General features: G+C 38.8%; 9 protein-coding genes and 2 long non-coding RNA genes across 18 annotated transcripts; 4 read left to right on the top strand and 7 right to left on the bottom strand.

Annotated features, from left to right (window-relative positions):
• Window positions 1-6,659: 6,659 nt before the first annotated feature.
• Bugz (Bub3 interacting GLEBS and Zinc finger domain protein) lies at window positions 6,660-16,372 on the bottom strand. Of its 2 annotated transcripts, XR_013259146.1 has the most exons (7): window positions 16,191-16,372; window positions 14,545-14,671; window positions 14,061-14,464; window positions 12,707-13,067; window positions 12,100-12,571; window positions 10,886-10,967; window positions 6,660-7,160 (listed from the first exon to the last, which is right to left on the bottom strand). XR_013259146.1 is itself a non-coding variant. In XM_077420526.1 (6 exons), exons 1-6 carry the CDS (start codon window positions 16,229-16,231, stop codon window positions 7,045-7,047), a joined length of 1,521 nt encoding a protein of 506 aa, XP_077276652.1. In that variant the 5' UTR covers window positions 16,232-16,370; the 3' UTR covers window positions 6,660-7,044. The 2 variants fall into 2 exon arrangements, 1 of the variants encoding a protein (XP_077276652.1); XM_077420526.1 differs by lacking the exon at window positions 10,886-10,967 and having other exon boundaries at window positions 16,191-16,370.
• Window positions 16,373-16,729: 357 nt separating this feature from the next.
• Window positions 16,730-20,187, bottom strand: LOC143905244 (E3 SUMO-protein ligase ZNF451). Of its 5 annotated transcripts, none has more exons than XM_077420538.1 (7): window positions 19,890-20,187; window positions 19,422-19,802; window positions 18,815-19,007; window positions 18,600-18,739; window positions 18,362-18,524; window positions 17,928-18,182; window positions 16,730-17,757 (listed from the first exon to the last, which is right to left on the bottom strand). In XM_077420538.1, exons 2-7 carry the CDS (start codon window positions 19,511-19,513, stop codon window positions 17,620-17,622), a joined length of 981 nt encoding a protein of 326 aa, XP_077276664.1. In that variant the 5' UTR covers window positions 19,514-19,802; window positions 19,890-20,187; the 3' UTR covers window positions 16,730-17,619. The 5 variants fall into 5 exon arrangements, with proteins under 5 accessions (XP_077276664.1, XP_077276663.1, XP_077276665.1 ...); XM_077420537.1 differs by having other exon boundaries at window positions 19,905-20,187; XM_077420539.1 differs by having other exon boundaries at window positions 19,422-19,796; window positions 19,905-20,187.
• Window positions 20,108-22,323, top strand: LOC143905075 (uncharacterized). Its single transcript, XM_077420213.1, has 2 exons — window positions 20,108-20,156; window positions 20,307-22,323. Exons 1-2 carry the CDS (start codon window positions 20,108-20,110, stop codon window positions 21,095-21,097), a joined length of 840 nt encoding a protein of 279 aa, XP_077276339.1. The 3' UTR covers window positions 21,098-22,323.
• A 120-nt stretch (window positions 22,324-22,443) lies between these two features.
• On the bottom strand, window positions 22,444-23,458 carry LOC143905256 (uncharacterized). Its single transcript, XR_013259152.1, has 2 exons — window positions 22,842-23,458; window positions 22,444-22,746 (listed from the first exon to the last, which is right to left on the bottom strand). It is a non-coding gene; the product is annotated as an uncharacterized LOC143905256 (long non-coding RNA).
• A 761-nt stretch (window positions 23,459-24,219) lies between these two features.
• On the top strand, window positions 24,220-25,087 carry LOC143905248 (uncharacterized). The gene is made up of 2 exons (XM_077420546.1): window positions 24,220-24,620; window positions 24,816-25,087. Exons 1-2 carry the CDS (start codon window positions 24,291-24,293, stop codon window positions 24,969-24,971), a joined length of 486 nt encoding a protein of 161 aa, XP_077276672.1. The 5' UTR covers window positions 24,220-24,290; the 3' UTR covers window positions 24,972-25,087.
• A 1,100-nt stretch (window positions 25,088-26,187) lies between these two features.
• On the bottom strand, window positions 26,188-28,797 carry LOC143904959 (uncharacterized). Of its 2 annotated transcripts, none has more exons than XR_013259079.1 (5): window positions 28,660-28,797; window positions 28,401-28,513; window positions 28,141-28,273; window positions 27,675-27,957; window positions 26,188-26,878 (listed from the first exon to the last, which is right to left on the bottom strand). It is a non-coding gene; the product is annotated as an uncharacterized LOC143904959 (long non-coding RNA). The 2 variants fall into 2 exon arrangements; XR_013259080.1 differs by lacking the exon at window positions 28,660-28,797 and adding an exon at window positions 28,588-28,606.
• A 2,978-nt stretch (window positions 28,798-31,775) lies between these two features.
• On the bottom strand, window positions 31,776-33,494 carry LOC143904958 (uncharacterized). Its single transcript, XM_077419984.1, has 4 exons — window positions 33,124-33,494; window positions 32,820-32,994; window positions 32,574-32,728; window positions 31,776-32,478 (listed from the first exon to the last, which is right to left on the bottom strand). Exons 1-4 carry the CDS (start codon window positions 33,314-33,316, stop codon window positions 32,135-32,137), a joined length of 867 nt encoding a protein of 288 aa, XP_077276110.1. The 5' UTR covers window positions 33,317-33,494; the 3' UTR covers window positions 31,776-32,134.
• Window positions 33,495-51,850: 18,356 nt separating this feature from the next.
• On the top strand, window positions 51,851-62,563 carry LOC143905029 (uncharacterized). Its single transcript, XM_077420124.1, has 2 exons — window positions 51,851-52,912; window positions 60,537-62,563. The coding sequence occupies exon 2, from the start codon at window positions 60,575-60,577 to the stop codon at window positions 61,958-61,960; it is 1,386 nt and encodes a 461-aa protein (XP_077276250.1). The 5' UTR covers window positions 51,851-52,912; window positions 60,537-60,574; the 3' UTR covers window positions 61,961-62,563.
• Window positions 62,564-66,344: 3,781 nt separating this feature from the next.
• On the top strand, window positions 66,345-73,795 carry LOC143905254 (retinol-binding protein pinta-like). The gene is given in 6 exon segments (XM_077420551.1): window positions 66,345-67,880; window positions 68,492-68,549; window positions 68,849-68,858; window positions 68,861-68,958; window positions 69,070-69,415; window positions 71,192-73,795. Coding segments are annotated over 5 exon segments (180 nt in total). The 5' UTR covers window positions 66,345-67,876; the 3' UTR covers window positions 69,080-69,415; window positions 71,192-73,795.
• Window positions 73,796-74,958: 1,163 nt separating this feature from the next.
• Window positions 74,959-85,202, bottom strand: LOC143905237 (F-box/LRR-repeat protein 4-like). 2 transcript variants are annotated; one of them, XM_077420523.1, is made up of 8 exons: window positions 85,134-85,202; window positions 81,169-81,399; window positions 80,967-81,066; window positions 80,301-80,883; window positions 78,878-79,076; window positions 78,173-78,797; window positions 77,751-78,102; window positions 74,959-77,606 (listed from the first exon to the last, which is right to left on the bottom strand). In XM_077420523.1, exons 2-8 carry the CDS (start codon window positions 81,388-81,390, stop codon window positions 77,222-77,224), a joined length of 2,466 nt encoding a protein of 821 aa, XP_077276649.1. In that variant the 5' UTR covers window positions 81,391-81,399; window positions 85,134-85,202; the 3' UTR covers window positions 74,959-77,221. The 2 variants fall into 2 exon arrangements, with proteins under 2 accessions (XP_077276649.1, XP_077276650.1); XM_077420524.1 differs by lacking the exon at window positions 85,134-85,202 and having other exon boundaries at window positions 81,169-81,427.
• A 5,984-nt stretch (window positions 85,203-91,186) lies between these two features.
• Window positions 91,187-141,886, bottom strand: Cycd (cyclin D). Its single transcript, XM_077420542.1, has 5 exons — window positions 140,414-141,886; window positions 133,730-133,945; window positions 106,332-106,494; window positions 101,669-101,814; window positions 91,187-100,445 (listed from the first exon to the last, which is right to left on the bottom strand). Exons 1-5 carry the CDS (start codon window positions 140,609-140,611, stop codon window positions 100,221-100,223), a joined length of 948 nt encoding a protein of 315 aa, XP_077276668.1. The 5' UTR covers window positions 140,612-141,886; the 3' UTR covers window positions 91,187-100,220.
• Between the last annotated feature and the right edge of the window lie 2,293 nt (window positions 141,887-144,179).

Here is a 144,179-nt window from a genome sequence, read left to right as displayed (position 1 = left end):
GGGAGAGAGACGTTGGACCCGAATAAGCGCGTTTTATTCCCGAATGGACCGAGCCGCGGGATAATAGTATTAGGATGACAAAGAGCGACCGGGTTACCGGTTCGTCGAGCAAAAGCGATCCCCACGAGAGCGAATATCGTGCATCCGCTGTCACCAAGTGTAAAGACATTATTAGCGTAAAGAGGGACGTAAGGATATTAAAAAGGGAACGGGGGCAGGGAGGCGAGGTCCTTGCGCGCGAGCGCAAGGGATACAGGACGATATCGGTATACACATATGATATATATATATATATATATATATATATATATATATATATATATATATATATAGAAAGAGAACCAGCTAAGCATTCTACGATACGATCGAACTGTCGAAAACGAGAGCCGCGAAATTCTTACTCGGCAAAAATTTACTCTCGCAAATTTTGCCGTCAATTCGAGAAGAAAAAAAAAGAGTCAAATTTCGAGTGCAAGCAATTTTGAAAACATTCACGATTATTCGACGGTACAGCCGCAGGGTTGCAATTATGCATTATTAATCCTTTCGACACTTTAGAGACAATGCGGTAAATAAAATAATAAAAAAAGATATAGCAAATTTAAAAAAATTAATAATTTGAAAATTAAATTAATAATTTTTTGAGTTACGAAATGATGATAATAATATTACAGAAATGATATAATTAATAATTGCCAGGTCACTAGCCCAGAATAATATTTTTAACCATTGATTAGGGATTTAATATCTTCATCTCAATATATATAAACTTTCTTAGATCTTATCATTTGATCGTATTTTGAAAAATGCTTCTTCTTCCTAGAAGATTAATAAAATAAAAATAAGTAAATAAATGCAACGTTCGAATAAGAATAGCAGTAAATAAAATAAAAACTATATTCCCTCTCTTTAGAATTTAAATATTAGTTCTATAGAGATTTGAAAAAAGATTCGGACTTCTCTCTCTCTCTCTCTCTCTCTCTCTCTCACTAAACAGAAGTTAAAAACGCTTAGATAATATCTAAATAATTGCCAATCGTTGTGTTATTCAGGGATGCGTGTCTTTCTACAGAAGCCAAGCGATCAGAAAGCGTCTTGAAAGGATTAAAATTCGTCGACAAAAGAGATACGTGCTAATTGCATCGCTCTACATATTTGAACACAATTTTCTCTCGTTTCGACGTTCCGAACGATCGATCGGTTAAGACGATTTACCCGCGATTCATTAACCGATTATTAATATTGTTTCTCGGTCCAGCCACGCGTCCGCCAAGCCGAGAACCGTCACTCTCCCAGATTTTTTTTCTCTTCGATCCTGACGCAATTTGAAAAGCCGAATTGAGCCATTGTCCGGAAAAAAACGTGTAAGCAAAAATATATTTGAATTTTATCACGTAAAAAATTGTATATATATAAATGAAGCTACACTGACAACTAATATAATAAGATAGATGTAAAAATATATTGATGCTGTAAAAAGATCAATAACTTCAAATTATACATTAAATCAAAAGGCGATAACATTAAATTTTTAAATAAAATAAAAGTTGATCAGAAATAAAAATCTACTCGTTTTCTGTTAAACACGATTTTCGCTTCTGTGATTTTCTTCCAGCCTCCTACTTCGAATTTCAAAACTGAAAATTGAAAATCTCAGAGGAGAGCTCGTTCGCGCTTTTCTTCCAGATCGGTATGCGATTCCGACCAGAGAAAATCGGGAGATTGCGACTCGGTTGCCTCGACTCTAGGACGGTAGGTCCAAACAATCGCCTGCCTTGAGGCAAGGGACCGATTAGGTCCAACAGCGATGAGATTGCTGTGATTGGTTGAAACAATATGTGGCTGTCGCCCGCAATTCTGGGATACGGATCCAGCGATAACATCGTGATCGGGAGAAAAAAAATCACACCGTTCTTCAATCCCCGACTTAGACAACGAGACACAAAAGCGTATAATATATTTAGATTATGCATAATTACAAAAATGTGACGCGTGCGCGAGAGATTCCATCAACTTTGTCACATAAGCGAGATCGGCCAAGTTGAGGAACTGCGATTGCGAGATCGCTACGGCGACATATCCCAGAACAGCAGACTATGCCCAAAACTTTCGAGCTTTCCACAGAACGTTTTCTTTATTTTATTCGGAACATGTCGATAATATGACACTCAATAAATAACAGAACTTCTACATCTTAAAATTTTGCTGTTAGATTGTCCTGCCGAATCGCCGGAGTGCGAGGCTTTGCGTGAAACGCGCTTCTCTCTTCACGAAGATAAAAAGGAAAAAAACAGAAAAAAAAACAAGAGCATCCCCGGGTTTGGTTCGCACAATTCTCAAAATCCTTAAAAAAAAAAAAAAATTACGCAATTTTATAATAAAATTTACAAATTCATAGAAACTCTTCTTTTCACATTCAATAATTATATATATCGTGTTTATATAATTATATAATATACACATATAAATATATGTAATATATAATTATATAAAAATAATATATTTACACATATTATTTTCCATCTTTTTCTATATTCTTAGGGAAAAAAATCGCGCAACCCAAACCCGGCTTGATTTTTGTGGATCGATTATGCAAAGACAGCTTTACGTAATACAACGGGTGTCATATCACGTAACTGCTACATAGTCTCTACGGATTGATCGTCCACTTTCGTTTCCAATTTTTCATTCTTTTGGAAAGCCTCGTCTCTCGAGTCAAAATATTTATCTAAACAGGCACTTGACAAAAAAAAAAAAAAAACGTGTTTGTCAATGGTCATATAAATCTTAATAATTTTACTTGTATCCTTGAGCAAGTCAACAATCCGGTGGCCCTCGGAATGGTCGCGAACGAGGCGCTGTTTTAAAGCGAGAGAGTAAAACGGTAGACACAGAGTGTTCGCGGGGGGAGATTCGGAAAGACAACCCCTGAAAAATAAAGGAATTATAATAACGATGCGTAGATCATGTTATGGTACGTACACGTGTTGTACAGCGCGCTTTCTCAATGTTGTTTCATTTTCTTTTCTATTATTTTTCTGTATTTTCTTTTTTTGTTTTTTTTTTGTTTTTCTTTTTTTTTTGGTCGAGGAGGCGTCGGTAGTACACTACCGGACGATGACGGTGGGCGAGAGTGGTCGAAAGAACGAGAACCAGCAGCAGGGTGCCTACTGAAGACAACAACACAGGAAGCAATCAGGGGTCTTCGTCACCGCGCCCACGTTTACAAACGATCACGGCGTGAACAATCTATATATGCACGGGCGATTCTTCCGTTATCGTTCGCTTAAATCTCGGCCCGATCGGATCGATTATTCGTCTGTGAGGACGATCAATCGATTGAACCTAGAACGAAAGTTGACCAAAAAGTTATAAGTTTGGTCGCGCAACGAACGGCACGCACATCGAATTTTGCTAAATTAATAATTGATTTACTTTCTCCCTTTCTCTAGAAGGGATCGACGACGAGCCGAACTGGGAAATTAATCGGCGTCGGTATAAAGCCGATCGATACGCAGTCGCTCTCGCCGAGTGTGACCCCCTCGATCCCAGTATACGATCTATTTTCTTCTTCTAGTTTGGTTCTAGTTCCGGAAAGAGACAAACGATGACTTAAGATTAAAATTAACTCGACATCGACACCGATAAATATTTCCACTGCGTTAAGACATTAAAAACGATATAATTATTTTCAACTAATTGTAAAAAGTTAGGACGATATCTCTTACAGCTTTGTAGGAACAGTGTCTTGTAGGTGGACTTAACGATACATAAGCAACGGGAATTTCGCGGAGAAACGGACACTCTGGTCAGCGTTATCAATAGACACCCTGAGTAGAAACTAATAAGAGCGTATAGTAGACAGAAGGTAAGAGATGTAAGGCGAACGCGAGAGAATAGATAAAAGAAGTTCGGGAGGTGCCAAGAGTCTTATAGACAGAGTGGGGAAAGTTCGCCAAGTTAAAGGACGAAAAGGAATTGAGCGTGATTCCGATCGTAGAGCAAGGTGCAATATCAAGTGCTATATTAGGGCTAAATATATGAAGACTACGCTATCGAACGAATCGCGAATTCGCGCTCGAAGGTCTATAGACGGAATGAAGTAGCGGATTTTCAGAATAACGACAAATAAATCACGAGTTAAAGTCCGCCCGCGAGATCGGGTACGCTTTACGATCGGCGATGAGAATCGGCGAGACGTGAAGGTAAAGGAAGAGTGAAGAAAACGGCGTGAGTCGAGTGTGGAGAGCTGGTGTTCGATTCCGTGAGCACCCTCCGTACTTACCACTCACTCATGCGTCGCCAACATTGTTCCTTTGGCAGAAAGGGAAAAAGGGAACTTTCTTGAGCCGAGTCAATCACCCTCGCAAGTCAATCTTGAAACTCTACTTTGACTTTTTTATACATATATAAATTACTTGTTATTCATTCTTCTAAACATCTTCATTTATCTTAAATCGCGAAATTAGCATATATTAGCGGGTGTCATCTTTCTCTCAAATTAAGACCTTATTAATAATTAATTAAAATTTTCATCCAGACAGCAATTTGGAAGTTCTGCAAATTAATTTTGTAAATTAATAAAATAAACTAAAAAAAATTAATTTTTTTGTTTAGTAGATTAATTTTATGGTCCTCGTCGCGAGAGTGCCTCGGCTCGAATTGAAGTAATAATAAAATAAAATTTGCGACAGACTAACCTGAGGGGACCGAATCTTCACACTGCGGCTAGCAAAGAGGTTTTAAACTGTACACCCGATCTCTCATTTGCGTTGATCTATGCTCTTGATTCTATAATATTTTGGTGAGAACTGGTCAAGTTAAACGTGTTATTATACCGAGACTCTCCGTCATCACTACTTCCTTTCGTGGTTACGAAAATCATCAGGAATTTAAGCTATTCTTCAGAAAATGAAGAAAAAACCACACTATTCTATCACGAAAAAATCGAAAACGCACCGTGTAAAATTGACCCAAAATAAAATAAAGATTTTTTTAAATAAAAAACAAAGTCATAAATAATTAGATTTGATAACTGACTCAAATTATAAACCAGGTTCTCAACTTACTCGCGAGTCTTTTAAAATATATATAGATATATTATCATGAATACCTATCTGTAACCCATATTATTCATGTTATTTTCCTTTTAAATTCTCAAAAGACTGAAATAAAATAAACCTTTCTCGAGTGTTTTCGCTGAAATAATTAAGTGAGTTCAAGTTTAGTTTCCTCTTTTTAGAAAAGAGACCGACAGTATTTTCGTGTCTTCGATCCCTCTGGAAATCCTTACATCGAGTTTACTCGAAGCAAGTCAAGAAACAAAAATTTCAAACGTCACGAAACGGAACTGTCTCGAGAATGCTCTCTCATCTCGAGTTCTACTTATTGTTAGTCAAGTGAATCATCATCCAGCTGCAGCGTGAAGCGCCACCTTATCCGCGATTGCGCCTTTCCAAAGAGAATACTGCAGGTGCATGGAGGCTGAGGGGAACAGCGCGTGATGGAAACGGTCTGAATGCGCGAAAAAGGAAAACTTCTTTAAGAGGGGAAGCGCGTAGCACTTTGTCGTTGTTAAAGGTATAATCATTTCCCGAGAAGAACTGCGATGTCAATTATCAATTTTACACGACATTACTGGATAAATGTGATTCAGTTGGATTTTTCAACAAATAGTTTGAAGACTTCAGACCAATAGTAACAATTAATTATTGCGTGTTATACGTAACAATGCGCAAAATAAAACAAGGAATTTCGAAGAAATATATCTGCTTTTAAAAAATTTTTTTAATTTTATTGTATTAAATTATATTAATTTCTCGTTCCAAGTTATTAAAATTTCATAACAATATACCAGTGCGCATTATTTATACAATTATGTTTAGGAAGCTTTATACAACTAAGAAAAATCAGATCTGGATTATCAAGAACTCAATGAACTACACATAAAGGCTCTTGTCATTGAAAATTTCAACAGCGTCACAATTACCTTGAACTCACGATTAGAGGATTCGTCACAGAAATAAAGTGGTAAAATCCGTAATTTGCAAAACCCATTTTAAAGGCTTATCTTAAATTGACCTCACAAATTGCGAGACCCAACTCTCGCACCAAATCCTCAGATTGACTCTTCTCGTACAAAAGGGATAATGTCTTTTGCGCGCCGCGTTGTCGTCATCGAGACGAGAATGAGAAACGCAATCTCGACGGACATACCACTAGTACTATACAATGGTTGTCCGATGCATAATAAAAGATTGCGAAATAAGTCGACAGACAGTTCGTGCTGGAGTTTTCGCGCAGGGCAAACGACGGTATTGTTACAGAGCGATTATTTTGACTTCAATCCGTAGAAAAGGCGATGAGACTTGCTCGAGTTTGTTAGCTCACCTGGCACACGACCAACGTAGCGTAAGTGCGCGCATACATACACACACAAATTCGCAGTCGATGAGGACGATTAACGTTTCGCGTCCGTGTTTTCCTTTTGTTTGGTTTTCATAAAGTAGGATAAGGTAGAAGAAAAACGAAAGAACTGACCGTTTCCAGCGCGCACCCGATTTCTTCGAAGGAATCCTCTCAGACATCGATGACATTATGTGAGTGCGTGTGTCTCTCTCTTTCTCTCTTTCTTTCTTTCTTCCTTCCATTCTCTCACATTCTCTCTCTCTCTCTCTCTCTCTCTCTCTCTCTCTCTCTCTCTCTCTCTCTCTCTCTCTCTCTCTCTCTCTCTCTCTCTCTCTCTCTCTCTCTCTTTTCCTCTCAGTGTTGTTTTGTTTCTCCGTCTCTCAGCAATATAATAAAAAAAAGAAAAAAAATCGTGAGAGAGAATTGACGGGGAACTCCCCGGGGAATCTACCATGCAGATTATTTCCTGCTTTCCTTCTCTCTCATTCTCATCTCTCTTTTCTCTCTCTCTCTCGTTTGTGTATGTGACTCTACGTGTCTCTTCCTCGGTCAGGTCCAGACCCCAGGAAAAAATTAGGGGCGGGCCCACAGCACGAAGTGCAGCGGCGGGGGGTTGGGCCCGTCCATAGGGGGCGATCATCTGAAGCGCGGATGCATCATCGGCGTCAGCATCGGCCCAGGAAAGCCCATCGGCGCAGCGGCGAAGGCCGGATGCATCGCGGCACCCGGTGGGAGGGCCCCTAGGTGCATGCCTGTAAAGCAACGCAGCGAAAGATTAGTACGACTCGCGATCGAATCTCGCGGGGGGGGGCAAAGAAAACAGTACGTTGCCCACGTGCGGCATACACGTGCTTTTCATTACTCGAGCTTCGACGCCGCCGAACGAGACGACGTCTTGTTCGCAGGATCCCGTAATAGGATCTTTTTCTCTTTCTCTCTCTCTCATTCTCTCTCTTTTAATTGGGGATCGGGATCCCCAGGTAATACTTACGTCGCGACTGTTCACGTTACAAGGTAATAATGGGTCCTGCGTATTGCGCAGTTTCAATTTTCTTATTGTATTTCTTTTCCGTTACTATGTCGTATACCGTGCTCGTTTTTGGAGAACTACGCGAGCTTCAGCGCAAAATAAGTCACATAATCGTCGTGGCACTTTAAATAAAATTTAAAAATTTTAACGGATTAGAGGGAATAAAATAATCTTCCGAAATAATCTGGTTTAAAAAATAAGAAAATGTGAAAAAAACTAAAAAAAAAAAAAAAGAATTTTTAAAGATAAAAATTGAAAAATGTTGGTAAAGATTAAATATCTTTAGGAGACCTATATATAATGTACTATAACTTAATTACTGAATTAAATTTTTCATATAAGATTTTATTCAACGCGTCTAAATTATGACTTTCTTAATCTGATCCTTGAATCATAATAAATTATTCAGATCCAAAGAATGCCACAACTCAGACCCATGTTCCACTGAAAAGAACGTCGCCTGACAGCCAAACGATTATTGCACCGAAAGAAATAAGTACGTATATCGGAACACAAGTCCGCGAGATATTAATTCAGTGATCGATCGGAGCGCGCTTTGCTCTCTCTCGTGCGATCGTCTCCGATTGCCGAGATGAGCGTTTTAACCGGCCGAGCGTGAGTTCGACCTGCAAGAGAAGCGCGCTTCTTCGCGCGACGCGAGTCTCTTCTCCAGGTAAAAGTCCGAAGGACTGTGCCACCCGGCCCGATTTGTTTCTCGACGGCTCACGTACTACGTTCTACCCAGCAATCTGATCAATACGAATCGCCAAACTAGATATGCGTATATACGATAGGTACATAACGTACGTAGAACTCAGCTCAGCATGCAGTGCGCCGCATACGCAATACAAGTCACAAACAAAACTGACAAGAAGGTGGTACCACACAGAGAAAAACCTCACACCATACAAGGAACGAGTCTCACTCGGGGGGGGGGGGAGGAAGACGCGCAACATCGGCACGACATTGCGAAATGTTCTTACGGAAGCCCGCTTACGGAAGATCGTTCAGCTGCCAGTCGACTTCTTCCAACAAGGACATCGCCGCCAAAAACGCGCTTAGTCACTCAGAAGTCCTCGAACTACGGCATTGCCTTTTTTTCTTCTAACAACAATCGAGCAATGTAAAATGATTGGTATAAAATTCTCGAAAGCATCATCCGGACGCGAGAAAAATCAGCATCAAATTTCTTCTACTCGCACTCTTCTAGCTTTTTCTTTTATATGTTTTCAGCGATACTCGGCAATACTCGATGAGTATCCGCGTGGCGTAATAAAGAGAAAAATCATGTTGATCGGACGGACCCTCGAATTGAACGCAAGAGAGATATACTAGGTAACGTGAAGTCGTTTACTTACTGTTGCTCAGCTCAATTTATCTAAAATCTTTCATTGTGTAACACAAAAGCTAGGCTATGGTGTGAGGGAGATACATTACGTTCGTTCTCGTTGCTAGTTTCTTACTTTCCATGAGAGAAAAAATAAAATAAAATAAAATAAAATGCACCGGCGAGCACGGTGAGAACACAATTCGATCCTTTCCCTCTTCACGATATCTTGTTTTGTGCTATTCCATTTATATTTAACAATTTATATTTTATAATGCATCCCAGATCTCTCAAGTCACTTCTCACTCAGGAATTCTTCGAACAATTTTAAAATCGATTTCTTTTTAAGTAAAGATATCCTCGCTCTTCGCAAGTTTGTACTTTGAACACAGCAAGTTTTGAATGTCAACAGATATCTGGATAATTTTCAAATTGCAAATCTGTTGAAGGAAAAGAAAGTCTGTTTGAAATTAAAGGACAAAGTTTTTGACGCTTGTTTAAATCTCACAACTTCGGAGTTCTACTATTTAAATCGCAGAAGCTCAGCTTCGCAATCTTACTTATTCATAATTCAATAAAAATTATTAATTCCTTCATATTTTCGTTGGAAAAGTGATTATTAAATTAGTCAAAGAATCCATGGATAGTGATTCGATAGATCCGCGATATTTTGTGCAGTCCCAAATATTGAAATCGTCGAAGTTATAGCGACTTCAGTTGATGACCGATTTATCAGATCATGATCATCAATCGAATGCGAAGAAGGAAGGGACAGATCGCGAGAGAAAAATAATTATCGTTTGTAATTATCATTTGTTTCTTATCACTTTGGAACGACAACTTCGAACGACTGTCAGTACCGTGCCCAAGGAAGCAGTTTCTCCACTACTGTATCACAACACCAGGATTCCAAGCTATATATAATATATAAGTAATACTGAAGAGACAAGATGGTAACACGGCTGCTGGCGAGGTAAATAATGGCATATGTGAGTCGTAAGAAGAGTAACATAGTTAAATCGAGAGAGTGTGAATAAAGAAGCTGAGAAACGGAACGGAAAAGAAACAAAGAAATCTCATACATGAAAGAGATGTATAAAAGTTGTAACGGCCGAGCGGCCGGAAAGTCTCTCTTTGTCTTTCGCATAATAAACTGTACCATCGAGTGTCACGATGTAAAGGTAATATTAATTTAGAAATGTGATCGGATAGATGCATCAGTGAACAATCGATGGAGAAAAAATCCATTGAATCATTTAATATCTTTGAAAAGTAAATGTACTAAGTAATTCATCATATAAAATTACTTCTTACGATAAAAAATTTTGAAGATTAATTTAATTAAATAATTATCGAAATTTTTTCTCTATATCGAGTAGTAATCAAACAATAACAAAGAAATGATAAAATAATTGTTGTAATTTGTGTGTAACGATTATGGATTTAATAATAATATCGTGGAATCTTAGCGAATAAAAAGTGCAGTAATTTTCTTTAATAGTTCATATCAATCATATCGATGCAGTTAAAACTGATGGTTATTGTTCTGTCTCATTTATTTCTACTATTTATTAGTCTGCATGTGCATTAATCATACATAATAACTTCAATATTTAATCGGATTCATGTTTTGATCAATCTGATATGGGAGCGATCATTCAGCGATACAGCTACTCTCTATATATTTTCCAATACCGACTCTCGTTACTTTAATCTGCGGTAGGCATTCTCAAATCGGAAAAATCAAATTGTTCAACAAGTGTTCAAATGTGTTGCAAATCCGTTGAAGAAACTAGAGTTAAGATGGAAGAAGGAACGTGTCGTTGGCCGCTCGACCCACCTGCCCAGTGATAAAATATTACGAATATACAGAAATATATACACGGTGGCTCGCGAAAGCTACTCGAAACAGTTTCGTACACCGTCCTTCTGAGTTTTCGGGAGTCACTATATATATATATCACGTATATACGCATACATGTAGGTGTATTAATGACAATGATGACAAGATTAATCAACAATATATAAGAATAATAAATATAACAAGATATATATATATAGATATATATATGTATATAGATATAGGCCATGTCACCGCATGCTAATTGCTAAGGACCAACCTTGTAGCGCTTGTATTGTAAAACACGGTTTTAGTAACCAGACTGGGTTCGTTCGACACTCATCGAGGAGTGACCGGGCGCCCTGCAAACGCACCGTTAAAACGTATAAACGAACAAGGACTACAAGACGCTGTGTCGTCGAGATTCTGTGGCGTATCATTCGGTCGAGAAATCTTGATCTCTATAGTTTCTGTGAATAGTCACGATATTTTTCCCGCCTCGGTTTTCTTTCTCTTTGCCGTTTCGAGTCAGTGGTATATACGCAATTTCGCGCACGTCGTCAATTTTTCTGACCCCTTCCCCCTAAATGTCAAGTCTGTTTCTTGTTTATTTGTCTCAATGCTTTCGTTGTCTCTCTTTAAGTAAGTTTTCTTTTTCAAAGAATAGAAGTGGCTGTTGTCATGAATAACTAGTGCAGTGCAACGTGTAACCGAATTAAACTAAGGCAAAGTATTGTTTGGTTAATATTCCGACATTTTCTCTTCCTCATTCGTAGACAGAAAAATTATCTCCCGGCCATCGACCGAGTAAGACTGGGAGATGATACATTCAGGGTTGTGTTCACGAAGTATAAGAATAAAATACATCGCATTTTCGATGGCATCTGAAGTCAATGAATTAAAATTGCTCAATAAGAAGCTACTCAATCACTGCCTTAAAAGAATCTGCTTAATTCAACGTATCGCGCGAGACATTGAAAAATTTAAATACCCAATAATTAATTACTGAATTGTCGTTAAATATAGACGCTCCATCGAAAACGCTTTTTTCTACATTAATACAACGTAGCAAATCGATTGTTAGATTATGGGTCTGCAATATACTTAAAGCAAAAAAAGTTTAAGAAGACATTCCTAGGGAGATCGTTTTCGAAACGGGGCAAAAGACTTTCAGTTCAATATAGGTATTTTATCTAAAGTTTTACGCGTGATAAAAAAAAAAAGAAAACCTAATCGCGATACGATTTATTCTTGTGCGCCAATTAAAGTTATTGTCTTCAACAGCCGGTAAGGGGGGAGGAGCGGGGCAAGGATAATTGGAAAGAAATCGTCAAAAAAGTACCAAGAGGGAAATTTCCAAATTTCAACGACAAGAAGGGACAAAAAAGACAGCAGGGCAGATCTGTTCGTCAAGTACGTAGAAGTGAGGTAGGGGTGCGGGGTAAAGAGGGTGGCGGGTAGTTTTTCGTAAAGCTCAAACCCGCAGACACTTACCTGGCGGCAGGCCCATGGGGGGCGGTCGCATCATGTTACCTCCATGAATGAGAGCAGGCGCGGCTAGGGTCATGGTTGGCCGCATTAGGGGAGCCATCAACGCAACCGAGCTAACTGGCATTGCTGCGGCTGAGGCCGGTACCATGACCGTCTGCGGCGGCCGTTGGAACCTCTGTTGCTGTTGCTGCAGTGCGTTCAATGCCGCCGCCTGCTGCTGTCGCTGCTGCTGATCCGCCTGAAACGCGGCCGCGGCCACATTAGCAGCCGCTTGCTGCTGTTGCTGCGCCTGCTGCTGTTGTTGCTGCTGCTGCTGCACTGCTTGCTGCTGCTGCTGCGCTTGTTGCAGGGCGGCGACCTGCTGTTGCTGGCTCACCGCCGCCGCCACCGCCGCTGCTGCTTCCGCTTGTGTCGATCGTCCAGATTCATCGGTTTGTCGACGTTGATACTTTGGCAGTCTTGCCCTAATTTCCTCCTAAAAGACAAATTCTTTGTTTAAAATATATTTTATTTTAGCGGTTTCCATTGTTTAAAAGGACTATTTTCAGGATACCAAATATTTCTACTTATTTTTTAAATTTTTATGTAAAAAATAAAAATTAAAACTTACTAGACTGAGATCTTCTGGAGGATGAATGATCTTACTGGCGGCCCCGGTGGTCGCGATAAGATTTACTTTCTGATCGCCGCTGACGAGACTATTGCCGGTGTTAACGACAGCGGATTCGCCAGCGCTACTGTACGCGGGGAATGTCGGCTTTACTGGGCCTATGGAACCGCCACTGGCCACCGATGTGATCGGCTTGAAATCTGTGCCAAGAGGTGTAGATCCGGTAACCGACGCCGCTGTCGATGACGCCACTGTCGAGACTGCAGCAGCGGCGCTCGGGAATAGCGGACGTGGCGGTAATGATGCGCCTGAAACTGGCGGCTGCATCCCGGAAGGCATGCCCGACATGCCGGGCATCATGCTAGAAAAGAAAAAAGTAAGTTTTGTAAAAAAGTTCAATTACAATTCGTTATTTGCATTCTTTAAAACGAACATTTGTGTTAAGATCTATTAATCGTTTATGGAAAAATACGAAAAAAAAAAAAGATAAAGGTTACTTAACATGAAGAATGTTTACTGGACTACAGCCATTGGCAAAATTATTAAGCACCCTTTTTCTTCTGAATATCTTGGAACTGAATGAGCGTAAATCTTTTTGTTGTTTTCATCCTATTGGCCTTGTGAATGATTCAAATAATTGAAGTACAAAGTCCATTATCTTTGTTAGGGGAATAGCAATATTATTCAGAAAACGGTTCACTCCGTATTTCAGACGCGATTATTTCCATTTCACAAGCAATTGCTATTAGACTTTTTGTCTGTTCACTGCCTACAGACAAAAAAGTCTAGCAAATGCTTGTAAAATGGAAATAATCGCGTCCGTATTAATCAAAATCCGTATTAATCAAAATCGAAATAAGATAAATAAGATAACGGACTTTGTACCTCAGCTGTTTGAACCATTCATAAGATCAATAAGAATAAAAACAACATGTAAACATAAAACTCATTAATTTCAAGATATTCAGAAGAAACAAAGGTGCCTAATAATTTTGTCTATGGCTGTAATTAGCCCTCATAAAGAAAGATAAAAGATTATTGTTATATATTATTGCTGAAATATGAAGACAAAGAGCATTTAAAAATCTATAAAACATTATTATTTGTACTTGATTCTATCAGATTCTAGATAAACTATAATACTGAGTAGTTGAAAATCCAGTCAAAAAAAAATAAAAATTTAAAAAGTGAAATTAATACGAATACACACACTTGAGGTATAATAGTATCTCAACATCTCGAGTACTCGCAAATTGTCGCGTTGCGTAAAAGAGTCACGATCGGTCTCGCTCCGCGTGTACTTGGCGCGAGACACTACCGTGTCTCTTGATATAGTTAATCAAAAAATACATACCCTGAATGCCCCATGAATGGAGGTCCTACGTGGCCCATCGGCATCATGGGATGCATGGGAGGCATACCAGGATGTGGCGGCATACCATGATGTGGCGCCATACCTGGGTGGGGTGCCATACCAGGTAGCGGCGGCATACCTGGCTGCGGTGGCATCCCTGGTAGACCGCCTCCCATACCAGACATCGCACCTGGCGCAGAACCTAACAAACCCTCGGGTTTCGCCTTTTTCTGTACCGGTTCATCCTCACCGGACGATGGTGAGCCAGGTCTCCCACCGTTTCGCTGTCTCTCGTGCTCCTTTGCGTCATTCGGTGGTATGCCCTCCATCCCATAAATCTCTATCTCGATATTGCTACGATTTGGCAATGAATTCGGTACCTTGTCTATCGCCTCCTTGTGTACCTGTGAAGACGGGACATGCGTTAATCTTGAAATATTAAGCAGATAAAACATAAACATAATAAGCATGCAATTTTGTTTACCTGCATACAATGTATGCTAAGCCCTGGTCCAGTGTATAGCTTCTTGTGACAGATATGACATTTGAAGTGCTTTGCCTTCTGATGTTGAATAAGGATCTTCTCGTCCTCGAATTCACGGTTGCAATACCTTTTGAAGTATGGCGTTAAGAAAATTTACAGAATGAGATTTAAATAATAGCTAGTTTTTATGTATCAGTCAAGTATCTTAGGTAAGTAACGTCACAAATAATAAACCTAGAAAAATTCATAACTTACAAGAAAATAAAAATAAAATAAAACATAAAAAAATAAAGAATTGTCCCTTAAAATTAGGCTTCTTCAAAAAATTATCTTTCATTTTTAAAATAAGTTTTGCTTAACAAAGTTTTAACTCTAAATTCAGAAAAATATGTATTGTTTAAATTTAAGCCAATCTTGTAAACAATTACAGAAAAAATATTTCCTTCAAGTTTTTATAATTCAAACAGCTAAATAAATAAATAACTTGAAAGATGACTCATAATATGACAAAACAAATTCCAAATGTATCTCAACTTATCCACATGGAAGCTTTTCATTCAATTTATAGATTGAACACTGCTCAAAGCAAGTCGCTACAAAGCTACATATCCTTCCGACTTCTAACTGCTTGTCACAAAGACATTCATAGATTATTCATGATTTTACAAAAATTCCATTGATTCTCCCCAGTAAATTCTTTACGGAAAGCTTAAATTTAATTTAAAGATCTCTCAATGTTTTGGACTTTTTTTACGAGTCACTGAAAGAATCATCTATATTTTCAATTAGCCCACATGAAAACTGTGATAAATAACCTGCTGAAAAAACTTAAGCAGAAAACCTAAGCAGGAGAACCATCCAAATCTAAGGATCTGTTTTCTATTGCTCAACTGGCTGCACTAGTTCAGAGTTTATTCTTTTTCCTTCCAATGTGGAATAAAAAAGATCAACTCTGAAATATATATATATATATATATATATATATATATATATATATATATATATATATAGCGCAGTCCATTCAGCAATAGAGAACAGACGACTCTGATACAAAGGATCTGTTTTCTATTACTGAATGGGCTGCACTAGTTCAAAGTTGATCTTTCTTACTCCACATTGGAAGGAGAAAGATAAACTCTGCATTAGCGCAGCCAGTTCAGCAATAGCAAACGGACTCAATGATTATTCCTAATTTCGTGGGGACAGGAAACATTGATCCGTCCCTCGACTCAGCCGCTTCCGCGAGTTCCGCGTGGAAGCCCTTCGTACGCGTTACATCATCGGTGTAACGTGCCGCGTGAACGCGAGGACGGTGGAAACAGCTGCGCTCTCTCACGTCCACATACACAGAGATGTCGCGTGTCGCGAGAAAATCGCGTATCGATTTCCCCGCCTTCCGCGGACGCCGCGCTCGCCACACCGATGCGGGTCTCCATGAGCTTCGTCCTGGGGCGTGAGGGGCAGATCGTCACCTGCCGCATAAATCACGTGGCGATCGCGATCGTTTCTCGCCGCGCGATCGCGCAGCTAACGTCGCGGTCCAAAAATACGGTTACGTAAAGGCGACCGCTGCAGGTCGTCGTCATCATCGTCGTCGTCGTCGTCGTCGTCGCCGCCGTTTTCCTGGGAGGAAACAAAAAGGATACCAGCACCAGGGTCTCGACTGCTTCTTCTTCTTGCGGCCCATCTTCCCGCCGGATTACTTGTCGCTACTTCGGTGACCCTGCTCCGCAAAACGATCCTCGACGTGCCAAGTATATACGCGGCGCAAGAGGACGTCGGCAATCGTAACACGTAACACTACACAGCTAACACAGTACACACGCACACACGCACTCACGCGAAAACCGATAATGCAAAATGGCCGCCGTAGCACGCCGTAGTACGTCTTTTCCGTGGCGCCCGACGCCGGAAGTCGCCAACGTGGCGCGCCTCAAGATTCTAAGGCCTAGGGGAATTTGGTGAATTGCCTGATGTACAAGTTTCCCTAGAGATGGCGGGAATTTTAGAAATTACAAATTAGGGCTGATATTACAGTCTCCGATTAAACTCACTCTTCGTCGATGCAGAGTGAGTTTAATCGGAGGATCGCGTTAATCGGAGACTGTGATATCGGCCTTTTAGTCGGATCACGCAACGGGAATCGAAAGCGAAACTACTCTCAATTTATGGATCTATACGTATATGTATATATATATATATATTTGTACATAAAAATTTGATATACAAATTGCGTGAAAAGGACGAGGAAAACAGCAAATAAAACGTGTTCACGCATTAAACATGCACACCGTAATAAAGAAATAAAAAAATATAACCAATCATGCTCAGAAGAGATCTTTCATCAAACGCAGTATATAAATATATATATATAGATAATGTATCTATAATGCACAGGGTGTCTGGTAATTACCGTGTCACCTGCTACCTTTCGTGGGTAGATAGGGTGCGTTAAACTGAATAAAAAAGTCTTTTATCGTTTTGTAAGTTTTCTCAATTAAAGATCCACACATCAGTGTGCGTCAATGCGATTCGACGAGAAAAAACAGCCCAGTTTTTTGCTACGCGCGCGATGAGGCATTGGGAGGCCTCTGTGAACGACACGAGCGACACGTGTGACACTGAAAGATGTCCACGAAGTGACACGGTACTTATTAGACACTTTGTATATGTGGTCTATGTATATATATTTAGTATAATATACATAAACACACATCTACACAATTATTCAAGAATTAATTAGCAAATTGTCGTAATTACTCTCTTCCTACTATAAAATTTTGTCCAGTACTTCACATTCATAATTAGTCAATAACATTCAGTTATTACAATTGTAATTTTTGAACGCAATCCGTGCCATAAAAAACAAAAAATATATACAACTGCCATTCTACAATGTCACATCTCCTTAACGTGTATAATATGCATATATAATAACAATTGTAAAGAGAAAGCTCGAAATCAGATTTGACAACTATCACGATTGCAGCAGTAGTTTGTAAATCTCTCGTATAACAAAGTTCCCTCGAGGCAGAGATAGAGATAATCTTTTGTGATCGGAAAGAAAAACCTCCGTTAGCTGGCAATCCTTTGCTCCAACGGGACGTCGCTTTCGGAATCACTGGACTCGATGGTACTCACAGGATCATCCAAGGATATGGACCTTTCTCTCTTTATCTCTATCTTAATTTCTGTCTTCGGCATTTTGTCCGGCTAAATTTACATTTTATCATGTTAACTTAAATCTTGTTGCATTCATATATTAAGTTGTGTAAGTTCGTGTTTATTTAATATTGTATTATTTCAAGTCATAACTTGCTCTGCATACAGATATTTTATATATATAAAAGCAAAAGAATTAAGAGTGTGAAACTATGGTTTACCTTTGTCCTCTCCTTAATCGTCCTCTTAAATAGATTAAATCGCGGTATATATTTCTCAGCCGTTGATTCCACTCTCCTAATGTCGAAGTCCTGATCAATTTTGGTCACTGTCTGCATTCTCTGTTGCTCGGAAGTTACGTATAAATCATCCGGCTGATGGTAATTGTTGTGAACGTTGTAAGCCTTCTTGTTGCAAAACAAGGCTGCGCACACCGTACACTTGATCAAATCCTCCGGCATAGACTCCCTTTCTTTCTGCGAAACAATGCATTGTAGAAAGATACCTGAGTTTTCAAACGCATAGAGTTGTCAGAATCACTCGGTCACACTCTTTAATTAATGGTATTTTATAATCATTTATTTTCACTTACATTTAAAACAAATGGCAACTTTTAAAATATATCTCTATATTGTAATATATTTATCTTTCTTACTTCCGTGTGCATCTTCTCTAGGTGCTGTTGCAAGTTGAACTTTACAACGTACTCGACGCCGCACAAATGACAATAATATACGCTCAACGCGTCGTTCATAGAGTTCAATTTGATCTTGTTGCTGGGCGGAGGAGTGGCTATCGGTTGGAACATGTATACCATTCTGAAAAACAGTACAGGCAGTCAGATAATAATTTCAGAAATATGCATTCTCAAAGATGGATCGATAAAACGCTACCTTTTATGAAAGGAACGATGATGGTAATTCAGTGCCTTCTCGTTGTAGAATATCACGTTGCACTCCTCGCATTTTCTATGTAGATCTTTATTCTCGCTTTCAGTCGCGTCATGCGACATCTGATGATTATCCCTGTGATTCTGAACAAGATTATCGCGAAATTATTACAGAAGCAGGAGACAAAAAGACAAAAAAAAGTGCTGTAAAGTGTTTACCTTTAAAGGAAACTGCATTCCACAATAGGAACAATAGAACTTTGTCGACGAATTGGAGTGTACCTTAAACCTGTGCCTTATCGTTGCCGGTATTGAATCAAACGACTTATTACATATGTCGCACTGAGTGTCTACCTTGGTTCTGCTTCTCATCGGCAGCCCACGCATGTCTATCTCCTTATTTGCATGTTTCCTGTGTCAGACATGACAAAAGATGAAAAACTTACTTAAAATACAGATAATGACTAATAAATTTGCACATAGAAAATAGTTCAAAATAATGAAAGGCACAGGGAGCCAAATAGTCTAAATTTGCTCCTGCAACAAATTGAGTAATAAAAGAATAAATTTTGATTCTAAGGCCAAATTTCCCATCTCCAAGAAATCTACTACCTCATACCAACATAACAACAACTCGTATGTATGCGCACGAGTGTCCAATGTTTTGGACGATTTGAATCATCCTCTCGGATCGCTCTTCGTCCACGCACGTGGAAAATATCGCCGACAACGACAACGTTGCGGAATCACGATTATTGACCGACTCCGACTGACTGTGAATCTCATGAACCTCTCGATTTGGTTATGACTTGACGAAGAGGCGTACCTAAAGTGTTCCTGCAATGCCTCCTTGGAGTCGAGCTTCGAGTCGCACAGAACGCAATTGTGCTGGCCCCGCATACTCCTCCGGGTACTCATTTGGCGCTCGGGGTACGCGAGAACGGGGAAGGGCGGGCAACGGGCGAGATCCACACGCGGAGCTAGAGCTGGAGTCAGCTGGAGCCTGCACTGGAGCCACTGATCGGAGCGTCAAGATCGCGCGCGGTATTCGCCGAGATTCGAAGCGAAATTACCGCGAACTGTCACGATCGGCCGATCGAACGTTCGCCAACGTCCGCCGTCGCCGCTTCGTCCACTCGTCGTTGGCGAGACACCTGTGACCCCGCGAGCGTGAGAAAGGGGAATCGTGTGGGAGTCGATTCTGTATCTTGGGACGAGGTGAAAATTACAAAAGTGAGGAAATTTACTAGAGAATCTACAATTTCATTTGTCGAAATCTAGTAAATCTGTTCACTTTTGTAATTTTCACCTCGTTTCAAAATACAGAATCGACCCCGTGATCGGGGGACGAACACGATAAAAATCAATTTTCAGCCATTTTAATTGCGTCGAAAGGACGCGCCATCTAACCGACACGCGGCGCACAAATGAACCGGGCCGCGGGGACGTGTGGGAAATTGACTCTCGTCTGATCCCAGGACGGATCCACAATCACAATCCGTTGTAGACGTGATGGAGGTAAATGGTAGACCACACAGAATTAATGGTTGGAAAAGAACAGGTTTATTATATACGTTAAGGGGATCCTAAAGACACTAATGACAATAGTTGTAAGTGATTTTGTTACATACGTAATTTTATGAAGTGTAGTACGTAAGAACCTAATGAGAGCATATATATAAAATAATATGAAAAAACTATCCTATACTAGATTATTCAAGCAACAGGACCTATGAAGATGAACTAGATCCACGAAACGGTGCAATTCCAGGATGTTCGTCGACATCAGACAGTAATTTGACAACAGTAGACTGCCTGTCACAAGAAGATTCGTCAAGCAAATTGAATACCGCGGCTCCAAGTAGGGTTAAGAGCGCTGTTCCTGCAAAAAGACGTAAAGTGAGCAGATCAAATGAAGCTATCACTTTAAGATACGCGGACAAATTAAAAGAAAATTATGAAGAAATTCAAAGCAAGATTATGACAGAGAATCGATGTTTCATTGAACGGTTAATGAAATCTGAACAAAAGTTAGAAAAAGAAATAATTAACGATATGCTGGAAGGCCAAAAGAGTATATTGAAAGAAACAACTGATCAATTAATAACTGGCTTGCAAAATATTTTTGCTCTTAAAGTCCTGCTTCAGCAGTCGACATTTTCAGTTCCTACAGTGAACCCAATCGCTCAAAGTCTTTTTGTAATCTCTCCAGTTCATTATTCTTCTCAATTTTCACCATCTAATCTTGATTTGCAAGCTTTTCGTTCTTCTACAAGTTCTTTTCCTAAAGTATTATTAAATTTAAAAAGTCCCGCTCCGGAGAAAGCCACAGTTGCAAGTGTCCAACAAAGTATTACCGTAAAGAAATATTCACAAGCTGAAAAGTCTAGTCCCGCTCAATCATTACTCAACGTAACGTTGCAAGACTCGCAGAATTTAAAATGTTTGGGTACTCAGGATTCATTACAATTTCAAGATACTCAGAACTCTGATAAAATTTAAAAATTGTTTAGTGTCATCAAACTTTATTTGCACTTTAATTTTTTTAAAATTTATTTGTATCGTAAACGAAGTGCAATTATTAACCCTAATCCCTCCAACCATGCACGTTTGTGTCCCACGTGTTTCTAACGTCGTTTGTTCCGATCGTTTGTTCCGGAAAACCAACAGCCGTGGGATAATTCCTCCTACCCCTAAAAAAGTTGCCATAATAGGGAAAATCAGGTTCAGAGCTCTAGCTCATTTACTCTCGAAACGGCAAACAGTCAAAATCTTGTTGATTAAATGGCGGAAAAAACGTTGGAGGGATTAGGGTTAATTCAACTTAAATATTACATTAAATATTAATTTTTAATGTGCAATGAACACATATGATATATTTGGTATTTAGGCATTTGATTAAAAGGCTAAAAGCTAAAAAAAGATGAAAGTTAAAATTTTGTTCAAATTTTTAACATTTTTTGATTACTCAAAACAAATATATAAACAATTAAAACAATTACCTTGAATTAATCGTCGTGTCGCGTAATAAAGAGTCACACGGTCGGTCTCGCTCCGCGCGTACTACCGTGTCTCTCGATCGATCGAGATAGGTTAACTGATCAGATGAACTGACTGACAGCGCTCTAAACGAACGCACTGTCTGCACTGCACTGCACTGCGATACTAACGCCGCTAGCCGCCAGTGTCGAAAAAGTGAAAGTAACGTTTCTGATTATGACGTCATCATATAAAACGTCGGCGTTAGAAGTAGAAGAAGAAGAAGTATCTTAATAAAAAATTTTCACATTTGGACTTTGCGTCGCAATATCTCCGTTCGTAGGGCACGGAGCGGAATATTATAAGAGAAACCCCCCCCCTAATTGGACCCCAAGCTATCGATCAAGCCTACATAGAACTTGATCCGTTCACTCGTTATCGAGATCTCAACATCTCGAGTACTCGCAACCCGTCGCGTCGCGTAAAAGAGTCACGGTCGGTCTCGCTCCGCGTGTACTTGGCGCGAGACACTACCGTGTCTCTTGATATTAAGTTGTACTGACTATACTCTGTGATTATTATAATAAGTTGTATTGATTGTACTCTGTGATTATTATAATAAGTTGTACTGATTGTACTCTGTGATTATTATAATAAGTTGTACTGATTGTACTCTGTGATTTTTATAATAAGTTGTGCTGATTGTACCTGAATGATTACTATAATAAAAATATAATTATAAAATATAATTATTAAAATTAATTTTTTTTAACTATTTTCCAATCGGGGATGGTTTTATGAAAGTTTGCACAAGGGCGGCTCATTCCCACACGACGGCTCTAAATACCGATAACATATATAAAGAAACATTGTACATTTTTTAAATAAATACTTTATTATATTATAATTTGTGCTATAAGACAAACAGCGAAAAAATAACTTATGAAGAATACAGGTTATTTTTATATAATATATTGTTTATGTTATACAAATGTTCTTCGGAGTTCAAAATTTTCAGCCAAATAATTTTTTAGGGTATCCCTTATATAGCTGACTGGCAATAAAGTTATCCAAGTTATAAGTTCTTGTTGGTTCTGGTTGCTGAATTTCGACTTGTACGTCCGTTACTGCATGCTCCCAAGCAGGTAAAAATGTTTCTTTTCGAGTCTCGACTATGTTATGTAAAATGCAGACGGCTGATATTATATTTGGTACATAAGTATAGTGTACGTCAAACCACGTATAATACATCGAGTATAATACTTACCCAACCCTGGTTAAGCTATTTCAGCTTGGTGGGAGTAAGATAAGCCCATGGTGGAAGTTCTCTCTGGTGGAAGAATACATGGTGTGCGCAAAACGACTCTTTCTTTGTCTAAAATCTATTGTTTCTTTCTGATTGCGACACGAAAAAATATATGTCTACCAACATAAAAAAACCCTAGAATTCTAGGGATGTAAGTGGCGGTACATTGCAGAATTTACTATGACTGACTAGACTGTAACATATGTACATACAACTACATATGTACATATGTATGTGTATTATGTGACATTAATTGATAATTCGTTAATCGTTTAAAATTATATATGTAAAAGTAGACAGTTTGTTGCATAAATGGAAACCTCTAAATCCTGAATGTATTCCTTCTTACTATTTGTTATCTTTATTGTTTCTTTTACATCTTAATACATACTTTAATCAGAGAGAAACCTGAGAGAGGCCATCACGGCATTTTTCGTCAATTTTTCTGTGTCACATTTTCCGACGCGCACCCTGATAAAGTGCGTATCAACTACGTCGTTTCGCTCGGTAACCGCACATGGTTTGCGTCCGTGCTAATGGTTCGTGTCCGAACTAGCCAGTTAGTGGGGATATGCTGCGGCCTCGCTCGGCCACGCTCGGCCGCGCTCGGCCGCGCTCGGCCGGCCCGGCGCCTCGGCAAGCTTCGAGCGAGGAGAGAAGGACAGACATACGATTTACGATTTACTGTCTCCGTCTATGACTGCTAGCTGCCTTGGCACGCGCCGGCTATGCGACGTTGCCACGATGCCACGCATTTCGGATATCGCGTACGGTGTCTCGCCGAGTGCCGAATCTCGAGTTGTTAAATATATATATATATATATATATAATTTATTAACATAAAAATTAAAATTTGTTAACGTAATACTATTTTTGTTAAGTAAGGAAGGAAAGGATTTTTAGAAGTCAGAGGAACAGCTACGCATAAATAAAATATATCACCTATATGTATATTAATATTGTTATTTTATTTCAAAGTAAATTAAAAAAAGTACGATATAAAAGTATGATATAAAAGTTATATATTATTTCTCATAGTAATGAATTTGGATTCCGGTGATTTATTTATCTTCTCCAGCTTCGCCTCTGCCTCTGCCTCTCCCTCGCATCGCGTTGTATACCGCCCGCACCAACGAGCTTAACGTTTCAGGCTGTAACAAAAAATAAATATTTTAAGTAAAATGACATTTTCGTGTATATATATATACGTAAATAAATTTCATTATTAACACTTTGTCGAACGCTGTCACGTATGCGTCACATGTGATATGTGCGATTGTCATTGCAAAGTGTTAATAATCATTATCAATAATGATAAGAAATTATCCCATTATTTCAACACTTACGTTTAATACGATCGGCTGAGTCGCCGTCGGAGCCGTTGCTGTGGTCGACATCGTCGCCGTGGCCATGGGCGCCGTTACGACCGCCGGGGTCGTCGTTGACGTCGTGGCTCTAGAGGCCGTCGCGGCCGCCGTCGGCATCGTGATCGTGAGGGCCGTCACGGGCCTCGGGGTCGTCGTTGCTGTCGTCGGCATCGTGGCCGTAGGAGCCGTCGCGGCCGTCGTCGGCATCGTGGCCGTGGGGGCCGTCACGATCACGATGCCGACGGCGGCCGCGACGGCCTCTAGAGCCACGACGTCAACGACGACCCTGGCGGTCGTAACGGCGCCCATGGCCACGGCGACGATGTCGACCACAGCAACGGCTCCGACGGCGACTCAGCCGATCGTATTAAACGTAAGTGTTGAAATAATGGGATAATTTCTTATCATTATTGATAATGATTATTAACACTTTGCAATGACAGTCGCACATATCACATGTGACGCATACGTGACAGCGTTCGACAAAGTGTTAATAATGAAATTTATTTACGTATATATATATACACGAAAATGTCATTTTACTTAAAATATTTATTTTTTGTTACAGCCTGAAACGTTAAGCTCGTTGGTGCGGGCGGTATACAACGCGATGCGAGGGAGAGGCAGAGGCAGAGGCAGAGGCAGAGGCAGAGGCAGAGGCAGAGGCAGTGGCAGAAGACGAGGTGGAGGAAGAGGCAGAGGCGCGCGAAGCTGGAGAAGATAAATAAATTACCGGAATCCAAATTCATTAATATGAGAAATAATATATAACTTTTATATCATACTTTTATATCGTACTTCTTTTAATTTACTTTGAAATAAAATAACAATATTAATATACATATAGGTGATATATTTTATTTATGCGTAGCTGTTCCTCTGACTTCTAAAAATCCTTTCCTTCCTTACTTAACAAAAATAGTATTACGTTAACAAATTTTAATTTTTATGTTAATAAATTATATATATATATATATATATATATATATATATATATATATATATATTTAACAACTCGAGATTCGGCACTCGGCGAGACACCGTACGCGATATCCGAAGTGCGTGGCATCGTGGCAACGTCGCACAGCCGGCGCGTGCCAAGGCAGCTAGCAGTCATAGACGGAGACAGTAAATCGTAAATCGTATGTCTGTCCTTCTCTCCTCGCTCGAAGCTTGCCGAGGCGCCGGGCCGGCCGAGCGCGGCCGAGCGCGGCCGAGCGAGGCCGCAGCATATCCCCACTAACTGGCTAGTTCGGACACGAACCATTAGCACGGACGCAAACCATGTGCGGTTACCGAGCGAAACGACGTAGTTGATACGCACTTTATCAGGGTGCGCGTCGGAAAATGTGACACAGAAAAATTGACGAAAAATGCCGGGATGGCCTCTCTCAGGTTTCTCTCTGCTTTAATATTAAAAAAAATATTTAAAAAATATCAATATTAAAAATAAAATTGCACGAATAAAATTAATAAGTGTAAGTGTAAGTGTTTTCATGTTTTTCAATCCTTTCTCGACAGTGTGGTATTATTTTAAAACATTTCTTGAAACAACTTTTTCTTCTTGCATACTAACATAAGTTTCGATACATTAGAAATTAAGAAAGTGAGAGTTGTATGAAATAAAAATGTAATTTATTACAATATTACTATAAATTTTACTTTTAGGTACTCATATTTATATACATTATTTCATTCTGTCAAGTATATTTACATAATTAATACAAAATTACAAACGTTATATATATTGTACATTGTTTTTTCTCGAGTAGATGAGATTGCGCTTATTTGCGCTTTCTTTTTGCAGGAAGAACATTTATTTTTTTTAACTTTTTTGTCTTTCTTTTTTCTTCCTTTCTTATATTTTCTCTTTTATTAATTTTGTTCACTCTGATGTATGTGCGAGTTCTATAGCATGTGCGAGTTCTATAAGCATGTTTTTGATGCCTGCCCCCACGACCAGCAGCACTCGCTTCGCTCGTGCCGCAAATGTCGGGGGCAGGCATCAAAAACATGCTTATTAACATTTAAAGTTAAAAAAAGTAAAATTAATAACGTACTTTCGACCGGCTATGAAGAAAAATCGTATACACTACGCGGGCCAAAAGTTGAAATCTCGGTCCTGCTCGTCATGATGCCCTCGGCTTCGCCTCGGGGCATCATGACGCGCAGGGCCGAAAATTCAACTTTCGGCCCTTGTAGTGTAATATACTATTGTTATCTACTGTACAAATGTTGTCTGCAAATGTAATTCCACGAAATGTAAGAAAAAAATAAACAATCAATCCGAAGATATACCAATTTGTGTATATTCATAATTATTGACAAGGTACACTGACCGATTGACTTAACATTTTTCTCACAACTTGTTAAATATGTTTGTGAGACAACTATGTGGGCGATAAGAGATTTCTTAATTGTCATACATTTTATGGTAGATTGAATAATTCAACAAAAAATAATTTTTTATTGAAACCAATAGACATTTGTCAAAAAACCCGAATTGATATATCTTCAAAGTGGAGTATTACAAACTTTGTTGAGAACGTAGAATTCCGTACGTTGCACAACGAATCAAAAGGCCCTTCTGGTGTACGGTTGACCCTGCCATTTGGTTCCAGCCAAGGATTTCTGAAAAGACATAAAAAGAATAAAGTATAAATAATAAATACTTCCTTTTTAACTTTATCTGGCATTTATTTAAAATTAATTACAAACGACACAACGTTACGACTAGGCACTTCCTAGTTAAATATTTGTAATTATTGATAGGTACACTTGAGAATAACTAGGAAGCGCCTAGTCGAAACGTTGTGTCGTTTGTAATTGATTTTTAATAAATGCCAGATAAAGTCAAGAAAGAAGTATTTATTATTTGAACTTTTTTTTATTTGCTGGCAAAGAAAAGTCTTATACGTCTTTTAAGAATAAAGTTTGTTATTCGTAGTAATGAGTGCAGGATTTGAAAATTCTATTTGTATTTTTCAGCACATGAAAACTGCAGTCGGTAGTAAAAACAGTTTTCAGGCCTTCGGTCTTACCACGAGTAACAAAACGTTCTCAACGGCAGGTTTGTTTGATAATGGAGGATTCACACTACGTCCGATGTTCGACGTACGACGATCCGACATCCAATAGGAAATTTTTGTCTCTAATAATAAATTCTGTTATTGGATGTCGGATCGTCGTACGTCGAACATCGGACGTAATGTGAATCCTCCATAAGAATCTGTACTTTATGAGACTTTATCACTGATAATGGTTTTTATAAACTTTTTATTGCCCGTGGTATGACCAAAGATCTGAAGAAAACTATTTTTTTTATGGCTCTATTGATATCTGTAGTGATTTGTGGGTACTAAAATATTTATTTATGAGATTATTATTATTAGTAGCGCTAATTAAGTACTTGTAGTGTAATACATACCGACAAGACACTGACGTTGTTGGAGTTTCATGTTGACCTGTCATATCTGCCTTATCCAGCAGACCTAAATCAAGCAAAGGTTCTGTCATCATCCTTGATACGGGTGTTGATGAATGTAGCAAAGATGAAAGTTCCGGCTCAACAGATGAGATTCTCTCCTTTGATGGGCCTGGCACAGGAGGCAGACTTGCAGCATATTGCTTCTAGAGGTGACGTTGATGGACAAACCAAATTAAAGGTCCGCTTAACAATGTTACAATTTACATTGCCTTTGTCATGTGCCCTAATAAAGAAAATATAAATGTAGTTTCATTGTCACATGGTTCTTGGAGCAACATCCATAGTCATCTTGTCATAAGCGTATGAATATTAATAGTTTATGTTAACTTTATTATTCTTAATAATTATTTTTAAAAAAGGGAGTGTCAATATTTGCTTTGTTTAATAAATTACACATCCAACTTACTGTTCGTTTGTTGTTACCAGATGCAACGTTGGTACAGCAGTTGGCAAAAGTCGTCTTTTAAAAATAGTTTATCCTCTTTTTCTCTTCGATTGAATGAAAGATTCCGGAGTAAAGTGTACGGAGCAAATTCGTGCTTAAATAACAGATAAAAGAGATACATTACAAAACTTTTCTGATCTTTCAAACAATATAGTTTTTGTTACTTTATGATACAGTATATCAAAATAAACAAATTTAAATTTTATCATGCAGAGGCATACCGTTAACGATGTTCGAAGGCAATATAACCTCTCCAATGCTCCGAAACCATCCTTCACGGATTATTTTGTTATCCGGTAATTTATGAAAATTTGCTTGCTCCGGTGTGCATGTTCTGCAATTATTTTCACAGTTTTTCACTATGCAGCGCACCATTTTCAACGATTTTTCACGTTTCACGACGCTCACGTTTCGACAGAGAATGTCAACAATGACATATGCAGAAGTAAAGTAAGATCAAGTAAGATAGAAGATAATAACCAGGGAGTGCGAGAAAGATGTTTAGACACCAATCGTACCAAACTTTCAAAGCTAAACATTTTGTTTTTCGCAGTTGCCTGCCCTGTGTTTTTTCGTGCCCCAAAGGCTGAAAAGAGGCGTGGTTTACGAGTTTTGCGCACACCGCATGCTGCATGTATTCTTCATTCTTCCACCATGGTGTGTATTTTGAATATGGACGGTGACGGCGGTCGGAGTATCGGACGGTGTAGTACCATGATTGATCCAGAGACAGAGTTGTTGTTACTTATATTGCTATTAAATTACGAATTTGTAAATTTATTGTGTGCTGTATATGCAACAGTCACAAGACAAGTGCTGAGAAATCTAACCTCGTATCAGAAATAATGTTATCAGACCATGAGGAGTTTTTCTCATTTTCCCGTATGTGGCCTGAACAATTTAATATTCTGCTATCTTTGGTGCGTCCCCTTCTCCTAAAAAGAAGCCGGAGACGGGCACTTTCTCCAAAACTCTAACTTGCAGCCACTCTTGCGTGAGTAATTTTTTTGCTTCATGTTCTTGAAAGGTACCCTCTTTTTTGCAAGATGTTATTTTAAACAAGATATATACCTGCACAGATTTCTCGCACATGGTGACAGTATTAAGTCAAAGGCATGGGAGTTTCGGATTGGTAAATCGACCATGTACAAAATTGTGAACGAAGTGTGTCAAGCCATTTGGACAGTTGTACAGCCTTTATATCTGCCTGAACCTTCGCTTGAGTTATGGACGAAAATAGCTGAAGATTTCTACTCGAAGTGGCAGTTCCCTAACTGTGTTGGGGCCATAGATGGACGCCACATGCAGATTCAAGCTCCTCCCAATTCTGGTAACGAGTTCTTCAATTACAAAAAATATTTCAGCATTGTATTGATATGGCTTCTTGCGACGCGTCATACAAGTTTACATGGGTGGATGTAGGACAGTACGGTAAATATATATTTCAATTTTTTTTCTTTTATTTCAGTCTATTTCCATTTAGGATTATATATATTTATGCATCTCTCTTATTATATTCATATTATGTAATTACAGGTTTTATGAGTGATGGAGGAGTGTGGAATAATTCTGCGTTTGCTGATGCTTTGGAGCACGGGGAAGCAAAACTTCCTCCTCTTAAAATGTTGCCCGGAAGTCAGATACATTTTCCTCATGTATTTGTGGCAGATGAGGCATTTCTGCTCAAGTCTTATCTCATGAGGCCTTATCCGCGTGCTGCCTTGCAGGATAAACAGCGAGTCTTTAATTATAGACTCTCCTGTGCTCGACGAGTTATAGAGAACACCTTCGGCATTCTCGTATCTCGATGGCGCATTCTCAGGAGGTGCATATGCAACCACCCTCACAATTCACAAATCGTGTTTCAAGCCCTGATTTGCCTGCATAATTTTATAATGACAGAGGAAAGTAAGGAGACACCTCAGCGTCGTACCTACTGCCCCTCTAATTATGTAGACCAAGAAGATGGAGAGGGGAATACAATTCCTGGAACTTGGCGGGATGAAACAGGATTGCATAGTATTGGACGAGTCGGTGCCAATAATCCAGCTAGAAGATCTGCTCAGCTCCGGGATACACTTAGCGACTACTTCATTTCTGAAGCTGGTGAAACAGCTGCCCCTTGGCAGTATCAGCGAGCATTCCGCGGTGCTATTATAAATCCGCCACACTTTTAATGTTTTCTAAGTAAATGTAATATGGTAACTCTTGGTAATATTTGGGTTTAAGACGGACATGCTTATAGATATTTGCTACATTTTCAGGAAAGATTGGAGACACCATGCCGTTTACAGACGCTATGAATGTGCAAAAGATTTCCACATTTTTACAAAGGAGTCAAATTTTTCATGGTGCGGAACAGTTTCTATGTGAACGTCTACTCGAAGTATTAGATCCATATAGAATTCACATATGTATCTTCTGTGGGTTAATCGCTCCTTTGTAAATAATTTATCTTATGTAAAATATGTTCCAAACATTATCCCGTCGTAAACATTATCTTACTTTAATTATATATCTTAAGGAGGTGTTCGATGGCTTCATCGGAGGGAGTAGTGGGACGCGGGGGTTCTGGAAACAGCGCACTAGCGTTTGAAGTAGTGGGAATGAAGGGGATTGCTCTGATTGGTCGCCGCGTGCGTATAATGCGTGCTGCTGTTCACGTCGTTCACGACCGTGGCAGTCTAGCAGACGAAAAATCAAGCAATTTATGCTTTATTAATTAATTTTTCTACGAAATGTGCGGTAACCTTCCCCTTTCTTTCGCTCATTTATTTGTAAATTATTAAGTTACAAGTGCATATTTTTCTTTCCTTATCAGTTGCATTTTTTCTTGCACTTATTTCATTCTGAAGGTATATGCAATATATCATTTCCCATAAAAACCTATGTTAAAAATGCAGCCAGTTTCATGATATTTTAATATGTTGTTTTGGAATGCAAAATAGAATTATGTGAATTTTTGGGAATTTTTTACCGTCCCGTTTTGAAAAAAATCTAATCCAAAAATTGTACTTTTTAAGTTTTTGGAGTAGATTTTTTTCAAAACGGGACGGTGAAAAATTCCTAAAAAATTCACATAATTCTATTTTGCATTCCAGAACAACATATTAAAATTTCATGAAACACTCTGCATTTTGTTGTAGCCATCGAACCTCCTTAATTATAATCCTTTATTATCATATATCTTATTATTGCTATTACTATAATTACCATATACTGTAATTTTCACTATAATTTTCATATACTATAATTATCATTTTATATGAAAGCATTACATATAATTTTTTGTTTCAATTATATATAAAGTAATTTTATTTTGGTAATAAAAACAATTTTAAAAAAATTAAAAATGTTTTTTTTATTGAAAGCATTACATTGTAGAACAAATATACATTTATTACTACATCACGTTATATTTTAAGAAAGGAATATATCCTAAATCTTGTTTTATATCTTATACTAAACATTTTATACCCATACACTATATCAATATATCATATTTTATTATTTATTATAAAAATATCTTATTAGATATATAAGCTTATTACATCTTATTATATTTTATATCTTATAAAAAAATATATGATTGCAAAAAAAATAAATTTTATATTAATATTGCAAAAAACTAATTTTAAATTAATATTGCAAAAAACTAATTTTATATCTATTAATAGATATTTCTTTCTTATATTGAAGAAAAACAGAACTCAAAATGTGATTTAAAAAATTATTGAACTGTGATAAAATAATCGAATTGAATATGAATGAAAAATAACATTTTCTTTTATATAAACTGTGTAAAGTGCTGTTAGTTTACCAACCTGTGTTGGTAAACTAACTAAAGGTTAAATCATATGTCTATTTTTGTCTAATTTAAAGAAAAAACAAAGACATACGACTTTTAACTATTAGTTAGTTTACCAACAAATTGGAACAAACTCACTTTTTCATACTACTTCTGAGTTTCTAAGTTCTCTTTTTCCATGCTATACTTCTGTATGACCTGTAATACTTCAATTACACATTTTAATTGTTTTTCTTGTGGCACTGTACGTAGTGCTGCTGAGATAGATAGAAACAGAGATTCTTCTGGCTGATTTTGTTGAGTTTTATGGGTAGGATGCAAACGATCAATGACCATCTCTGTTAGCGCTTTTATATTAGAAGAATGCTTCTCTATGGTAGAACACACAATTTCCTGAATTTTCTTTTTTTTTATATAAGAGTTATCTGGTGTAGGAGCAGTTCGTTTCAAAGATGATGGGCTCATAGACGAAACAGTGTCTCCATCAGATTCTGTAAAAAAAGAAAGCACACATAAATGATTATAAATAAGTACTAACAATTTAATGCACTAATTACATGCGTTAACTAAAAATAAGATAATATACCTATAGAAAAAATGCTGTTTTCCGAATCAGAGTTCCATAACGAGGAGCCAGGAGATGGACTGTTCTCTAGTATTGCTGGATTTGAAGGTGCTACAAGTGGAGAAGGTGATGGACTTGGCCTCTGAATGATATTCTTCGAAAAGTTGGATGTTGTTCTGTAAAAAAGATAACATTGTCACGTAACAATTATATAATAGAAACTAATGAAATTGACAAAGAGAATAGAATATTCTATAATTATCTTACCGTCTGGGTTTAATCACGTCTTTCAAAAACTCCAAGTCTTTATACAGTGGCCAGTTACTAATATATGTTGGTTGTCCTGCCCCAGCTCCGGATCGCGGGGCGCTCTTCTTTTCTTTTCTTACTTCTCGACCGAATTTTTGTCTCAATTTATAAAATTCTTTCTCGGCATCCGGACCTGAAACATATACAGAAAAAAAATGAAACACAAAGAGAAAAGGGGTAGCAGCAATAATTGATAGGTACTCAACCTCAAAAATATATTACATTCACAACAGCTGGATTTTCACCGTGTATAATAACTTACCGGAAAGTACAGAGGTCAAGGCACTTCCGATACTCGTCCAGCACAAACTTTTCATTTGTTGATCTTTGTGTGAAATGCATCGTTTTTTCCATAATAACTCGTTGCTTCTCACCAGCCCAATCAATTCTCTACACGATAATAAGTTTAAAAAAGTTTCATCTTTCTCGTACTGAGCACTTTCCTCGTATTCCATGATGAACACGTACCAAAAACACTACAATAGAAAAAAAAGAATACTTTCGGATGCCGAGAAAGAATGTTATTATAACTTGACTCTTGACTCTTGAGATCTTTATAGCGGTCTTCGGTTCGAATCACACTCACACGTAGTCACACTGTTTCGACAAAAACAATTATGGCAGCACGCGGCGTGATGACGCGTAAGAGCACTCTGATTGGTTGGCTCTTACGTTCACAAGAGTCGTGAAAGATGAAGTTCAACCATCTTCCACAACACGCTTTACAACCGCAGTACCGCTCTACAACCACGCCGTACATACAACACTCTCACAACCACTTACGACCACGCTTACGCAATTGTAGAATAGCCTTTAGTCCAGTCATTTTAGGTTTTCTGTGCAAAAAAATTAGTAACCACTATTTTTTTTTTAATCGCATTATTTCGTTGTTTTAAATAACATATTAAAAATCGAGAACAATACCGGGTGTGCTAAACAAATTGTTAATATTAGCCGACGATACAGGCAGGATGGTGATGAGAGACGGTAGGTAGGTAGATAGAGCGACAAGTATAATATAACTCGTGCCTTTATTCAAAGAGCGAACGGCCGAACGGAACGTCAGAGTCGTTCGAGAGCGTTACAGAGAGTGAGACCGCCCTGGTAACCATATCCGATAGAAAACGATTAAAAACGGCTATATCTGTATCGTTTTTAATCGTATCTTATCGGTTCTATCGTTGCATATTTAGAAGACAGATAAAACATTAATCGAATCGAATCGGTTTCTATCGTTTTAGGTCCGAATAAGAAAATAACTATACAAATTTTATAGTTATGAATCGTTTTCTATATGTACAATTATTGCCCATCTGAATCAATCGTATATACACGATATAATATGTATCGTTATTTATGGTAATAATTTTACCGTATGCATTAATACGGATATATAAGAATAAAATGATAGACATCTTATCGATATTTATATGACTTAACCGAACCGATACATCTATCGTTTCTTATCAGGATTTTCTGACATACAACTTATCATCTTCTTTATGACAGCAAATCGGTTCATTTTCTATCGTATATTAATGATATAAATTGAATCATTTGAAAACCTTCTACTTTGTATATGTTTGTATAAAGTTAAAACGATAGACATCTCGTCGATATTTATACGATTTAACCGAACCGATACATCTATCGTTTCTTATCAGAATTTTTCGACATACAACTTATCATTTTCTGTACGGCAGCAAATCGGTTCGTTTTCTATCGTATATTAATGATAGTATTATACCTCGAAAAAACCTAAGTAACAAGTGGTAGATCTTTATATCTCGAAAAATCTCGAAAAAATCTAAGCAGTAGTATCTTTATTTCCGAAAAATTATAACCCAAGTGATACACGTCACAAAATTATGTTACCTTATCAAAAAGAAGAGTCGCGCTTCAAGTGATCTATTACAATTACAAAAAAGAAATGATATCTCTTTAAGTTAGAGCGCCAATTACAGAGAGAACATGCCTCAAAAAATAATTGTTGCACTACATTGAAAAATCTTTACATTGTGTCAATTAGAAAAGAATGTATAATAACAATTTTATAAGATTAAAAAATTTTATTTAAATTTAACAAGGGAATACAAGATATTTAAATACAAAGTTATTTACATGTGTATTTTTTAATGGCCACAAAGAATTACAGAAGTAACAGTACAAAATGAAAATATTTTATTAAAATACATAAATTTTTCTTGTAAAAAAACTTGGCGCTGCTAGACCTTTTAAATAAATAAGGACAACAATAAATAAAAATAATTCAGAGAAGAATACAATGGGAGTAATATTAAATGATTATCAGCGTGGATGTGGGAGTGAATGATATGGGTGTGCGTGACTACGCGGACGGCGGATAATGCGGCTTATAATTAAGTATAGAATAAGTTTATTTATTTATTTAAAATTTTGAGGTCTAGCAGCGCCAAGTTTTTTTACAAGAAAAATTTATGTATTTTAATAAAATATTTTCATTTTGTACTGTTACTTCTGTAATTCTTTGTGGCCATTAAAAAATACACATGTAAATAGCTTTGTATTTAAATATCTTGTATTCTCTTGTTAAATTTAAATAAAATTTTTTAATCTTATAAAATTGTTATTATACATTCTTTTCTAATTGACACAATGTAAAGATTTTTCAATGTAGTGCAACAATTATTTTTTGAGGCATGTTCTCTCTGTAATTGGCGCTCTAACTTAAAGAGATATCATTTCTTTTTTGTAATTGTAATAGATCACTTGAAGCGCGACTCTTCTTTTTGATAAGGTAACATAATTTTGTGACGTGTATCACTTGGGTTATAATTTTTCGGAAATAAAGATACTACTGCTTAGATTTTTTCGAGATTTTTCGAGATATAAAGATCTACCACTTGTTACTTAGGTTTTTTCGAGGTATAATACTACCACTTTTTTTTTTGGTAACAACATATACACTACTATACGTGTACTTGGCGCCCTTTTTTACCTTTTTTTAAAAAAGGTAATTTTGTGCGGATATCACGCCTTTTTGTAGTATATTACGCATTTTATAAACAGTATGTACAGAATAAAGCTATTTGGAGGTATAATACTACCACTTTGTTTTTTTCGAGGTAACAACATAACAGGGTAACAACATAATACATATACACTATTATGCGTGTACTTGGCGCTCATTTTACTTTTTTTTAAAAAAGGTAATTTTGTACGGATATCACGCCTTTTTGTAGTGTTACGCATCTTAATCTTATAAACAATATATCTTATAATCTCATAAACCGTATATAATACAAGGTATGAAGCTAAAAGTGTTACGGACTATTATTTCTAAAGAAAACAACAATTTAATATTTTGCTCAGTTTTTTAAAAATAATAATCTGTAACCCTTTTAGTTGTACACCTTGTATATATTTTTCAATTTCAACATAAAACATAATCGCAATAAAGCATGATTAATGTTAATAAGTCGTTAACTGTAAAATTCTTTATTTATTTTTATTTGCGTGTCTTACTGAATGTTGTTCGCAACTGTATATGTACCGATATCTTCCAGGTATCGATATTTTTGATAATTATTTTTACGTCAGACATAATTTTAATTCATCCAATTTTTATTATGTCTAAACATAATTTTTGTCCAATTTTTATTATGTCTAGACATAATTTTAATTCAGCAATTTTTATTATGTCATGACATAATTTTAATTCTGCCGCTAGGGAAATTTTAAGTCGATTTTTATAATCAAGCTTGAATTCAATGTTTAGGTGTCCCAGGTTGCCGATGACGAAGTCCACATAGCGCGCTCTATAGTTTTTGGTGTCCAGGTGTATTAATACCTTGAATTTGATGGCCACGTGTTCCAAGTTGCCGATGACGAGGTCCACATAGTGCGCTTCGTAGTTTTCGGTGTCTACATGTATTAATACCTCGAATTCGATATCTACGTGTCCTACATTGGGTGCGTTCAGCCGATACTTTGCTAGCCTAGCAATCGTGAGCAGTCGCTCGTTTTCGCTCGTTTCCTCTTTTTTGACTTACTGGATTAAAGAGAGAAGAAACGAGCAAAAACGAGCAACTGCTCACGATTGCTAAGCTAGCGGAGTATCGGCTGAATGCACCCATTCAGATTTAAAGTTATTAATACACCTAGACACCAAAAACTATGAAGCGCACTATGTGGACCTCGTCATCAGCAACCTGGGACACCTAAACATCAATTTCAAAGTATTAATACACGTAGACACCGAAAACTACGGAGCGCACTATGTGGACCTTGTCATCGGCAACCTGGGACACCTAGACATCAAATTCAACGTACAATTACACCTGGACACCGAAAACTATGAAGCGCACTATCTGGATCTCGTCATCGGCAACCCTGGGACACGTGAACATCAAATTCGAGGTATTATTACACCTAGACACCGAAAACTACGGAGCGCGGTATCTGGACCTCGTCATCGGCAACCTGGGATACGTGAACACCGAAAACTACGAAGCGCACTATGTGGACCTTGTCATCGGCAACCTGGGACACCTAGACATCGAATTCAACGTACGATTACACCTGGACACTGAAAACTATGAAGCGCATTATCTGGATCTTGTCATCGGCAACCTGGGATACGTGAACATCGAATTCAAGGTATTAATACACGTAGACACCGAAAACTACGGAGCGCACTGTGTGGATCTCGTCATCGGCAACCTGGGACACGTAGACATCGCATTCAACGTATTATTACACCTGGACACCGAAAACTACGAAGCGCACTATGTGGACCTCGTCATCGGCAACCTGGGACACCTAGACATCGAATTCAACGTACGTTTACACCTGGACACCGAAAACTATGAAGCGCACTATCTGGATCCCGTCATCGGCAACCTGGGACACGTGAACATCGAATTCAAGGTATTAATACACGTAGACACCGAAAACTACGGAGCGCACTATTTGGACCTCGTCATCGGCAACCTGGGACACGTAGACATCGCATTCAACGTATTATTACACCTGGACACCGAAAACTATGAAGCGCACTATCTGGATCCCGTCATCGGCAACCTGGGACACGTGAACATCGAATTCAAGGTATTAATACACGTAGACACCGAAAACTACGGAGCGCACTATGTGGACCTTGTCATCTGCAACCTGGGACACCTAGACATCGCATTCAACGTACGATTATACCTGGACACCGAAAACTATGAAGCGCATTATCTGGATCCCGTCATCGGCAACCTGGGACACGTGGACATCGAATTCAAGATATTAATACACGTAGACACCAAAAACTACGGAGCGCACTATGTGGACCTCGTCATCGGCAACCTGGGACACGTAGACATCGAATTCAACGTATTATTACACCTGGACACCGAAATCTATGAAGCGCATTATCTGGATCCCGTCATCGGCAACCTGGGACACGTGGACATCGAATTTAAGATATTAATACACGTAGACACCAAAAACTACGGAGCGCACTATGTGGACCTCGTCATCGGCAACCTGGGACACGTGGACATCGAATTCAAGGTATTAATACACGTAGACACCGAAAACTACGGAGCGCACTATGTGGACCTCGTCATCGGCAACCTGGGACACGTAGACATCGAATTCATCGTATTATTACACCTGGACACCGAAAACTATAAAGCGCACTATCTGGACCTCGTCATCGGCAACCTGGGATACATAGACATCAAATTCAAGCTTGATTCATAAGAATCGACTTAAAAATTCCCTAGCGGCATTTTCTGCCAAGCATAGAGAACCTTCTTTTCCGTTGACTCAATATTTATTATATATATACCTAATTTACCTAAATATAGAAATCTTCCTCCTGACCGATAAGTCTATCGACCTAATTTCGAAATACGCGCGCGATATCGAAGCTGGCGATACCTGCGCCGCCAGCGTCGAAAAAGTGAAAGTGACGTTTCTCTGATAGATCGCGGCGTTAGGAGGAGGAGGAGGAGGAGGAGGAGGAGGAGGAGTATCTTAAAAATAAATTTTCACATTTGGACTTTGCGTCGCAATATCTCCGCTCGTAAGGCACGTAGCGGAATATTATGAGAGAAACCCCCCCCTAATTGGACCCCAAGCTATCGATCAAGCCTACTTAGAACTTGATCCGTTCACTCGTTATCGAGATCTCAACATCTCGGGTACTCGCAACCCGTCGCGTCGCGTAAAAGAGTCACGGTCGGTCTCGCTCCGCGTGTACTTGGCGCGAGACACTACCGTGTCTCTTGATCCGCACAAAATTACCTTTTTTAAAAAAAGGTAAAAAAGGGCGCCAAGTACACGTATAGTAATGTATATGTTGTTACCTAAAAAAAAAATGAAAGTGGTAGTATTATACCTCGAAAAAATCTAAGTAACAAGTGGTAGATTTTTATATCTCGAAAAATCTCGAAAAAATCTAAGCAGTAGTATCTTTATTTCCGAAAAATTATAACCCAAGTGATACACGCCACAAAATTATGTTACCTTATCAAAAAGAAGAGTCGCGCTTCAAGTGATCTATTACAATTACAAAAAAGAAATGATATCTCTTTAAATTAGAGCGCCAATTACAGAGAGAACATGTATATTGCCTCAAAAAATAATTGTTGCACTACTTTGAAAAACCTTTACATTGTGTCAATTAGAAAAGAATGTATGATAACAATTTTATAAGATTAAAAAATTTTATTTAAATTTAACAAAGGAATACAAGATATTTAAATACAAAGTTTACATGTGTATTTTTTAATGGTCACAAAGAATTACAGAGGTAACAGTACAAAATACAAATATTTTATTAAAATATTTAATCCAACGAAGGAATACAATTTGTATTTAAATATAAAATTTATATATGTATTTTTCAATAGAATAAAATATTTAATCACAAAGAATTACAAAGGTAACAGTACAAAATAAAAATATTTTATTAAAATACATAAATTTTTCTTGTAAAAAAACTTGGCGCTGTTAGACCTCGAAATTTTAAATAAATAAGAACAGTAAATAAAAATAATTCAGAGAAAAATGCGATGGGAGTAATATTAAATGATTATCAGCGTGGATGTGGGAGTGAATGATATGGGTGTGCGTGACGACGCGGACGGCGGATAATGCGGCTTATAATTAAGTATAGAATAAATTTATTTATTTATTTAAAATTTCGAGGTCTAACAGCGCCAAGTTTTTTTACAAGAAAAATTTATGTATTTTAATAAAATATTTTTATTTTGTACTGTTACCTTTGTAATTTTTTGTGATTAAATATTTTATTCTATTGAAAAATACATATATAAATTTTATATTTAAATACAAATTGTATTCCTTCGTTGGATTAAATATTTTAATAAAATATTTGTATTTTGTATACTGTTACCTCTGTAATTCTTTGTGACCATTAAAAAATACACATGTAAACTTTGTATTTAAATATCTTGTATTCCTTTGTTAAATTTAAATAAAATTTTTTAATCTTATAAAATTGTTATCATACATTCTTTTCTACTTGACACAATGTAAAGGTTTTTCAAAGTAGTGCAACAATTATTTTTTGAGGCAATATACATGTTCTCTCTGTAATTGGCGCTCTAATTTAAAGAGCCTAGATATCATTTCTTTTTTGTAATTGTAATAGATCACTTGAAGCGCGACTCTTCTTTTTGATAAGGTAACATAATTTTGTGACGTGTATCACTTGGGTTATAATTTTTCGGAAATAAAGATACTACTGCTTAGATTTTTTCGAGATTTTTCGAGATATAAAAATCTACCACTTGTTACTTAGGTTTTTTCGAAGTATAATACTACCACTTTTATTTTTTTTTAGGTAACAACATATACACTACTATACGTGTACTTGGCGCCCTTTTTTACCTTTTTTAAAAAAGGTAATTTTGTGCGGATATCACGCCTTTTTGTAGTATATTACGCATTTTATAAACAGTATGTACAGAATAAAGCTATTTGGAGGTATAATACTACCACTTTGTTTTTTTCAAGGTAACAACATAACAGGGTAACAACATAATACATATACACTATTATGCGTGTACTTGGCGCTCTTTTTTACCTTTTTTTTAAAAAGGTAATTTTGTACGGATATCACGCCTTTTTGTAGTGTTACGCATCTTAATCTTATAAACAATATATCTTATAATCTTATAAACAGTATATAATACAAGGTATGAAGCTAAAATTGTTACGGACTATTATTTCTAAAGAAAACAACAATTTAATATTTTGCTTAGTTTTTTTAAAATAATAATCTGTAACCCTTTTAGTTGTACACCTTGTATATATTTTTCAATTTCAACATAAAACATAATCGCAATAAAGCATGATTAATGTTAATAAGTCGTTAACTGTAAAATTCTTTATTTATTTTTATTTGCGTGTCTTACTGAATGTTGTTCGCAACTGTATATGTACCGATATCTTCAGGTATCGATATTTTTGATAATTATTTTTACGTCAGACATAATTTTAATTCATCCAATTTTTATTATGCCTAGACATAATTTTTGTCCAATTTTTATTATGTCTAGACATAATTTTAATTTAGCGATTTTTATTATGTCATGACATAATTCTAATTCTGCCGCTAGGGAAATTTTAAGTCGATTCTTATGAATCAAGCTTGAATTCAATGTCTAGGTGTCCCAGGATGCCGATGACAAGGTCCACATAGTGCGCTCTATAGTTTTCGGTGTACAGGTGTATTAATACCTTGAATTCGATGGCCACGTGTTCCAAGTTGCCGATGACGAGGTCCACATAGTGCGCTTCGTAGTTTTCAGTGTCTACATGTATTAATACCTCGAATTCGATATCTACGTGTCCTACATTGGGTGCGTTCAGCCGATACTCCGCTAGCCTAGCAATCGTGAGCAGACGCTCGTTTTCGCTCGTTTCCTCTCTTTTGACCTAATGGATTAAAAGGAGAGGAAACGAGCGAAAACGAGCGACTGCTCATAATTTCTAGGCTAGCGGAGTATCGGCTGAACGCACCCATTTAGATTTAAAGTTATTAATACACCTAGACACCAAAAACTATGAAGCGCATTATGTGGACCTCGTCATCGGCAACCTGGAACACGTAGACATCGAATTCGAGGTATTATTACACCTAGACACCAAAAACTACCGAGCGCGCTATCTGGACCTCGTCATCAGCAACCTGGGACACCTAAACATCGAATTCAAGGTATTAATACACGTAGACACCAAAAACTACGGAGCTCACTATCTAGACATTGTCATCGGCAACCTGGAACACTTAGACATCGCAATCAACGTATTATTACACCTGGACACCGAAAACTATGAAGCGCACTATGTGGACTTCGTCATCGGCAACCTGGAACACTTAGACATCGCATTCAACGTATTATTACACCTGGACACCGAAAACTACGAAGCGCACTATGTGGACCTCGTCATCGGCAACCTGGGACACCTAGACATCGAATTCAACGTACGATTACACCTGGACACCGAAAACTATGAAGCGCACTATCTGGGTCCCGTCATCGGCAACCTGGGACACGTGGACATCGAATTCAAGGTATTAATACACGTAGACACCGAAAACTACGGAGCGCACTATGTGGACCTTGTCATCGGCAACCTGGGACACCTAGACATCGAATTCAACGTACGATTACACCTGGACACCGAAAACTATGAAGCGCACTATCTGGACCTCGTCATCGGCAACCTGGGATACCTAGACATCGAATTCAAGCTTAATTCATAAGAATCGACTTAAAAATTCCCTAGCGGCATTTTCTGCCAAGCGTAGAGAATCTTCTTTTCCGTTAACTCAATATATATTATTTATATATATACCTAATTTACCTAAATAGAAATCTTCCTTCTGACCGATAAGTCTATCGACCTAATTTCGAAATACGCGCGCGATATCGAAACTGGCGATACCTGCGCCGCCAGCGTCGAAAAAGTGAAAGTAACGTTTCTGATTATGACGTCATCATATCAGACGTCGGCGTTAGAAGTAGTATACGTATCTTAAAAATAAATTTTCACATTTGGACTTTGCGTCGCAATATCTCCGTTCGTAGGGCACGTAGCGGAATATTCTGAGAGAAACCCCCCCCTAATTGGACCCCAAGCTATCGATCAAGCCTACTTAGAACTTGATCCGTTCACTCGTTATCGAGATCTCAACATCTCGGGTACTCGCAACTCGTCGCGTCGCGTAAAAGAGTCACGGTCGGTCTCGCTCCGCGTGTACTTGGCGCGAGACACTACCGTGTCTCTTGATATAAATTGAATCGTTTGAAAACCTTCTACTTTGCATATGTTTTTATAAGGTTAAAACGATAGACATCTCGTCGATATTTATACGACTTAACCGAACCGACACATCTATCGTTTCTTATCAGGATTTTCTGACATATTCGAAAACAAAGTTCGTCGATGTATTTTGTGTGTGTGTGTGTGTGTGTGTGTGTGTGTGTGTGTGTGTGTGTGTGTGTGTGTGTGTGTGTGTGTGTGTGTGTGTGTGTGTGTGTGTGTGTGTGTGTGTGTGTGTGTGTGTGTGTGTGTGTGTGTGTGTGTGTGTGTGTGTGTGTGTGTGTGTGTGTGTGTGTGTGTGTGTGTGTGTGTGTGTGTGTGTGTGTGTGTGTGTGTGTGTGTGTGTGTGTGTGTGTGTGTGTGTGTGTGTGTGTGTGTGTGTGTGTGTGTGTGTGTGTGTGTGTGTGTGTGTGTGTGTGTGTGTGTGTGTGTGTGTGTGTGTGTGTGTGTGTGTGTGTGTGTGTGTGTGTGTGTGTGTGTGTGTGTGTGTGTGTGTGTGTGTGTGTGTGTGTGTGTGTGTGTGTGTGTGTGTGTGTGTGTGTGATTTGTTATTAAGATTAAAATAATAAAATATTTTATTTTTATTTCAGTGTAATTTTAAATAAGACGTTTCTAATGTAAATGTTGTTTTTATTTCTCTAATAACCGTGAAAATTTTGGCCCTTGGCTTCCTGGTGTTGTTGTCGCAAAGGTGGAAGCTTAATTATTTCAAAAAAAAAATGCAGTTCTTTCTTTATCATAGAAAGATCTCTGATACGGTTTATTTTTCTTTTACACGGTTATAATCCGGTGGCATGCAGAGTAGCAAACATCTAAAGATATTCTGACTGATTTGATATATAGCTGAGAAATTTCAAATTTTTCCAATTTTTTTCTGACAGGGCATCGTAAATAAACGGTTCACTATTAACCATATTAAAAAGACAATTATAGCTACTTTAATACCATTAAAAATTATAGAAACCGATGCACCACTAATAAGAAATTTAGGATGCAAGCCCATGTGTATTGTATCGAGAATTTCTTATAGAGTATCGTGAATAAACGAAACTTCAATTATGTTAAAAACTGATTGAGACCGATATAAAGGTAATAAGAAATTTCCGATAGAATCCCAAGTATTTTGCAACGTGAGTTTCTGATAAAATACCGTAAATAAATGATTCTCTAATTATATTAAAAACGATAGAAACTGATATATAGCTGATAAGATATTTACAATAGGATTCCAAGTATTTTGTAACGTGAGTTTCTGATAAAGTACCGTAAATAAACGATTCACTAACCATATTAAAAACGATAGAAACTGATGTGCAGCTGAGAAGACATTTACGATAAGATACCAAGTATTTTGTAACGTGAGTTTCTGATAGAATACCGTAAATAAACGATTCACTAACCATATTAAAAACGATAAAAACTGATGTATAGCTGATAAGACATTTACGATAGGATCCCAAGTATTTTGTAACGTGAGTTTCTGATAGAGTACCGTAAATAAACGATTCACTAACCGTATTAAAAACGATAAAAACTGATGTATAGCTGATAAGACATTTACGATAGGATCCCAAGTATTTTGTAACGTGAGTTTCTGATAGAGTACCGTAAATAAACGATTCACTAACCGTATTAAAAACGATAAGAAATTTTTTTTATCGTTTTCTATCGGAGATGGTTACCAGGGCGGTGAAGCAGTATATAGAGCACGTGACAAATACCTGAGTCCAACGAACGCAAAATATGAATTGCTTATTACAACAAAAATTATTCAAGGTCAAAGGTAACAAAAATCAGTTTTTTGCAAAAATTTCGTTTTGTATGGCTCGGAGGTCAATTAAGGTAGTTACAAAAAAGAAAGACCATAAAATTCTCTACAAAAATGGTTCTATTCATTTTTCACGTACGATGAACCGTTTGCGAATTACATAGTAACGAATGTGTACGTCGAGCGTTGTATTTATTTCCGCACCACCTTTGAGGTAAGATACAAGGCGCGTTTTTTTTACATGGTGTCCCCAGTAGGCCTAATTCATGTCAAATGTAAAAAAAATACGTTTTTTAATTTTTTTAATTTTTTTTAATTTTTTTTATTTAATCTCTATCTTCATTATATATATATATATATATATATATATATATTTAAAAAAAATTACGTTTCATCATCTTCTTCATGAATGTCATGTATTTCATCAATAGGTTCTTTTAGTTCTACATCTTCGTTATCTTTATCATCTTCACTCGTGTTTGTTAATAAAAGATCAGTAAGATCAATCTCATCATACTCAGTGGAATCATTATCGGACGTATTAGCAGCAAAAGCTTCAGGCATGGCATTAAGACATGATTGTCCATGACAGTTGCCGCATACAATGGAGCAAGATAATCCGATTTTCCTGCTCCGCAGTTTGCACCGCATCCTTTTGTACAATGGCAAAAAATAGTATTGTATAAGAATACTTATGTGCTCCAAAATATTATTATTTAAGATCCAGCCTCACTGTTGTGGATCTATATCTTTTCCCAGCCATGTTTGGACCTGGTAATATACACACGGTACAGGTGTTGTTGAGCTGCTGCAGTTGTAGGTGGAAGCGATTGTAGTTTTACAGCAGTATTGAACGTAGTCGATTTCGCAAAACTCAAGTACCGAAAGTTATCAAAAGATGTTTCCGACTTAGGAGCTCCATACATCGCCAAAATTATCCGTACTCTATTCTCAAATATAAGTTGTTGAGAGCAATTTTCTTGTTGAAAAATTTCTGCTGCTTGATATAAATCAGGACGATTTTCAAAGATTTTTATTGTTTTAAGTTTTCCTTTATTAAATAGAGCAGAAGTGGTATCACATCCGGTTATTGCATGTAGCAATAAAATATTTGTCAAAGCTTGAAGAATTATAAAATTGCGTCTTGACCTTTCCCTTGCCTGGTTTCATGAAAAATAATTGTTGCTGTAAATGACTATGCTCTATGAGAAGAACCAAAAGATCAATGCCATTTAACATTTTGTCCACGGAGTTTGGAGCGTATATAACGCTAAGGGCTTCTTTTATACCACTTTCCGCCATTATGTTCCCTATGCATCCTAAAAATGACATCAGCATGTGAAAGCCTCCTAATCTTACAATTACTTTAGAAAGTTCAGATCCAGGCTTACTAGCAGCTACGATTTCACGTGCCTTCATAAATAGTGGCTGATCAAAAGTGACAATACATATTTTTTTATTATAAGAAGCAGCATTATCAACAGTACATTTTAACGTCGTATAAATGGTGTTGTAATTACTGGCCGGGTTATGAATAAATGGTAAGAACATGATGCGAGACGTTTCAAAATTGGTTTCGGTTTTACTTAGATGTTTGATGAATCTATTCCAACCTGGTAAACCTGATACACCTTTCCATTTGCCATACATCCACATTGAATCGATTATGTTGAACATACTATCGGTTGATAATTCTTCATAATTAATGTCTTTAACTTCAATCCTACTCAATCCAGACACTTCATAATTTTCATACATGTGAAGAGGAACATGTGAGACTTCTGCTAAGTCTTTTGCACTTGGTACGTTTTTATACTTCATAATAGGTTTATTGTTAATAACTGCACTTTTTGGAGTAATTATTTTAATAACTCCCATTACATGAAATGTATCATGGCCATCTAAAGTAGATACATTGATATCCGTGTTATCAGCTGCATATTGAATTAGAGTGCCTGACTCTGGTGGCAGAATAGTTAGTGGAGGATGATAAACAGCAGAAACTTTGTACAATACAGTTTCTTTATATGGAGCACAGAAGCCAAAATTGGCTAATACATCTATAAGCCGTTTCGATCCGTATCTACGATGCAAACATACAGAAAGACCAATCAATAATTGTGATGAAAAAGATCTTGGTCTCATTGCAGACATTATAGCATGATTTATAGAGCCGAGCATTTGGGCTTCAAATTGTCCTTTTTGCCTTTTTTATTTTTTTAAATTATCTCTTCAATATTATATTAATTGAAGGCTTTCGGGAATTGTTTCATTAACATTAGAGAACATTTCACTCGGAGGAGGATAAAAATCTGTGTTGACAATGGTACTGCAAATATCTTCTCTTATAATTGCTGCAGCAGTTTCAACTATACGTAAACGTTCTTCTGCTGGTTTTAATTTTTTATTTTCATACCAAGCATTGGTCAGTATAGCCGCTTGAGTATTGCGAAAACATATTATTGTCATTTTATTTGGCTTCACAGTAATAATAATATTTTTACCATATTTTTTTATTAATTTTGTTTGGATCATCATATCAGCAGGGGCATCTTCTCCAAGTAAATCTCGCAGCTCTGCTAACGTGAATTGGCAGTCATTGTGATTTTCAATGTAATAAAATATTTTTTCCATTTTCTCGGCGATTTGTATGTCGATTGGTCGGCCTATCTTGCAGCTTGTTGGATGTTTTAAAAATAGTGCATAACAATTTTTATGATATTTAGCTTTTACAACTCTTAAATCAAATTCGAAGTTAACGCGATCTTTCACTATTCTGCCGAATCGGTCACCACGTGCATCCGCTGTTTTAATAATAGTGTCTTGAAATTGATCTGTACTCACATAACTTATAATTGATCTACGTTGTTGTACTTTTTTTCTTTCAAGTGCTTCGTCAGCTGGTTCGGCACAAAACAAACACAATTTTTCAAAATTGAAGGAGCTCGACATTGATCGTCTTTTTCGCGGAGAACATTGAGATGTACTAGGCCCTTCGTCGATGCATCGCCTTTTATCTGCTTCAATATTGTTTTTATTAACGTAGTCTTTTCGACACCTCAGATGCACAGTCACAGAATTAACATTAGTTAAATGCTCAATGTGTTGATCACCTCTTTTAACACTTGAGTCTCTCAAACTTTTCATACCGCGCTCCACAGTTACAGTTGGAGCATTGGAGAGCGGTTCATCACATATAAAACAATTTTCAGCCATTGGATTAATCAATTTAATGATTATTCTCTGTACGTTTTACAAAATATCGTCACACTTGGTCCACGAATATTTTAAAACTGACTGAGAACTAACGCACAGTACAGCTACTGACCCTCGCAGGTATAAAATAACGGTACCCCTTCCCCCCCCCCCCCGCCCCAAAAATTCAATAGAATGCGAGCCAGCTGCCACTTTCACCCATTTATCTATAGCATACGTCACGTTTACTATAGAAAATGAGGACATATGGGCATTACGGAACGTGGCCAAACTTACTGTACTTCTCATTGGCAACACAAGGGGACTCATATTTTATACCTCCAGTAAGTTGGCTCCCCTACTTTTACTTTCTTAATTTTTCTCTATGCGAATTATTTGTTGGTCATTAATGTAATTATTATTAGTAAAATAAATTTTAGTGTAAAGTTAGCTTTATGCGCCTTGTATCTTACCTCAAAGATGGTGTGGAAATGGATACAACGCTCGACGTACACATTTGTCACTTTGTATTTCGCAAACGGTTTATCGTATGTAAAAAATGAATAGAACCATTTTTGTAGAAAATTTCATAATCTTTCTTTTTTGTAACTACCTTAATTGACCTCCGAGTCATACAAAACGAGATTTTTGCAAAAAACTGATTTTCGTGACCTTTGATCTTGAATAACTTTTTTAGCACACCCGGCATCGTTCTCGATTTTTAATATGTTATTTAAAACAACAAAATAAAGCAATTAAAAAAAATAGTGGTTACTAATTTTTTTCCACAGAAGCCATATTTTTGTCTAAAATGACTGGACTACATCCGCGCTCTCTTTCTCAATGTGGGAGCTGGCTTGGTGCTCGCCATTCGCCATCAAGTTCCGTACGTCCGCACTCACTCGTCCGATCCCGGACGAGCCCCCAACAAAAAATGTTGCGCTGCGTTTCGCTTATTTCTTAAGCACTCGCGTTTGCGCCGCGCACTCCCGAATTCGCGAAAGAAAGAAGCACTCTTTTAAAAAGGAGGATCTTGTATTTATTCAGGTTCAGAACGATTATACATAAAAAGGTCTGGAAAACAGGTCCGAACGGTTCAAGCCCTCAGATAAATCTGACAGGCGGAGATAAATCAATCAATTATAAGTGTCCCGTTGTCAAGGGACGCGCTTTGACTTGAAGCTTCCGCGGAGCGAAGTTTAGGCTTCTCGTGAGTGAACTAGTTCAGCGCGCAACGGGTGTCTCAGCAACACTGCTCTCCCTCTTCAAGATTATCGTCCCGACAATCCAGAAGAGCAGCTGAATAAGCGAACGGTTCCCAGGACTCCGAGACGATCCTGCCCTACCCCGAGCTGCTGCTACGGGTTACCGGGCTACGTCTCTATCGGGTCCTCTTCCTCAGGAAGCCCTGGTCTTCCTCCGAGACGGATTCTCGTTCTACCCCGAGCTGCTGCTGCAGGTTACCGGACTACGTCTCTTCTGGATCAACCTTTTCCTCTACGAGTCTCCTGTCACAGCGTCTTCTGGGAGAGAGCTGGCCAGGCTCCTCCCCCTTGCTGATTTTAGGACAACTCCGCTGGAACTCCACTTTATTCTGGCTCGGTGCGGACTCCTTGTTTCCAGCGCTGACCCGCTCCTCTTGAAAGTCTTCGGACTTGGGGGGGAGGGGGGAAACTGCCGTGGACCCAGCGTCACTTAGACTCCCCAAATCCCTGTCTCGGCATTCGCCCTTCGTCCCACGGGAAAGCACGGCTCGAAAACTTCTTTAGTTATATTTTTTTCTTTTTTTGTGCAACTTTGCCTAATGTCACTCGGCACCTTCACCGCACGCGGAAGCAATCCTTTAAATTCCCTCTTCCAACAGTATTGAAACTGAAAGGGTACACAGAAAAAAAGTATATTTTCTTACTAAAAAAAGTAAATTATAAATAATTAAACATAACTATAAACTCCAGATATAAAAAAAAATAACTATTTCTCAAAGAAGGTTAAAGCCACGGTCTTTGCAGACTCGCTCCAATTATTTGTCCGCGCCATTAAATTAAATTGAGCCAACAATTTTCGAAGAGGCACACTCCCGTCGTACGTATCGAGCTTTAATTTATAACCGAGCTCTGTCCGTGCGTCCCCTTCCCTCACGGATACGTTTCTTAACTCCGAATTCGCGGAAAGTCTATTATTGGTAAGACTTAGCTGTGCAGTTTGAGGCCGCTGCGAATTCTCATCCCGCTGTCGAAGCACCGCTACAAGCTTCTTCTGCTCCTTTTCAATCCGGCGGATCTCCTGCATTATCGTCTGCAGGGCCGCTGTCTCAGCCGTCGTCTCCGGAGCGTCCTCCCGAGGCGTGTCCGCTCGGATCCTTCTTCTCGAGGAAACCGCCGTAGCCATTTCGTCGTATCTTGGACGAGCCCCCAAAATGTTGCGCTGCGCTCCGCAATCACTAGTCACTCGCGTTCGCGCCGCGCACTCCCGGACTCGCGTAAGAAAGACAACTCCCGTTTACAAAAGGAACTCGGGTTTATTTAAGATCTTTGTACAGGAATGCGTTTCTGGAAGAGAACTCGTCCGAACGTTTTGAGTTTCCCCGTAAATCTGACAGAAAACAAGAAAATCAATATTCCGTAGTCTAGATAGATTTATTTAATTTCAGCTATACAAAGCCATGAAATGGACTTGGTTTACAATATACTTTAAACACACTCATACCAACTTTTTTATCTTAACGCGTGACACTGTTAATTCCTTATTCCATACTTTTTTAATTTCTTCTAGAAAAACCACCCCTTAAACCCTACACGCCTAAACCCATTATTTGCACGTTAAACTCACACCCTAAACTCATGCAGTAATACTTGAAATAGTCCGCTTCGGCAGTATCAAGCCAAGAAACGGACATTATTCACCTATACACACACACATACCTTCTTACCGCAACGCGCAACAACTAATATTTCCTATATTTCTTTTATTTCTAAATTTTTCCCAAATCTCCTTTAGACTCATATCTCGCTTTGTCTCTAAAATAACATTCCTTACATCCTAAAACTTATAAAACTTGAATTCTAAATCAATGCATATTCTCTCTAAACTTTATAATCCAAAACCTAATTCTCTCTTTTTCTTTATCCCTACTTTTACCTTAATATTACAACTATTTTCCTGTTTTTCAATCACATCTTAATATATTAATAATTATTTACCTTTACCTTCAAATATTAACGTAATTCTCTCATCATAATAAACTTGACTAATAACAAATCTCTTGCTACCTAACTAATGCTATCCTATGTCCCCAGCTTTTCAAAACTCATCACACCTCCCTACATGCACCTACCTCCTCTTCTTTTTCTTCTTATATATTATCTTCTTAATCTTCTTGATCTTTTGAATTCATACCTAATTTAACTCGAATCACTTCTGTGCCCTTGGATCGCTCCATTCCTCTTCCTTATTTGTCAAATTCCTCGACACTGCTCCTCTTTCACTCCTAGTAAATTGCCTCCCAGCTCTTCTTCTCTCGTTCCCACCGAAGCAACATTTATTTCCTCCTCGCATGCGCGTTCTTTAGTTATCTTCCCATGTCTCCTATCTACTGTTGCATAATTAATATACTTGGATTCGCCTCCGTGTCATCCAAAGATTCTAATATTTTCAGAAAACTGCTGCGTCTTTTAAACTGTAATGTTCATACCTCCTAATTTTTTCCTTCCGCATTTCCTCTTCTTCTTCTTCCTTTCCATATCTCACCAAGCCTTGCGTGTCCTTTTAACTAATTTTCCTATTTTCATCTTCTTTTACCTTTCCTTTCCTACAACGCAGACAAGTTTCGCCAATCCTTGTTCCAGGAATACGCCAATAGCTTTCCTATACCTTTCTTCTTTTTATCTCATCTCTTCTTCATCGTTGGCTTAACCTTTCCTCAACTATGCTTATCTTCTTTTACTTTCCATTTCCTAGAACACCTCTAGGCCCGCCCATCCTTGTGTCCTAGCTTTATTTCACCTTTCTTCTTTCCATCTCCATTGACCCGGAACTTGAGATTTTCGACTGCTTTTTCTTCTTCCTTCTTCAATAATCCTCTTCACATTTAATCCTCCCTTGTTTCGTATAGCCTCTTCTATAACAGCGCTTTTTTCACCTACCTCTTGTCCTTTCCTCTGTTTTCTATCCTTTATCTCCTCTTTATCTTTATTATTCTTATTCTTGATCCTATATTTCCTAGTCTAAAATTTGTCCCAATCTAAGATTTACATGTGTTCTGAGTTCAACCTGTCATCTTTTCAACTATCTTGTGACAGGAAAACCAAAGCCCCTTTTCCTCGACACCGACACTCGATGTTCAAAACCCTCCCCTCGACACCGATGCTTGATCCGACGAAATTACCGACTGTACGTTTCGTACCGCCCGCACTGCACGAGCGCTGAACCCCGTGAACCGTCGAGACGAAGGGCCAATAGCATGGCCGTATGCGACGAAATATGGTAGGATCGAAGGGGGTGGGCGCGTGGTAGCGGAACGACCGAGAGATCTCGAAGACTCTTCCGTCGGTATTCGGCGGGATCAGTCCTGCGTACGTTTAAGCGATCAGCTGTCTGCCGGTTTTCGGTCAGTTTCGTCGTCACGTACTGTCGACGCCGTATTCGTGTGGACGGTATTCGTCTAAGATTGTCAACGCCGTATTTGTGTGGACGGTATTCGTCTAAAATTGTCAACGAGCCGTGTGGCCCGTTTTGCGGCAAATAGCGACACGACTGTAACGTAAGTCTAACCTCAATACACTCATATGTTGCTTGCTTATCTCTCTGCTTTTCTTCTTGACTTCTGCAAAATTCCTTGGGTCCTCCGACGGAACTCCCCTTGTGTTGTCTCATGTTTGGAATCAAATTGCTTGCCGATTACGGCGTATTAAGAGAATAAGAAATAGAGTACGAGTTTGTTAGTTCTCATAAACTAACTGGCGCCCAATTAACCAACGTAATCTCGACGTAATTACTCAGAGCCCTGGCAGCCCTTGACCCAGGCCGCGCCAGGTGTCGGTATTATTCGTTAGTCTGTCAAAGAATAACGCCGGTCTCATTTGGCGCCCAACGTGGGGCCACGTCGGCAATAAATCGAATATGTAAATTTAAGTAGTAATAAAATTGTAAATTATAAAATTTCTGTGAGCAACTCAGGAGATCGTAATCCAGAGGAATTTATGTAAAGCCGAGCATGACGAGAAACTGTTCGGATTATATTAGTTAAGAGAACAATAGCATGTGGAATTCGCATGAGCGACGGGGTCAGAAAACATAAACACTGAGAGACCTTCGATGGCAATTTCGACAACACAGCTATCTCGCCATGTTCGACTCTCTTTCGCTTAATGCTTGAATAATACGCATGAATAACGCTTTACAGCACTTTCAGAATTTCTTTCTGCGGCAGCATTAATTTATTCCGCTTGTCGTTCGTATGCTATGTAAGTGAATCAAGGGATCACGTTATGACAGAAAAAAAAAATTCGTGTTATAATATTAAGTATATAAATATAGTAGTTATAATTATCTTGATATAGTATACAAAACTTAAAGCGTGCCGTATTACAAGCACGCATGATACATTAATTCCAAAACGAAATACGTCGAAACATGGATATATATCTTGTATATATTAAATTTGTATATATTGGATTTTAAATTTGTCTTGAACTGTCAGGCGTGATTATTTGATTAGCTATTTATTAATTGATTGAGTATTTATTTAATTGTCATTTGAATAATTATATTTATATTTATTGTATTTATATTTACATTTATATTTGTTGTTCGTAATTCTGTGCGCATCATCTATCCGCTTATTTGGCTTAGTTATTTGACTGAATACTGTGAATCTTGGCCCGATTATAAACAAACAATATTAAGTTATCACGGTCAAGTAAATTACTTGAATTTTAATTGAATTCCGATAAGTCTTGGCAAGACAAATCGTTGAGGATTATCATTGCAGTCGCTCAACTGAGGTCTTCCGATATCGCGATTTATTTATTTGTCTCACTTGCTAAATAATTGTAAATTAATTAAGCTACAAATCCGCAGTAAAATTTTGTTCGAATCTAAGAAAGTGGTGGATTGTGTCAAGACTAAGATTGTTAAGTAAGACATTGAATCGGCAAAGCAAGTATTGGCACAATTACAGAATAATCAAATTGAAATAGATAATTACTGTCAATAAGGCCCTAGCAAGACTAAACTTAACTCAATATCATGACGTCTATGTTTATTTCGCCGCCCAAGCGAACGACTAGAGCCGGAACGAAATTAATAGAGTCAAATAGTAAAAAACCGTCAAACGACCAGAATTCGCAAATGTCGCTCAACGAAACGTTTCCAAGGGGGGACGCGTTGAGTAAGGACTTGCAGACCGGGCTCATCCCGTCGCAAACCGCTGAGGGCACGGGGGTAGAGGGCTCGCCTACCGCTCGAAACTCGGACACGGCCGTTTCGACACAGCAGGCCACCGGTGCCATCCCTAAAATCATTCGGGGGGGTACGCCAATGGGTAGAGGAAGAGGATCGCGTGGAGCGACCCCGACTTTTAACGAAAACCCCCGTTGGCAGTCACTAGAAACGACGCTCGGAACTTTGACGACGAGACTGAACCATTTTGACACAAAATGGACACGCGTTGAGACACTGGAGAACAAAATAGATCTGCTACTGCAAAAGTTAAATATACCGAACAACACTGAAAATAATAATAACATTAAAATCCTACCGCGCAACTTAGCGTCTAGAAGGGAAAGCGCGGCGGTCGGTGTAACAGCAAATAACGGAACGCTCGATCACATGTACAGTAGCGACGAAGAAGACAACGAGGTAGAAATTAGCTTAATTAATACCGAATTGTCAAAAACGGCCGGAAACGGGCAACGAAGTAGTCTGATTGACATAGATAGAAAAATTCAGCTGCTATATCAAAACGCACGTGGGCCACCGCGAGAAAGACCATCGAACTCCCCGGGAGCTTTCGTACCGTACCGCCAAAAGAACGGGAAGGAAAAACCAGTAAACGTGGAACCGTCGAACAATCCCCGGAACATTGACAAAGGGACACAGCAGACATGTCAGAATACGCGAGGATCATCTCGAGAAGTAGCACTCGGAACCGAGCTACCCGGTAATTATAATAATATGTTAACTAATGACCCGCAAGCGGCGTCATACCGTAGAATAGAAACAGCCGGCGCGAGATTGTCAAATAATTTAGATGATACTGCGTGGCCCAAGTCGTCGGGAATCAGACGGGCACACAGTTTGTTACAGAATGCGGATACCTTAGACTTGAGAGGTTCGGTCGATGGGGGCACTCGTCATGTAAACTTTCGGACAGAAAACTTAATGGATAGCGGGCACCGAAACCCGCAATTTATGGATACGGAACAGAGCAATCGCCGAGTTAATAGACTATCAAATAATTCGGGTGGGCTCCTAGTCACGGAGATAAACTCCGAAGGTGAACTAATAATTCAGGAAAACATAACTAACGAGGAATATCGTCAAATAATGCAAAATAGATTTGAAGCAGAACGCGGTGAGATCCGTACCCCTAACTTTAGATCCTGGCGTGAGCAGCGACCGCCACCAGCCAGGAGGGGAGTATTATCGTGGCGTAGTAGCGAATCGGACGAGAGCAATGATAATATTCGAGGAGCTGACGGTTATCAGCACGCGCGAGTTCGAAGGAATGCCATGTCAACAAATCGGTACGCCGGTAGGGAAAATAACTCAGCCGCGTACACATACGATCGCGAACTTGAATCGGCCATGAAAATCGGCCGTATCGTTAGGGATTGGAACATCACGTTCCCCAAAACAGAGAAAGATCCGGAACAATTCTTGCTGATTTTGAAGGATCAGTTGAGCGTGAGCGGGATAAGAAAAGATCTGTTTGTTCCTTGCCTGTCGAGCGTTTTCGAGGGACCGTATAGAGCTTGGTACCTGTTAAATAAACAACGTTGGCAAACATGGAAGGATTTCACGCGCGCCTTTCGCTTTCAATGGGCAGTGAAGAAGGACGATGGGGCACTCTTTCTAGAAGTTTGTAACTTAAAGTTCGAAAAGGGAGAAACCCTAGCAGAGTTTACTTGTCGAGCACGTCTTATCTTTGAAAGGATGCAAAATCCACCGTCATTCCGCGAACAATTAAAACAAATTCTTGTCAAGTTTAACCCAAGATTAACCTTTGAAGTTCTGAATCTGCCTATCCACGATTATGACGAATTTTTGCATTATTTAAATGAGCGAAATTATCTATATAATCGTTCAGTCGAAGCTCAAAAGGGAACGCGCGGGAAATTCTCTAAATCGGATCTGACGTGTTTACAGGACAGTACGGACGAGTCGGATGTTCGGTCTATTGGGAGCGGGAGTAGCGACGAGAGCGAAACCGAGCTGAGGGCTATACAGACAAAACCGTCACGTAACGCTAAAAAGGAAAATAGTGCGGGAAACAATACAAAGACGTTAGTTAAGCAGAGGCTCGAAAAGAATATAGCGACCTTTAAGAAAACCGCGAAACCGTCGACAGATACCTCAACCGGACAACCACCGGCTCCTCAAGCAGGGATTGCCCGAAACCTTACTAAAATACTCTGTCATAACTGTGGCGAGATGGGACACATGGCGCGTTTCTGTATCGCGGAGCGGCAGGTCTTGTGCCTTATTTGTCAAAATAAAGGCCACGTGAACAAGGATTGTCCAACGCGGTCGGGAAACGAGCAGGGCCGGCAGTAATTCCCCCTCAGGCTACCGCCAAAGAAGGCCCGATTGAGGGAAAGAAAACGGAATTCAATATAGAACAGATAAAATCCCTGGATAGATTAGAAACGCGCGCCGATATACCTGCATCAAATCAGCCCCCAGTTACCGTGGCTAACGTTAGTCGCGAGACAGTATCGTTGGAATTAGTAGAAACGCTCTCAAGTGATTCGGAATGGTCTGAGGACGAAATCGACCTGGAATCAGTCAATTTAAACGAACAACCCACGGAAATTATTCAATTGTCAACATTGACGACTAACGAGACATCAGACGTTAGGAGCGCGAAACAAAGTAGTTCGCCAGGCTTAGAAAATTTAAAGGATTGGCGACCGAACGGGTTGCCACCGCACCTTGTCCATCGCTTAACTCAGCGTCGAATCTTTTGTACGGGCAGCGGTCTTGCGGAACCGACTAAAGTCGTAAGAATACCGGTGGAGATCTCGATTTTTGGTGAGAAAATTCGCGGAATAATAGATAGCGGTAGTGAAAGATCATACCTAAATCAGACAACTTACGAGCGAGTAAAGAAATTTCAAGTCAGGGAACTCTCTTCGGACTCGACATCAGAGAAGGGAGTACGACTCGGTGACAGAACAATTGTCAAAACAAAAGGGGGCACATCTTTCGTAATTGACGTGGGCGACGTTTACGGCCCTCAGTGGTTTAGTGTCCTCCCAAATTTGTCGAGTGATTTAATTCTCGGTATGGACTTTTGGATGTCCTTTAAAGTCAAAACTGATCCAACAACGAAAAAGTGGACTTTGGAGGGGAGTAAATACTCTTATCCCATGTTACACCGATCCGTCACACCGACAAAATTAACAGCTTTGACAGACGAGCACGCCAATAGATTGAAAACTTTTCTCGACGCCGAATTCGCGAAGTTTGATCGGGAATCCACCGGTGTTACAAATCTAACGAAACACGTAATTGAATTGACAGACCCTACTCCACATAGGCAGAAACCGTATCGACGTAGCGAAGCAATTCGTGAATTCATTAATAAAGAAGTCGACAGGTTATTAGAAAAGGGATTCATAACTTGGAGCAATAGTGATTGGGCGTGCTCACCTGTCGTGGCTCCCAAAGCAAACGGAGGTCTGAGGTTTTGCGTAGACTACCGTCCCGTGAATCGTCAAACGGCAAAACCTGCTTACCCACTACAACATATGAAGTCAATTTTGTCCCAGCTACACCAAGCAAAAATAATCTCGACCCTAGACATGAGCGAGGCGTTCCATCAAATTCCAATGGACGAGGAGAGTAGGAAGTATACTGCGTTCGTTGTCGAGGGCAAGGGGTTGTTGGAGTGGTTGAGAATGCCGTACGGGTTGACAGGCGCACCGTCTACCTTCCAGTGTCTGATGGACCAATTAAAACGTAAAATTAAAGAAAAAATCGCCGAAAGACATCTCCCGAATAAGTGGGCGGATCAGGTATTCGCGTATTTAGATGACTGGATTGTAGTTAGTCAAAATCTCGAAGAACATCTTGCAATATTATCAATCCTGTTCGAGGTCCTACGCGAAGCGAAACTCGTGATCAATCGTGAGAAAAGTAGTTTTGCCTGCAAAGAAGTGAAATTCCTGGGTTATATAGTCGACGAGTTCGGTATGAGGCCAAACCCAGAAAAAATTCGACCAATTCTTGACTTCCCGGTTCCGAAAGATCGAACGCAATTACGACAATTTAACGGTCTCGTGAATTGGTATCATCGACACTTGAGAAATATCGCGCGAGTACAGGGACCGCTGAACAAACTAACTAGTCCGAAAGTCCCGTGGAAATGGACGGAAGTTGAACAAAGGTCGTTTGACGAAATCAAATCAGCACTAGCCAACACGCCGCGATTATACACGCCGATACCGGGACAACCTTTTATTTTGTACACAGACGCTAGTGATTTCGGGCTAGGCGCGATACTGGTACAGAAAGACCCTGACAGCGACAAGGAGAATCTAATCGAGGTATTGAGTCGACCGTTGAGGGGCGCGGAATTACACTACACTACTACCGAGAAAGAGTGTCTGGCGGTGGTCTGGGCGGTCGATAAGTTGCGCTGTTACTTAGAGGCCATGCCGTTCAAAGTAGTTACAGATCATCAGGCTTTACAGTGGCTCTACGGATTGAAAAATCCTGTAGGCCGCCTCGCGAGGTGGGCTATCTACCTCCTACAGCATGAAATGACAGTCGAGTATAGGCGCGGAACAACAAACGAGGCGCCGGATGCCCTCTCGCGCATGCACGATGTTGACGTTGATCCCCTGGGGTGGGAGAAAACGGTCGAGGAAACAATTAAAAGTCGAGCTAGGTTAACAACTATTTGTGATAGAGATTGGTATGATGTAAAACGCGAACTTGTAAGCAAACAACCCGATAGATTCGCGGATTGGAAGATCGAGAATGACGAGCTATATTATCATAGACCAGACTACGCGAAAATGCTGATCGATGACGAACATCCGTGGAAAAGAGTAGTCAAACCGGCTGAGGTTCTCGAGATTTTACGCGAAAACCATGAAACTCCACAGGCAGGGCACCTGGGTAGAGATAGCACATACGATCGAATACGGCAGAACTATTACTGGCCAGGCATGTCACGGGACGTAAAATCTTTTGTCGAAGACTGCGACGTGTGCATGAGGGTCAAGTTTAATCAGAGACCAGTAAAAGGGCCTTTGACGACAAGACCTCTACTCACACCGTGGGCGCAACTGTCGATCGATACGGTGGGGCCGTTTACACGTTCAAAGAAGGGGAATGTATACATAATTGTCGTGCAGGATCTCTATACGAAATTTGTCGAACTGTTCCCAGTACGCCAGCAAACCGGTAAAAACGTCGTTAGAATCTTGGAGACAGTATTCGATAAATGGGGAACTATCCCCGAATCAATTATCACAGATAACGGTACGGAATACGTAAACAAAGACGTCAAAGCATTTCTAACAGCTAAGAAAATAAATCACATCACTACCCCATTAGCGCACCCTCAAGCAAATCCAGTAGAACGCGTCAATAGGACAATAAAACCGATGATCGCCGCGTTCATAAAAGATAGTCAAAACGAATGGGATAAAGACTTGTCAAAACTTACCCTCGCATACAATACGGTACCACATGCCGGTAGTAGAGTCACGCCGTTTTACTTGAATTATGCGCGAGAGGCGAACATCAATCAACGAAGACGTTTTGTTGATGGTAATGAGGAGGTAACGGACGACCTAGTCAAACATTGGGTTAAAAAATTAAGTAAATTCGACGAATTACGACACCAGGTTGAAAATCAGTTAAAATCATACACCGACAAACGTCTTGCCAAGGCCAATTGTGACCGAACGAAACGGTTTGACTTAAATATCGGTGCGGAAGTTTACTATCCAAATAAAAAATTGAGTAATAAAGCTGGAGGGTACTCAGCTAAACTGGGTCACCGCTACCTTGGCCCAGCAATTGTAAAGCGAATAATCGGGCCAATGATCGTCGAACTGGCAGACAAAACTGATAAAGTCATTGGCAAATATTATGTAACGGATTTGAAAGTTCCTCGGCGGAGTTTACGCAACTCTTAAACTTTGCAGGCCATCCGACAGAACTCATCTGTAATCGACAGAACATCATGGACGGCGGAGACGACGAAATCACGTCGAGCTTGGAGGAGCTGCTCCAACGAAAATTAGAGATCGACGAGCAGGTCAAGGCCATCCTAACTAAACGCGAGCTCCAACGGGATAAAACACCGTGGCAGGAAATCCCGGCCACACAGGACGATGAGCACGAAAAGTTGTCAGAGGCCGCATCCGTCGCCACTTCGGAAGTTGTGCGACGATCCCCGCACTCGCGTGACGCGTCGGGGACTCCCACAACAGGTGGCTACGATCAGCCACTTTCGGAGGAGGAAGTTGGGGAAGCCATACCCGTAACAAGCCCCGAAGCCCTTCGACTACTCAGGGAGATCCGGGCCCTTCCCCCTCCTCGCCTCAAGTTGACGAAACCAACGAGGGTTTCCGCTGCCGAAGTCCGCGCGGAAAACATCAAACGAAACCGCATCCCCAGCAGGGATCATCCAGTGCAAACATCGTCGAAATGGAAAAGGGAGTTGAAGACAACCGACGACCCTAGGGCACTGGTCGCCCCTTCAGTAGCCGTGATGCCACTTCCACTGGCAAAAATGCCGTCATTCGACGAGGTGCTGGAGGAGTTCGGCGTCTCGAAACTTCCAAATGCCACGGGCGGGAAAACGCCGTTGTATTTCGCCGATTGTAGAATCATTAGCGAAGGCATGCTCAAAGACCTCATTATCAAACGGGCTAAACTCCTAATTGAACGCATGCAATCAACTAAGGTAGATCGTGGCACTCAAACCTTCGTCACCTCCGCAGGCAAAAGGCACGTCGCTGGATGTGTCAACTGCCGCTCAAAGGAGCACCATTTTAAAGATTGCAGACTGCCCTATCGTCCCGGATTCTGCCAAGTTTGCGGGGCCGATGGGTTCGACACAGACGACTGCGTCTACCCACATGGGGTAGAACACGAGCTCGCCCTCCACCGGTGCCCCGGATGCGCCACGGACTTGTCCCTCTACTGCCCGGAATGCCCGGATTGCAATATCCGGTACGGGGATATAGTCGACTGGTTAAGGCTTAACTATGCGACCTGGCCTACAGCATTGATACCCAAAGACCACCGATATCTGGTCAACGAGGGCACAGAAACCCTGAAAAGGAAAGTTAAAGCTAAATTCGACGACCCTACGGATTATCCGAACCGCGTACGCGCTTTCCTAATCCGGGAGAACGCCCTTTTCTCCGCACCAGTCGTCGCTAACCCCGCAGCACCAACAGCAAGAGAGTTGTCCGTGGAAAAGAACCTCCTTGCGATTCAAGCGGTGTGCGCACCGCGCAACCGGAAAACGCTGGATGAAATCATGCAGGAAAGGCCGGAAATGCGAGACGGGGAGGAAATCCGCGTCTTAGTGCCCACCAAGTACAAGAAGAGGACGTAGGCTACCCTCCTCATGAAGACTTCGACGACCAATGTTAAACATTTTGTCCTAAATATTTTATTTTCATATGTTTGTTTCGTCGAGTTTATTGTTCATCGTAACTATTAATTGCGTTGTTTCGGTGAATTTGTCAAATTTAATTTAAGTAAAGGTCGTCGAAACAAAAGATACAAATAGTCAGATAAAGATAATTCGTTACGTAACCGCCTTACTTAGTAAATAAGTTTTCCGTTCATGTTTTGTCACGTAACTCGTCTCACTAAAAATAGGCAGTTCTTGCCGTAAAATTATAAAGTATACTTTAAGTTACCCTCGACTCGAAAATATAATGGTCGCCAAAGTAATAGGTGTATCATTTTCAGCCTCACCGACCAACATCCCTTCCTCAAATTGTCGAAGTCAACGAGAAACGTCATATCCACAGATTGTTGGTGGAAGGGAGATTTTCAGGTGACTGTGAGTTGAGCAGCAGAACGAAGACACACGGCTCGTACGAAGTCCTCCGAACATCTTGTTCACGATGTCAAGGTTCGAGGGAGGGGAGTGTGACAATCTTCTTAACCTATACTTAATTTACGGCCGAAGGCTCTTTAGCTAATCATTTACCATACAATCTTCTTTACAATCATCGATCGAAACCTTCCCTACTTTACCTACATTTTCTTTACCTTTACCGCCTTTTCCGCCTAACTGATTCGTCACCATAACCTCTTCCTACCACGTTCGCTAAACACTTCTATACTACTTTCCTCTACTTGCAACCTACTATCTCCCTTCATTCTCATCGCATCCCCTACTTACACCCTATCTTTCCATTATCCCTACTTGCTACATACTAATCTTTACACCCAGAAACAAAGCTAAAATCGCACAACGCACTTTCACCGCTACCATTCACACACGCGCCATTTAACCAAGTCCCCAATATTCCGTAGTCAAGGGACGCGCTTCAGCACGAAGCTTCCGCGGAACGGTCAGCGGAGCCAAGTTCAGCCCACAAACGGGTGTCCAGCACGTGCGCAACAATATATTAGTTTTTTAGCAAAATACATAATCAATTTCTGAGCTGTGTGAAGTTGGCCTTCCTACTACTGAAAATCCAATAATAACTATTATTCGTTTGGTGGTTGTTTGATGGTGTTTGGTAGTCCATTTTCGATGATTGGTAGTTAAAACTGTAACTAATAATGCGAAAAAAAAGACATATACGCGTGAAGTTAGCCCCCACTCTTGTAAAACTCGGCTTTCCAAACTGCGTATATCATTATAACTGTAAGCATTCGTTTAGTGGTCGCGTGCTGACGTTTGGTAGTCCATTCCCGATGATTGATAGTCAAACCTGTAATTAATAATACGAAAAAAAGACATATGCGCGTGAAGTTAACCCCTCCCCCCCTCTTGTAAAACTCGGCTTTCCAGACTGCGTATATTATTATAACTGTAAGCATTTGTTTAATGGTCGCGTGCTGACATTTGGTAGTCCATTCCCGATGATTGGTAGTCAAACCTGTAATTAATAATATGAAAAAAAGACATATGCGGTATAATCACATAATATAGAATACTTTCGAATATACGATTGCATTTGAAGAAAGAGTATTATCAAAAATATAATAATAAAAAAACTAAAATCTTATAGGCCAAAAGAATTAAAAATCAAATATAATAAAAATAAGTTTATAAACCAAGCTGGGTTTTTGTGCTAAGAAAATAAAATAAAACATGTTTTATATATCGAGCATTTATCAGGTGTTAAAAATAAAAATAAAAAATTCTTAATTTTGCAATTCATTTATTCAAAATTGCCTAAGGCTAACGTTTCGACCGTACTTGGTCTTCTTTAGAGCAAATTACGACATAAAAATAATAATAAACAATTCGAAAGTCACAATTACAGCGTTGGAACAATTTTTACGGAGGTCAAAGTCATTACATTTTAAATATACGTCAATAATTAAATTAAGAACTTGGATCTGTGTCAGGCATATAAGAAAATCATTAATAAAACCTAATTAAGCCATTTACGAAGCGACATCTCTTCCGGAAGTATGTATGTGTGTGTGCGTCTGCGTGCGCGTGTGCGTGTGCGTGCGTAAGCGCGTGCGCGTGTGCGTGAGCGTTTGCTTGTGCGTGTGCATGGGCGCCCTGCGCGTTCGTGTGTGTGTGTGTGTGTGTGTGTGTGTGTGTGTGTGTGTGTGTGTGTGTGTGTGTGTGTGTGTGTGTGTGTGTGTGTGTGTGTGTGTGTGTGTGTGTGTGTGTGTGTGTACGGATTTTTTGTACACGCATCTACTTCTACAATTTTTTCGATACCGGGTTGAAATTTTACACACAAATACAGTATCATAGAAAGTATGTTCTCCTTTAATTTTATTAAAATCTGTCGACCGGTATGGATTTTAGGGGGTTTTCATTTTTCACAAAAATGTGTTCTACGCTGTAGTTTTCTCAATATTTGAGATATCGGTCTATTTTTAATTCTATTATATTCTTCAGTCTTTTTTACCTCTATTTCATATATAATTTTTTAAAATTTAGTTAATCAGTTCTTGAGTTACAGACGTTTGAAATTTCGGAGAATCCGTACATACATAGAAGTCTTATAAAGTTTGGTCCAATCAACTAAATTTTAAAAAATTATATATGAAATAGGGGTAGAAAAGACTGAAGAATATAATAGAATTAAAAATAGACCGATATCTCAAATATTGAGAAAATCCAGATCGCAATTAAACCAATTAAGGAAATTTATTATTTTCTAATTTTATTAATAAAAACAATTTTTATATATTTAAAAAATTATTTTAAAGTAGAAATAAAAAACTATTGTAATAGTATAACAAATATTAGTCGCGCAATAAAGATTATCACAATAAAAAAAAATGTGCAAGTAGAAATTTGCACATTGCTTCCTCATAGTTTTAAGTGTGCAAGTAGAAACTTGCACATTGCTTTCTTATAATTTTTAAGTGTACAAATCATAAATTTGAACATTACTTTCTCACAATTCTCAAGTATGTAAATTATAAATTTGCACGTTGCTTAATCAACATCTTATTTTGCTCATAAAGCTTCCTCTATGAGGAAGCCAAATTAATAAATATCTACTAATAATTATACATAAAAAAAGGTTTCCTCATAAGGTCATTCTATAGGGGGTTTTAGTCGGTAAGAATCTGACATACCTCCTCGTCCTTCTCTGGAGACCGGGGGGACCTCCAAGTTCACCAGAATTTACTGTCGTCACGATAGCAAAGTCACTGAATAACGGCACCTGCATACTAATGAAGAAGACACTACTCGTTGCAGAAACAGGTTGATCTCTTTATGCAACATGCATTAAAGTATGGCGCATACGACTTTTTTTATCATAAAAGATCTATCAGTGATTGTGCCAAAAGCTCAATAATGCCAGAAAGTATTTAATTTTGTATAAAATAAATTGTTAAATTTTACTTTAACCGAATAATAAAATAGTTTACCTCGGCCACATACTTTATTTTGCCTTTTACCGAAGAAAATAAATCGTTCTCCTTCTCTTTCGTTATGCAAGCGTTACGCAAGCGTCCTTGCCTTTAAAAGAGAGAGGATGCGTGCTCTTAAGCCTTGTATACACGATGCTAGAACTGTGTCCGAGTTTCGGTTTAAGCCAATAAAACTGCTACTTTTCTGTAAGAGCTGCAAGTTGATTGGCTTAAACCAAAACTCGGACCGATTTCTAGCATCGTGTATACAAGGCTTTACGGCAGGGGCCGGTCTATCTATATAAGTCTATGGGCAGAAGTAAATTATCCTCCAGAGCGAACGAAGCATCTCGTGGTATTACAATGAGTCGCCGATTCCCGGCTATCAGTTCGGACGTGTTTCGCGTTTCGCGTGAAGACACGGACGACACGTTCAAACGTGTTCGGACGTGTTCCACCCGAACAAAAAACCTTTTTTGAAGTACTGCGACTGATACTGTCTGCATAGCAATTGCCAATTAGACCTCGCCACTCAACATTATACCAGACTTAGTAATCAAACAGGGGAAAAAGCTGGCCGTATTGTCCTCGGTTAGAGGCAGGAGCCAACGAAATTAAAGAAGAAGAAGAAGAAGTGGTATTACAATGGCAAATACAAGTGACTCACACGACAGTGTAGAGTGTTACGCTTTGCGTGAAAAGCTGACCATCACGGATAAGTTATATGCAGCAACATATTTGAACGAGACTGATGAGACGCTGGATCAAGGAGAAAGACGACTTACATGCACGTAACGGTAAAACGGACAACGATCCCACATGAAATATTGCGTTGAAATTCAATTATACTATATTTCATTAATTCCGAAGATAAAAAGAAGTCACCTTCAATCCGCGGAAATGTGACGTCACATCTGATATATATATAAAATGGCGTTTTTGTTAGCGAAAAGAGAAGTGAGAGTAAACGTGTCAATAATTAATGTAAATAGTTATACTGAATAGAAATTTTTTATAATAAAGTTTGTTCTCGCAATTATTGTATATTTTGCTATTTTTTAATCAAGATGTTTTTTACTTATATAGCGATCGTTTATATTTTCAATTAGTCAAAAGAGCAAGAAAAAATATCTGAATTTTGAACACAGAAATGTGCATAATGTATATAATGTGTATTTTGGTATGCAAGCAAAATATAATTAGATTCAGTTTTATGTTTCGAGGAAGATAAATTATTTCTATCTTTCTTCTTTCTTTCATTGCACAGAGAGACACTTGAGAGTATAATGCACGAGAGCGGATGTATGAAATTAAACTTCTAATTAAAATTCGTTGCATTCCGAAATTAGAAAAATAAGAAAAGAAATTTGTATGACTCGTTTTGCAACTAGAACTCATTTTTGTTTACGTCATTTTAACTCATTAATTAGAGATTAAACATACATTTTAACTTATTAATCTTATGCTTAATTTATATAAGTATAACAATATAATTATAATTTTTAAATATAAGTTTGTCTTACATGAATTATATTCACAATTCAAAATTTGAAGTATAGGCTCCAATGGAAATCTACGAATATAGAAAACGGGCTAATTAAGAACCAAGCGCGGTAAATGATGCGCGAAAGTTTTATTTTTATTTCTATTTTACATATCTTCCAACCTTGACTGTGCGCCTTGACTAAATTTGTCGGCGGGTAAAGGTTGGAAGATATGTAAAATAGAGATAAAAATAAAACTTTCGTGGATCATTTACCGCGCTTGGTTCTTAGTTAGCCCGTTTTCTATATTCGTCTATTTATCATATTTTTTAAAAGATCTAATGCGTGTTACATTGCAATGGATTAAGAAATTAAAATTTTTTACAGTTATTTAGATAGTTAAATCGTATCGTTTTAATTACGGAGAGGAAGGGCGCCATTGTTCCAACAATAAACTGGTGTTTCAAGTCCGAAAGTAATCAACGCGCAGTTTAATAAGTTGAAATATACATATACATATATATATGCACGGAAATTTATATTAAGCTACCATAGATCTCTCTAAGCTCGGACTGAAAATGGCATTTATTCTAATTTGATTGTATTTAATTGTTCCGTCTTATTTGTCGTGTTACATAACACATTACATTAAACATTGTTGCATTTGTTATTTGTCTTATCTTACACGTACGTGACAGTGCATCTACGTAATTTGTAGATACGAGTCTCTCCTCGGTGGACGAGGCTTCGCGTTCATCTACGTTTACTAACATCGCGACGTTTACTGTTAGTAAACGTAGATGAACGCGAAGCTTCGTTCACTTGCAACGATGACGCTGTGCCTCATGTTCCACAAGAGCTGACTAAAGAGGATAAAAGATATGCAGCAGCAAATTTGAACGAGACCGACGAAACGAGAGAGAACTGTCGCGGAGATCAAACGCTGGATCGAAGACGAACTGCGCATACGAATGAGTAAAAATAACATCAGCGATCCTACGGGCGTGTTGAAATTCAATTACGGCTCGTTACTTCGGCAGTACAACTCATTCATCTTTAATTGACGTTGACATGACATTACACCGATACACGTCAGATGTTTAGCTCTTTGAATTCATTCTTAATCGTGTAAAAAAAAAAAAAAAAAAAAAATAATAATGTAACAAATTGTGTCTGATAATGAAAAGAAAATCGAAAATAATCTGAAAGTTTCGGCAAATAATAATAATAAATGATGAACAATAATAGCTCGATAAAAGACCTACATGACAAAGTTCGTTATCGCACTATTGCATTTTGCCATTTTGTAAGCCAAAATGTTTTTCAAAACTTTATTTAAATCTTCTATTAATTAAAAATCCCCATCTTATCTAACTCGTGGCACGCATTTATAAAATATAATTTATAATATCTGATTTAGCACTGTTTCAATTATAGCCTTTTAGTTAAAGGGACTCTTTAATGTGTATACAGATGACTTTCTTAGCCTGCGATTTCTGAGAGTATGTAATGTTTTCTCAAGATTAAACTTACATACTCTCAGAAATCGCAGGATGAGATTGTAAGCAACGATTCAATTTACCCAGAATGGTACTTGAATAGAGATCCGTTTCGACCAGAACTGCGGGAACTGCTTGATTTGGGGTAACGAACAGTATTTCGGATAATTAATCTAATTTTGTTTTTCATTATTTTTTAATCTGCTTTATCTATTTCGGATACATAACAGAATCCTTTACTAATTGCAGCTTCAATTTTAAAAATAACATTTTGCATAAAATTAAAGATGAATTATTGGTAACTTTCTTTTTTTGTTTCAATTATATTTTAAACAATAAGAAGAATATTTTATTGAAAATTTTTGAAAATACTAAATGCATTATTAAAATTAAAATAAATTTTGATTCTTTCGAAGAATTCTAAAATATTTTGTTCATTTTTAGAATATGTTTGTCCCTGCGCGGAAGCCAGATAGTCAAGGAAGGTTGATATTTATTATGCGCATCACTTTGCATGATCCGAGAAGACACCAAGTGTCGGATATATATTTAAGGTAAAATATTGAAATACTATAATGTTCGAACAATTTATGGCCAATTGTCGTCGCGATAAAGTATTTCTAATTATCAATCATTAATTATTTCTTCATGAGCGATTTTTTTAGATTGGTATGATAGTGATAGAAGTGGCAATGAGGTATTATCCCGTAGCATCAATGTACGATTGCGTATTGTTAATAAACGTGGCCAATATAAGTATCCATTATATATTAATGAATATAGTCCACACGTGGCGAAGCTGTTATCTTATGAGATACCACAAGATTAAACTATTCAATGCCCCGGCATTTTTGGATGTTACTGTGAGGATTCTCAAATCTTTTATGACCGAAAAGATAAAAAACAAATTTCACGTCTATTCACATACGCTTGACTGTTTCGAAGATATTCCCGCTGAGATTTTGCCCGTCGAATATGGCGGCACTGGTGATACAATGCAGGAATTAATAGGTATATATCATACATATATTTCTTTATATACATAGTTTTTAACTTGTTTATTATTCCGCTGACTGCCAAGATAAATTTTTAATGCTTCCCAAGATCTAATTCGTGAAATAGCAACATAAAGTTGCCCATGATTAAGGTGGTTCATGCATTTAGGTCAAATGTAGTTAGCCCGAAAAATGTGATATGAAATGAAAGATTAACGTTCCTAGAGTGTGTCTGTAAAATTTCGGATTTTTTAACCGTTTGGTTCCGGAGATATATGTCCGTAAACTTTGCCAATTTAACGCGGGGGGGTAGCCCCTCTTGCAAAAAACGAGGCTAAAGCGCTTATGCTGCAAAAATTACAATACTTCAAAAATAGATGAACAAACCAAAAACTGACGAAACGATGCAATAAACATTTTGCAAGATACTGGACGAACCCCGAGTTCATTGACCGTATTATATAATAATAAAACGTAATTTTCGATTGACTAAATCGACAACACGGAACTGACAGCTGGACTCGAGCGGCAGCTTGGCAACGCATGTGTCAGCTGATGAGTATAACGCATATCCCAAAACCTTCAACGTTTACCATGTTCTGGACGCTGAATAAAGCAAAGAATGAAACAAAAATATTCGTCCATTTCTAAAAAGAATTTAAAATTAAGTTTGATCAAGATCTGCAATACTGAATAAATACAAGTTTTAATACAATGAGGTTATAACATGTCCAAATAATTTTAACATGCATTGTTTATTCTATTTATCATAACGTTGCCGCGCTGCTGTTGTACATATATTCACACGGCTCACAACTCTAGTAAAAGATGTGACTTTGGCCCCAATATTTTAATTACGTAGAGGTCGTATAACATTAAAGATGTCATAAATAATAAATCTAATTATATGCTGATTTTTACGGACAAAAATCACACTTATTTATCACTAATAAGAATAATTGCCTATTTGACTTGCAAGTACTGCATGAACCACCTTAAAAACGTCTTTGCGAAGATCTATTCCTACTCTGTCAAATGTTTGACCCTGTGACTTGTTAATTGTCATAGCAAAAACTAATTTTATCGGAAACTGTCTTCTTTTAAAAGTGAAAGGATATACATTTTCACAATACAAAGTAATACAATTTAAGAAAACGATATCTCCTACTTTATCACGTGTTAAAATTTTGCATTTCAATAAATGATCCGCAAGTTTTATAATCATTAATATCTAGTGCCATTGCAAAGACCTTCATTAATACTAAGATTTCTAATCAACATAATGACACAATTCGGTTTTAAACGCAATTCATAAGGAGGAAGAGTTGACGAAGACAAAGTATTTAAATATTCTGGCAATAAAACTTCACCAATGTCACCGTTATCATCGCAATTTTCAGTACTATCTGTACTTGTATAAATTCGTTCTTTAGATATATCGAATAATTCGACAACTCGTTTATTAATTTCATCTACATCAGCATTTCTTGCAGAAAGTATCGCACACTTAGCCATATTATTAAATTCTTTATTTCGTATTAGATCACCACATATATATCTTCTACAATATCGGCATTAATGGGTGCAATATAACAATCTGGAAGTTGTATATTATCGTTAGCATCATTTAATATGCCATCTCCTATATCCAATAAAAATTTTGCAAATTCAGTTTTCTTTGGAAGAACTCGCATATTTTCCGTTAAAAAAAAACTTACAAAATGTTTCCGAGTAGAACTAAACTTGATAGAAAGATTCACAATTTTACATCGAGTATCGTGTATTTTAATAGGAAGAAGTTGCCTGAAATCACCACCTAATACGATAATTTTTCCACCAAAAGGTAAGTCGTTATTCATAATATCACGCAACGTTCGATCCATATAATCTCTAGAGCATATTGCGGTGCCATTGGCGCTTCATCCCAAATAAAAATGTTTGTTTTTTTTTTAATATTGAGCTTCTTTTGATTGAATTTTAATACTGGAAGAGGAATCAGCAAATAGTGGAACCGGCAATCCAAATGTCTTGTGAACCGTTTTTTCTGCTGGCAATAACGTCGATGCAATACCCGTAAAAGCCATTGTACATACATGTTTATTACGAATTTTGGCTAAGTGATAAATAGTTGTATATGTAAATGTTTTACCCGCGAAACACCTGGACCATCGATATAAAAACAATTACTATTGTGATGATGATTATTATCTAATCTATTTAATATTATATCTACTATTTTTCTTTCTGCTTGTCATTTAACTGTTTATATTGTCTGATACCAATTTCCATAACTTCTTCAATAGTCATATAATTATCTTCTTCATCATTTTCTATCAATTGTTCCATTTGTGAAAAATCGGCAAAACTTTTACCTTCAGCACAAAGCATAGTATTGATTTGCGCATATGCTTTCTTTTGTCCTTGTAACATTCCAAAGTGTCGGATAAAATCTTCCGACATTGCTACTTCAAAACTTCCCCAGAGCTCTTCAGGATGCAATGGTTGACAATGCAATAATATACGTACAGATAATCTACGAAATTGTCTTGGCATCATCCATCCAATAGCTTTATTCATAGCTCGTTTCCATTCAACATCATCTTCAATTAAACCTAAAGTCAAACATGCTTCTGACAAACTTCTCCATTTACAGTTCTTAAATTATCAAAACTTGTAGCTCCCTTTACAGTGAGTAATAATAGTCGTAAATGGTATAATTCAGTTTGTGTTGGACTAACGGAATACATTCGTCCTATACAATTAAAATGACTTTTGCGTTTGCTTCAACGCGATATATTTCTACCATTAATTTTTTCTTTTTTAAACGTATAATAACGTGGAATTTCTATATATAAATGTTGTTTTGCTTCTTCATCGCGAGAATTTAACGCAAAATAATCTATTAACATAGTAACTTGATCTAAAGCGGAAGTTATTGTATTTTCATCGAATCCATTTTCAATTGTAATATTTTGTTCATTAGGAAGATGAACAGGTAAACGTACTATAGTATGACTTTTATCTTGTAATTTTTTCTCAATAATGCGCCAACTGGCTTCTACAGGTCCAACATAGCGTGTGTCTATATAAAATTACGTATCTCATCATGATCAATAATTATATTTTCTGTTATTGGTTCAATTGTTATAGCAGCAACATCATGTCCTTTATAAATATACTTATACAGATATTTAACTGATTTGATACTTGAAACTACTTCAACATTAATATGACAATTAAAAACAATCGATAAAATAGGACAATATGGAATTACATTACGATTATCAACTATATATTCACCAGGACGTTCAAAACTTCTGCCATTATCTCGCCGACGATAATAAGGATAAGCATCTTCATCTATTCTGGTCTCTTCAAGATAAGATTTAGGATAATGTTTTGAACATTTTCCATCTACCAAACACCAATTGCCACAAGGCCCATGAATCATATGTCTCATAACTATGTCATGTAAAATACGATTTTTACATAGATCAGGAATTTCAGCAGAGATGAATTTGTCAACAATCTGTGGAGTTGTTATTTTGGAATTGTATTTTAAAGTAATTAACATGTGGACATGTGGCAAACCACGTTTTTGAAATTCAATAACATACAAAGGCTGCTACTTCTCCAAAAAATTTTTGTTTAACAATCAAATCAGTTAAATAATCTTTTTTAATATTAAAAACACGAGCACAAATATTAGGTCTATCAGAAGTTTGTTGGCCAGGTAAAAGATGATTTTGGATTGCAAGTCATATTGTAATGAAAATATCTGGTTTACCAAATTTACTAACTATTGCCATTGAATCTTGATAATTTTGTAACATATTACGTGGTGATTTAATAAATGTAGATGGAAGTATTATAATCATCTTTCCAATACGTCCATTTAAATTATTTGCTGTAGTTTGTAAATAATCTTTTAAACCTTGATATGTTTCAGTACGTAATTTTTTTTGATGATCTCTACAATAATTTATTCTATCCTTTTCAATTTTTACATAACTGTCTACAAGCCACTGTTGAAATAGACGACGACCATATAAAAAGACATTAAATTCATCACGAATAGCCATGCGATAGTTATTCGTTTATTACTATTTAATTTTGTTAAATTACAATGCCATCCTTGAGTACCATATGGATAAAATAATGGATATATCCATGGTTCAACATTTGGATCCATAGTACTAACGTTTTTTAAAGTTCTGTTATTTCTATTACGTATATTGTTACATATGATTCTAGAATTTCTCCATCAGCAGTTGTACAAAAAACAGCAGCTACTTCATTAGTTTTTTGAGCATTATATCGGCGTCGATCCATACCTGGTCTTAATGTAAATAATAATTGTAATTCTGGCAATAAATTCTCCAGATTCTATTTCTAATCGTCGTTGATTTTCTAATTCTTCACCCATCATTTGATAAGATTGAGCAAATATATTTAATTCCCGCATTATATGTTCAAGATTTTGTATAATTTCAAAATCTAAATCTGAATTCTCATTAAGACGATAATTTATTGCTTCATTATTAGAATCTACAATAAAAAGCTGGCCGAAAGTGGGGTTTTCATTTTGAGCTGCATACAATGCTGTATTAATTTTATAATAAATCTGCCCATGTATTTTGAAGCAATATGGACCAGGCCTTCTATTTTCAAAATTAACCAAATTAGCGTTAAGGGGACTAGGCAAGGTTGAAAATGCAAAAATTGGCTCGTGTTTAGTGGTTTATAACAAGGCCGCGAATGAATATAAAACTTTTTTATTGTTTAGGGTATTAATTATAACATTATAAAATAAAAAAATCCATGGAAAGTCGTTCCCAGATCAATAATATCGGCGTCCCAATGTAATAAGGAAAACTGTCGAATCCACGGTTTTACCACGATTCCAGTCGAACGGATAAAGATTTTGGCAAATTCTAAGAATATTTCTTCTCCTTAGGCTTCCCTCTATCGATTATACCTAAAAAATTAAAAATAAAAATAAAATTAACAAAATGGCGTCCAAAAAACAAAAAATTTGTAAAAATTCGAGTTATTTGTTATTATAAAATTGTAGCAATATTTTTTTTCAATCTGATTTTAGGTATAATTCATGCGTCATAGTGTTTTACAATTCCTGTATAAATTTCAAGTTGATATCTCTATCGGTTCTCGAGATATCGTGGTAAAATCATCAAAAAATATAGTTTCGAGAAAATCGCATTCAAAGTTTCGGTACAATATTTATGTTAGAACGGTCGTACTCACGCGGTTCAAAAATTTCCTCTTTGACGCAGTGAATGGCCCCGGATTATCGTCCAATTTCTCGTAATTTTTATTCACTATCTGATTGCCTTGGAAGCGTTTTTTACGCGGTCGCCCTGGACGGACATACGGCGCCGATTTCTTTTTTCCGCTTTCTGACGAAGACATTTTTGTAATAAAGCGATTGTAATACGACAAACTTTTAATACATTAACACAACCTCTCTGGGAGTCGATTATATATAAACTTTAAACGAGGTGAAAATTAAAAACAAAATAATAAACAGAATAGAGCATGTAAGCCGAGCTAGATGTGCGTGTTTATTATTCTTTGTGTCAACCGCAATATATACAATTAGAAACAGAAACGTTTCGACTTTATTATTAGGTCGTCTTTAATGTGTCGTTACAAATTAAAACTTAATTCTACATATTGCATAGAGAACGTTAGAAATTAGAATAATGCTCAGACCGTTCGGTCGGGACCGACCGCGCGAATATCTGCGTTCGGCCGGCCGCGCGCCACATTACGTTTTACGCTCTCCTGACCTCAATTTTGCGAATTTTTCAAAAAAACAAACGGGAAGATATTTCTAAAGAATCACAGTATCAGAATATGCAAAAAACTGAAAATCGATTTTATCAAAATTTTAACCTTGCCTAGTCCCCTTAAATGATGCGAATGAAAATGAACTGTTGTAGTTACAGATACGTTTGAAAAAATTATTCGATTTTGCATGACTACCATTAAATAAACTACGAAGAAATTGTGGAAATTGAGGCAATGGTTCTAAATACACCGCACCGTGATTACAACAATCGTGAAATGAATTTCCTTTATTAGATACTTTTTCAGCTGCAAAATGTTTTGCTCTATACAATGGACACAAGACACATCCATAGAACCAATACAATATTCATTTATATCATTAATTAGCATATTCGATTAATATCTAAACGATGTAGTTGTCTTCTTTGAGACCGATAATGGGATTGATATTCTACATATGACGTTGCTGACGTATTGGTATAATATTTACAGAACTTTCCCTAATTATTTCTTCATTCAATTCTATAACTCGATTATCATGTATTGTGCCAGAAATGTTGAAAACTTGTTGGTGTGCTAATGTTACATCTGAAGAATTTTCTTCAATTTCATGATTTAATTCTATTATACGATTGTCTTGTATTGTACCAGCGATACTAACAGTATAATTTGTATCATTATTTGAGTTTGATATATTATTTGCTACTTTTGTAATTTTACACCGTTGACGAGATTGATACTCAGCATTTTTTTCACGACGTCGTCGTTGAAATTCTTCTTGTTCTTCCGAGGTTCGTTCTTCTGCCAAATGACCAAATCAAGACTATAAAAAATTTTCAAATATTCTGAATGCAAATATGTAAACTGATAATTGTCTTCTGATCCCTTAATGGAGTTTCTATGTTCAAATATGCAGAGCTAAGAGGCAAGTGTAAAGACGACAAACGTGGCAATTTCTGGACAGAATCCTTTTCTTTCCCAAGAAGTCAGATTAACCAACACAACGCTTCTTCCTGGATATCACTGTCCGGTGAATAGAGAAATCTCAAATTGTCTTTTAACACCTGAAAAATTAAGATTTATATAGCACATAATAAATATAATCACGAAAAGATGTCTGCGATTAAGTTAAATTACCTCAAGGAAAGGCAACTGTATACTGTATTCTCACAAATGCTGCTCAGTAGTAGATGAAATTAAACACGTACAAAAAGAAATTCTGTCGCTTTAAAGTATCCATTTGCGAAATATTTACAAACTTAAAAATTAGCTCAATCGGAAAGAGCTTTTCACAAAGCAAGAAAAAGAATTGCGTTTTGTATGTAAAAAATTATAAAAATTCCAAACTAGTGATACATATCACAGTTACGAATGACTCACAAGACAAAAGATTTAAAATAATTTTAAAAAGAATTTAGTATAATACCTATCCTGAAGAGCTTCAAAACTCGTATAAAAATATTTAAGTGACGAATTAAAAACGAATGGGTTCAAATTTGTATAAAATCGGAAAGTCAATCGGGATGTTTTCAATGATTTAAGCCAAAAGTCTCTAAACGAATAAGGTGTTAATTAAAACGCAGAAATAAAATTTTAAAGAATTTGCCAATTTAATTTAAAAATAATTTCAGTTTGTTAGAAATAGGTTTGGGTTTGGATAGATATTTTGGGGGTGTAGAAGTGTAGAGGGAAGAGAGGCCCTTTTCCACCTACTTCTAAATTTTTTATACTATATGTAGATATACAAGAATTATTTCAAAACTCGTATTTATTTCAAATTTTGCGCAATTTTACATCAATGCGTACGCTTTCTCTGATGCTCATGTATGTACTTGTATGTACCTTATCGATATAACATTTCTTAACCCAAAAATTGTCACTTTTAGTACTTTATAACTTTTGCTCTACTTGACAGCAACAATTTTAGCTTTTACATTCGAATTTAACACGCCGAAATACATATATTGTTAAATTTCAGACAAATCGGTAAGGAAGCCACTTTCCTTCACATTCATAATTCTTCAAATTCCTCATCCAAATAATATCGGATTCCCCTTTGATATTCAAGGATAGACACGTGTGGATATTTTTCCTTCGCCTGAGCAACGAATGATGTCTGACTATCACGCGTGTCGTAGAACGCGGTCTTGGCGCGCATAACATAGATTGTTTGCAGTTTAGGACACTGTTCGAGAATTGCAAAACTAGACGTATAACCCAAGTATATTTGTCTTAAGTTTTTACACAGTGTCAGTTCTTCATAGACATCGTAATTGAAAATCATATCGGAATTTCCCAAATTGACTTCTTCTAAGCATTGACAGGAGAAAAACAATTTACGCAAACTATGCTTATCGATTTTGCAGCGATCTTCATCGGGGTAGTACATGTCATTCCTGTAACAAAAGTCATTATTATGCGGTTTTTCAATCGCAATAAGAAAAACAACATAACCGTTTCATGATGTTTGCAAGAAATGTAAATACACATTTTGATAAAGAATAATATGTGTTTTAAAAGAAAATGTAGCACACACGTACTTGTCCATCATTGTCAGTTTTCGTAAATTCTTGCATTCAGGGAGAGCATGAATACCTCGTGATGTAATATTACTTTTGCCCGATAAATCTATTATTTCCAAATCTGGACACGAATTTTTTAACAGTATTATAATGGCGTCTAAATCTAGCAATTCTTCATAACCCACACAGGCATCAGGCATGTGCAGATTTAAGTTACGCATCCGGTGAGTTTTTTGCAGCATTTTGCAAAGAGATTCAGTTCTTATACGGGAGCCTTCAAGGTCTAATTTCTCTAGAAATTCTAGATTTCCGAGACTCAAAATTTCTTGGTCCATTCCCTCCAGAGTAAAACAATAACTGAGATCCAATACTAAAAAAAAAAAAAATGTACATATATTAGTCATATACAGTTTATCTGTAATCTTAACAGTCATATTTACCTTTCAAATTTTTGCATATCTCTGAAATTTTTAATAGAGATAATTTGTCAACAAATGTGCAGTTATTTAATCGCAAGTGCGTTAAACAATCGCCGCAACTCTGAAGAAAGTTTACGAAATCCGGAGCAGAAATGCAGCTTTTTGTAAGATCTAACTGTTGTAAATATTTACATTTGGATGCAAAATAAAACAGAATTTTATCATTACAGAAGGATGAATATTTAGAGTATTCATTTTTTAAATTTCGTAAGTTCAAACATTTGAAGAGAAAATTTTTCAAATTTTTGCATATCTCTAAAATGTTTAATAGAGATAATTCGTTAACAAATCTGCAGCCACTTAATCGTAAGTGCGTTAAACAATCGCTGCAACTTTGAAGAAAGTTTACGAAATTTGGAACAGAAATGCAGCTTTCTGTAAAATCCAACTGTTGTAAAGATTCACATTTGGATGCAAAATAAAACAAAATTTTATCATAAAAGTATGAATCATTTAATTTTCTTAAGTTCAAACATTTGAAGAAAAAAGGATCCTGTGTTAAATTATTGAGGCGTTTATTTACTTTGCTCATACGACAAAACGACCTCATATCCAAGTATTTTAATATCATTAGTATTATTTCATCCTGCAAAAACAAAATATAAAATTTTAATACATGTTATATTACAATAAATTATTTCGAAAAATGAACTTCGAATATTTTACAGAAAGCGTAGAAAAACTGTCACGTTGCTCCTTGGATTCTCCCAAAGAGAGTTCGATATCTTCTATAAATTTTACATAATTCCAATGATTTCTTAATAAAGGGTGATTCACATATCCCTGCTTAGAAGATGGCACATCTTCCTTCCGAAATACTTGCTTGTGCGCGAGCTTGCTCTTGTGAAAATTCGTTGCTATGTCGCTGCAAATAACATTGAAACACAAATTTATTTTTATTATTAACATTACGCTGACAACGTGTTTTTAAAAGCGTTTCTATGTAACAAAAAATTTATAAAAATTCATTGTGTCATCTTTAAAATTTCAAAAAATGATTTCTACAGAGGCCGAAACTATTGCAATTTCTTTTTACTGTAAAATGCGAGTTTTGATAAATAATAGCATATTTTTTGAATGTGTGACTAAACAAAATTATTCAAGGGTTTTATAGTTCAACAATGGTACTTGAAAGAAAAATACACGAAGAGAACCTAAAAGAAGTTGAATTATTAAAGGACTTAAAAATTGGTACTTAATTTTGGTATACAGAAAAAATGAGATTCGAAGACAAAAGCAAATGCTATTTTTTTTAAGGTTACTTCTTATTTATTATTTATAAGTATAGAATCAATATTGAAAAAAAAAACACGTAAAATGCAAAATTACTTTTCCGTGGACAAAATTAACGAGATAGAGCCAGTGATGCTAGACGGCAGACGAAATAGCATGCTAAAGCATATAAAGGGCATGGCTTTGCAAGGCACAGAAAGGATCCTTCATTAAAGGATCCCTAAGGCATAGTAGAGTCCCTTTAATAAGAGTCGCGACATCTTGAGTTTCGGCAAAATAAGAGAGAAAGAGAAAGCGATATACATTCATATCGCTCTCTCTTTTTCTTTTATATCTCTTTCTCTTTCTGTTTCACGTACTTTTGCCGAAAATGCGAACCAATCAAAAGTTGCTGCTACGTACGTGTCGCGACTCTTATTAGAAGGACTCTAAGGGCCTAAAGCAGAATGGCTGTCTTAATGACCTTAAGGCATATATAAAACACTGCCAAGACAGCCATTCTGCTTAGGCTCTATTAAGGCACGGACAAGCTCCTCCATCCGTGTAGCCGACACGCCGAGCGTAACATGCGCTGTTCCGTCTGCCGTTTAACATCCGAGGTGGACAGCCTGGGTCTTTGAAGGCACACACTACACTTCGATTGCTCGGTATCGCGCAACGAACTGTCGAACAGTTCGCTTGGCAGTTACATGCCCACTATAACCAAGTTTTTTTGTGGAGGAGAGCCAACGTAAGCGCTGAAGCTATTCCCGTGGGAATCATAAATGAAAAATCAACTGTGCCTTAAAAGTTCCACAGTGTCCGCGCAGTGTTAAGAAAATAATATAAAATTACTTAATGTCGACAATTATAATACCTTTTATAAATAACGCAATATTTAAAAAATTCCTTTTGAAGATCAAGTATATCCAAGTATGCATTTTCATAATCACGTGTTGTATTATAAGGGTCAAATATGTTACAGTTATCCCAAAGGCATTTGTATAAAAGATCTGGTCCTTCTTCAATAATTCTTGAGAATTCTTCAGAACAACGAAAACGACAAAATCTTTCTGAAGAATATCGTTGTGCCCGAATGCAGTGTAAGAGATTAGTTATACTCTCATCTTCAGGATGTTTAGGAAAAATCAATTTTGATGTACCGATCAGCATCACAGCATCTAGCTGTGTGCATGAGTTGGATATAAACTGTAGTCTGAGCATTTTGGTTTTAAAGTTACAAGACCGTAAAGCTGGAGAAAATATCCGTGATTCCGAACGTCTAGGTTTGCAAGAAAATGATTGACAAAATTTGTAGCATTGAGGCGGTCCATCCCATAATAAAATCCACCGACCCTCATCTTCAGAATCTTGAGCCCAAACTTCAGTTACGTTCCCAAAATTATATACTTCATATATAGAGATTCTGATTGGATATACAGCTTCATGAAACTCGAGATCTTCAAAATAAAAATTACAACCTTTTCTGAACACAAACATTTTCCTTAACAATATCTTAATTTTCAATTCAAATGTCACATACCAATATGATGAAAATAATAATCTTTTTCACACTCTGGTGCAAAAGTATATGGCACTTGTTTCTGCCATGGAGATATTGAAATATCAACATTATACTTCTTCTGTATTAAAGAGTAAAAAAAGTACTGAATATTACCAAATGTATTGCATAAATTAGAGATTTTGCGATTATATACTTTCTACAGAACAGAAAATACACATACCAAAAGAAAATCTTCATGGCTTGGAAAATTGCTAGGTGTTCCAATTATATTATTACGAATATTACTTATGCTAGCAGTATTCTTACAGTCCTTTGTGGATATATTGCTATCCTTCACAAATTGATAGATAAAATCAACATAATCCTCTCCTACCGCTACTCTGTCAGTATAAGGATATCTGACATCATTTTCGCAATGTGAGGAATGATAATTGGATGTCATATTCTTTCTCTTAAAAAAGATGGAAAATATAATTATAATATAGTCTAAAAGCTGACGGACACTTTTGGCCAAGCAATTTTGTAAAATACAATTTTCCGTTTTAACTAGCGTAGACGATTCTTCTTCAATAATTCAACACCTGGCTGGCCGTTTTTTTGGGGGGGGGGGGGGGGGATAAAAGTACGCAGGTGAGAAAAAAAACAGATTTTTAAGTCATAGTATAAGTCTCAATTTTTGTCGGATATTGATGATTAGTCACTCAGGAACATGCAAATAAATTGCCAGCTTGATTGCTCGAGGGAATTAGTCGTCAGGCTTAATCCTAAATAATTAAAAATAATTATTTTTAAGTCATACTGTAAAAGCTGGTTTTTTTTAGTAACAAGTGTAATGCTAACACATGCCACCAAAAAAAAACCAAATTAAAATTTTGGTGGCATCATCTCTAAAAAAATTATTGAAAATGCACAAAGCCGGCGCGGCGGCGTAGTGTGTGAAAATAAAAAAAATGTTACTCGGCCATCGTCAGATCCCTCCGGCGACGGCTTTGGCTGGGTTCCACTTATCGCTCACAACGCTCGCGAGCATCATTTCGTCCTTGTTTAACATTTGACAAACAACAAGGATGAAATGATTCCACGAGCGTTGAAAGCGATAACCCGCGAAAAACGATCTAATATGAATCTAACTAAAATCATATTAAATCATATTTAATTTGGGTAAAATTCAAATTAAATCCAGATTTTATATTAAAATTATATTTGTTTAAATATACAGTTTTAATTTGCACTTATTAAAATCAGTTATGTAGATTAAATATGATCCACAATAAAATAAGGCTTTAATTAAAATTTAATTAGATCACTTATGTGGATCATATAACACTTCGAATCAAATATGGTTTTAATTTGTATTTAATAAGATAACTTATGTGGATTATATATGATCCAGAACCATACATGATGCAGAATATTTATATATAAGACTTTAATAAAAAGTTAATGTGTTCTGTATGCGACTTTTACTCGATTCAATTGCGGCTTTAACCCGAAGGGCCTAGCGGAGTAAGCATGTGAAATCGGCCCTTGATCATACAAAGCTGACATTAATGTCACAAGTTAGTACCAATATGATAAAACTTTCCACCAAATATTATTTCAAAAATTCATTTTTTTAGAAGTTATGCAAGGAGAAAGTAAAATAAAGAAATATATTTTTCTCGAAAACCACTTGACCGATCTTGATGAAAAAAATATATGTTATGTAGACTAATAAAACTAATTAACAAAAAAAATGTCCAAAATGTTTGCCAAAAAAAAGACAAAAACAAATATTTGAATTTTTAAATATTTTTTTTAGGGTGATATTTTCGAGGTACCCCTTTGAAATTTTTACGAAAATTTCTCTTAAAATGTCCACTATAACATATATTTTTTTCAATTTTTTTTAAATGGTGGAACATAGTTAAAAATACGAAAATCGTAAGCGTTGCGTCACTCCGGCGCACAGTGCAGTGCCATTCCGCGTTGCGGGTGTTCGATGTAACTTTACTAGCACATATGTACGTCTGCAATTAGCCTATAATATGTATACTTTTTAATTTTTATAGTTTTCAGAGTTTACCACGTGGAGGTTGCACGCGGTTTTAAACTCCTTATTGGGGTGCTTTTTTAACGGAGTCCCCTCGCCTTTCACTACGTTTCCGTAAAATCAGGGTGCTTTTTTAACGTGAGTCACTTCGCCTCTCACTACGTTTCCGTAAAATCGGGGTGTTTTTTTAACGTGCTTTTTTAACTTTTGAAACCAGCAGAAATACTGAGCGATCTGTTTAAAAAAACAAATAACATTCCAGTAATAGACAGTGATAGTGAAGAAAATTAAATAAATCGTAGGTGTAAGGCGTAATGAGAAGCGAGAGGTCTTACATTCAAAAAGCACCCCGATTTTACGGAAACGTAGTGAGAGGCGAAGGGACTCACGTTAAAAAAGCACCCTGATTTTACGGAAACGTAGTGAAAGGCGAGAGGACTCACGTTAAAAAAGCACCCCGATTTTACGGAAATATAGTGAGAGGCGAGGGGACTCACGTTAAAAAAGCCCCCAATAAGGAGTTTAAAACCGTACTGCAACCTCTACGTAGTAAACTCTGGAAACTATAAAAATTAAAAAGTATACATATTATAAGCTAATTGCAGACGTACATATGTGCTAGTAAAGTTACATCGAACACCCGCAACGCGGAATGGCACTGCACTGGTGCGCCGGAGTGACGCGACGCTTACAATTTTCGTATTTTTAACTATATTCCACCATTTAAAAAAAATTGAAAAAAATATATGTTATAGTGGACACTTTAAGAGAAATTTTCGTAAAAATTTCAAAAAAGTACCTCAAAAATATCACCCTAAAAAAATATTAAAAAGTTCAAATATTTTTTTTGGTCTTTTTTTGACAAACATTTTGGACATTTTTTTTGTTAATTAGTTTTATTAGTCTACATAACATATATTTTTTTCATCAAGATTGGTCAAGTGGTTTTCGAGAAAAATACATTTCTTTATTTTACTTTCTCCCTGCATAACTTCTAAAAAAGTGGATTTTTTAAAATAATGTTTGGTGGAAAGTTTTATCATATTGGTACTAACTTGTGACATTAATGTCAGCTCTGTATGATCAAGGGCCAATTTCACATGCTTATTCCGCTAGGCCCTTTGGTTTTAATTTGATTCTTATTAAAACGTAATTTTGTTTAAATAATGTTTAAATAATATTTGCGGTAAAATTTGTTTCTTTATTTGTCGAACTTAACATGTAAAATATTTGATTCAAATTAAAAAAATAATAATATAGTCATATATATGATTATATTTGACTTATATGATTATATTTAACAAATTAATTTTGAATTTATTACCATATTTAATCCACATTTGGCAAATTAAAACCATATTAACTCTGCATTTCTTTTGGTCTGTGCGGCTGATTTTGCATATTTTAACAAAGCAAGGTCCAGTTTAATCCATATATAAATTAAATAAGATGGGGTACTTTAATTTGATTTAAATATGACATATTTAAATTATAATTGATTTGCACATATTCGATTCTAATAAGATTCTTAATAAATTCATATAAGCTTTTAATACAGTTTTAATACAATCGTTTTTCGCGGGAAGTGGAACGCACCCTTTGTGAATTTTCAATAATTTTTTAAGAGATTTTGCCACCAAAATTTTCATTTAGCTTTTTTTGGGTGGTATGTGTTAGCAATATACTTGTTAGTAAAAAAAACCCAGTTTTTATAGTTTGACTTGAAAATAATTATTTTTAATTATTTATAATTAAGCCTGGCGACTAATTTCCCCGAGCAATCGAACTGACAATTTATTTGCATGTTCCTGAGTGATCAATTATCAATATCCGATGAAAATTAAGACTTATATACTATTACTCAAAAATCCGTTTTTTTCTCATCTGCGTACTTTTAAACCCCCCCAGGTACGGCCAGCCAGGTTTCGGATTATCGAAGGAAAGTCGTCCACGCAGGTTAAAACAAAAAATCGTATTTTACAAAATAACGGCCAAAAGTGTCGTCAGCTCTCCGACTATTTAAAGTAATAATAGTATAATAAAATGTAATAATGTAATAATATTTGTGCTTTGTTAGCATATATGTCAAAATGCTATATTATAATATCATATATTTATTGTAATTATACTGCCAAGTATATATCTATACTTACTTGTAAGAGAGTTTATTTTCTTGCTTCCACGTGTTGAAGCGGCGCGGCGAAGGGAGCGTGCGTCCCGTCCAGAGAGAAGGATGAGAGTGGTCATGCTTGCTCTCATCCGTTAAACGGTCCGGGGTGGGCAGGGGTGGGGACCGTCTATGAGCGCCTCTATATCCTTTATATGCGCATGTGCGCACGGTGCGCATGGTTCGCACATGCGCATATAGAGGCGCTCATGGACGGAAACCACCCCGGACCGTTTACGGATGAGAGCGGGCATGACCACTCTCATCCTATAAGGTGGAAGCACATAAAATTGCAGGAGCCATGAGCAGAATGCAGAACTCATATGCGCATGCGCTATGATATCTGCATTCTGCTCATGCCTTCTGAATTTTCAATCTACATAAAAATACATAAGCATAGTTTATGTAGATTGAAAATTCAGAAGCCACAGCCATGGGCAGAATACAGGCAGATACCATAGCGCATGCGCATATGGCTTCTGCGTTTTGCTCATGACTCCTGCAATTTTATGTGCTTCCACCTTAGCCCCTTGCACAATGCCAGGCAACAGGCAACAGGCAATAGGAACAAGAAATAACCAAAAAATCGTTAATTACAACCTAAAAAATTCAAGTGCTATGATTGGTTGGTAACATGCAATAGGCACAGAATTTCCAACGTGATGGAAACTCTGTGTCTATTGCCTGTGTCACTGTTTATTCTGCATTTATACATGATTTCTGATTTCTATTCCCTGTTCCTATTGCTTGTTGCCTAGCATTGTGCAAGGGGCTTTATTCTCTCTGTGGACGGGACGCGTGACGTGACGTCACAATAGAGGCGCTTATGAGACGGAAACCACCCCGGACTGTTTAAAACGGATGAGAGCGGGCATCAGTGTTGCCACATCAAGGGATTTATCCCTAATCTAGGGGTTTTTAGAACATCTGAGGATTTAAGGCTGTGGCACATAGAAAAATGGAAGATTCACACTGCTACCGATGTTCAACGTACAACGATCCGACATCTAATAGGAATTTTTTGTCTCTAATAATAAATTCTGCTATTGGATGTCGGATCGTCGTACGTCGAACATCGGACGTGATCGGACGCAATGTGAATCCTCCAAAACTTAAGCAGTAAAACTTGGTAAAACTGAAGCAGTAAGCAAATCAGCCAATCACAGTCAAGAACTGGCCGCAGGGGGAATTGATCCGCGCAATTCCTTGGGCCTAACGGCACTACCGAGTTCAAGACACCGCGGACATATATACACGTACAATTATGCATACACACATACATACACTTACACATTCTCAAGTTTGAAGTCTTGCGAGTTTGCGAGTTTGCGAGTCTACGAACGAATTGAATAATGGCCGTTGCAAACCGAGAAGGAAATCGCTTGTGCTAATAACCAGAAGAAGAGGAAGAAGAAGACAGTAGGAAGAAGAACTTAAGGCACGGCCCTAAGCGGTAGCGAATCCATACCGTCGATTTCCTTATTGCTTAAGTTTTACTGCTTAAGTTTTTCTATGTGCCACGTCCTTTAGGGGGGGATAGATTTAATAGGGATTTTCACATTTTTGGTGCGTTCGGCAGACGCCGGGCATGACCCGGCGTGGCACAATGAAAGGCGCGCGTGAGTACGATTCTCGCGGGATGGCACTTAATAGGCGGCCGGGTCACGCGTGGTGCGATCGCGACGGATGATCGGCAATGATCGGTTTGCCGCGGGCGGCGCGAGATAAAGCGCGGTACGTACGGGGCGAAGCCGGGTTGGCAGCCCTCAACATCAGCCACGATATAGCGATATTAGCGATCATTTATTAGTTTTCGTATAACGCGATTTAGTCCTCTATCACTGATCTATATTATAAAAACTAATATTTATAAGAACGCCTACTAATTACATAGCACTATAAAAGAAAAAGTGAGGACGAGCCGACGAGCGTGGCCTAGTAGACAGCGCACTGGTCTATTGAGCCAAAGGTCCCGGGTTCGATTCCCGGTAGAGCTAGAAAATTTTAATCGCTCGTTCTCCTCTCGGAAGGCAATGGCAAACCACCGAGAGTATGTCTTGCCACGAGAACTTCTCTAAAAAATTGCCGTTCAAAATCGGCGTGCCGTTCGAAATCGGCGTTAAACTGTAGGTTCCATATACAATGTGTATAATCCACGTGCGCAACACATGTATATATGAAGAGAAGTCACCACGCTCGGACACGAGTAATAGGACTGAAGAGGATAAAAAAAAAAATTTACATAAAATATCATTTCATTACAGACTTCGTCAAGGACCCTGAAGGGCTGCTATTGACTTGGTGGAGAAACTTATTGCGATATCTTAGATAGCGCGATATGCTAACGCATTTTTTTCTGCAAGATTTCAATGCAGTAGAAACTAGTTTTATTATCGTATTTATATATACCAAGCATAACTGAACTATAGATATAAATTTAAATGTTAATGAATCTTTTTCATTATTTAAATTTGTTCAGTGTTTATTTATACTTCGTATAAAAACATTATCAAATAATAATTGTATAAAATTAATCTAAAAATAACGAATTCAAATATATATTATAATAACAATTAACATTAATTAATATTAATTATAAAAATTTGCTTTTTAATTAAGAAAGCGGAATTATACTATGTGTAAAGGGACAATATAATCAAGTTGTATAGGCGTTTTTTGATATAAAAGTGTGATTTAACAAAGACATGCGTTACTTGTCGCATTCATATAAACTAAATGCAACTGTTGCATATGTTAACCCTTATTAGTTACCTCACCTGGGTCTGAGAGACCCTGCACATTGTTAAAATGTGCAGGATTTTTAAAACATTCATAAAACCCTTGTATCTTTTTTTAGTCAGTACTACATCAATTTGAAAAAAAGGCAAATTATTTCGCTTTTTCAGAAAAACATTTCTTCCTTTTTTTAAAATAACATTTACATTTTTTAACTTGGAATAATCTAACTTGCACAGTCTTATAGATCTTTAAAAAACGCATCGATTAAAAAAAAAGACTTTAAATTGATGCATTTGTCTTGAAGATACAAGCTGGAGAAAACGGCAGGGGTCTCTCAGACCCTGGTAAGGTAATATCAGGGTGTAAAAACGTAAGATAATTGAGGGTTAACATTTTTTACATAAGAAGAGATCTTTTCGATGAACACATTGACGAGACACAAGTTTACATTAATATTCAGCTTCTTACCTGTTAAAAATGTAATAATATTAACCTATAATGTTTTATCCATCAAAATATTTTTTTATTTATATAACGTCTTTGTATAATTTTTTTCACATATATTAGCTTTACGTGTGCAACGGTACAGAGTAGAGCAAATAACTGAATTTGCTGCAACATAAAAAGTCGCTAAATATATTCTCCTTATTCTCCTTATTCTAAATATATTTCTCCTCTGATTGTGAAAGATTATGGTTAGTACGTTAATATTGTATGATTAATAATGTAATGGTATATAAGGATAAAAGTAATCATAATATAAAGAGCAAATTTATTAAGTAAAAGAAATGTATATCTTTATTTCCCTTATTATTACTTATCTTTATTGTCTCCCATAGCAATTCACAAGCAAAATCTTCGACGCGTCAGAATTCTGCATTGGCGTATTCGATTCGGCACTATTTCTCGAAAATAATGCCATATGTACAAACAATATACTGGCATAAAGAAAAAGAATTAATAATAATTTTTATAAAGAATAAATAATAAACCATAAACTTTTGAAATTACGTGAATATAATAATTCTAAATCTGTAGTTGATTAAATTTTCATTTATTAATAATTCCATAAAATTAATATACCTATAATACATTATATAAATGGCTACATTAATTGTGTTAATTGAAAAACGTTGGAGCGTCAAGTATGTCGGTGTCAGGAGTATATAATAATAAACAATTTAATAAACATTAATATAACATTTTATGGTGATAATACTTATTCTTGGGATCAATGTTGATTACAGATCTCTTTCTTCTCTCTGTGAGTACTATATATTAAAATATCAAGTTTATACATTTGAAATATAATAAATACTTATTAATTTTTATAAATATTGTTAAAATTTTTCTTATATGAGCAATTGCAAACGGAGAAGTAAATAGGGAAAGTTTTATAAGATTTGTAGTAGTTTAGTAAGCAATCGGTTAATTCTATTTTATGATGTAACGCGTACTCTTTCTAGTTATTATTTAATTTATTATTTATTATTAAGAAAAAAAGTATAAGTATTAATTATTATGTAACATAGTTCTAAATGACTTGACAGATGTTAAGTGCTTTTTGTAATTGCTCATAAGTAACTAAATATTTTTACGATAATATGTTTTATAAATTAATAACGCTTATTGTTAACCCTTTTGCTACGAATGGCCACTATAATGGCTGCCCACGATATTGATTCTGTGTACGAATGGTCACCATCTCTGCTGCTATACCAAATAAGCGCTCGACTCATTGCGTAACAATAGTTACTTATCTCTTATATTAAGTAAATTTTACAAAGATGATATATATCCTAATAAATAAAAGCAAACTCTGCGCCAACTCGTCATGGACATTATCCGTCGTACAATAGACACGCGCGCCCCGTCTTTCCGTACAGCAGTAAAACGTAGTGGCGGCCAGCTTCGCGCCGTCGCGAAAAGATAATTTAGTTAATTTAGTATGTTGTAAGCTTTGTGGTTTTATAGAATTGCAAAGAGCTATCATGTTACCGCCACATTTAGTGAACAGTCAACGTTCGATAATATTATCGAGTCAAGATCTGAATCAAATGGTACACCGACTAGTAATATATAAGTACAGGTAATAACAGAAATAAGTAATAAGTAATTATTTCTACACGAAAAAAAAAAGATTATATCAACAGCATATCAGTGTAATCGAGATAAAATCTATATTGATGCAACATGAATATTAATGAACAAAGAACACATCAGATAATTGTTTTAATAAGTTAAATATTTGGCCCAATAATATCCAATTGAATTACAAATTTATGTTTGTGGCAGCCCGTAACGTCGACGTTTAATTAAAGCAACTTACTTTTTTTTTTTTTAATAGCATGTGGACACGGGTTAAATTTCTGCTCTCTTATTCTTGTAAATATAAATTATTGTATTTATTATTGTATTCATCATTGTACAATAAAACAAATTGCTCAAAGGAATTTGTTTATCTTAATCTCTGTCATTTAAAGTACGATATTTGCACTAAATCGCGTGAAAATTAGTGCAACAATGTGACACAAAAAAAATAACTATTAAAAGATCAATTACAATAATTAAAGCAATTAAATAAAAAATTAATAAAAATAAACGAAAGATAAATATCATAGAATAATTTATTAAACGAACCTTTTGAAAATTTTTTTCTTTAGTACATTATGTTCTGAAAAACTAAAAGGGGACAATTTTAATATTTAATCTATGTAAAAGAGAGAAAACTGATTTAGAATATTTTTCTCTTATATATATATATATATATATATATATATATATATATATATATATATAATTAAAAGAAAATATTTAAAAAATAAAATAAAAAAAGGTACATATCTCATAATTTAATCAATTAATTTAAAAATTAATTTGTTTCATTTAAAGCAAGTATTAAAATAAAAATATTATTACTGTAATTCAATATTATTCAAGTTCGAAATAAAACAAACTTTAGAGAAAAACCTATATTTGGCGTTATTTTTTTCTGGTTGAAGGAAGTTGCGTAAGCAAGACAGAGGGTGATTGATTGTGAGCAAAAAAGATACGCAGGGCACTTTGTATAAAATATCGATGCTTTATTTTCAATCGATTGCGATGACGCGAATACGCACAAGGTATCTACACAAACGTCAGACCATTTTACATTGTACAATTCTCATCTATATGCATTAAAAGAAGTAATTTACGTGCTAACTTTAAAAGTAACGTAATTAAAGAAATGTCTCGTTTTCCTCTGACTCGGTAAAAAGTACGGTAGATGCAATATTCGATGAATATCTCGGGCGAAGTGTGATTTGAGGTATATCAGTGGTACTCCCTATTGCGCTATTAATAATAATAATAAAAAAACAAACAAACAAGAAAGAGACAAACGAAAAACCATTCGACACTTGACAGTGAAAAGTTTCGTGAAAATGTATGGGAAAATGTACACGCGTATCTAACCGAGTTGTGCATGTGATATTTATGTCTACGTGTGTTTAAAATTATAAACGCAAAATGAATCACCGATCATGGAGTGGTTTCCGTGCATAATTTATGCATGTCATACATGGAAATTGTACTTTCTCACTTAAAAAAACTCAACCTCGAGGTTTTTTTCGGACAATCTTCTCATTCTTATAAAAATAAAAATAAAACTTAATTTTTTTCTTCATGGTCAATTCTAACTTTTCGAAATTATCGCTAATCTCGTCAGCTTTCCTCAAGAAAGACAGTATTATTTCGGACGATAGGTTCATCTTATTTTTCTTTATCATCAAAAAAAACAAACAAACAAGAAAGAGACAAACGAAAAACCATTCGACACTTGACAGTGAAAAGTTTCGTGAAAATGTATGGGGAAATGTACACGCGTATCTAACCGAGTTGTGCATGTGATATTTATGTCTACGTGTGTTTAAAATTATAAACGCAAAATGAATCACCGATCATGGAGTGGTTTCCGTGCATAATTTATGCATGTCATACATGAAAATTGTACTTTCTCACTTAAAAAAACTCAACCTCGAGGTTTTTTTCGGACAATCTTCTCATTCTTATAAAAATAAAAAGAAAACTTAATTTTTTTCTTCATGGTCAATTCTAACTTTTCGAAATTATCGCTAATCTCGTCAGCTTTCCTCAAGAAAGACAGTATTATTTCGGACGATAGGTTCATCTTATTTTTCTTTATCATTAAAAAAATATAAAGTATTTTGTCTGACTGAGTAAAGTTAGTGAGATTAGGTGACAGACAAAATGAATTGGATCACACAATGCTCCATAGCTCGGTTTTTCTCTTCAGCGTTATCGCTTCTATATACATCTCGTTACTTAACCGCTAAACACGCGCATCACGCTCACGTCCTACATTTTTTTCTTCGCGGTGAGAAAAATACCACCGTCTCTTGTTTAGGAACATACGATGGATTACGCGGGGTTACATCTTGGCTCGAGCAAAACTCGACGCGCATAGCGAACGAATATATAATATCGTCTCTTAACACCTGCATTACATTAGTTACATATATGTACACATACGAACGCAATAAGATGTATAAAAACGCTATCCCCATTGTTCTCTTAAATGTACAATTCTCCAGTTAATAATTCTCAATTAATAATACGTAATTGTTTCGCATTATCGACGAATTCTTTGATTTGAAAAAAGAAAATTCTCATCTTCAAAAATTCCATAAAGTTGATGCAATTTTATTCCCTCTTCCGTCTTCACGCAATTAAATATTTCATGATTAATTAATTTACGTATAATCAATTTATATACATATTTAGTAAAAATTATTTTCAAGCCAAAAAAAGTTTTTTTTATTACGAAAGCAAGTAGTGAATTGGCACCATAAGGAGTAGTGAAGTGCACCGAATGGTAGATCTTCGGAAATGAAACCTCTCACCTCTCATACTCCACCCTTCTCGCCTTCAAGAGGTGGTGCTGTTAACCCTCGTCGGAGCCAAGGTAAACAACCCCTGGGGAAGACGGGGGAACAAAAGAGATGGGAACTGGCCCTCCAGGTTGGAGGTTGGGCGCTAGGCTAACAACCTGCCCCGTGAAACTTAGCTGTTAAGAAACCAGAAGAGAGGCCTCGGACAGGACGGTCAAAACGGCAACGACTAGGCAGACGAAATAGGGAACTGAAGATGGGAACATGGAACGTAAGAAGTCTATGGGAGACGGCAGCTGTGAAGAGTCTTGCAGAAGTGATGAGCGAATGTAAAATACAGATCTTGGCAATGCAAGAAATAAGATGGAAGGGAAATAGTTGCATCAGAGTGGGGGACTACGATTTCTTCTGTAGTGGCGGCCAAAGACACTCCCTGGGAGTAGGTTTTGCCATACACCAAAACCTCCGCAACGAAATCTTGGAATTCAGACCGGTAAACGACAGAATTTGTCTCATTAGAATCAAAACAAGGTTTTTTAATCTGAGCCTGATCAATGTACATGCGGAAACAGAAGATAAAGAAGATATTATAAAAGACTCTTTTTACAATACCCTAGAAAAAGTGTATGACAGCATACCATCAAATGACATAAAGATAGTGATGGGGGACTTAAATGCAAAAATTGGAAGAGAACCGGTGTATAGGCCCTTTATAGGCAAGGAAAGTCTACATGCGGAATCAAACAACAATGGTACGCGTGTGATTGATTTTGCGACGAGTAAAAACATGGTGGTTGCGTCAACATGCTTTCCCAGAAAGGACATACACAAACAAACATGGAGATCGCCAGATGGAATAACACACAATCAGATAGATCACGTGCTAATAGAGAAAAGAGGGTTCTCTAGTATATTACAAGTGAGAACCTACAGGAAACCAAATATAGATTCAGATCACTTCCTGGTAAGATTAAGATCGGTATCTTAACCGATGTGTCGAATTCTAACTAAAAGAGCGAAAGCATACACTAGATGCAGAAAATTCAAAATAGAGGGACTAAGAGACGATAACAAACTCGAGGCCTACCAAGCCAAACTAGCTGAAGAGCTAAACAACGTTACAAGCGAAGAACAAACAATAGAAAACAACTGGAAAAATATGCGAGACGCTATAAAGAGGACAGCGGAATAAGTACTGGGATACCAGGAAAAGACCGGGAAGAATGAGTGGTATGATGAGGAATGCAGAGCGGTGATAGAAAAGAGAAATACACTCAGAATGCATTGGTTGTCCCGACCAACGAAAGGAAGAGAAACAGAATATAAGAACGCAAAAAGTGAAGCCAAGAAGATGTGCAGAAGGAAAAAACGCAATTTCAACAACGAGTATATTAAACGAATGCAAGAGAATTTTCAAAGACAGGACACAAGGAAAGTATATAGAGAGTTGAACATACTCCGAAAAGGATTCAGACCAACTGCCGACATGTGTAGAGCTTCAAATGGGACCATAATTGTCGGAAAGGAGGAAGTAAATAATAAATGGAGGGAATTTTTCCAACAACTACTAAATAGAGGAAATACGCAGGGAGAAGAAGAACGACAGCCAGATCCACGTATGGATGATATGACACGGAATGATGAAGACACCTCCATCGATAAAAGAAATAAGAGAAATTATCAACTCATTAAAAAACAATAAAGCCCCAGGGAAGGACAATATCCCCGCAGAACTGATAAAAAACGGGGGCGAAGCGATGGTTAAAGCTCTACATATGATTATACAACAGATATGAGAAGAGGAAGTCATCCCGACAGAATGGGAAGAGGGAATCATATGCCCGATTCACAAGAAAGGAGATAAGTTACTGTAATAACTACCGTGGAATCACACTACTAAACATAGCATATAAGATCTTTACCTCAGCTATTAAAAGACGGATGGAACCTTATGCGGAGAAACTCATTGGAGAATACCAAGCAGGTTTCCGACAGAACAGATCGACAATGGACCAACTCTTCACGGTCAGACAAACTCTAAGGAAATGCTGGGAACATGGTATCGACGTCTATCAACTATTTATCGACTTTAAGCAAGCGTATGACAGCGTAGAGAAAGAAAGCCTACTATTCACAATGCTGGACCTAGGAATCCCAACGAAATTAGTTAGACTAACAAAAGTAGCCCTAGACAAATCAAGGAGCACAGTCAAAATTCAAGGGAATCTTGGAACAGAATTCGAGGTAAAACGGGGACTGAGACAAGGAGATGCACTGGCACCGATGCTGTTTAACCTAGTCCTAGAGGGAGTAATATGAAAGACTAAAGTGGATGTTAACGGAAACCTGAGCTATAAATCCAAACAAATAGCGGGATATGCAGACGATATTGACTGCCTCGCAAGAACAATAACAGGAATCAAAGAAGTCCTCAAAGAACTAGAGGAAGCAGCAAAAAAAGTTGGACTACGAATTAATGAGGATAAAACAAAAGTACTAGTGACATCTAGAAAAACGAGAGAAGTCGGTCAAAAAATCCCCTTTGGAGACTATAATTTTGAGGAGGTCAGCGAGTTCAAATGCCTAGGATCGGTATTAACTAATGACAATGATGAAGCCAAAGAAGTGAAATCGAGGATCAAGGCAGCAAATAGTGCATATTATGCATTGCTACTTGCGATGAAATCCAGAAACGTGCATAGGAGTACGAAGGTTATGCTATATAAGACATTAATACGTAGCATCGTTACGTATGGATGCGAAACATGGGCAATTACACAGAATATGGCGGATAGCCTAGACGCCTTCGAACGAAAAATCCTGCGCAGAATCTATGGCCCGACATGCGAGGATGATGTATGGAGGATAAGATACAATCATGAATTGTACGAATTATACAGAACCCCAAGACTATCTAAGCACATAAGCATCATGCGACTTCGATGGGCCGGGCACGTGCAAAGGATGGAGAACACAAGGATGCCAAAGAAGATCCTAACAGCAAAACTACATGGTGGCCGTCCAAGGGGGAGACCGAGAATAAGATGGGAGGATGGTGTGGATAGGGACGCGGAGTCACTGTTAGGTGAGAGGAATTGGAGGAGATATACGACGGACCGAAACGTTTGGAGGGCCAAACTTCAGGAGGCCTTGGCTCGAACTTAAGCTGTAGCGCCATTGGATTGGAAGTAGTGAATTAACGCGAATATTTCTTCATTTGCAGCAATATTCTGCAAGAAAGGAGAACTCAGTCTCCAAAAAACTATACAATTTCTGGATCTCGGTTGCCTAATAATATTATTCTCGCGATTTTTACGTATTATATCCTATGTATATCCCGTACACATCCTATATGTATATATCCTGTATTTCTCATATCCTTGGACGTGTCATACTATGATTAAATTGATAATCAACTTAATTATGTGATTTTGCCGTTCTCTGGCTTTGGTTAAGATCGCGTTTAGTCCGAAAGGAACGGCGTGTTGTTTGCTAAGGCGAAGAATTGTACGTAATTATGTAATTCACTCAAATAATATTATTAGGCAACCAAGACCAACCAAGATCCCGACCGTCTATCGGCGTTTTCCTTGATTTGATTGCATATCATGTTCGGTCGTGTCCTTCTTATTTATTGTTCATACAATTTCTGTTTCAAATTGAATTTTCTCGATTTAAAAATTTTACAATGGGAATGGATTTCTTTTTGTCGAATCAATTAATTGCACGACGACGTTAACGTCAAAGTCTAGAGAAAGACGCGTGTCGTCGATGACGATTGACGATACTCGTGCGCCGCGTACCAGAAATAAGAAGCAGATGAAGAAAAAGGAAATAAAAAGGAAAAAGATCAGCCGCGCAGATCTCCTGCAGATATCTACGTATTACTCGACTCCGGTTACATTGTACTACGATTTGGTTAAATTGACGTTACGCAACTAATTAGTCTCCTAATTAGCTTCGTGGCACGTTGGGCACCCTCTCCGTACCCCAACCCCGATGGAATACACGCATGAACTCCAGCGATCTCCAAAGTCTTTTAATATCTTCGTTCTCTCTTCGTCCCGAGTTGATTCACGCGCGCTCGGACGATCCAGGCCGATTCGCGAATAATCGTCCGGAAATTACCAGAGCACGTGGACCTCCTTGTGTCTCCGCTCGAACCGACTCGACCGGCTCGTCCAGCAAAAAACCTTACAGCTACGCGATATATATTTTTTCGTGTTGACACGCTCGTTTTTTTCCGGTATACAATATATAGTACACGCATACGCACGTCCTTCGCGTTTCCAGCCGACTCGCGGCTTTCACGTGCGAGAGTCCTCGAGGCAGCACACGTAAAAGACAATTCTGTCTACGCGAAATCGGGCGATCTCGAAAACTGAGACGGGACGTCCCGTTCCCGAAACTTGTGCATCGTAGATGCGATCGCGACTTTTCGCGAAACGACGAAACTCCCGTCCGATCCCTGTGAGAGACTTCCGAGACTCTCATTAAGTACTAGCAACTCCAAATTTTTCTATTTTTTTGGACATCGGTCCTCCTTCGTCGACGCGCACGATCACACGTTAGTTTCGCTACGCGAAACTTCCAATCGTAGGAATCGCCGCGACAGTATCGCGTAATCAGAATCATTTATATCGTGTAAAAATAATTCGAAAATTAAACGATCGCGCGATACCGTCTGAGCAAAGTTATTTTTTTTTCAGGAGTACTTGAAGAATATACGTTTTCTAGACGATATGTGTAGTCGACGGAGCGGAGAAACTACTGGACCTCGATTGTCTTCCATCGCAGTTATTCGACGAAATTCATTCGGGTCGTCAAATTGAATCGTTCGTTTCTCAAAACGTCGCTTCCATTCATCGTCGTTTCACATTATTTTTTTTCTTTTTTTTCTCCCTTAAACTCACTACGCATTAATTCTTAAATCATACAGTCTATCTATACGTATATACAGCCGTCCAACACGTCCACATAAACGACGGACGTACCTTGAGAAATATGTACCGCGGATTATTTTAAAATATATATCGACGACACACTTTCTCGAAAGGGGGAGAAAGTAATTTTCTTTTTTTGGTTTTTTGCTCGATCGTTCCTTTATTTCTCTCTTATTAACTCCGCTCTCCTTCATTTTCTTTCACTCTCGCCCCTTTCGCACACACGCATACACACACATAGCAGTAACGGCACACGCATATACTTCGAAAATCACTCTTCTTATAAGTTTTTTATTACGTTACGCACACGCGGGAGGGGTTGGCGCAACCCTTCTTAGGAACCGAGCGGGATAAGCGAACGGTCGCGTAATTATATTCGAGCATAAAGACTCGCGTCGCTCATCATTTGGATAAACCTTAGTCGGAGTGTGAAACTTTACAACAAACTAAAAGCAATCGGACCGTATCGCGCGATAAAAAAATTCAAGAGACCACAACCTATTTCGCATTGAACATCACAGACTTTGTTTCGTTTCTCATTAATTTTCTTAGGAAAAAAAACAACGAATACTTTTGCCATTAAAAAATATCTGCATGTATTCGTTCACGGAAAGAACGGTTTTGCTAAAGTAGTTAAAAATTTAGCTAGATACAGATCTAAAATAATTTTTTTCGACCAATTATTATATTAATCGAAATAATTGTGTCGGAACGCTTAAAATGCTGCAGAAAGTTTTGACATTCTATCTTGAGCCACCACACATAATTATTTTGATGATTTGTAATGTTCAACAAAATTATTTTTAAATCTGTATCTAGCTGAAATAGATATAAATCATATTACAATAGATATTTTATTTCTATTTGTGTTATTATTTATATCGGTCAAGTTCACTTATATATTGTATTTAGCTAAATTTTTAACATTTTTAACACATCAGCAAAATTCTTTCCGCGTTCTTGAAGTATTTGTGATTACACTTCAACTGTACACACTTTCTCTTGGAAATTTGATAGAAATAAAAAGACAAAAGCGGTCCTTCCGACCGCCAGATACTTTCTAAAGAGAGTCATTTTTCTTCTGAGTAAAAATTATCAGTTTCTTAGAGATTACTGATTTAAGTTATTATGTTGAACATCATATCATTCTATCGCAAGCAATACGGTCCAAGTATTCCCCGTTTCCTATCGATTGTTATCTCGCACTTTTCCGCTTTCGTGCATTATCTTTGTTTCTCTCCCTTTCTCCCTCATCAGTTTACATATGTATATATATAGATATATATATTTTTTTTCGATATAATATATATATTCATTTATTCGTACGCCTATATGCCTATGTATGTACAAAACGCTAAATGACTCTGGATATGACTAAGTGAATTTTTTTCTTTTTAATGCTCGCGCGCGGAGAACGAGTTCCCCCTCCAACTTACATCTCATCCCTTTTGTCTTTTTTTCCGGTAGTTTCCTGTCTCGTTGCCTAAAAGTTAAGTGTATACTCCTATTACGAAATTACAGATGCGTAAAGCGTATTGCATTGCCTTCCCCCAAACAGCACGCCCACCTGATTTCTGCGCTCTTCTTTATTTCTCTGTTTTTCCTTCTTTTCTACGGGCGACACACGTCGGAACAGCGCGGATTCAGACACAAATGGATCTCTCTCGCTCAGTGGTCCTCTCAGCCCCTCAACGTTTCTTTCGCATTATCTCGAGAGCGTTTTTAATTGCGGTTTAAATTTCTTCATTTATTCTCGTTTATCGTCCTAGTTGGTATCGCAAACAATGGTTTCGCGATCGAAACGTGCGTCTGTTCAATCGCTAACCGAATCGTTCGTCCTTCGATTGGAAATTAATCGGTAAATCGGCGAGCCGACCTGTTCTTTGACTCGCCAATTTGCAATCTCGTGATTTCGGAAAATAAACTTTTAAAATATGATTAAAACGTGAAAATATATATCGCCGATGAACGAACGCATACGTCAAATAAATATATAATACACAAAACATTATATAACCAGACGTAACTATGGAAAAAAAAAACTTCGTTACCTCAATTGATCTAGAACATATTGTGCGTATGTAATCCCCGAAATAAATTCAAGAACCTAAAACTTCTCTCTCGCATAGGTCATACGCCTTGTCAAATCTCATATCTAAATAAACCTCATATCCATGATTCAAAAACGTTCTACGCATGCCCTCCGGCTTACGACAATTCGCGTCGTAATTTTCAACTAAACGCAATTAACGTGTGATCAAGTTCGATCTCGAGATTCTTCGGGAGGAGTCTCTCGCTCCGAATGTGAACTAGCTGGTTCGGTATTACATTTCGCTTCCAAGATATCCTGCCGCTTCTCCACGACTCTCCTCCGCTTCTTCCTTGTCTGTCCATCGTTATCATCGTTGTCGTTATCCTCCTCTTCGCTGGAAGGTAACGTGTCCTCGGCTGTCAGACTCACCAATGTGTCGGCCCCTACGTAGTGTCCCCCTACTGCGGTTTTCAAAAATGTACATCCCTGACGTCGGTCGGCGTGCCCGCCTTCTCGTGCTCCAGTATTTTCTCCTGACTCGTGTTGCTCTGGTCCCCCAGCGGCCTTTGCGGTGCGCTCGGAACCCCGGTGCTCATTGTTTGGTGCCCGCTTCCGTTTCCGGGGCCCTCGGTGCTCACATGAGCGGCCTGCGAGATCATCTCCTCGATCTGCTGTAGGCAGCCTTGCAAATAATCCTGAAACAAGAAATCGATTTCGTGATAACTAGGATAATAATTTTGTTATTTTTTATTTTATTATACTTTACTAACAAAGATCCAATGGTTCTAGAATTATATAATATGCATCTCTTATACTTTAAGGGCCGGTTGTTCCAACCAGTTGGTAAACTAACTAATAGTTAAATCATATATATATACATGTCTTTGTTTATCCTTTACATTAGACAAAGATAGACATATGATTTAACTATTAGTTAGCTTACCAACAAGTTGGAACAATCGGCCCTAAATATCTTGTATAAACTTCAGATATACAAATTAAATTAAATTGAAAAAAAAAAAAAAAAAAAACGTAAACAAATAAATAATTTTGTAAAATTGTATCCTACCATCTAAGCCTATACCAAAGCTTTCATGCTTTCTTTCGTACGTTCAAAAGTGAATCGTGTCTAACTTTCCGTTTATGAAACAGGGTTAAAATGTTACGCATTAACTCCATCGGGTTTAAAGCTCTAAAAGCAACGTCTTTCGCAGCGTGCAGTCTATAGTCCGAGGAGGTCATGAATGAAAGTCCAGAAGAAGGCCGGATGCCGTCTCGAGGACGATCGTCTTAGTGGCTCTCTCTGGATCCAAACAGGCAGATTGGTCGTTGAAAATATTGCGCTTAGGAGTCACGGACCCCATGCAGAGCTTCATTCATTCGCGCGCGGTTTATTTGTGCTATTCGTATATAGAGAAAGAAAAGAAAAAGGAGAAAAAGGAGAAAGCAAGGGGGAAAAGGAAGAGACGGAATGGCGTCCTCGTCGCCGTCTTCGACGGCGCCGCGAGCATACGGGGCCCGCAGCGCGCCCGGCGCAGACACTCTCCGGGTGCCCCCCCCCCCATTTTTTCCCTTCTCCGCGCGTGCGAACATGTGCCCGGCACCTGTTGCACTCGTCGCGCTTTTTGCGTCACGCGAGGTCTGTCTCAGCCACGAGTCGAGACTTGCGAAGGGCAAGTTCCAGCGTTTCTTGCCGATTTCGCCTCCCCCCGGCGGATCCCAGACATCGGCGGCGCGTATCGCAACCGGCGTGGTACTCCCTCACGTCCGCGAACTTGAAAATGTTTCGTCGCGACTGTCGCGAGACATCGCGTTTGTTTCAAAGCGCGCAAATGGCGAAGGAACGTGGATTACATCGCCGATCTTCCTCTTTGCAATTACACTGCGTACACCCTTCTGAGATACGCACGTTACTCACCTGTTCGATGGCCGTGATGCGGGTGAGCTCGTCCAGGAGACCGGCCAGTCCGTAGCCGCTCTTCCCGGTCCAATCCAAACCGTGTAACGCCGCCGCTACACTTGCAGCTGCGATCATGCTTGGCGTGTACATGGAGAACTTGTACTCTGCACAAAACAAAATTACGCATTAAAGATATGCTCGCGCGAGAAATTTGTGCTGCATGTTTTCCATAAATTTCATTTTTAACGTGCATTCAGGTGATGTCAGACAATAACACGTGACATAACTATAGAACAGGAAAAAGTGGACTATTGTATCTGAAAAAGGAGGGACGAAAGACGATTTTGTATTAGAGTAGCGAAGAAAAGATGTGGTATTGATAGTTTTCTGCCAGAATTCATCGACTTTCGAGGCATGCTTCTTCTTTATGGATGATCTTTCTTCACGAGCGTTTATCTCGCTCTTTCTCTCTCTCTCTCTCTCTCTCTCTCTCTCTCTCTCTCTCTCTCTCTCTCTCTTAAGTACCTTCATTATTTACTCCACTTATGGTTAGCAAAGCAAACAATCGTGAAGGGGAGAAAACCACTTTCGTAAAGATTTCTCGGGTAGTCCTCGAAATTACGCGACAGATTTACGACAGACGGGAACGTAAGGCACGTGGTGAGCCGCTTTGTCCAGTGAGACGTCACTTTCGTTTCTTCAGGAAGAAAGTTCTAAAGTTTCAACGCGAACACGAACGATCCTCGCCGGGTCCTTGACGGATGCGAGATTATCGTTAACATCTGCGTCGAGAACCTTCTCGACCGCCGTTTTAACAGTAAGTACTTCGCGATTTTCACAGCAATGTCGCAAAGCCGTTATCGATAAGTTCTTAATGACCCAAATTATGAGGGGACAGTGTATCAATTACACCACCCACGTCAGTGTTTTTCAGCTCGGAACACGCGTATCTCAAGGGTGAAAGATTTACATATATTCAAATCGATTAAAAACGTTAATGTTAAAATTTTAATAATGAAACTAAGATACGATATCACAAATAAGTTCAAAGCTTTAAAAAGACACGAATAAAAATTGTAACTCTAAAACTTGTGGTTTTTTTTTATCAATATACCAGTATAAATTATTGTTATAGATAAAATAGAATTGGAGTATTGCTATTTTTGTATAATATTCGCAATTTTAATAAAAATGAATAAAAAAGAAAAGTTCGAGTAACAAAGCTATACATTAAACTATTTGAACACTATCGTGTAACTATATACGCTTATAATTACTACGCGTATTGCCCTCCACTCTATCAGAGATTAACTGGCGGAGTTTTCGTCTATTTTGTCACCCGTTTCAAAATTGATTACTTTCACCATTATTCTAAGTTCGAATATAATTTTAGTTATGTTTCTAAACAATAATTGTATCGAAGTTAGTTAAGAAAAATTATTGAAAGCGTTCGAAAATAAGATATTACATTTAATATTGAAAAAATACGAATGTTCAGTAAATTTATATAAAATAATCTATATATTAGATAAACTCGTTAGAAAGCTGCACATGCTACCTTAATAAAAATGCAAACGCGGGGTGCACGCGGTGCATCAATGCGCTCATTCGCGTTACGCTTCGAGACGATCGTGGCTGATCGGCAATTAAATCGCCCGGGGAGAGAACGTCGCGGTTATTAACCGGTGAAATTAAGAGCGTGAACAGCATGCAGATATACGTAAAACCAGTTTAATAAGGGAATACGGAGAACACGCGGAGAGAGTGTGTATACAGGGAGAGGCAGGCCGCGGAGATAGCCGTGGAATGTGAACATCAGACGAAATTATCGCGTTGCACCAGTACTTGTGCGTACCGAAACTTAATCTTCGCGAGAGTGTTTAGCTTACATAATCAAAGCTTACACATCTCGCGTCGCATCGTCACTTCCCGTCGCTCTTGACAATGCGGCCGACGGCAGTCTTTGCCGCCACTGTGTAAACAAATAATAATTCACGGTTATATACACGTCGCCGTGTTACATATCGGGTTTCGACGGGTACTCTTTTTCGTACAAATCTGTTCTCGCACGTGTTTGGAGAACAATCGTTTTCCATAAATTAATTTCTTTCATAAATTTAAAGTAATGTAGATGTTTATATATAAATATAATTATCAGAAGCAGTCTACAATCTATAACAGTACAAATGAGTTGCTAACGTCCGAAACGAAACGTTTTAAATTTTAGATATTTCTACTACGGTTCGGAGTTTGGATACAGGGCATACAGGCTTCCAATCACCTTGCGCAACTCGGCTTGGTATCCAGTATGCAACCTGTTGGCGGGACTTCGTATATTTGTCATCAGCTGTTCATTCCCTCGGCAGTCGATTTCGCGGAAAATTCGAGCCGGCTTATCATCTCGCTTTCTTTCGGAAAAAAACCGCGGAGCGCCGTCCGAGAGCGGCACTGCCTAGTTTGGTCCGTGAGAAACAATCCGCGACCTCGTCCTGTGTGTCCTCCTCTCGTACTCTTCTCTCTCTCTCTCTCTCTCTCTCTCTCACGCTCTCTCTCGCTCTCTGTCTCGAGTCCGCCGAGTCTGCGGTCCAACACGAGCACTAGGACCAACGGCGAAGGACGAAGGTCCTCTCCGCGCGCTACCGCTTTTTTGCCATCGTGGTTGTAATAACAACCAACCAACCAACCAACCAACCAACAAACCGATCGACCGACCGACTGATGCGAACTTGTGGGATAAAAAATCGAGAAAAAGAGAGGAAGGTGCAAAGAAGAACGGTTGCATTGGAGGAGGAAGAGGAGAACGAGGAGAGTGGAGAGACACACGGGTTATGCCGATGTGTCTGCAGCCGTAGAGACGCATCCAGACATTTAAACGTAGCCGATCCCGATCTTTCTTAGTCTCACGCTATCCAATCTGTCTATCTCGTCGCGTACTTTCTGACGAATTTTTTTTCTCTGTCCTCGTCACGAGTCAAGGACAATAGACGTGAGTCACGAAGGTCTACCTATAATAATCTTTGTAAAACGAACTTTTGTTTAAGGAACAGAGAAGGCATTAGTTTTCGATTTCCTGCTATATTTCTTATGCTTTTAAAAATAATAATAATTTTAATAATAATATAGAAAAACAGCTTCAACCTCTCGATTCATCATCCAAGCTCACTTCTGTTCCTGAAAAGATATAGTTACAGATTGTCGAATTAAAAAAGTGGTAAAATTGAATTACTCTACTCCTTTATGCAAATCTCCAAATCGTTTTAATTTGCGCAAGTTTTTTTTTAACGAATTTGGTTCAGCTAATTTGGATACGTCCTATTTAGAAGATCGCAATTGTGGGTCACCGTCATGCACGGGAACGACATTGATAAATGCATAGAAGACAACGAAAATGCAGTGAAATTCCAATGTCGGATTCCAGGAGAAGCCGCAGTCGTTCATGCCTAACGTGACCGAGCATTTAAACGCACATTCACAAAGCCTTTTGAAGGCTTTCTTGCTTATTTTATAGAGCGTGGAACATTGAAAATTTTCCACAAAAGTATTTTCCGCATTCATTGCATTCCGTTTCGCTAGATCTACTCACGTAGATCTAGGCCCATATTCTCAAAACTCTCTTTTATCGATAAAAGCGCACATTTATTTTTTAGATGCTATATGTATAGTTCATGTTACATATATTATAGCATCTCAGAAATAAAGCTTTTAAATGAGAGAAAAATGAAAAATGGAACGATTTCTCTACACAATAGTGATCTTACAATAATAATATATTATTATTGTATATAATAGCATATTTATATTTATATTATAATATTATTGGCTATTAGAAAACATATAGGTATTTCTATCTTCTACTATTGTTAGCACAGATACCGGAGAACCAAGTTTTACGGCGTGGCAATGAGCGGTAACAGCAGTAAAAATGATAACACGTCTTGTGCGGAAAAAATTATACTACTTATTTTTTATAGGGCGCGCACAGGCCCTTCCTCTCCTCCTTCAAAAACTAATGGGCGCGAGTAGAAGGAAGGCGCGCAAATAACGATAATAATGGATTAGCAACCTCCTAAGACGTGCGTGCGTTTCGAACTGCGCGCATTATTGACGACCTCGTCTATATGTATATGCGTGACCTATTTAACAAAGAAAAAGAGAAAAAGCGCGAGGAAAAGTAAAGGAAAAAGGAGCGATTTGTGTGACTGTTACGTGACAGTTTCCGCCATCGCGGTGTGTGCGCTCTACGACGCGTCTTCGAGGCGTGTGTTCATTAATGCATAGGTATGTTAACGACTGTACGTCGCCGGTTTTTAATGTCATATACGTACGGATACGCATACGGTGGCGTGCAACGTGCGTACGAAGAGCACTCCGGAAAGGTGTTTCGCGTTGTTCATTGTTCCGCTTAGAAACGTTTGCAACGTTGCGACGTTTGTCAGGCGATAATCAGAAAACCGAAGGTTACTTTACGCCGGACGCCGAACTCGAGTATGCGAAAAAAAATTGAAAACCGTGTTACGGATGCCTTCATCATCGATAACAGCAACGCCGAAAAAAATTGTATGTAATTCCTTTGTAATTATTGTAATTATTATGATTATTGTAATTCCTAATTGTTGTCAATGTTGCCAGTTATTAAATTCCACGATTCTCCCGATAGCACATTACAATCTGTCGTTCTCACCTCTGGCGCTGAGAGCGATGAAGGTCTGCGCGTGCCTCCGGACCATCACGGTGTCCCAGGTGCACGGCATCGACAATCTGCTGAGGATGTGCATTAGGAAGTCACCGGGCGTAACCGCGGATAGTTCCCACTTCAGCTTGGAGACGACCAGCTGCTCCCACCTCTGTAACAAAACGAGACAGATGTCGTTCGATTAACACCTCGCGATTAACGCTCTATTCTTGCGAGATATACAATAAAAAGAAAGTGACGCGTTCATCATGAATGATGGAGATCTAATGCTACATCAGATTCTGGATTCAGTTCGTTGTTTTCCTCGTTATCAAAGGAGCGAAATATCACAAATATATTGTTTCAGACTAAAATTATCTGACGAAATATATCGACGCACTCTCAGCTGCATTAAAAAGCGGAAAGTTAATCTTCAATATCTATGTACATATAAATATATGTTGATGTAACGAATGTATCAGCATCAAAATTTATTACGTATTTGTATTATTATGTCGTATCTCTTATGATTTTTCACATCGTGTACCGTTACAATAGCAGATGCCTGTTTCATTAGTAACGCGATAGAAAGTCGCGAGAGAACCGTCAAATCCTCCGTTGAGGGAAACCAGTTCATCGCTAGACATCGCTAGGAAACGCGTGATCCGAGTGCGTCCCTTTAAATGCGGGAGCATTAAACCACCTTTAATCGTCGATAATTACGCACAGGTGCGACGACGGCGGCGGCGACGACGTCGTCAAAATTCACGCAGCCTTGATGTCTGTTTCGAGTGTCCAATACAAAAGAGAGAGAGAGAGAGAGAGAGAGAGAGAGAGAGAGAGAGAGAGAGAGAGAGAGAGAGAGAGAGAGAGAGAGAGAGAGACAGAGAGAGAGGTACCCTTTCTCTAGCGAGGTTACTACGTCCGCTCTCTGGAGTGCGTCGTAGTACCCCCGTTCTCTTTCGACCGTGAAATTACATGGCGGGAGTAACGTGCGACGAGTACTACGTGTCCTTCGTCTTGATCAAAAGTCCATTGAATCCGGCGAGGCTGCTTGCCTCCCATCGCTCAGCTGTGACGAAACCGGGAAACGTGGCTCCGTTTCAAGCACGAGGGAGCATATTGCAGAGGATCTCGGACGATAAGACACGAATAAAGAATATATATATATATTACTATAATAGATATTATATTAATAATATATGCACACTATAGTAATTAAAAAAAAGGTAGACATATATATTATATATATATATATAGATGCGTATACATTATGCATTATTATCCGCTTGCGCATTTTCGTTGTAATTATGCAACGGCTTTCGCGGTAGGGAATATACGTATTTATCTAGTTTTTTAAAAAGTAGGAGCAAAAAATTAATAATACATTCCGAATGTTGAAATTATTTTTTGCAAAATAATTAGAAAATGTAAATATGCATGCCAACTCATTTAAATTTCATTGTTCTCTTTTTGTTATATATATATATATATATATATTGCGTGTGTAACACATATCCTACATATTATATACAGGATTGGTCATTCAATTTTATGATCCGGAACAACTGTAGCTTTAACTGGAAACGGAAACTGTTAAATGTCCACATTATTTCGAGAGGCACGTGTTAATAATGTTAGTCATTACAATACGTAACAATTACAATGAATATTTCATGTGGTTTTCGTGCAAGCCTTTGGACGACCTATAACTCACGACAGAAATTCGGGACAGAATCCCAGATATAATTTCATATTTCTGATGTATGCGCATATTTTGATATGTATCTCGTATACGTGGGGGTGCGCGCGCTTCTTCAAACGTTTCTTTTGTATTTCACACACACACACACACACACACACACACACACACACACACACACACACACACACACACACACACACACACACACACACGCACGCACACACACACACACGCACGCACGCACACGCACACACACGCACACACACGCACACACGCACGCACACGCACGCACGCACGCGCACACACACACACACACAATCATAGAATTAGAATTACATCCTAACTTGTAGATTGTACATCCTCCATATATCAACTAAAAGTTTTGCAAAAATTATTATAACCATAAACTGACCGTGTAATAAACTTTGAAAAGATATAGAAAATATATTTCTTATATATTACATAACCACGCGCGTAGAAGATAAAAGTCAAGATGCGATTATACAGTAAAAAGATTATACAAAATGCAAATTTGTGTTAGGATCGCATCCGCGCGAGCGCGAGGGGAAAGGTGATTTGTCTGTCGTCGTCGTTGTAGGAATCGCGTACGAGCCAAATTAAAGTTCTCGCCAAATGGAAGAGGATGTGCGCTCGAGGGAAGACACAAACCGAGGAAGTCCCTCTCTCTCTCTCTCTCTCTCTCTCTCTCTCTCTCTCTCTCTCTCTCTCTCTCTCTCTCTCTCTCTCTCTCTCTCTCTCTCTCTCTCTCTCTCTCTCCTCCTCTCCTCTCCTCGGCTCATTCTCATCCTTGAAGGGGTTCCGCGCTCGAGTGCGTGCGTGCGTACGCTCGCCATTCGCGCCGGCTCTTCTCTCGTACGTCGGTCGTCGGTGAATGAAACAAAGGCTCGTACACACCGAAAGGATAGAAGAGCGACGACGCGTAATGACAGCGGCGATGTGTAAAGCGCTGTTACTCTGCTAGGCAGAACGGGCCCGTCATATTGTGTCCTACTTTTCATTCGTTCCTTGATGCAATTTTTCCCTTTAGCGAAGCAGCTTATTTAATTTTAATAGCGCCATTGTCTGTTACGGTAAATCGGTGGCTCTATTATTCTCTTATATATAATTATTTGTATTACGTTCTCCTGTTCTGTCATGTTGCTCCCTTGGCTTCGGAATTAATACATACGTTCAATCCATTATTATATAATTTCGTATTATTCACATCTATTTAAAAAAATTGCGATTTCTGTGAACCACGTATAGTACGTATATGTCATAAAATTATTATTATTATTGCCATTAATTGTAACTTTCTCTGTACCTCAAAATTTAACGCGGTTACATGTAATAAAGTCAATAATCAATAATTCATGGGATAAATATTTCGTATAAATATATATGATACGTTAGGACGCCGTTGTTTGATCTGTTTGACAGATATTATATATATGTAAAACGCTTCGCGCGACGATGCGCATCCCACCGTCGCTCGTCACCGAGCTCGTTCAGAGAATGCACTCCACGGCGCGTGCACGCACGCACGCACGCCAGCCACGATATGCGCGGGTATACATGTAACGACACGTAATGATTCACGAAGGGGGATAATTGCCGAACGCGATCGGCGACGATAAGCGTGCCCGGTGTCGCTCTGATAATAAGGTAGTCCCTCGGCCGCGATACCTTGCTTAATTTCCACATTACTTTAAAATGTATTATTACGTTACATTACGCATGTGTCGCACGTTACGTTGCGGACAACGCTGCAACGACGTCTGATCTCAGTTAATCCGATCAATTATCGTTAAGCGCAGCTCCCTGTCTCCTATTCCCGAAGCGAACCGTCAAGAATTCGCGAATCACCGGCTTAACATTCGTACCCTGAACCCGTTGGAGTTTCGTAGAACCGGATTCATCGTCTACGGCGATCGATGATAATCTGTATTCGTGTTCGTAGCCCCGGAATTTTCGTTCCTTAATATTGGTGTATTATAAATTGATACTCGGAGCCTCCAATGACACCGGATCAAGATCGAAAAAAAAAAAAGGAGAAAGGTACAGGATGGAGGGTAAAAAGGTGGTGTCGAAGCATGCCGTGGGTCATGGGAAAGCAGGTGCCAGCTAGGTGACGCTTTCGCTTTCCCTTCCGACGCACTTTGGGGAATCCGAATGACCTCGATGTAGTTCACGATCGATATGTATGTACATCCCCCCATACGGAGCGCAATTTGTTATATCATCTGTAATCTGTAACCATCATCTTCCAATTCTGAATGAATCCAATTTTACGTGCTATTATACTCGCGCTAACCCAAAAGATTCTTCCCATTCGTTTATGTAATTCGTTAATTATCGCTTATCGTTCCAGATACGTTGCTTTCGAGTAAATTGCGAGCTGAATGCATCGGAAGATTAACTTTATTAACGGGCGTGCACTCGCGCGCTCCCATGCGTGTGTATAGGATTCACGCAAGTATAGGTATAGCGGAGCGCACGCAATTTGATAGCCGAGCGCCGATACGCGATAAAGGCCGATTCGTGTTATATACGACGTGCGCCGGCAACGAGGCGGCAGAATATTATGCAGCGAGGAATAATGAAGCAACGGGTCGTTTATCACATTCGAGATACACACCGACCATCGGAATAAAAAGAAAAAAAGAAAGAACGGACGACGAGATTCGACAATCGTGGAGTTGCCGAATCACGAACAGCGAATTCATCACCGTCTGTGAACTTTAGTTCAATTTCTTTTGTTTCATTCGTAGGAAAATAAATTTCAATCTTAATTTTTTGCCTTGAAAATATACAATTCCAACCACTCGTTAGGATTTTTTATCAGGTAGACTCTGTTTAGAAAGGGTATTTAATATAGAATTTAAAATATCATCAATTTCTAAGAAAAATTATTATCTTTATTAAGTATATCTTTGACACAAATTACATTTTTTTAACGCAAGCTGTTCAATCACCTCAGTACTATTTTCCGGATGTTTAATTTCGTAATTAATATATATCAGATAAAATTATGGATGTTGCATAATTATAATACACATTATGTGCACTTATGTAATTATGTCAGAAGTCTTTTGCATTACCATAAAAGTATGAAAAAAATCTTCATGGTGCTTACGTTTGTAAGCATTTCCGGTCTGCAATTTATGATCGCTCTCGATTCAGGTTGGTATCGGCAGCTAGGTCAATAACTATCGATCGATAGGCGGGGAAAACGCGGTGAATTTATGCGTCTCATTCATGCGTGCGTGCACGCGCGCGCGCGCGCGCCCGTTTGTGCGATCGTGTTCGCACGGTTTTGAATCGCGCACCTCGGCGTCCCGCTTTCCTGAGCGTGAGAAAGATAATCCCCGACGCATATGTGACTGGCTATTTTTTTTTATTTTTTAATGCTTGATGCGCCGAATATCGTGACACGGGCAAACGAGATAGTACGACGCGATAGCGGCCCGCGAGCGAGAACGCGTAATTATGATCATTAATCGTAATTACCACGTATCCACGTGGTTCCGCAGACGGTGCGTCCTCTCTCTTTTTTTTCTCCTTCCTCATTTGGCTCGCAGTGCGTCCAGATGATGCCGGTTTCGGCTTGTGGGTGGTGAAATCGCCGACAGGTGGTCGGCGGTCGCCCGGAGGGCTTGAGAAAGAAGTAGCGGGGAGAATGCGGGAAAATCGTTTTGTGTGATCTCGTCCAAAGAATGACGCTTCTCAACTCTTTTCTAGTGCGGTCTAAGTTAGATTGAATTTACGCGTTTCAGTAACGATAATCATGGATTTTGATTGACCCGAGATCTATCGGAAGATCAATAAAAAAAATAGCGAGAGTTGGCCGAGCTCTGGCTGGAGGTGCGTTTAGACGAGCAGCGGCACGAGAACAATAGAGCATCAAACGGGAGTAGGAAAAGATCGCGGAGGTAGGGCCCCGTTGTGCTCGTGCCGCGCTACCTGGTCGATTCCGAGAAGCCGGGGCCTGCCGATTTATCTGGTTCGCAATGAGGGATCGATACGAAGCGAGGCACACAAGGGCCGCAGAAAGCGACTCCGAGAGTCGCGGCAAGATTTAGTTGATATTGCTTCGGCACCGCATCGCAAGCGTATAATTATATGAGTTATATTTGAATGCAAAATTACATAATAAGTTTCCATCAAAACTGTAACTGATCGTTACTTTCTTATGTATTGAGAATAAAGCGTATTAATCATTTAATTTCATATATTAATTTAGCGAGATATGATTTTGAGAAAATTGTTTTTAAAACGAAATTTTGTAGATTTTTGCTCCATCATCATTCTGAATGCTTTTAAATGTGTGTTACTGTAAAATTCCTTCTGATACGATATAATACATGCAGTTTTGCAGTACGTTGAACATAATACGAAATAAATTTATATATTTATACATATATTCTAAAAATCAATAATTAAATATTTAATAATTAAATTCTAATGTGATTACATTTAAAATATATTTTTAAAAATTACAGTAAAATGTGACAAATAAAATTCCATGCTTAAAATCGTTTAGATTTTTCAATGAAAATCACAACTGTGCGATCTCGAAATCTAGCCAGCTTCGAAAAATTCTATTAACGCAGAATCCCACAGGTGGTTAAAGAGCCAAAGGAGAACAGAGGAGGAACCGAAAAGAAAGAAGACGGCAGGGCGGAGCAGGATCGAAGGGCAGCGCCTGTGAGCAAGGTGTTTACCATTCTGGCCAAAAATAAAGTACAAAGGCCAGACTCCCTCTTGGCATAACTGGCAACAAAAACCAGAATCACCGTCCATGCATTCCTCGAGCCTCGCCATTGGCGTGGCTCGACTTAGAGACTGCCGCGATTAGGCAAAAGGCCGGCAATAAGTGACATTTCTACCTGCGACGAGTTTCTGCAGGTAGATAAATTAATAGACGTAGCTTCTTTCTAGGCCAGCCGAGATCGCATCTAAGAATCAGACTGAACTGGTCGTACGAGGAAAAGAAGGATTACACGATATATGATATACAAAAAAATTTTAGTGTACGCAAATAGAGGAAAAGAATATAAAAGAGATGAATGGAGTATCAATGTGGAGTATAGTAATAATGCACAATAACTGTTACATTGTAACACAATGAAAATAAAAATATAAATAAATTCTTAAATATATATAATTTAAAATTTATCCTTATACATGTCTTTACCAAGTGTTGTGTATCTCATATGCAGCAAATTTAGTCAAACGTTTTATATAATTTAACCCTTTGCGCAAGGTGCAATTTTAACGCCGGCCCCGTTTACCAGCCTTTAGCCTAATCACGCGTCTCGCGGTCGATCGTAGATTCGGTGGTCGCCGCCAACACAAAGCTAATTATGGGGGACGCTGATAGCCCCGAAAATTCAACGTCGGGCCCCCTCGTGACGAGAGAGAAAGAAGAAGCGGGTATTCCCTACGAGCCCCCTCGAAGGACCCGGGGAGATCCGATTTAATTGACGTCGGCTACGCCAATGGGGCCGGCTCTTCTCGAGGTTACTTCCAGGAACCGCCTTTTGCGGGACACATCTGCTCCGGTTACCGGAGCATACCCCGGGTCCTTTTTCGCACATAAGAAACCTCTCTTCTTCCTTTCCTCGCCTCGACTGAAACCGGAACACCGCTCCACAGCCGCGCGCGCGCGCGTCATGCTTTTATTTCTCCTGCGACCGGCGGGATTTTAATTTTCACAGAAGTCATAAGCCCGCCGACGATTTAACGAATTCGCAATTGGTCCAAGATCGGAATACTAAGCCGCGTCTTAGGCAATAAAAATAGAATCAGGTATATATCCCCCGTCGACTAAATTCGTGGATAGCTCAATCCGGATTTCTGGGACGGTTCAGATCTCTCAGGCTCTGAATTATGACCGCTATTATGGCCGTGCGAGGCGAGGCTCTTCTCTTCTGTTATCAATAAACCGTTTCATTTTTATCCGCCTTTTAATTTCCACGGAAACCATAAATTCCCCGGCGACTTAATATCTACGCGATTAATTAAACAGCCATCGTTAAACTTTGATTTTTGTTATAGTAATTGTCATTGCGAGTCATACATCTACAAAAATTCTGCTTTTTATTTTAAATAAATGTGTGTTTTTTATAAAAGATTTATGTTTATAATAAGAAAATATATATCCGATTAAATTGAAACACTCTTAGACCGATGATATCTCTCTTTTAAAAGACATAACACCGGTTTCGATTTGCCTTCGGCGCGTCTGACGTAGCACCGGATGTAACTACTGACTGTCCATTCAGAATGGAGACTGTGCGTAAGTTCTTAGAATACATCATACGAGAGAGAGAGAGAGAGAGAGAGAGAGAGAGAGAGAGAGAGAGAGAGAGAGAGAGAGAGAGAGAGAGAGAGAGAGAGGAGATATCGTCCTCTATTTTTATCTGTTCATTCATTTATATACCAGATATTTCTATTACAATATCATAAAATTAGATTATTTATATACAGTATTTTAAAATTATTATATATATATATATATATATATATATATATATAATGCAAAGAAGAAATAAGTAAATTAATATAAAAAAAAGATAATAATATATATTATATTAATAAAAAATCAGGACCTTCAATAAATTAATTACCGGAAATAACCTATTACCGGAAGGAAGAAGCAGATCCGTCTTTGACGAACGACGAGATGCAACGGTTGCGTCAAATATGATTTACGACGTCATCACAAATCTCCATTTGCCCCGTGACACTCGCTTAATAATGTGACTCAAGCAGGCTTAATTAAGGCCCACCAGAAGCTTTCCAGGAAAATATCGATACGCATATGTATACCTGGAGTACGGGTACCCGCATGGCAATTAACGAACCAAAAAAAAATTCGTCTTATTGTAGCGAGATTAAGAATGATCAAAACGCGCTTGCCTCGCACGGCGAACACCGTTATAATAAATATTGTGCAAAAAAGTATTGCTGAAACAAAAAAATAGCAACTGATCGAAACCTATAAGGCTCTAAGCCACTAATTTCATATCTAATTGGGAACTAATAAGTACTCATATAAGTCATATATAAAAGATTCCAAGTTAATATATTACTAATTTTAAAAAATCGCAATAAAGTTTCGTGAACAAATCCATAAAGAAATCAATCTAATGAAGGAATATCTCTTTAAAAATCATAGTGTTTCCTTCAACTTAATTCCATGCATGTTTTATGAGAACGTGACATGTAATAAAAACTTAATTAGAAAGGGCAATTCGGTAAAAATTTCAGGATAATTTCGCGAGCCCGAAAGCGAGTCGAAGACGGGTTAGAAGAAGATTGGTTCGTTCGGATTTTTTTCGCGTCGCACATGTGGTGGGATTTGGCCGTGCCGTATGCCACCGATACGTCACATCCGCACTCGAGGCCAGCACGACACGACCGGCGAAAGAATCGACCGCCTGTTGGTTTAGAAGTTAGAAAGGCGACTCGCGTGACATATTGCGTGACCTCGACTCGACTAATATTTACGCATATTCAATGAGAGGAAACGAATATCTCGATGTAACATTATTCACGACCCGCTGCCGCACAACTATTGTTATTACTTATCGTTCTACATATAATTATATCGCGTACGATCATTCCGTTTATGCGATAGCGTTAGTTTAAGCGCATGCGATTAATCGACATCGCAAATATTGAAGATTGTCGAAATCTAATATATATCGCTACCCGTTGCATATTCAGAAATGATGAAAGAACGAAACCGACTATTATTAGCTTGCAAAGCTAGAAAGTCAGCTCGCACGGCGCGCGAGTCGCTCGTCCTCGAATGTCGAATGTCTGCAATCGAGCAACATTCCAGTCGCGCGTTTGTTCTTCTAATTAGACGGACAAAACTGAAATGAGCACAATAATTATGTCTCATTTCGTCTACGTGTGGAGCAATAATACATTCATAAAAATTCTGTACATAATAAGCGTTACAAAGAAGCATTATACAGCGAGGAAAGTTAAAATGTTCATGTAAAATTGCTGCTCCAATTATCGCGATATTCTGTGGCAATTTAAAATAGAAAACCAACAAAATACAGAATAACTTTTACCGGTCAGTATATTTTCAGTCAACCTCGTTAAAAAAAAAAAGCGAGAGCGTTTAGGATATCTTTCCGAAAAGTTGGGTCGGCGCGCAGGTAAGTCTCCTCTCTTATAGTCAGCGCTCACTCGAACGTATTGTCTCGCATTGTCACGACGACGTATTTTGTCCGCGTGCGGGCATTAGACATAGTTTCGCCGTGAGGGCATCATCGGTGAGGGCGGTGACCGCCTCGAGGTTGTTTTAACCATCGCCTGTCGCAAGGCGAACCTTTTAGACGCTAGAAACCGCTGGATTACCGTGCCAAAATTTGCCGAGGTTTCGCGCGATCGTCAGAGGAAGAAAATCCGTGTTATTAATTAACAATCAACTGTTACGCTCCCTTGCCGGTGTAGGGACTAAGATGATTAATTTCCCTTTCCTCCGCCGCGTTTATATAATTTCGCGATTAGTTTCTTGATGACCAGCCGACCGTATAAAATAAATTAATATGACAACGTCAGGATTTACCCCCCATTAACGGATGAATACAAAATTGCTTGGTTTCGCCGTAGAGCAACGTGTGCGCGACTCCCGCCGTCTGGGCATTGGCGTTTCTCACTACTTTGCATAACCGCCTGCGGAACGTTCTCACGACGCGACGTCGCGTTACGTCGTTAAGAGATAATTCGCCGTGTATCTGACGTGTCAGCACTATCGCGGTTCCTTTCGACATTGACGATAGGCTGGACGAGCTCAGAGCCGATTTTTATTCGGCGAACACTCCGCGGGAATACTCAATAATAGGAATCGAGAAAATTTCGCACGAAATGTGCCCTGATAAGATAAACAGACAGCGAAAGCCATGTTTCCGACTAATCGCAACAATTGCGATAAGCGACGTTCTGGAATTATTAATTGTTAAATACTAATTAATTATGTATTGAAGTCACTGTGTATAGTGTTGACAATTATTATACATAATATAACGAAAATAAGTTTATCACATGCATAACGTGTGTATATAACAAAAAAATTTCAACACATTTTCTCAAAACAGGATGCGAGAGTAATCGGTAATAAATCGTCGAAGCGGAAAACCATATCTTTGAAGCGGCTAAATACTATACTCCACTCGCACGAGAAGTGACTGAGGTCAAGTCGTCAATTCACGGGGACAAAAGGGACGCGTTTCCTTCGCGTCGCGCGAGAAGAAGGAAATCAAAAGGGAGAAAAAAGAGAAAAAAGGAAAGAGAATCTCATCCGGTGGAGAGAGCCGGTCGCGGCACTCGGACGCGTCTCTTTCATCCGAGTTCCGCCAGAAAAAAGAAATTCAGAAACGACAGAACGCGCGCGACGCACCTGTCGCGCGCCTAAAGGTAGAGCACCGCCGCGCCGCGCCGGTGTGTGCCGTGTGCCGATCTGTCGGGCGGTCGGTGCGCAAGGTGCGCGTTTTGCGAGCGGGTTATATATACGCGATGAAAATGGACGTCTAATGAAGCGCGTCCATTAAATTCCCTAACGATCGTAGTTACGCGCCGCTCGTAAATGGATTTATCGCCGCGCGTTCGGCCGTTCGGCCGACTGTCCTCTTTACTCTCGCGCGATTTCGCCCGTTTATCGATCCACGGGTCGGTCGCCGGTAATGCGTTTGCAACGCTGGCGATACCGGGCGCACCACCGGATATCCTCTCTATCGGGGGATAAGCGGGATAGTAAAAACCCGAGAAAAATGGTGACTTTATTCCCGGGACGTCGAAAGCGAATTTCAACGTCGGGAATTTGGACAAAATAAGATTCGTTCGCGTAGAACGAATAAGGTAATGAAATCTTTCCCGAGTAAATTTTAAGTAGATTTGGCCACTTTGCGTATATTTCGATTTCTCGTGATAAGTCTCACGGTAAAACGGTACCGGGACGACAACACGCGGGAGACATCGAGATACTCATTACCGTCTGCCCTAATTTCTTGTCCAAAACGGAAGTAATTCGACAGAAAAAGTGACGCACCTGTCGCTTGTCCATCTTAGTACATCGGGAAAGGTGTCTGATGGATTAAGGGCCGCAAGGTGTATGTTACGGACGCAACAGGTTACAGCAACATGTGGCAACAACAACGTGGTAGTAATATCCTAAGTAATAATTTCCAATATTACTTCCAGTCAACGAAGCTGAAAATGCAAAGCTGAATGCAAATCGAGACTTTTTCTTTTTAATATACGTTTCATATTTCTCTAGCAAATTACAGCTCGATAATAGATTATACTAAATATACGTGCTTGCTGTTGTTTTTATTTACTCTTGTCAAAATAATTTTCGCGGCAATCGATTTAGTCGATCTAACAAAATTAATATAATTTACTTTTTTAAATATTGTGATGCAATTTATTGCATGTAAGGAAAAGACAATTAATTTCTTCTTGTCTCCTTTAACCTAATATTGCCTTTATCTTATTAACTTAATCTCAAATTTTTAGTTTCCTCTTTATCGAATTTATATTCTTGTACATTTTTTTTATTTTTTAGAACAATTTTTATTACCTCCCATAATTTTTCTATCCGAGCCTTTCTTAGCGACGAGACGCGTGTATTCTTAAGTCGCGTGCTCGCTTAATTACAGGGGCAGATGGGCAGCTGCAACCCGGTGCAGCGCTTCGGGATGCCGGGATCCCTTCGCTAGTCTTTCGAGGCTTAGCGAAATGTTGCGTGAAAAACAAGACAGCGGCCGCGTCGTGAACGCGCCGGTTTCCGGCGCGGCGCGCGGCGTGCTGCTATAGCGCAAGACAAAGCGGGAGCATCAAGGCAAATGAACTCGTCGCTCGCCTGTTGCATCTAATCGTGACGGACAGGTGCACACGCTCGCACGATTCCTTTTGCCTGTTACTGGTTTTTCGTTTGTTTTGCGCGAGATCGTTTGGAGATCGATTAAGCGAAATAAAGATCTCGAAATAAAGATGGTAACAGTAGTTCCACGTTTCTTTTTGTTAATCGCGCATATCGCGACGATAAAATCTTCGATAATGATGGGTACGTGAAAAGAGGGGAATGCAGATGCAGATAAAGACACGAATTAATCCTCTGATGCAATTTTTTCGGTTTATCTATATACAACACAAATGTCACAAGTCTGTTTCGTCTTATATTACGAATGTTATTCAGATGTATTCGATAAGCTTTTCGATAAGATAAATACTAAGAAACTTAACTGTTAAATTCTGGAGATTCCGAACCATTTGGAAAATAGAAAGACTAAAAGCATGTACGAACGATATATTTCGACATTTATTTTAAATTATTTTCAGTCGTACTATTCATTGTAATAATGAATCGAATCGCAAATCAAAGTTCGAAAGAGAGTAATTAAATGCATATACCTACTTTTGTTCACGCAGTATCGATTTTTTGAAGAAAATAATGTCCAATAAAATAACATAAAAAAATCTCTTAGCTAAGCGCAATAATTTAATGAAAGTTAATGCGGATAATTATCGTTGCATCATACTAAACAATGTCACAAAAATTATCATTAAGATAATAAGATATTATCAACGTCTTTACTCCAAATTACGAGATCGCCGATACGTTTCACACATTCTTATCTGATACTAAAGTTAAATTAACAATTCCAGACAGAGCTGAAGAGGCGCCGATACTCGAATATCAATATACCGTCAAGGTATATCCTACAAGAGGCAGCGTTTTCCTGGTGCTCGCGAGGTCCGAGAGGGGCCGGCCTCTTACAACAAAGACTCCGAAGGAGGAAGGGGTCAGAGGCACCAGCTGCATCAAAGGTGCGCGTTTCTCTCTCCCCCGTGTCCGCGCGTGCACTTCCGAGCAAATGCGCGATCCGCGGTGTACAGCAATATTCGCACGTGTCGCGCGCCCGTTACGCACGGAGAGATCGACGACGCGGACGGTCCCCGCGTATTCCGTCGTCGGAGAGAACGGGGAGAAAACGAGGCCCCGCCGCGCCGTTTCTTCCACGGGGTTTCCTGACTTCGCGGGGGGAAGAAGGGCGACGGAAAGACGGAGAAGGGGGGGGCGAAGGAGCAGGGAATGCCCTGGCCACGCGGCGCCGGGCAAAGGGGTGCATACCCATGCTCACCGGTTCGCGCCGCGCGGCAGATGCAGCTGCCGCGGGGCGTCGCGTCGCGTCTCGCCGGGGCCCGGTGCACCACCCCTCGAAAAGAACTATAGTCCGCGGCGCGCTGGCGCGCACCTGGCCCACACCTGCTCCCCCCTTTTCAATGCCCGCGCTCCAGCGGCGGACGCAACACATCGCCAACCACCCGGCCGGAATACGAGTCTCTCCACGCGCGATGGATATGTGTAGATATATATGTGTTCCGCGTAACGCTGGATCTTTAACATCGCGCTGTATTGTGCGCCATACGCACGGCGCACGCCAGGATGCAATTTCGCGTCGTCGGCGAGCTGACTTTCGACCCTTTACAGACGAGAGACGCAAAGACGAAGACATTCCTGTTTACCATATTCTTTCCATTTATTTAAATGTTAGGCACTAATATGCAGTAATGATCATTATACTGACATGCCAATAGTGTTGGCTATATATAAAATTTAGAAAGAGCTCCCAATTATTTCCGCTTCGAATCTGATTCGCTATTATACTATAATTTTCATAAACAACAAACACTTTTTTCGTCTACCTCAATTTTCTTGAAAAGTTGTGCTGTTATGGCTGCTAATTTTTCATCGATTACGATAGAATTTCTAGTCATCGAAGACGCTAAAAGCATGAGTGTATCCGCAATTAAGATTAAAGTTGCAAAGTTAGAAGGCGATCGAGGATTAATCGAGGATCATTAAAGCGATAACCAGCTACATATATCGAGGTTGCGCTTTTTCTAATCGAAAAATCTCAATCGCGACGGAATGGATTAAGCGCGCGTTTCCGAAACGCTACCTGTGGATTCGATGGAAATTTATTCGTTCTGACAGTGTTTTGACCGGCGTGTGCACAGTACCGTGATGCAGGTGCGTCACGCCCTTACCTGGCACCTTCCTGTTTATTTATTGATGATTAGTCACTTTTTTTCACGTGTTGCACGATTCGGAAAGCACCGGGCGTGAAGCATCGGCTTTTACCCGCGTGGTTTTACGGGCCTGTTGAATTGCCCTTGAAAAAAAAAGCAGCAATTACTCCCTCAGCCAACGTTTCGACTGTTTTACGCGCTGATTATCTCCCTCTCGCTTTCCCGCACCTGCAGCCGCGGCAGCGTCTGTGTCCGAAACACCGTTCCACTCCCTTTTAACATCTCGTTAACAACTCAACCGCAATCGCACGCGACAGACTTTTTCAACCGTGATGTTATCAATACCCTTTTCTCTAATTTCTTATTTATTAGATGCTTTTTGTATCTAATCCAATCTACTCGAGCTAATCTTTCTTTCTAAAAAAAAAAAATTGCAACGCATTATTAGATTTCATTAGTTTTGCCATTTTTTCTGCAACATACACACACATCTCTATGTATAATAGATGTCTTATCGTAATGAATAAAATAAAAATTCCTAATAAATGCAACCAACGCAAGTTATTATTAGAATAGATATTAATATCTATTTTATCACAGTATATATGCGATAAAGTGAAACTTTCCTCTTTCATATTTATTCTTATCATTTCCAGGAAAACATCAGATACTTGCAGGAAATGGATTCGGATTTTTGTATATCGATGAAACGAATGTGGTTCATCGATACCTCAATCGGTAACGAAAGAGAGGTGCAATGTGAGAAGGAAGAGGAGAGTTTAAAAGGCGAGGCAAGAATTCCGCGTAACCTTGACGGCGCGCGGCGGTTTAAACGAGAACCGAGCGTTCGCACACACGTAATCGAACGGCGGCGGGCTGCGCAGAGGCGGAGAGGCAGAGAGAAAGAGAGAGAGAGAGAGTGAGAGAGGAAAGGGAGAAGAGAGTGAGAAAATCACTGGAAATTAAATAATCGTTTCCCGTATCAGCTGTTATCTATTTAGGCTTGCTCAGGCTATCGCGTGTTTGCCCGGGAGCACGGAGAGTTGCGTTGCGCGCTTCTCAAGAGACATAAAATTCGTCGCTGCGCGCGCGCGCGCGCGCACACACACACGCACACACACACACACACAGATGACCACCACGTGTCGGACGAATGCCGAGGAGCATTTAAATTCACGAAGCCTGTTCTCTTCACATGGACAACAACGTGTTCCCCGCGCGGCCGGCCGGCTTGTTTGTACAAGTCGCGGGAACTATCTAATTTAGGAGAAAAACGGCGGCGCGACGTTGCGAACGAGACATGAATCGATCCCTTTCGGCGCAGGCCGTGAAACTATAGTGAATGGAATTTTTTCGGCCGGCAGGCGATAACGCGCATTGTTTCCCTGTGACATCCTGACGTGCGTCGAAATGAGTCAGGGAGCTATATCGCATGCCTTCGGGTCCGAAAGATCTTTTCACAGAAAAAAAAAGAAAAAATAAAACGGAAGGACTCGGCGTTATGGTGGGATTTAAAAACCGCTCTTCTCTGAGAAACTGAGGATCTCAAATTTCAAGGCGATCTTAGAAGCTAACATAAGTCCGAATGGACTTTCGTCAAACCAAGTTTCACTGAAACTATGCGATTGTAGTCACGTTTTCCGCGACGAAGGCTAGACTCTGCATAGTTTGATATCTGACACTCGACATGATTACCGTCTTAAGTTTCATGTCACACGGTAGTCCGCAGAAGTCGCGGTGTATTATAATTTCTGCAAAAGGATCGCTTCTCGTTGCGGTTTATCGCGGCGAGAATGCATAGAATGCGAGAATGCATAGAACGACAAGTCGGAGACGTCATTGTAACATTCGCTGCTAAATCAGAAATTGTCGCAAAAACGTCGTAATTGAAAGAATAATATAATTCTTAGTTACGAACAGATATAATCTAATAAAAAAAATTTCAAGTACCTGAAATCTCGTATCTCGATATTATATTTAGAACTGTCGGCAAAAGCAAAAACCCTTGTTGCTTTCATTATAGTGACGAGTTTTTTGTCCCTTTCGAGAAACACGCAATTTTACGTTGCAAGGTTAATAGTACTACAATATTGCCTTGGAAAAAAAAAAAAAAAAAAAAAAAAATTCAGAAGCGAAACGTTGCATGACACGCCAATATCGAGCACAATTTTTTTGCTACTAACATCACAATGGATCGCAAAAAATGGCGGTGATTCACAGAAATAATGATCGGATCGGAGTCGCGTCGGTGGAGATACGCTACTGACACTGCCTTCGTGATGACGAGTTATCTGGCATGCCACCAATAGAGGAGCGCTTGAACAAGATATCCTTGTACACTCGTAAAACGGAGGAGCAAACGCTGATGTAATTCTCATGTTTCGTCGAGGTGTGCCCGATCGGAATAAATTCATAGAACAATAAGTAGAATAATACTATGTAACATAAAAGTGATAATCAAGTCTTTTAGAAGTTTCGTACAAAAGGTGACAGTAACTTTTAAAAGTTAGTAAGAGGTTGTGACTTATAAAGGAATAAGTTAATGAAGAATATGGAAAAATGTCGAGGGATATAAAATAAAAAAAAGAGACTATAGTCTATAATTTGTAACATATCCGCTTTCATTATAAATTAGCTTCAAATCTAATTCGAATGAAGTATATAAAAAGATGTATTTACATATTAAAAATATAAGTAAAAATAAATATCCGTCGCATAAATATCTTTTCGCCTAATGCAAATATATCATAAATACGCAAATTTATTAGACATGTCAACTTATGTAATAAACGCTGCGCATATTTCCAAAATACGCGCTGACGTTCTCACTTGTTTGATCCAGTCGGATAAAATTCATATAAATTCAGAGATCCATTCACAAGTCTCAGAAAAACTGTTTCTTAATCATTTTGACATTAAATCGGCGCAAAATGTTGCGAGTGGGCTCTCTCGTCGTCATTAATATAATTAACGCTTGTCGGAGAAATGTGGACGGTATATTTAGATGGTTATTCCAATGGGAGAACATCAATGCGCGATTAATTGCTACGTCTGTCGGGCGGATGGCGATAACGATTCAACGCTGGTTGAATCCGATCACGCGCGAGTAAGTACCTCCGCGAAAACGTGCGAGACGAACACATGTAGGGAAGATATTCGACTTTCGAGGCCGCAAAGAAATCGCGCAACGTCCGTGAGAGTGAACGATAGACAGAAAGAGAAAAAAAGAGGAAGAAAGAGGAGAAGAGGAGGAGAAAGAGAGAGAGAGAGAGAGAGAGAGAGAGAGAGAGAGAGAGAGAGAGAGAGAGAGAGAGAGAGAGAGAGAGAGGAAGAGAGAAAGATGATCGCCATCCCATTATAGCCGAAGACCGCCTGGTACGGCCCAAAATAGTTCACGTGGAGCCACGTCACCGTCGATTGGACCATCTCGCATTGAAAATTGCGCTCCCGGACAAGCCATATTATTCGCCTAACGAACACGATTCGACGCGACGACGCCGACGCTTCGTTGCAACTTTACGCGACGAATATACGTGGCTCGGACCGGTCGATTTACGCATTTAATCTATGATCTGTCCGCCACGGTAATGTAGTCCTCTTGAGACTATTGTTGAAGCGGGAAGATATCGCGATCAAAACATGCGCGTTTAACAAAATCCGCGTCTTTAATCCGTGCGCTCCGAGACCGGTTTGGGTGTCTAGGTCCACTTTTTTCGAGAGAATAAAGCAACCTCTTGAATTTTCTTTAAGATCCTCGTTAGAGATATAAAAAGAAATATATATATATATATATGAGGAATTATCGGTTTTTTTTTCTGATTCGCAAGACAACGGATGTCTAAACTTTTTATAGTATAAGATTATAACTTTATTCTTTTACTTCATTTTCTAGATCCACAATGATACCTATTTTAGAAAACTCTTCTTTCGTATCTCTTACATATCTCTTGAAATTTTAAGTGTTATTTTTACAAAAATCATCTTAAGCTTACAATCAGATCCCAAGATTGTTCTTTTAGCTTTCATATATTTTATAAAATAAAAATTTAATTCAGTCTGGTTTACATTTTTATCAAGTTAAAAAATTAATTAAAATTATGGGCTATTAAAGCGAAGCATGATTGTGTAATATACATCGATTGGGCCGATTGATCGCTCTTTTTAATACTTTGTTTCGGTTATATACACCACGGGTATGTACGACGGGGGTCAACGCTCGTAAAAACAAACGTACAGTAAGGCTTTCTCTTCTTCAGACGCAAATTCTCTTCGTGCAAAATAGAATTAAAGAACCTCAAATATTGTGGTTTCGCTCCTTCAAGGCAGCCCGTGTAAGAAATAGCAACGCCAAGCGGATTCTCCCCGGAAAACAAATTCTGACTGTCACCGATTGTACACGTGGCTTTCTTCCATAAAAGTTTCACAGTATTAAAATGAAAGAGATCGGCTAAGACACGTTTCGATAGAAGGACAGCCGATGGCTTAGATAAATTGGGAATACGTTTGTCACGATATATTCATCATTAAAAATCACGACATTCTGGCATATAATAAAAAAACATCGGTCTACTTTTCTCCTAAAAATCAATATTATATCAATCAATAAAATTTAGAAATTAGTAAATACGTAAATATAAAAAAATTACTTTGGTATATTTTACTTGTTTAGAAAGATAAAAAATGTATTCTTTTTGCTGTGATACAGATCATAGAAAGATGGAATAATAAGATAGATTTTTAATTATCCTTATCTAATCAAATTGCCTATCATAAAAATCCTTTTCACAAAAACTTCATTTAAACATTAAGTTCTACAGAGAGGCGGGAGAAAAAGAGAAAACCAACTACATTCTTAGTTAATTTTAACTTAACGAATATGGTTTAGTAGAACTGGTTTACGAGAAGTCGTCGCGCCACTTGTGTGAACGTCGTTCTACCTCGGCGAACCACGCCGGAGAGTATCTCTGTGTATGCGTATATCTCTTTAAATGTACGCGGGACGTTTGCAGTATCGCCGATCGCGTCACAGCCCAGATACATATATGGATCTACGGACGGCTGATCGCGAGCGCGATTTCCTCGCGTATTCCTATATCCGTACAAAATTACCTTTTTCAAAAAAAAGGTAAAAAAATGCGCCAAGTACACGCATAGTAGTACATATATGTATTATGTTGTTACCTCGAAAAAAACAAAGTGGTAGTATTATACCTCGAAATAACACCTTGTACATACTGTTTATACAATGCGTAATACTACAAAAAGGCGTGATATCTGTACAAAATTACCTTTTTTAAAAAAAAGGTAAAGAAAGGCGCCAAGTACACGCATAGTAGTGTATATGTTGTTACCTCGAAAAAAAAAAACAGTGGTAGTATTATACCTTAAAAAAATCTAAGTAACAAGTGGTAGACGAAATCTTTGTATCTTGAAAAATCTCGAAAAAACCTAAACAGTGGTATCTTCACCTAAAAAAAAAACAAAGTAGTAGTATTATACCTCGAAAAAACCTAAGTAACAAGTGGTGGACGTAAGCTTTGTATCTCCAAAAATCTCATCACAAAATTACGTTACCTTATCAAAAAATGAGTCGCGCTTCAAGTGATCTATTATTACAATTACAAAAAAGAAATGATATCTCTTTTTAAATTACAGCGCCAATTACAGAGAACATACACTGAGAAAAAAAATTTGTCAATCCCAAGAAATATTTAGTCCGATACGTTCAACTAAACATTTTAGTTAGTTAACTAAACATTAGTTGAATTAATTAATTCTTGATTAAAGAAACGAAATAAATTGTTGAAACAACTAATATTTAGTTAACTAACTAAAATGTTTAGTTGAACGTATCAAACTAAATATTTCTTGGGATTAACAATTTTTTTTCTCAGTATATTTTTCGAGATACAAAGATTACGTCTGCCACTTGTTACTTAGGTTTTTTCGAGGTATAATATTACTACTGCTTTTCTTCGATTAGAATAAAAAATTGAATCATGAAGAATTACACAGAGGTAACAGTACAAAATACAAATATTTTATTAAAATATTTAAACCCAACAAGGGAATACAAGGTATTTAAATACAAAGTTTATATATGTATTTTAAAAGATTTAATCGCATCGCAAAGAATTACAGAGGTAACAGTACAAAAAATAAAAATATTTTATTAAAATACATAAATTTTTCTTGTCAAAAAACTTGGCGCTGCTAGACCTTAAAATTAGGTCAGCTTGGTGTGTGTGTGCGAGCGAGTGGGTGTGGGCGATGTGTGTGTGGGCGATGTGTGTGTGGGCGATGTGTGTGTGTGTGTGTGTGTGTGTGTGTGTGTGTGTGTGTGTGTGTGTGTGTGTGTGTGTGTGTGTGTGTGTGTGTGTGTGACGGTGAATAATGCGGCTTATTATTAAGTATAGGATAAGTTAGGATAAGTTTAGATTTTTAAAGCGATTAGAATTAAAAGTATAGAATAAGTATAGAATAAGTAATATTTACATTTGTAAAAGGTCTCTCTCTCTCTCTCTCTCTCTCTCTCTCTCTCTCTCTCTCTCTCTCTCTCTCTCTCTCTCTCTCTCTCTCTCTCTCTCTAGCAGCGCCAAGTTTTTTGACAAGAAAAATTTATGTATTTTAATAAAATATTTTTATTTTTTGTACTGTTACCTCTGTAATTCTTTGCGATGCGATTAAATCTTTTAAAATACATATATAAACTTTGTATTTAAATACCTTGTATTCCCTTGTTGGGTTTAAATATTTTAATAAAATATTTGTATTTTGTACTGTTACCTCTGTGTAATTCTTCATGATTCAATTTTTTATTCTAATCGAAGAAAAGCAGTAGTAATATTATACCTCGAAAAAACCTAAGTAACAAGTGGCAGACGTAATCTTTGTATCTCGAAAAATATACTGAGAAAAAAAATTGTTAATCCCAAGAAATATTTAGTTTGATACGTTCAACTAAACATTTTAGTTAGTTAACTAAATATTAGTTGTTTCAACAATTTATTTCGTTTCTTTAATCAAGAATTAATTAATTCAACTAATGTTTAGTTAACTAACTAAAATGTTTAGTTGAACGTATCGGACTAAATATTTCTTGGGATTGACAAATTTTTTTTCTCAGTGTATGTTCTCTGTAATTGGCGCTGTAATTTAAAAAGAGATATCATTTCTTTTTTGTAATTGTAATAATAGATCACTTGAAGCGCGACTCATTTTTTGATAAGGTAACGTAATTTTGTGATGAGATTTTTGGAGATACAAAGCTTACGTCCACCACTTGTTACTTAGGTTTTTTCGAGGTATAATACTACTACTTTGTTTTTTTTTTAGGTGAAGATACCACTGTTTAGGTTTTTTCGAGATTTTTCAAGATACAAAGATTTCGTCTACCACTTGTTACTTAGATTTTTTTAAGGTATAATACTACCACTGTTTTTTTTTTCGAGGTAACAACATATACACTACTATGCGTGTACTTGGCGCCTTTCTTTACCTTTTTTTTAAAAAAGGTAATTTTGTACAGATATCACGCCTTTTTGTAGTATTACGCATTGTATAAACAGTATGTACAAGGTGTTATTTCGAGGTATAATACTACCACTTTGTTTTTTTCGAGGTAACAACATAATACATATATGTACTACTATGCGTGTACTTGGCGCATTTTTTTACCTTTTTTTTGAAAAAGGTAATTTTGTACGGATATCACGCCTTTTTGTAGTGTTACGCATCTTAATCTTAACAAAAAAAATTACACCTTATAAAGAAATGTGTCTGAAGTTGTAAATATATATATATACACATTGCCGGACATTGCTTTTATGTATAATATGCATGTATATTACGTTGCTTGTATAAATTATTTCTTACCAACTTTTTCCAAAAATTATTTTTACGTCAGACATAATTTTAATTCATCCAATTTTTATTATGTCTAAACATAATTTTTGTCCAATTTTTATTATGTCTAGACATAATTTTAATTCAGCGATTTTTATTATGTCATGACATAATTTTAATTCTGCCGCTAAGGAAATTTTAAGTCGATTTTTATGAATCAAGCTTGAATTCAATGTTTAGGTGTCCCAGGTTGCCGATGACGAGGTCCACATAGCGCGCTCTATAGTTTTCGGTGTCCAGGTGTATTAATACCTTGAATTTGATGGCCACGTGTTCCAAGTTGCCGATGACGAGGTCCACATAGTGCGCTTCGTAGTTTTCGGTGTCTACATGTATTAATACCTCGAATTCGATATCTACGTGTCCTACATTGGGTGCGTTCAGCCGATACTTTGCTAGCCTAGCAATCGTGAGCAGTCGCTCGTTTTCGCTCGTTTCCTCTTTTTTGACTTACTGGATTAAAAAGAGAAGAAACGAGCACAAACGAGCAACTGCTCACGATTGCTAGGCTAGCGGAGTATCGGCTGAACGCACCCATTCAGATTTAAAGTTATTAATACACCTAGACACCAAAAACTATGAAGCGCATTATGTGGACCTCGTCATCAGCAACCTGGGACACCTAGACATCAATTTCAAGGTATTAATACACGTAGACACCAAAAACTACGGAGCGCACTATGTGGACCTCGTCATCGGCAACCTGGGACACCTAGACATCGAATTCAACGTACAATTACACCTGGACACCAAAAACTATGAAGCGCACTATCTGGATCTCGTCATCGGCAACCTGGGACACGTGAACATCAAATTCGAGGTATTATTACACCTAGACACCGAAAAATACGGAGCGCGATATCTGGACCTCGTCATCGGCAACCTGGGACACGTGGACACCGAAAACTACGGAGCGCACTATGTGGACCTTGTCATCGGCAACCTGGGATACCTAGACATCGAATTCAACGTACGATTACACCTGGACACCGAAAACTATGAAGCGCATTATCTGGATCCCGTCATCGGCAACCTGGGACTCGTGGACATCGAATTCAAGATATTAATACACGTAGACACCAAAAACTACGGAGCGCACTATGTGGACCTCGTCATCGGCAACCTGGGACACGTAGACATCGAATTCAACGTATTATTACACCTGGACACCGAAATCTATGAAGCGCATTATCTGGATCCCGTCATCGGCAACCTGAGACACGTGGACATCGAATTCAAGATATTAATACACGTAGACACCAAAAACTATGGAGCGCACTGTGTGGACCTCGTCATCGGCAACCTGGGACACGTAGACATCGCATTCAACGTATTATTACACCTGGACACCGAAAACTACGAAGCGCACTGTGTGGACCTCGTCATCGGCAACCTGGGACACGTGGACATCGAATTCAAGGTATTAATACACGTAGACACCGAAAACTACGGAGCGCACTATGTGGACCTCGTCATCGGCAACCTGGGACACGTAGACATCGCATTCAACATATTATTACACCTGGACACCGAAAACTACGAAGCGCACTGTGTGGACCTCGTCATCGGCAACCTGGGACACGTGGACATCGAATTCAACGTATTATTACACCTGGACACCGAAAACTATGAAGCGCACTGTGTGGACCTCGTCATCGGCAACCTGGGACACGTGGACATCGAATTCAAGATATTAATACACGTAGACACCGAAAACTACGGAGCGCACTAGGTGGACCTCGTCATCGGCAACCTGGGACACCGTAGACATCGAATTCAACGTACTTATTACACCTGGACACCGAAAACTATGAAGCGCACTGTGTGGACCTCGTCATCGGCAACCTGGGACACGTGGACATCGAATTCAAGGTATTAATACACGTAGACACCGAAAACTACGGAGCGCACTATGTGGACCTCGTCATCGGCAACCTGGGACACCTAGACATCGAATTCAACGTACTATTACACCTGGACACCGAAAACTACGAAGCGCACTGTGTGGACCTCGTCATCGGCAACCTGGGACACGTGGACATCGAATTCAAGATATTAATACACGTAGACACCAAAAACTACGGAGCGCACTGTGTGGACCTCGTCATCGGCAACCTGGGACACGTAGACATCGCATTCAACGTATTATTACACCTGGACACCGAAAACTACGAAGCGCACTGTGTGGACCTCGTCATCGGCAACCTGGGACACGTGGACATCGCATTCAACGTATTATTACACCTGGACACCGAAAACTACGAAGCGCACTATGTAGACCTTGTCATCGGCAACCTGGGACACCTAGACATCGAATTCAACGTACGATTACACCTGGACCCCGAAAACTATGAAGCGCACTATCTGGATCTCGTCATCGGCAACCTGGGACACGTAAACATCGAATTCGAAGTATTATTACACCTAGACACCGAAAACTACGGAGCGCGATATCTGGACCTCGTCATCAGCAACCTGGGACACCTAAACATAGAATTCAAGGTATAAATACACGTAGACACCTAAAACTACGGAACTCACTATCTAAATTTCATCATCGGCAACCTGGAACACCTAGACATCGCATTCAACGTATTATTACACCTGGACACCGAAAACTACGAAGCGCACTATGTAGACCTTGTCATCGGCAACCTGGGACACCTATACATCGAATTCAACGTACGATTACACCTGGACCCCGAAAACTATGAAGCGCACTATCTGGATCTCGTCATCGGCAACCTGGGACACGTAAACATCGAATTCGAAGTATTATTACACCTAGACACCGAAAACTACGGAGCGCGATATCTGGACCTCGTCATCAGCAACCTGGGACACCTAAACATAGAATTCAAGGTATAAATACACGTAGACACCTAAAACTACGGAACTCACTATCTAAATTTCATCATCGGCAACCTGGAACACCTAGACATCGCATTCAACGTATTATTACACCTGGACACCGAAAACTACGAAGCGCACTATGTAGACCTTGTCATCGGCAACCTGGGACACCTAGACATCGAATTCAACGTACGATTACACCTGGACACCAAAAACTATGAAGCGCACTATCTGGATCTCGTCATCGGCAACCTGGGACACGTGAACATCGAATTCGAAGTATTATTACACCTAGACACCGAAAACTACGGAGCGCGATATCTGGAACTCGTCATCAGCAACCTGGGACACCTAAACATCGAATTCAAGGTATAAATACACGTAGACACCGAAAACTACGGAACTCACTATCTAGACATCATCATCGGCAACCTGGAACACCTAGACATCGCATTCAACGTATTATTACACCTGGACACCAAAAACTACGAAGCGCACTATGTGGACCTCGTCATTGGCAACCTGGGACACCTAGACATCGAATTCAACGTACGATTACACCTGGACACCAAAAACTATGAAGCGCACTATCTGGACCTCGTCATCGGCAACCTGGGATACCTAGACATCGCATTCAAGCTTAATTCATAAGAATCGACTTAAAAATTCCCTAGCGGCATTTTCTGCCAAGCGTAGAGAATCTTCTTTTCCGTTAACTCAATATATATTATTTATATATATACCTAATTTACCTAAATAGAAATCTTCCTTCTGACCGATAAGTCTATCGACCTAATTTCGAAATACGCGCGCGATATCGAAACTAGCGATACCTGCGCCGCCAGCGTCGAAAAAGTGAAAGTAACGTTTCTGATTATGACGTCATCATATCAGACGTCGGCGTTAGTAGAAGAAGAAGTATCTTAAAAATAAATTTTCACATTTGGACTTTGCGTCGCAATATCTCCGCTCGTAGGGCACGTAGCGGAATATTATGAGAGAAACCCCCCCCTAATTGGACCCCAAGCTATCGATCAAGCCTACTTAGAACTTGATCCGTTCACTCGTTATCGAGATCTCAACATCTCGGGTACTCGCAACCCGTCGCGTCGCGTAAAAGAGTCACGGTCGGTCTCGCTCCGCGTGTACTTGGCGCGAGACACTACCGTGTCTCTTGATTCGCCCCGGTCGTTACTCCACATTCCGCACGTAAAGTACGGGGCAATAAAATCGCGGGTATTCGATATCGATCGTTCCCGATGGAGATCGCATCAACGGTGTCCCGTATCGCGGAAAAATCGCCGCTTCTCTCGCCGCCCGTTTCGAGAATTATGCAACAAAGCTGGCAACGAGTACGCGCGACTAGCGGTACCGTGCGTGTGCCTTGTTCGTTCGCACGTGCCACGGAGACCGTCCCGATTTTGTCCGTACAACGTGGTTAGCGTTGTTAAGTAAGACGCAAAACTATGGTGCTCGAAATCGACGCAAATAAGAACCTTATACTCTTAAAAGTTTGGTCATTAACAAGATATACGAGAAACTATTCATTTTCAGGCGTCTATAATTATAACGCTCGCGGATATAGGACAACTTTCTGCGCTGATGTTAGCCGGCCGATTAATATGTGAAAATTGTCAACTTATTGTTGCACGATTGTCCCCCACTTACAGATAATTGGCCCGTTGCAGAGACCTTTTAACAGTTTTGCGATAAGATGAAGTCGCGATTTGCGTCAAAATATATGAGTCAAAAAGTTAATACGCATAATAGCTGTCACGTCGTATGTGATACGAAGTATCGATCGAAGGCAGAGACGCGTTCGGAACGGTAAATAAACGGTGGATCTTTCTCACCGGTTATCGCTTCCTCTCTCGTGCGCACTTACCCATAGGTCGTCGAGGGTGATAGAGTTATCGGTATAGAAGACCAGGACTTCGGCCGTGAGCGGCGACGTCTCGCGCAGCTTCGACGCCAGCAGCAAACAGGCGGTGCCGAGCAGCTGTAGCTGCGACTTCCTGATCGGGCAGATCGAGAGGAACCTGTCGACGTAGTTCATCGACAGGGGAAAGACCTCGTCCTGGCACTTCTGTTCCTCGCATACCTGCAACAGGCACGGGAGACGGTGCATTACGACGTTGTACATACCAACGTAACACGCGCAACGTCGCGTTGATAACGCGATGACGAGAGATCGTTTCAAGGTCGGACGATCAGAGGGAGAGTTACCGCGCGATAACGTCCGGCTACGCTATAGCTCGCGATGCAAATTTAGCTCGCCAGAGCTTCGTTGAACGTAACGCGTCGGGTAGGTATCGAACGTAATAGTAGATCATCAGAAGTTGATCGATTGATAACAATCGAAATCTCTCCCTCGCAGCTTCGTGACTCGGCGGACGGGATTCACGATTGAAATTCTAGCGTTTTATTTTTCGAGAGACTTCTGAGATGTGTCTTTTCTTTCACTATTTTTTTTAGTGCTCGAAAGATCCACGTTGAGAGGGAAGAAATATTTTCGCACGACAATCGTCCGTAAACCTATAGGCGTAGGCACGCACGAATATCGCACCGGATTTCCTTCAATCGTATTTTAACAAGCGCGGTATCGCGACATTGTCGCTCCGAGTGCTACGACTGCGGGTCGATCGACTTTGGCCGCGGGTCGGGGAACTATTCGACTTTGGGATTCTCTTTGTCGGGTAAATTTCGCCGTGAAATTCAACCATCTGTTTGAAAGGAACTAGTGAAACGAAGCGTATCTTATCGTGGAAAGTGGATTAACTACCTGTCGTAAAGATAGCTAATTGCAGCATTTCACTACAACCGAGTTTCGACGTCTATACAAAATCCGGGATTTTCGCAGGCCCTCCTCTGCCCGTCGGGTCGTACGGGTTAATTAAAAACAAAGGAATTCCCGGTATCTTATCGATGATTTATCGCGTGCATCAACGAGCAATCGCGGCAACGCCAACGGAATGAGTCGCGTTTTTCTTTTGTTATCGCGTTTATTGCCGTATGTTTATTATTAGCGCATGTTTACATAAATCGCGGCGCAACGTCGGACCACGTAGCGCCTTTGAAGTTTCGGGGACCGCTGAATTTGCGGTAGGATCGCGAATTAACTTCGCCCGGGCGCCCGGGGTGCCGGAGAGCCGAGTTGATCGCGCGTTGTCGAGCCGCGTGAGAGGAACTTATTGAGCGTGACCAACGATCGCCAGCCAGCTATATAGCCAGTCCTCGCTGCCGCACGCACGTTCGCACGCACGCACACTCTTGTAATTACTTCGCCGCCGCCGCCACCAATTAGTAACATGGGCTTAACGAAATAATGGCGCTACACCAAATCGACGAAAATCGTACGTGAGATTGGTTCCGCCCGGAGAGAAGTAGGAAAAAAATGATACCGGACGTGGAAAAGTTGCGGCGAAGTTTGTCGCTGCTAAAAAACAACGCCGAAATTTTTCCACGTTCTCCCTGCAATTGGTCAATATTAATTATCCCGAGGGAGTGAGTACACACTCTTCTCAACGGCATTCTTCAACGAAATCGGTTCGAGAGATTATCTTGCATCTGTTCAAACATCGACAAAAGCCGCGAGCGAGCTCAAGTTAGAAGCAAAGGCTCGAGCAAAGGAGAATCCACAAAGTGCACAAGCGGCGGAACGAGGCCGCAAGCCATCGAGAAAAGACATTCCTCTAATTCTTCGCTGTTATGTAATATAGATACTATTTTTACATTATTTTAATATATCATTTTCATCCACTTTCTGGCTGTTATGCTAAAGTCAATAAACTATATATATAATATATCATTTTCATAATGTGTTAGTGTACGAAACAATAATACGAAATAATACAATTTTTTAATAACACAATTATGTAACATGATATTTTTGTAATATTACATCTTGATTAAATAATAAACATATTTTTATTTTTTATTATAAATCACATCACACTGCTGAATGTACGATCGGCGGATCTTAAGCATATCATATTAATGTACAAATATCTTTAAAAATATGTGCTGACCGAGTGAAGCAATTTACCAAAGTTCTTTCGGCGATGTGGCTTTACATTTATACTTGCGATACGCCTTTAATCGGTAATCCATAATAAATGTTTTTCGGGGTATACTTTCTTTTAAAGATGAGTCATGTTAGAACTTTGTTATCTTTTATCTGCGTGACTCTATCGAGCTCGCCGATCTCTCTTATAAGTTCGGCGCCAATTAAGCAGAATTGCCGCCGATAAAGCCGACCGCGACCGGGACCGGTGTTATGTCTCGTATGTGCATCGACTATAATCGGGCAAGGTCCGTCCGAGCGTTCTTAAGAGAAACATAAGGAATCCAAAATTTAACGAAGAAGATAAACCAATAAAAATTCTATGTCCAACTGCCCACGACGTGGTTTCGCGATTCGGTAATTCGACACTTTCGCTATCAGCAGCATTTGCGCGAGTTCATATACAGAGTGACGTGCGAAAAATTAATCGGAGATGCGAGTAAGGGAAGCATCACATCCTGTGTCTTTAGAAGCTCGTTTGACATAAAAGCTGATTATGTGTAATATTTTTAATAATTCACGAAGCTAAAACGATCGTCGAAAAACTATAATGACTGCCCTAGCTCTTAATTGTCAATATGTCTAACCTTTGAGAGCTACAAAACGCACCTGCAACGATCATTTCGAATTCAATTTCGGAAGATCGCTGAGAAAAAAATGTAAGCTTAGGACACCCTATAGAATTACGATTAACGCTATAGCTGCAATCATTTTTAAAGAGGTCGGATACATTCCATCGGCGCACACGACCTGTCATTCGCGTCGGCTGGATCGACGAGCGCAATGTCGAAGAATTCAACGATGCGGACTCGGCATGCGCGCCAGCGACACGCACGCGTACACACACATACATACACGCGGCCCAAACGACTCGCTTTCGTCGTGAAACAACACCGTCGAGGTCATCGCGTGAATTCGGTTATTGCGATTAAATGTCTGGGGCGCAGGAGCAATTAAATGCTCGGAGAAAAGAACGATATCGATGTAACAAAACCGCGAAGAACTAGGTATCGAATAAGTGACGCGAAAAAATTACACCGAAAGTTCGCTCGAAGTCTATCGTATATCGATACATTTTAAATATGGCAGAATTTGTTTCATTACGAATAAATCAACTGTTTGATCAAAGAATATTGTATTTACATGTTATATAAATTATGATGCATTGTATTATCACTATTTCATGAAATGATATTAAACGAATGAGAAAAATCAATGAGTTTCTTGCAGCACATACATTAAAAGAATCAATATTATTTTGACGTTGGTTAACAGTCTTTCATTATTGTTATACCGTTGATTGAATCCCTAAGAGGCAGACATCGGCAAAACTTTCTGATTATACGCAGATAACGCGTTGCAACTATAGTCGTTAATGCGACAGATAAACTCAAAACCGCAAAGTGAATAGGAACGCGTTCGGCAGAACGTGAGAAGCTGGCTTATCGAACGGTCGGTCGTCGCGAAAGATGCGTTTTGTCGACGGGAAAAGAAAACACAATTTGGGCCTTCGTGCCGGGACTGCCGGGACTGCCGGGAAAGAAAGCCAGGACGCATAATATCGAGCGGTGCACGCTATCGGAGCGTGAGCTCCAATGCGATATACTCATCATATCGTTTCGGCTCTGATTTAAATGAGAGTGGCGCAAGAAATGTAAAGCGACGCCGAAGGAACACAATCACAAGGAACGGAATCCGATCTAGCCCGGTTCGGAAGCGGAGGAGCGCACTCAACTATATCAATGAAGAGAGACGGGCAGGCAATGAAGGCGAAAATTAATTCGACAGCTCGTCTCTCTCGCGGCGTCTTTCGACGATCCGTCCGGCGAAACGACCGTCGACGGAATTTCTTTGTTTCTCATTTCTATTTTCGGTGAGAACACCGATGCCGCGTATGTAACACTATTGTTTTGAATATATCGTATACCGAAGCCCCGATCACTAATCTGTTCTGTTCCATTCGCTCAAGACGAGTCGCAAAATCGTTTTATCACGGTACTGTCTAAAATCTCAACTTTCTAATATACTTAATTCAAAGCGAGCCTAATTAAGCTAGATACAAATGTGACCCGCGATAACACAAACCGTGATATTTGCAGTATCCTTATCGTGAAAGAGAGAGAGAAAGAGAGAGAGAGAGAGAGAGAAACGCGAAGAAGAAACTATAACTTGGTCTTGAGCTTCCTGAGCGTTCGATATGTGGACACATCGGAAATTTTCTTCGAATCTGTCTTCAAATCAAAAATCAAAAATTGATAACCGCGCGATAACACATAGATACTCGATCGATCGGCTGCCGATTCTGGCTCTTTAATCGGTGAGAACGTAATGTGGATAATGTGAATCGCAATACAATTCCCTTATCGGCAGCTTTGGAAACGCACGGTGACGTAAGTCAAGGGGGGGAACTTATCGGCGAGGGTCCGAATTTCCTATTCAATGACAGCAAAATGTCAAAAATGGTACATCGCTACGCTACAACCACCAATAAACGCAATATCATAGAAAAAAAAAATCAATTTTTTTAAACTGAAGTATTTACGGAAAATGTAGAATTTGCAATAAAAAAAAAATAATTATGTATCGACAGTGCACAAGGTTCGTTATAGGTTTAAAATTATACACAAATTTTATATTTTATGCGTACTGAAAAGATCGGAGGAGAAAATCTTTATATCGATATCTTGAAACGATTTTTATATCATCGTTCTTCGATTAGATAAATGATGGAATATAACTCTCGAAAAATCTTGATTTTATATAATTCTGTGTAAAATTCCCAACGTCCAAAAAAATCCACGAGTGAATTCCTCATCCTTCACATCGGCAATCCGGACATTTAAATTTAGAAACGAATGAATTTTGATCGGTAATACATTCTCGGCCTTTATACACGTCTCACGTTTAAACGTATAGAATTTCCACACGCGCCGAATATATCTTATATCCGATAGGGTTTTCGATAATAAGAGACGCGATTGTGTGACAAAATATAAAGAATGTCGATTTTGCCTCGTCGCAAATCGACAAGGAATTTTGCGCGAGTGTATATATATAGACTCAGGGAGCACAATGCCGTCGCGACAAAAGAAACGCGGCAACAGGTTTTCAATCGCTGCCAAACATTCGAACGGAACATTTGCGAGAATTGATATTGCATCGTGTGCCTCTCGACTAATTTTCCTACCACTCGTCGGACGACAGGCCACTTCGGAGCGTCGTCGTTTATTTTCGTCTCAAAACCGACGCAATTCATTCGGAAAATAAAAATTTCGAGACGTTTTATTTCGCAATATTTAAAGAACTCACAATCAGATGAACTTTTAATGGCGCATAATTAAAAAACTCGCATGACGCGCCGTGTGACGTGAGTCGACAAAAGGAATATAAATATGATGAGTATAATGCTAATAAGGCTTATGTCACGAGAACGTGCGTGTATACGTATTGATTCTTAATCACAGAGACCAGCTGACATATTCGGTCCGGCGATTAGCATGCTTGAACTTATTAAATTCAGCTTATTTATTTAACCAACTTTCTAACGTAACGTAAAAACATCTAACTTGCGCGACGCAAAAAAAAAGAAAAAAGATCGTTCCGAGAGAACGTAATCGTGAGAGCCGAAATTTACGTCTCGCGCGAACTTGACCTTCATCTGTCCCCGCAGAGTATATTTGGATCGAAATCGATTCAATTACATTGTTCTTTAAAACCGGCGATCGGCCCGCATTACCTTCGTTACGTTTTTTAAATCGCCGAACGATAAATCATCGCTGTCGCGCGGTCGCGTCGCGTCTAAGAATACGATTCTCGAACGACGGAGAGCCACAACAATTAGATCGAGACCTTTAACTCTGCAGCGAACGAAAAACTTTTCTCCCTACTTAGACACATGTATAAGAATCGGGAACAGCTCTTCCCACAGTTCAATTTGTTGTTGAACGAAACTACAAAAAAGGAGCTAAAATAATCGACCGGTCCGCCAGACCGATAGGTCAGAGCGGTAAGCTTTATTTTTAGACCGTCCTACACTTTTTTCCCGCGGCGTATAATCGGCATTTGTCAAGACACGTAATTGTTGCGTGTCGTCGCAGGGTCAATTCTTTGAACATTCAAATTAACTGTGATCGCGATTCAATTGTCACGCCGGCGATTCTACTTTTGGGAAGGCACGCTCGCGAGGCGAGGAATAAAGGGACATTTGAAATACGAGCTACTAGGCGCGAGAGAATCCGTCTGACCATCGTCTAGCATTTAAACGCATCGCGACGAAGAATCGAAGCAAGCTTGGCTCTCGTCGCCGGGACGGAGCTAACCGTCTCTCCCCGGCCGGCAAAGTCCACGCTTCGCGGAAACCAGTCCCGAGTCCGATCCGACGGCCGCGGCCGGTCGCGGAGTCGGCGGAGTTAAAAAAGTTAACGCGATCGCGCGCGCGCGCGCGCGCGCGCGACGTACTACACGTGGGAACAAAAGAGAGAGAGACTGTGACTCTTCCTCGCTCACCTCCAACATCCACTCGGCGACGATCTTGCGCATGAGCGGCGAGATGTCCCTCTGCACGCACTCGAAGTACGATCGGCTCGGCGCGTAGCGCTCCTCGGTCTGCAGGAGGTTCTGCAGGACCCGGTCGTCGCCTAGGAGGGCCGGATCGGCGTACGCCCGGCGCTCGGTCTCCGTGGTCTCGCAGCACAGAAGATCCATGACGGCCGAGGACGAGGATGGCGAGGGGTTCGCGCGAAACTCTCTCTCTCTCTCTCTCTCTCTTTCTCGGTTTCTTCCCACCGTAGGTTTCCTCAGGACACGTATACCGGACGTGCTCCCGTCCACGTGCTCCCTCGAAGGATCTCGAGACGGATCCCCGGAATGGGAGAGAGAGACAGAGGGGGACACAACACCTTTTTCACAGCGAACGAGGCAGAGCCGCCGGCTGATCACTCACCTCGCGACGAGTTACGAAACGACGATGACGACTACGCACGTACACGCGTATATATGTGTGTGTGGTGTGTGTGTGTCGGCGTGCGTGTGCGTGCGTGTGTATGTGTGCACGGGCCAAAGTCGCAATTGCGACGATGAGCGAGCGAACGAGCGAAAGAGAAAGAGGCGTGTTCGTCCGTTCGATCAGTTTCTCACCTATACATTTTCTTCCTTTCTGTGGGAAGATTTTTTTTCTCTTTCTTGGTCAACGAAGAATCGGGGTATTCTTCCTCCTCGATACTTGCTTCCCACACGCGTTGTTCCGCGAAACCAAGCACACAAAAAGCGTAATAAATAATACGTTTGCGAGACGCTCGGAGGCTCCTAATAAATAAGCGTAGTGCGCGTGTGCGCGTTTCCGGCCGGTGCCACTTAAATCGTCGCGCGATTCGCGTTTGTCCAAGTCCGCGGGGCGACTAGTACGTTTCGTTTCCCGAGGGAGTCATGAGAAAAGAGGGAGAGAGAGATAGGTGGGCAGGCACTTCGATCGACGCAGGAGAACGGTGATTTTCTTTTTTTTTTCTTTTTTTTTTTTCGTTTCTCTTAACAGACCGACGTGAGGAACAACGGTTTGTCCTCTCTCGGAGTGCCGAACCCAAGTCGCCGGTCTCCGTTCGCCTGCCTACGTACGATTTAAATGTCCTGCGAGATGCTAGGAGCGCGAGGATCCCTCTCCACTTTCTCACGATCCGACACTGGTGACTTATCAGGTCAGAATGCCGGCATTGCCGGCGCGGCGAGTCCGGTCACGCAGCCACCCCGTAGCCCGTAGCCGGTACTCTCCCCACTCAGGCGGCGCCACTCGGTCACGTGACCGGTACCGGCTTCCCCCACCAGCGCGGCGCCAGCGTGTCACGTGGAACGTAACCGTTCCCCACCACGGTGTGTGCGCGGGCGCGGTACAGTACGGCCGTGGCGCCGGTGTTGGCCGCGGCGTTTAGTCGTGAAACAGCGGCGCAGCGGGGTGGACGGGGGTTTGCATCGTGTAAAGTAGCCCCTCGCGTTCGACACCTAAAAGCTCCGGGCTCCGGCTATACATATGCCGAAATTGTATTCGTTTCTATGTGGCGTTCTTACAGATATACGTAATAATGATCCGCCAGTGATCCACTTTCCTATTCAGACGTAAACTCGTTAAAAAGATTACATATATTGTTTTAAATATCTGATGTATACATTGGAGGTAGTATAGTAATAGTAGTTTATTTTGTATTTGTTTTCTATATTAAGTTTGGTTTGTATCGAATAAAATAAAATGGTATTGAAGAAATATGATAAAAACACACAGAGAGGAGGATTATAAAATGAGAAAAGATATAATGAGGAAAGTGAGAATATATGAAGATCGAATCGAAAAGCAAAAGAGAATTAAGGTCTTGAATTCGGAAGAGAAAAGGAACAAAAAGAGAAAGCTGTTTACGTAATGCTCCACGTGTTCTTAGACCATGGCGATGGCAACCTGTTGCTAACGGTGGCGAATCAATAGTATTCAATAATTCGAAATGATTAGAATCATTCTTTCAAATAATTCAAAACGAATCGATCATATCTTTTATGGAACTTTTAATTAGCTCGAATATATTTCTATAACATTCTCACAAAAAATAAAATAGATAAAAAAGTTTCTCTTTTTGTGTTATAGAAACGTCTAGAATATTTCGAATGCTTGAAAAGTATTAACTATCAAGGCCATTGCACGTAACAAAGTTTTAGTTGTAATCGTAAGGCCGTAAGGAAATAGACCACGCACAGTCGATTATTCTCCTCGCGCTTGATTGAAGAATAATCGAGTGTGCGTGGTCTATTTTCTTACGGCCTTACGATTAAAACTAAAACTTTGTTACGTGCAATGGCCTTTAATGTTCATGTAGCTACATTAAGAACTTGTAAAACTGTTGTCTATAAAATGTGTCGGAGCTTTCACAATCAGTTCTTGATTAACTCTCGCGATTCGGGCGCCAAATGCGCCAATATTATCGAGCTCCGGCGTATAGAAATATTCTCAAAGTTACGCGTTCTTTCGTGAGAAAGTTAAATATCGTATTTTTGAGCACTCTCGCTCGATTCTGTCGGCCTTGGGCTCCGTTTGTATACACGGCCCAACACTGAACGAACGGAGCGGCTCGGCCGATTTCGGTCCCATTCGCTTTCGTTCGTTCATCCGAGACACCGGAGCTCCTCCACGTTGCTCTTCGCCGACGAGCCTCTCTTCGAACTCGGCTCTCGTGGGCTCTCGGCGAGCTTGCTTCTCATTACCGTCGTTCTTGAGCGAGAAAACCCAATTAACAAGAACAAAACTGTCCAAAGACTCCTATAGAAAACTTGTACAGCTAAATCCCAAAATTGATGGTTTTTTTTTTCAAAATCGAGAAATGACGTTTACACGACGATATCTTTATTTTCAAGATCAGGGTGACGCGACGTCATGATTCATTAAAAGATTATTTTCTAACGTAAGAATGCTTGGAAGAAACAGATAATGGTACCTAAATAGGTGCTTAATCGAAAAAAAAGAATGTGTATACTTTGATGGTTCTCGTTTTCTTTCGAAAGAAAAATTTGCCTAATAAGCAAGATTCCTTTCTCTTCGAGTCATTAACATATGCAAAGAAGCTTCAAAGCAGTTTGTTTAGTTCTTGTCACGTTTTATAAATAAAAAGAAAAGCACGAAGGAAAAGAGAGAAAAGGAATAAGAGTAACAAAGCTAAGAAAATATAACTTTTATTTATACTTTTGTTTAATGAATTTGAAGTTCATTTATTTTTATTTTTTTTTAAATAAAATTACTAATTTTGTTTTCTTCACTAGATTTAGTTCTCATCAACATATAATATCTCGGTAATTTAGACATTAAAACTGAAATGAAGCTAAAATAAAATAAATATTTAAGATATTATAAGTATGAGATAGTTTTTTGTTTTTAATCGATTATAAATATGATACTTTGATATTATTATCGAAAAGCGATAGAATCATAAGTATTCAGTGAATCTGGCTGAAAGAATAAACTTATATGTCATTTTTACACACTATCGAGTATCGAGCATAAATCTCATTCAGATTCCTCAAATTCCTATTTTTACGTTATATTCGCCAATTTTTTAGAGATTCTTCGTGCGTACATAGGTACGTGGAAAAGTGAGTGTCGCTTCCGGCGAACAATTTGAAGCGATCGACTGTGAGAGAAGCAAGCGAACGAAGGTAGAAGAGACGGAAGGGGGAGGCGGTGGGGGTCAGTGGGAGTAGAGAGCCACGTAGATAGAATGTCCTTGGTGCACGAAACCTCCCGGTC

The sequence above is a fragment of the Temnothorax americanus genome, unplaced genomic scaffold (genome assembly GCF_048541705.1).
Source record: "Temnothorax americanus isolate GAGA-0224 unplaced genomic scaffold, ASM4854170v1 Scaffold6, whole genome shotgun sequence".
Taxonomy (NCBI): Eukaryota; Metazoa; Arthropoda; class Insecta; order Hymenoptera; family Formicidae; genus Temnothorax; species Temnothorax americanus.
Note: the sequence above shows the minus strand (reverse complement) of the source record. Positions and strands in the feature narration are given on the sequence as shown.

Excerpts from the sequence above, each read along its gene's own strand:
- Bugz (XM_077420526.1), bottom strand. The coding sequence starts at position 16,231 with ATGGGCCGCAAGAAGAAGAAGCAGTCGAGACCCTGGTGCTG. Across the intron at positions 14,672-16,190 it reads CAGTCGAGACCCTGGTGCTG|GTATTGCAACCGTGAATTCG; the intron begins GTATCCTTTTTG and ends ATACTTCAAAAG. Across the intron at positions 7,161-12,099 it reads CCCCATGGGCCTGCCGCCAG|GCATGCACCTAGGGGCCCTC; the intron begins GTAAGTGTCTGC and ends GTTGCTTTACAG.
- LOC143905244 (XM_077420538.1), bottom strand. The coding sequence starts at position 19,513 with ATGAGTACCCGGAGGAGTATGCGGGGCCAGCACAATTGCGTTCTGTGC. Across the intron at positions 19,008-19,421 it reads GCATTGCAGGAACACTTTAG|GAAACATGCAAATAAGGAGA; the intron begins GTACGCCTCTTC and ends TGTCTGACACAG. Across the intron at positions 18,183-18,361 it reads TAGAGAAGATGCACACGGAA|AAAGAAAGGGAGTCTATGCC; the intron begins GTAAGAAAGATA and ends ATTGTTTCGCAG.
- LOC143905075 (XM_077420213.1), top strand. The coding sequence starts at position 20,108 with ATGGAGGTAAATGGTAGACCACACAGAATTAATGGTTGGAAAAGAACA. Across the intron at positions 20,157-20,306 it reads TAATGGTTGGAAAAGAACAG|ATTATTCAAGCAACAGGACC; the intron begins GTTTATTATATA and ends ATCCTATACTAG.
- LOC143905248 (XM_077420546.1), top strand. The coding sequence starts at position 24,291 with ATGGGCGCCGTTACGACCGCCGGGGTCGTCGTTGACGTCGTGGCTCTA. Across the intron at positions 24,621-24,815 it reads CTCAGCCGATCGTATTAAAC|CCTGAAACGTTAAGCTCGTT; the intron begins GTAAGTGTTGAA and ends TTTTTGTTACAG.
- LOC143904958 (XM_077419984.1), bottom strand. The coding sequence starts at position 33,316 with ATGGAATACGAGGAAAGTGCTCAGTACGAGAAAGATGAAACTTTTTTA. Across the intron at positions 32,729-32,819 it reads GACGTGATTAAACCCAGACG|AACAACATCCAACTTTTCGA; the intron begins GTAAGATAATTA and ends TCTTTTTTACAG. Across the intron at positions 32,479-32,573 it reads AAACAGCATTTTTTCTATAG|AATCTGATGGAGACACTGTT; the intron begins GTATATTATCTT and ends CTTTTTTTACAG.
- LOC143905029 (XM_077420124.1), top strand. The coding sequence starts at position 60,575 with ATGGACGGCGGAGACGACGAAATCACGTCGAGCTTGGAGGAGCTGCTC.
- LOC143905237 (XM_077420523.1), bottom strand. The coding sequence starts at position 81,390 with ATGACATCCAATTATCATTCCTCACATTGCGAAAATGATGTCAGATAT. Across the intron at positions 80,884-80,966 it reads TTATTATTTTCATCATATTG|ATCTCGAGTTTCATGAAGCT; the intron begins GTATGTGACATT and ends TTTATTTTGAAG. Across the intron at positions 77,607-77,750 it reads AAACTGACAATGATGGACAA|GAATGACATGTACTACCCCG; the intron begins GTACGTGTGTGC and ends CTTTTGTTACAG.
- Cycd (XM_077420542.1), bottom strand. The coding sequence starts at position 140,611 with ATGGATCTTCTGTGCTGCGAGACCACGGAGACCGAGCGCCGGGCGTAC. Across the intron at positions 106,495-133,729 it reads TCACCCTCGACGACCTATGG|AGGTGGGAGCAGCTGGTCGT; the intron begins GTAAGTGCGCAC and ends GTTTTGTTACAG. Across the intron at positions 100,446-101,668 it reads GCATCACGGCCATCGAACAG|GATTATTTGCAAGGCTGCCT; the intron begins GTGAGTAACGTG and ends TTCTTGTTTCAG.